We start from the raw sequence: 144,179 nt of genomic DNA, 5'->3' as shown, positions 1-144,179 counted from the left end.
CACCAAGCTTTCACTTTATAGGCCATAAGGCCAAACAAGCCATCAGGATATTTCTCCTGTACAGTATTGTTTCTCTAACTTATCTTTTTAACTCCTGCACAGAAGCTCTTGAAAATAAGTGGGTGCATTAAAAATGTTTGAATTTAATTGGAATAGAATAGACTTTATTTCAGCTGTTTTTTTAAAATACCAGCTGATTGTTCAGTTGTTTAGTAATGGCCAACTCTTCATGATCCCCATGGACCACAGCTATCCATGGGCTTTGTCTGAGGTCAGATTCAGATTCAGATTTTCCTGATTCCGGGTCCAGTGCTCTTAACCCCTGAGCTCCAGCTGTCTCTATGCTAGCCCAGGCAACGCTTAACTCAAAAGAGAACCAGAATAAGGTGGGAAAAGAACAGCCACATGCTAGAGAAACTGAATGAATGCAAACTATTCAACTTAACTGAAAAAAAGAGCATGAGATCCCTAAGCTGGGAATAAGGGAAAGAGGGACAGCCCTGGGTCTCAGAAGGATGGCAAGAAAGACAGAAAACATGGCTTGTGTGGAGGGTGAAAGATGAAATGACTGAGGTTCAAATCCCACTGGACTCTAAGGATGAGGGAGATCAGAACAGGATTCACAGAACTGGTGGCATCTAAACTGAGCTTCTAAACTAGCTGGGTGACCAAGAGCAAGCCACTCAACTCTCTGAACTTTTATTCCCTAATCTGCAAAATAATGATAAGGATACCTGTATTACCTGTCCCATAGAGTGGCCATGAGGAAATGATAATAACAGCCACTATTTATAAAGCCAGGCACTTTACAAATATTATCTCATTTGATCTTTACAACAACCCAGGAGGCGGATGTTGTTACTATTCTCATTTTACATCTGAAGAAACTGAGGCAGATCCAGTGACTTGCTCAGGGTCATACAATTAGTACATATCTGAGGCCATATTTAAACTCTGATCTTCCTGATTCCAAGCCCAGCACCCTCTCCACTGTACCACCTAGCTGCTTCTATATAAATAAATGAGCAAAAGGATATACAGTACTTTGGGAGTTGTAAAGCATTTCAAGAATATCAGTTTTTACTATTATGTTGGCCAACATCCTCATTTTATGGATGAGAAAACTGAGGACTATAAAGGTTAAAGAACATGCCTAATGCCAGAGAGAGCTAGTCAGAAGCATAGTTTAAGGGATGAATGCTAACCTCTGGGTCCAAAGACAATGTTCTTTCTTGCTTCAGAGAGAATAAAACAACCATACAAAAACATTATGCCAGTCCTAAGGACTATACCCTTAATCAGGAATGATATAGTTACACTATCAATTATACCACTTTAGTTTTACTCCTGACTTTTGTTGTTGTTTAGTCATTTTTCTGTCTTAACTGACTCTTTGTGACCCCTTTTGGTGTTTGCCATTTCTTTTTCCAGCTCATTTTACAGATGGGGAAATGGAAGTAAACAGGGAGCCTTCCCAATATAATAAATAATAATTTTAGAGACCAAAAAAGAAAGAGAAGAAAAAGATTAGCGAAACTTTTTTTAAATTTTATTTAATTGATTAATTAAGAAAATGTTTCCATGGTTACATGATTTATGTTCTTTCCCTCTCCTCCTCCCACTCCCCTCAGGTAGTCAATGTGCTGGGTTTTACATGTGTCATTGATCAAGATCTATTTCCATATTATTGATATTTGCACCAGGGTGATCGTTTAGAGTCTACATCCCCAATAATATCCCCATTGATCCATGTGACCAAGTAGTTGCAAAACTTATCAGTACATTGAAAAAGTCTAAAAATTTGTGCAATGGACAATGCTTGTGTATCTCTTACCTGGTTGGGGGTGGGGAGGAGGGAGTCCTCTCTTATCTCTTCTTTTGAATCATGCTTTTTTTTTTTGGATTTAGAAAAATTCACTTTTTTTGGTAGTTGCCCTTTCAGTTCACATCAAGATAATCAGTGGGTATATTGTTTTCTTAGCTCTACTTTCTTCAATCTGCATCAATTAAAGTAGATATATACTGCTCCGTATTCATTATAGTCCATTTTTTACAAAGCAATTATATTTCATTACATATACTTAATACAATTTGTTGGGTATTCTCCAATTAATGAGCATTTATTTTGTTTATATTTCTTTGTTATCACAAAAAAAGGTTGCTATAAATATTTTGGTGTAGAGGAATGTCTCCTTAGCAATGGCCTCCTGAGAATATAAACCTAGAAAAGGAATCTCTGGGTCAAAGGAAATAGACATTTAAGCCATTTATTTTATATAATTACAAATTGTTTTCCAAAATGATTGTACTGATTCATGGTTCTAGAAACAATGCATTAATATATCTATCTTCCTACAACCCCTCTAATATTGACTATTCCCACCTTTTGTTAACTTTGCCAATTTATAGGGTAGGAGTTGATTTATGAGGTTGTGATTTACTTTTCTCTTATTAGTGACCTGGAACATTCTTATGGCAGTTAATCCTTTGCCCTTCTCTTATGGCAGTTAATCCTTTGCCCTTCTTTGAAGAACTATTTGTTCATATCCTTTGATGCCACATCTATTGGAAAATGGATTTTGGTTTTATATGCATATGTACATATATATGTAAGCATATATAATATATATTTGTTAGTTGTTTATAATTTGTTATTTGGATATCAGACCCTTACCAGAGAAATTCAAAATGAATTTTTTTTTTTCTAGAGACTCTTTTCTTATCTTGGGTGCATTAATTTTATTTGTATAGAAGTTTTTCAGTTTCATGTAATCAGTTATTTACTTTATCCTGTGTATTTATGTTTAAACTTCTATCTCTTGATTGAGTAAGAATATATCTCTGAAGGGCATCTGGGTGACTCAGTAGATAGCCAGGCCTAGAGACAGTAAGTCTTGGGTCCAAATGTGGCCTCAGACACTACCTAACTGTGTGTTCCGGGACAAGTCACAACCCCAAATGCCTAGCTTTTACCGCTCTTCTGCCTTTGAATGGATACCTAGTATTGATTCTAAGACTGAAGGTAAAAATTAAATAAATAAATAAACAAACAAATAAATAAATAAATAAATAAATGAATGAATGTATATATATATATATATATATATATATATATATAAAATTTTATGAGATGCTCCCTTGCTATTCAAGGTGTTTGATCTGCTTCTCTTCTAATAATTTTTTATAGTGTTATCTTTAATATTAAGGTCATGAGGGCAGTTGGGTGGCTCAGTGGATTGAGAGCCAGACCCAGAGACAGGAGGTCCGGGGCTCAAATCTGGCCTCAGACACTTCCTAGCTGTGTGACCCTGGGCAAGTCACTTGACCCCCATTGCCTAACCCTTACTGCTCTTCTGCCTTAGAACCACTACACAAGTATTGATTCTAAGACCAAAGGTAAGGGTTTAAAAAAGAAAGAGTGTAATATTAAGGTCATGTATCCATTTGGTATGTGTTGTGGATTATATTATAAAGTGTTGGTATCTAAGCCCACTTTCTGCCAGACTGCTTTCCAGTTTTCTCAGAAGTTATATCAAATGTGGAATTCTTTCCTAAGTAATTGATATTTTCTGATTTATTGCACACTGGGTTCTTGAGTTCTGGTGTTTTTGATTCTCCCTTGTCTAGTCTATTCCATTGATCTATTGCTCTATTTTTAACCACTAGCTGATGGCTTCCACAGCTAACTTTGTAGTCCAGGTTGAAGTCTGGAAGTGTTATTTCCACCTTTGTCTTTTCCTCTTTTGATTATTTCCCTTGAAATAATCAAAATATTTTAAATCTCTTATTTTTCTAAATGAATTTTGTTATGATTTTGTCAGATATTACAAAGATCATTTGATCGATAGACATTAAAAGTATAAAATAACTTTGGTAGTAATAATTTTTATTATATTATGTATACTATATGTATATATTGTATATGTATATATGTATAGCTTGGCCTAGCCATGAGCACTGAATATTTCTCCATTTAAGTTGTTCTTTATTAAGGGCAACTAGGTGGTACAGTGGATAAAGTGCTGGACCTGGAGTCATCCTCCTGACTTCAAATCTGGCCTAAGACAGTTATTGTGTGACCCTGAGCAAGTCACTTAGCTCTGTTTGCCTCAGTTTTCTCATCTGTAAAATAAGTTAGAGAAGAAAATGACAAATCATTTCGGTATCTTTGCAAAGAAAACCCCAAATAGGATTACAAAGAGTTGGACAGGACTAAAAATATGACTGAATAACAATAATGTTATACCTGAATTGATGCAAGTATTTTGTATGCTTTGATAGACTGATCCCTTGATATTTTATGCATTTTGTAGTTGTTTAGAATGACATTTCCCTTTCTATTATTATCCTTTGGACTTTGTTATCATTACATGGAAATGCTGCTGATTTTTGAGGGTTTACTTTTTAAGCTGCAACTTTGTGGAAGCTAATGTCTCAATCAATATCTTTGCTGATTCCCTATGATTTTTTAAATAAACTATTCATGTCATCAGCAAATATTTTCTCTTTACCTGTTTTTAATTTCTTTTCTTGTCTTACTTCTAATGCTAACAATTCCAGAATTACTATAAAAAAAATAGTAAGGAAAGTAGACATCCCTGATTAACTCCCATATTTATTGGGAAAGCTTCTTGTGTATTGACATTGCATATGACACTTGCTTTTGATTTTAGGTAGTTTTTTTTTTTTTTTTTTTTGTTTTTAACCCTTGTACTTCGGTGTATTATCTCATAGGTGGAAGATTGGTAAGGGTGGGCAATGGGGGTCAAGTGACTTGCCCAGGGTCACACAGCTGGGAAGTGGCTGAGGCCGGGTTTGAACCTAGGACCTCCTGTCTCTAGGCCTGACTCTCACTCCACTGAGCTACCCAGCTGCCCTCTTTTAGGTAGTTTTTATAGCATTAAAAAAGTCCCTTTATAGCTATACTTTTGTAGAATTTTTGGCATAAATTAAGAGGATTTTTCTGCAAAAAAAAAATTATATGATTTTAGATGTTTTGGTTTTTAATATAATTATATTGATTGTTTTCCTAACACTAAACCATCTTTGGTTCCCTCATATAAATCAAACTTGATCATGATGAATGATCTCTTGGATGAATTTCTTTAGTGTGACAGGACTTCATTTAAAATTTTAAAACTGATATTAATTAATGATGCTGGTCTATAGTTCCTTTTCTGTGCTTTACCCTTCCCTGGTTTAGGTATTCGAAGGAGTCTGGTAGGGTGCTTTCTTTCTCACTTTTTGAGAATAATTTGTGCAGCGTGCATGCTAATTGTTATTTATTGAAAAAAAAAATCCTCCAGTGAATTCATTAGGATAAAGAATTTTTTTCCTTTGGTAGTTCCTTAATAGCTTTGATCTCTCTATTCTTTTGTTAATTTAATTATTTTACATTTTTGAAATTATTCCACTATTTCTTTTGTGTTCTCAGTTTTGATAGCATATGATTATATATAGTAGTTTCTAATAATTCTATTTCTTCTGTTTTTTTGTAATTTCATCTTGTTCTTTGCTATATTGTTAATTTGAGTTTTTGCCTACTTCATTTTAATAACATTGGCTAAAGGTTTCAATCTTATTAATTTTGCAAAGAACCTCAGCTATTAGTTTTATTTATAATTTCTATAGTTTTTTCCTGATTTTAACTATTTCTCTTCTGATCTTTAATATTTCCTCTTTTGTACTTATTTTGATTTGTTCATTTATTGACTTTTTAATTTTTTTAATGCATATTGCTTACCAATCTTTTCCTATTTTGTTAATTCATGTTTTTAGGAACATAATTTTGCTCTTGAGGATTGCTTTAGCTGTATTCCAGGAAGTCTAGCTTTTTCTTTCACATAATTATTGTTTCTATGATTTGTTATTTGCCATTTCCTTTATAATTTCATTAGTAAGTCTTCATTTGGGTCTCTTTTTTTTGTTTGTGCTCCCTGAACTTATTGTAATTTTTATTGTGTGATAGTCTGTAAAGAACATGTCTTCCTTATGTACTCTTTTTAAAACCCTTCCTTTTATTTTAGAATCGATACTGTGTATTGGTTCCAAGACAGAAGAGCAATCAAAACTAAGCAAAATTGGAGTTAAGTAACTTGCCCCAGGAACACATAGCTGGGAAGTGTGGAGGTCAGATTTGAACCCAGGACCCCTCATCTCTAGGCCTAGCTCTCAATCCACTGAGCTATCTAGCTGCCCCCATTTTACTTTTATGTGTGTGTGTGTGTTGAAAGCTATCCAACATTTCCAGGAGAGCTGATAAGGATGGCTTAGGTGATAAAGAAAGATAAGGAGACTAGATTTCTGTCAGCTCATGATTCCATCTCCAAAGTGCCATTGAGTCATACGTTTAATATATACAGAATTCAAACCCCATTTCACACAAAGGCACAAAGAAACTAAGCAGTTGCACAGAAAATACAAATTATTTTGTATGTCATGTCAGAAGAGCGTCAGTGACTTCAAGGTAGGGATTGTCTGGAATAGAAGGCGGCCAAGGCTGAATCCCAGCCGCCTTATTATCAGAAAGCTAAATGAGGTTTTGTCCAATTTTGACCTTGTCTATCTGGAAATAGTTTCAAGGGCCATACAGCTTAAACCTCTAAATTTCTGTATTAAAGAGAAACTGTTAACCTCTTAACTTCTGGTTTGCTAAGGACTTAAAGTTTTCCAATAATACTATAATGTTTTTCCAATTAAAAAAAGGTGTAGATCACAAAAGGAGTCAAAAGAGGAGTCAAGATTTTTATCTTAGATAGCCCATCCAGTCTGGCTCTGACTAGAATTTCTTTTAGATTCTCTCACATTTTGCAGATTTAGTCCCACAAAAAAAAAGCATTGAATCACCTGTAGTCAGGATATTTATTGTAAGCATTAGCTCAGGAAGTTTCAGGCCTATTTGATGTCTACTCTCACCTTGTTTACTTTTAGAAAGAAATCTCTTAATGTTCTTTTTGTTGTGCTTATAGGCATTTTTATCTTCAAATACTTCAAATATATTTTTTTTGAAAATTGAAATTTTTTTTATCATTAATGATTATTCTCAGCTTGCTGGGAAAGTGACCTTGAGATGTAGCTTGGAGCTCCTTTGCTCTCCAGAATACATTATTCCATTCCTTCCTGAGGTTTCTGATAAATATAGAATATTAAAATTTTAATTAAAATTTTTAAATTAAAATTAAATTTTATTCTTTAATTTAGATTTGAAGCTCTTTCTCCTAGTCACTTGAAGAAGTTATTGTTTATATATAATTTGAAATGTTAAATTTAACCATGATATGTTGTTAGTTGTAGCATATGGTTTTGGTTTTGGTTTTTCTTTGAGGCAATCTATGGATTCTTTTGATTGGCACCCTATTTTCTGAGTTTGGAAGTTATAAGTAATTTTATTATATTTTTTTCATTATAATGTTCACTCCCCACCCCCCTTTTTTTTTAAACCCTTACCTTCCGTCTTGGAGTCAATACTGTGTATTGGCTCCAAGGCAGAAGAGTGGTAAGAGTAGGCAATGGGGGTCAAGTGACTTACCCAGAGTCACACAGCTAAGAAGTATCTGAGGCCAGATTTGAACCTAGGATCTCCCATCTCTAGGCCTGGCTCTCAATCCACTGAGCTACCCAGCTGCTCCCTGTTCACCTTTTTTTGACTTGATTTTCTAGGAGACCTCAGCTATCTCTCTTCCACCATTCACTATACTTTGTCAATGCTGCCCAAGTTGACCCACAGTCTTACAGCAATTCTCCCCTTCTCCCTTTTATCCTGGAAAAAAGCCCAATCTTGTTCTGTGTAACCTATCTCCAAGATCCATATGTTTTGCTTGTTTATCATGTTTTCTTTTAATGTTCTTACCTTTTGCTTTTCTTCTTCTAGACTGTCCTTTACGTCAACATGTTTGTATTCCCAATCTGTTGTTTTCTTTTTTGTTTCTTTGGTGAGATTTGCTACTGTGGATTCAAGTTTTTCTATTCTGCCAATTATTTCTGTTGTTTGGGCCATCATTTCAGCATTCATAATTTTTATTTCTCTTTTAAACAATTTAGGAACATCCTACTGTGTTTCCAGGCTCTCCTGGGAATTCACTATCTCATCAAGCTTTGATTCTGTTGACTTTGAAAACAACACAGAAAATCCTCTCTTTAATTAAGGACACTGGTCACAGGGCTCAGTAGGCTCCTATATAGAGCTGCACAATACATGCCTATGAGAGCCAGAGCATTGAACTCAAGATGCTCTGGTCCCTGGCCCCTGGGAGTGCCACAGAGTGCTAGATGACAACTCCAAGGAACAAAAGAATTTGGGGGACCTCTATATCATTTGGGGAGATCCAGGAGCAGGGAAAGATGATTGACATTACCTTACCGACAGGATATAATCAAGCTTAGGAAAGGAATCATAGCCAGAGGCTAGGGTGTAAGGGATGGGGCTACTTGCAATGGATACTAAAGGATGGTCCCTGCCCAGGTGTGTCTTCCTGGGGAAAGGGTCTCTGATACAGTGGGGAATACAACTTAAGACAAAAGGATATTTAGCATTTACCTTAGGGTCAATTATTCAGTCTGAAACTGTAAACCTGAGATTCCCTTCAGGGTAGATTCTCAAGGGAATAAGGAACTAGCACAAGCTTTGGGGGTCTCCAATTTACAAGCTATTCCTAAAACTTGGGGTTCATTAGATCCCACCAGGCCACAAGTTTGGGGTGTCTCAATTCCACATTGACAATTCTTTTGCCCTTAAGTTTTTTTCATAGATGTTTGAACTTACTTAACTGATCTGGAAATCATATTCCTTATTATTAATATCCTTCCTGTTGGTTTGTCTGCTTATTTTCTAGGTAGTTAAATGATCTTCTAAGATCATTGGTAAATTCAATCTTCTTTTCCTTATGTTTCCCTTTACTTACTTTCTGACTTTCTTTTTGATGGTGATTTTCCTAAGGGCTGAATCCCTCTTCTTATTTTGGGGATTACATTTTCACCAGCCTAGGTCTCTGCTGCAAGTGACTTCTTGTGGTAGATAGGCTGACCATAGCAGAATGTTAGGCCCTTTTCTCCAGGCCTCATGGAAGGTCACTCCTGCACTGGCATCCTGCCCCAATTCCTTTTTCAGAAAATTATGAAGAGCCCAGGATGCCAGGTAAAGAAATTTAGACTAGAGGACAATTGAAGGTTTTAGCAGTGGTATAAAGTGATCAAGAGCTATACCTTTGAGTATCCAATATGGCAACAGCACATGGAATGGACTAAAGGTTATGAAGCTAACCAGGTACATTGTTACAATAGTCTAGAGGAGAAAGGCCTTATTTTAGAACAGATTTCCAAAGTGGGCCCCTGGTGGGTGCTGCAGCGATCCAGGAGAGTGGTGATGGCCACAGGTGCATAACTGTAAGGGGGCAGGTGAATAACTGTAAGGGGGCGGTGATAGTATGTGACAGGGGGTGCTAAGTAATATTTTTTCTGGAAAGGGGGCGGTAGGCCAAAAAAGTTTGGGAACCACTGTTTTAGAGATTCAGAGCCATATTTTATTGTTAAGTAAAACCCCACAAGGATTTATGTTAAACATCAAAATACTAGAAGATTTATTATTTACATTTCAATCCACTTGATTCTATGTTCTATTTCCTTTCTACCCCAAATATACCTTCGGTGAATGTAGTTTTCTCATCTAATATGTAGCACTCTAGGGGCAATTCCATCTCAGGTCCCCTCAAAAGAACTGGATCCAAAAGAACTCAGGGGGTCTGAATTCCCCAAATTATGCAAGACCCAATTATGTTTACCTTTTAGGTAGTTAGTCAATTAACATTTGTTAGGTGCCTGTAATGTGTCAGGCACAATGCTAAGTGATCAAAGTCCTTGTTTGGGGGCTTCTGGATTCCATGTGGACACCCTCTAGGAGCTCAGAATCTAAGTGCAGGAAACCAACACATAAAAAGAAGCCGAAGGAAGGAAGTTGGGCATAATGAAGTCTGCCCAAAGGTGGGTACCATTTGCTTAAATCAAATGTCTCTGAAGAGTTCTCCAATGTCCATCCTCCATCTTCCCAGCCAAAGGGAGTGGCAGGAGGTACTGAGGTGGTGTGAATTTCAGAGTTGATTTTATCTTGCAGGAATGTGTGGTCTTGGGCAGGGAAGGGGGAGTTTCCCCACCTCTGCTTCACCTGAGGCCTTTGGGTGGGATACTGGCAAACTCTTTCAAGAAGAACCAAGAACCCTAGGATGAGGGGGGATGCCTTTTGGAGTTCTGCCTCCTCAGCATTAGTCCCTTCCCTTTTTAGTAGGCAGTTAGTTCTCTTTTCCAAACATTCCTCCAGTTGGTCCCATTTTAAATCCCTGGATACAACTCACTTCTAGGACACTACACTGACCCTACAGAACCTGAAACCATTTTCCTAAGGTTTTCATATGCAAAAGCAGGTCTCAAACTTCACACCCAGCCACTTAAGGTCAAACACTCCAACTAGCTACTAAAGGGGTCACTTAGTGTCTTAGCTCCCTTCATTGTGTGATCATGTGATATGAATTTCTTAGAAGGAATGTAATACCATGAAACCTACTCTTTTAGAACTTGTGACAATGCATATACTGTGTACATGATTTTCTTCCTTTGAAAACTGTATAGATTATAATTGGTAAAGTTTTATGCTTTCCAAAGCCTTCCTCCATACACTAAATTTGCTTCTCATCATAACCCTATGAAGTGGATGGGGCACTGTGATAGTATCTTTATGCTTTTCCTACAGATGAAAACACTTAGAAATCTGAGAAATTAAAGGACTACTGTAAGATCATAGAACAAGTGCTGGTTAAGCTAGATTTGGGATCCAGCTCTCCAGACCTGCTCTTTCAACTGAATCCTACTGTCTCAGTCTCCAATCAGAGACTTCTTCAAACCAAGAAATCAAGAAACAAAAGTTGCTTTTTGACTAGCCTTTAACTTCTGTAAAGCCTTTAAATGCAATTGTGAATTTGCTACTTTAGAGGCCTTTCCAGTGGTTAGTATCCATTTATATCTTACTCTGCAATATGTACTGGACTAAAAAGTAACTAGATGACATTTTCTTTCAAATGTTTCATAATGTACACTTTTAACAAGGTCAGGTTGGCCTTCCCCTCCCTTGCATGACACTCCTGTCTCACCCAACAAACAAGTGTTTTATTTGTAATATTTGGTTTCTCTTGGTGACTTCTACAGAGCTTTGGTTGGACAAGCAGACATCTTGGTGCAGTTTGGTTGGGACATCCTGTTCCGAGACCTTCTCCAATTAGGGTACAGTAGTAGCCACAAAAGTCCATTTCATGGTTTTATTGTATTTCTTTGCATTGTACTGTTGTCAAACTGGGAAAAACACGGAACCTCTAAAATAGTCAGTAAAGGGGGCAGTTGGGTAGCTCAGTGGATTGATGGGAGATCCTGGGTTCAAATCGGACCTCAGACACTTCCTAGCTGTGTGACCCCGGGCAAGTCACTTAATCCCCATTGCTTAGGCCTGCCTGTTCTTCTGGCTTGGAACCAATATACAGTATTGATTCTAAGACAGAAGGTAAGGATTAAAAAAAAAATAAGTCATTAAGCCTAGTCTTTAATCGGGAAAGAGATAGTGCTCAATATCTCTTTCCTGATCAAAGGGATATTGCCCCCACACAGAGTCAGGCACCTAAAAATCACACAGGGGCACGGGACTTTAGGAATAGCTTATCTGTGAGAATCAGCAAATCTCGAAAGAACAATAGAATTTGATAGCTTGTGTACCTCCTGAGGAAACTGTGGACCGGGAAGTATGATTGAATGGCTTTATAAGGAAATGAGAAGTCCAACAGGGGATCCACTGGGAGAGGCAGATGCTTTACAATGGATACTAAAGGGAAAGGGTCCAACCTTGGGCTAGGCCACCAGGGAGAGGACTTTGATACCACAGGAGAAACTTCCAAGACAAAAAGGGTACTTAACATTTGATTATATCCACTAGTCCCACCTAAACTGGGATCATTAAGGTCTATTTTTCAGTCCCACACAAAGTCAGTCTGGGATTCCCCTTAAGGCATTTTCCCTAGGGATAGGGGAAAACTATCCCCAGTGAGGTTCCCAAAAACCCAATTGACAAAGTATTGCAATTCGATCCCCAAACATTTATAATGCTCCTACCACATTTAAAGCACAGGTTTTTTGGTTCACATTGTCCCTTCAGGCTATTACTGTTATCAGTATTGGTTGTCTATTAGTGTTATCAATATTGGTGTTGTAACTAGCAGGGATTCCTGGAGCAAGTGTTATCTGAAATTTGTGAATTCCACAGTCCCTCAAACAGTGCTCTGCAGTATTAAATAAATGGTGTAATTAATTAGCAGCAAATACTTAGGGAAGAGGATCCCTAATTAAGTCACTAACTATTCACATGAATTAGTTTATTTTGGAATCCAGGTGTATTGGGAGTTGGAAGGAACTTCAAAGATCATCTAGTCCAACCTCTTACCCAAAACATAAATCGCTACTACAATATCCTTGAAAAGTAGTCATTCATACCTTAGCTAAACCCTTTGGTGCCAGAGAAATCTGAAAAAAAAAAAAAAAAAAAAAGCCAAACAAAAAAAATCTCATTCCCCATTCTTGAACAGCTCTGCTTGCTAGAAAGTTGGTTTTTTTTTTGTTTGTTTGTTTTGTTTTTTTTAAATTTAGCTGAACTCTACTTCTCTCTTCTTTCCACTGTCTGTTCTCTGGAGTTACAAGGAACAAGTACAATCTTGCTTCTAGCTACTTATTATTCAGGCATTTTAAGACAGCTGCACCAAAAAAAAAGTCTCCAGGTTAAATGTTTTTTGATCCTTCTTCATATGACATAGTCTCACATTTCCTTACCATCTTGGCTGCCCTCTTCTGAATGCCCCCTCCTCCTTTGCCACTATTTCTCTGATCATGTGGAATCCAGAACTGGACAACATGACCCACATTACTCTGTCCACTGATACCACCACCTCTTTCATCTTATCACTACACATCTATTCATATTGCCTAAATTTACATTATTATATTTATTATAGTTTTTGGTGCCTTTTGAGCAACACTATTGACTTGTACTGTGCTATTCACTAGAAGCCCAGGGTCTTTTCCTACAACTTAATTTTCTTTTTCTTTTTCTTTTATTAAAACCCTTACTTTCTGTTTTAGAATCAGTACTAAGTTCTAGGACAGAAGATGGGTGAGGGCTAGGTGACTGGGGTTAAATGACTTGCCCAGGGTCTCACAGCTAAGAAATATCTGAGGTCAGATTTGAACCCAAGTCCTCCTGACTTCAGGCCTGGCTCTCAAACCACTGAACCACCTAGCTGCCCCCCACAACCTATTTTCTAAACAAATCTTGTCTACACTTCTCTGTATGAAAGAAGAAACTTGTCAACAGAAAAGAGTCATGGGTCTCAGCAAGAGAAACTGGGTCATGGACCACTGATTATAAAGTTTAGACTTGGAGTGAAAATTAGAAATCAAGTCCAATAACCATAATTTATAAATGAGGAAACAGAAGGTAGAGTTATCTAAGGTCAAACAGGTAGTAACTATAGAGAATCTCCAAATGGAAGACAGTACTGATAGGAGAATGATGTTCCCCCAAGACAAATTTTGGTTCAATTGACCATTTGGTATTCAGCCAAGTTGGCTCTGGATATTTCTTTCAAAGTTTCCTATCAGAGACAAGAAGTATCTGTCTTAAACATTTTCAGAGAGTTTGCTGTGGCTCTGGATTTGACACTTTGTCTCAGCTTCCAAAAAAGGCACAAATCTCTGAGCTCATCCACATTGGCAGATTAAATCTTAAGAAGTCAAATCCTCTATTTATCTTTCCAAATAAGCAGCCAGTGACCTCTGCTTGGTGGTCAGAGAGCCAGCCTCTTCAAGGTAGCATACACAGAGGGGAAGCTATTTTGATCCATTAGACAAACCTCCCAGTCAGCCTTTGGCCATGGACTCCAACAACAAAACCAGCACTGTCATTGTCAGTCCCAGAGATATCCCTGAGGCTGAGGAGCAATTTGATAGCTGGAAAGATGGTCTTGACTTTACAAAGGTGAGGGGATTCTAAACTTGATTTGCTTGGTTGTGGGAAACTGGATTGTGAATAGAGAAGAAAGACTGTATTCCTCCAGGTGTACATGCTGAGCCCTTAATTAACTGAAGAGAAAGAGAAATATAGATAATTAAAGCTAGGTGAAACCTTAAGACATAGAACACAGAATGGGCTTTAAAAAAATAGATCTTTATTGATGTCTTTTGTTTCTACATCACCTAGCTTTCCCCTGTATCCCATGCTTCTCTTCTCAGAAAGCCAACCCTTCTGACAATATATATATATATATGTGTGTGTGTGTGTATACATACACATATATTTTTTAAGAGGTAGAAGATCTGATTATTGTATGTAATATTACAAACCCATGGACCCCAACTTCAAAAAAGGAAGGGGGATACTGTGGGAAGGTATCTTCTAATTGTTCTTCTTCAGGGCCAAATATGTTCTTTGTAATTTTATAACACTCATCTGTTACTGAATGTTTTGTAGTGGTTGTTCTTTCCATTGAAATTATTGTAGTCATTAGGTATATTGTTTTCCTGGTTATGTTTACTTTGTTTTGCATCAGTTCAGGTAAGTTTTTTCACGCTTCTCTGTCATCATGTTTTTTCATTTCTTTTTTTTAAGTTTAATTAATTAGTTTAGAATAATTTTCCATAGTTTCATGAATTATGTTCTTTCCCTCCCCTCCTCCCACCTTCTTTCCACCCCACTCCTGTAGCCAATGAGCAATTCCACTGATTTTTACATGTATCATTGATCAAGACTTATTTCCATATTATTGATATTTGCACTAGGGTGATCCTTTAGAGTCTATATCCCCAATCATATTCCCATCAAACCATGTGATCAAACTGTTTTCATTTCTTACTACATAGTAGTATTCCCTTACATTCATGTACTATAATTTCTTTTAGCCATTCCTTCAATCAATGGCATCTACTGTTTTCAGAAAAAGTACAAAAAAATCTTCAAGTTAAATGTTCTGAATTCTTTCTTCATTATTATATGGTTTTAAACTGCATGTTAAAATGGGAAGAGAGAACATAGGATGTTAGAGCTAAAAGAGTCCTGTGATTGTCATGGACTTCTGAAAGTTAGAGGCTTAAGGAGCTGCAGCAATTCTCTTACTCATTACTCTCATTTTGAAGAGGGAAAGAGATTAAATAGCTATGTTAGGATTCTTAGTCAGACCTTATTCTAAAAGTACAACTCGTTCATGAAAATAAGGTTGGCAATATATCCTTAGGGATCCAGAGACCTTATATTAATGCTAACTATACAGTATCTAATATAGTTCCAGGCACATAGTAGGTACTCAATAAATATTTGTTCATCATTTGCTTATATTAGTTAAATGTCTCAGCTATAGTTCCCCAGCACACAATGGACACTTAGTGCATGCTGGCCAAATCAATGAAAGGATGGATACATGGATGAAAGGATGAATGGATGAAAAAGCATTTATTAAGTGTTTACTATGTTCCAAATACTGTGCTAAGCACTAGGGATACAAATATAAAAATAAGAATGTAAGAGTTTAAAAAAAAACAAACAAAAAACCCAGTTGCCCTCTGACACAAACTCCAGACCTCTTTCCACTACTCCATGCACTAACCTAATTATTTTATGGGAGCTTATAGTAAATGAATACATGAAGATAAGTTTTGAGATCTCTATCTCCCATATTTAGACAAGGACAGCTAAGTCATATTCAGCAAAGGTTACAAGCAATCATGATGATCATTGCCTTCATGTCTTTCTTGATTACTATTTGCAGAGTTACAAAGAACAAAACTTGAGAGTTCAGGAAACAGTCCTAAGATAATGAAATATTGTTTGAATCCCTACTCTACTTTCTGCTATCTGTATGACTTGTTGCAAGTTATTTTCCATCTCTGGACCTCAGTTTCTTCCACTAAAAAAATCAGGAGGTTGGATTAGATGATAACTAAAAGCCCATCAGTTCTAAATCCTCTGATCTTAAGTTTGTGAATTGAACTTAGATCTGCAAACAAGTATGAAAAGAACAAAGAAAATGGCAAGGGGTAAGATCCTTTCCATACTAGGAGGTAGGAAATCATTATTGCCCACAAGGAATGTACAATCTTATCCTTATCTGATCAAGAGCTGAAGAGATCTCAGTAATCTTTTACTCTTATCTCTTATTTTGAAAATAAAAAAAAGAGGCCCTAAAGGTGAAATAATTTGCCCAAAGTCATACAAGTAAAAAATGGCAGTCAGGATTCAAACCCATCATCTTTATACTTTGCAAGCCAACACTAACACGTAAATAGTGAACAATACAAGTAATAAGTATACAATTAACTATGCAATGAATAACATAAGCAAATTATTATAGGAGTTTAGAGGAAGGAAAAATCACTGTGAGCTTAGGTGGTCAAGAAAAGCTTCATGCAGAAGGCACTTGAATTGAGTGGGCCTTGGAAAACAGGAAGACTCTAGAGATAGTCGAAGAGGAAAAAAGTCCTCAGCAGGAGAGGAATGCTGTGAAGAGAGGCTAAAAAGGATTAAGGGAAATATACTTAGGAAGATTGGTTTGCTTGAAATAACAACTAAATATATGAGTTGGTAATTGTGAAAACTTAAAAAAAAAGGAAGAAATTTATTGGAAAGTTCTCCAACTTAAGGCATTCATGGGTGGAAGGAGGCACTGAACTTCCCGAGCACTAATTTTATTGTATAAAGCACTGTGCTTAGTAATGATAGTGAATGGGGGAAAAAAAGCATAAAGATGAATAAGATCCAGCCCTTGGTCCCTAGGAGTTTGTAACCAATGAAGACAAGACAATATAGCCTATACTACTCCTAAGCAAATAAAAATTTGCATTATTAGGGTTTATGATTTTCATTTTGTTCACCTAGTTATTATAATAATTATATTATTACTTCGGACTAGACTTGTGATTTTTTTTTTTTTGGCATTCACTCTGGTGATCCTCCATGCCTGGAATGTTCTCCCTCTTCTTTTCCAGTGATAATCTCCCTGCCTTTTTTTAGTCACAACTAAAAACCCACCTTCTTCAGGAAGCCTTCCCAAACCCCTCTTATTTGCAAATGCCTTCCCTTTCCCAACACCCTTTCCCCCCTTATTTATTTATTTTTAAAATAACTCTTACCTTCTGTGTATTGATCCAAGGAAGGAGAGTGGTAAGGGCTAGGCAATGGGGGTTAAGTGACTTGCCCAGCTTCACACAGCTAGGAAGTGTGTGAGGCCACATTTGAATCCAGGATTTCTAATCTCTAGGCCTGGCTCTCAATCCACTGAGCCAACAAACAAACAAACAAAAAACCCTTAGCTTCTGTCTTGGAAGTGATACTTAGTTTCCAGGCAGTAAAACTGCCTGGGCTAGTCTACTGGGATTATGTGACTTGCCCAGGGTCATACAGCTAGGGAGTGTCAGAGGCCAGTTTTGATTCCAGGACTTCCTGCTTCCAGGTCTGGTGCTGTCTACTCTGCTACCTAGCTGCCTCAATATAACTACTTTTTGAGAGTGAACGAAAGGAAATTCTGCTAAAGAAACGCCTCTCCTAATTTCTCAGTATGATATGGAGCTGACCTTTTCAAAGCTGGGACAGGAAAGGAGAAGCAGCTCCTTTCTAGCAGCAAAAGCTTTAAGGTCTTCAGTGGTAATGGCCAGACACTCTGTCGGTGTTAGCCCAATCTAACTAAGAATTGCTCTAGTAACTCATAATAAGGATGGGCTGTGACTTGTGTTGGTAGAAAAAGTGACTGTATCATTGAAATGATGGATTCTTGAGATATTCAAGTAATAAAAAGAAATGAAATCCATACAGCTATGATTAAAATAAAAAGGTTGCTAAGCCCATATTTAATTGTCTGACTCTTCGTATTAAAAATTGCTAGTTCTTACTACACATTTAGTCTAGAGAAGAAAGACTTGGGGCAGATTTAACAGGTACGTTCCACTATTAGAAGGGTTGTTATGAAAAAGAAGGATTAGACTTCATCTATTTGGCTTCAAAGAGTAGAGCCAGAGACAAAAGGCAGAAGTTGCCAAAACAGAAGCTTGATTTCAGGAAAAACTTCCTAATAACTCAAAATATTCATAAGTAGACTGGGATGCCTTGAGAGGTGGCATGCTTCCTTTCCTTGAAGGTCTTTAAAAGGAGGATGAAAGACCACTTTCAAGTAGGTCCTAGTAAAAATTCCTCTTGGGTATGGAGCTGAACTAGATGGCTGTTGTGGTCTGTGCCAACACTCAAATTCTTTGATTCTGTGAGATCTGAGATGATCTCACAGGAGGCAGTGTGGAAAGAGCAGAGGTCTCAGAATTAGAACATCAGGCTTTGAATCTGGACTTTAAGTTTGTCCCTCTTCTCATTTGGTGCTTCTTTGCCTAGACTTGGGACATTGCCCTGGAGGACTTAACCCTTTAAACTCTGGAATTCCCTTTCTGGGATCCTTGCCATTCTGATTTCTAAGTGCCTTGTTTGGCCAACTATATCTAAGCTATCTCCATCTTCTTCTGTCCTCTTGCCAGCACCTTGCTACCTGCACCTCCATCCCACCATTCAAATCTGTCTTTTTGTTATATATTCTACCTAGGTACCAAAGTAATTTTCCTAAACCATTGGTCTGACCATGTCGTTCTCATTGTAAGCTCCAATGGATTTCCTATCACCTCTAAGATCAAATATAAATTCTTGTTATTCATTAAAAAAGTCCTTTGCAATTTGTGTCCGTTCTACCTTTCTAGTCTTATTACATATAGATTATTTCTCTTTAGGAACTCTTTAAACAAAAACTGGGCAAACTGGCCTTTATTTTCCTTATTTGATATTCCATATCTCCTTTTCATTACTTTGTCTCATTTACAGAGAGGCTATGAATATGCAGGTGTACACTGGATCTTTCTTTATGTCTTCTTCCTCCTAGGGGGAGAATATGTCAGCCAGTTACCCCTTTTCTTCTCACCAAGAGGTGGTGGTATGTAGAAAGGCAGAAAATGGGAAACATTTTGAAATCTTTGTTTCTCTGGTAGGAATTCTAACTGACCCGTTTTTCTATTAAATGTATAAAACCTTGACACCCTATAATTATCACCTTGTAATTTTCTTTCCAGATGATTCTCTAAGAGGTGAAATATTAAACAAAAAGATATTGAAAATCTTGTTCCTTACATGAAATCCAACCAGAAAGATGTGTCTACTATTTTGCTTTCTCTTGTGCTGTTTGATGTTTTTTTCAAATCAAGAAAAGGCAACAAAAGAGTATTTGTGCTCTCTTCTCCCCTGAAATCCATCCATTATGTATGCTCACTTACAGGTCTCTTTATGGCCAAGTTAATTTTCTTTTATGCTGGAAATTCTAGACTTGACTCCCTAGTCACGATTGTATGATGGAAAGAACTCTGAAGTGGAAGGCAGGAAATCCCATAATCTTTTTCCAGATCTGCCATTAATTTGACGGGTGACCTGGGCCTCAGTTTCTACATTTGTAAACTAACAAAGTTGGGTGACCTGATGTTTAAGGTTCTTCATCATATTTAAGATTTGGGGATAATCTTTTTCCTTTTTATTTTATTTTTATTTTTTTTAAACCCTTAACTTCTGTGTATTGGCCCATAGGTGGAAGAATGATAAGGGTGAACAATGGGGGTCAAGTGACTTGCCCAGGGTCACACAGCTGGGGAAATGTCTGAGGCCGGCTTTGAACCTAGGACCTCCTGTCTCTAGGCCTGACTCTCAATCCACTGAGCTACCCAGCTGCTCCGGGATAATCTTTTTACAGAAATAAGTTTGGACTTATGCCCCAGAAATCCTATTATATGTGTGATGGAGTGGAAGGAGCACTGGAATTAGAATGAATACATTAAAAAACAAAAACAAAGCAAAATCATTTAATAAGTGTTTACTATATGCAAAGGCACAGGGAAAGATCACCCAGCCTAGAATCAGGAACTGAGTTCAAATTTAACCTCAGACACTTCTTAGCTGTGTGACTCTGGGCAAGACACTTACTCCTGTTTGCCTCAGTTTTCTCATCTGTAAAATGAGGTGAAGAAGGAAATGTCAACTTACTCCTGTATCTTTGCCAAGAAACCCATAAATGGGGTCAAGAAGAATCAGACACAACTGAACAACAAAAATAAAACTATATGTAAGGCACCATTCTAAGGGCTGGGAATCTAGAAACAAAAAGAAAGACAGTTTCTACCCCCAAAGAGCTGACCCTAAAATAGAGGAGTATGTGAAAACTATACCTTGTTCTGGTCCCCCTGACCATTTGCCCCTTCCAGTCAGTATAATAAATAAGTTTATAAGCAGCCAGTATAAAATAACATTAGAAGGAAGTAAGCTTGCAAAGTGGAACCTGGAAGTCATACATAGACTATACCAAAGATCAAAGGAATATTTTTGCAAACTGTATCATATATTAGCCAAAAATGTCATCCTGGTAATATGTGCTAATCAAAGGAAGCCATCTAGGCTCTACTGTCAAGGCCTTTTGGTCCACTGATAAGTAAATTTCTGAAAAGTTCCAGATATCCTCAGTAAGACCAGTAGAACATACTGATAACTTTGAGATGAACTAGATATATTAACTTTAAAGTTTAAACAACAACTTTGAGATGATTTAGATATAGTAATGAATTAACCACAAGGTGGCATGGATAAAAATTAGTCTGTTTCCCCACAAAAATGAAAACTCCTGCCCCCTGAGCTTGCTTCCATTTCCATCTGGGTCCATGCTGTCCAGTGCTCCAAACTCTAATCCATGTTTCTGTGAGTGATTTAATATACCCCATTTTCTATTCATTCTCTTCCCCACACTACCTTCTTTCCTTCACCATCCTGTCCCTATCCCCATACCATCTGCCTCTGTACTCTACCCTTAACCCTTTCCACAGATTATCTCTGGTACTTTTTGTGACTATTTAGCCCCATCTCTGTGCCTAATTAAATCGTAATTCCAATTTTCCTTTCCCTGCCATTGTGGTCTTTCCCAGTGAGCACTCAAAGAACTAGGCATCCCTGTTCTGCTGTGTAATTCTATAAATTGTCAATTCAGGAAGAAAGGAGGGTTGGAAAAATCAACAACATCAGTAAAAGATGAGAGTAACTCGACTAGACAATTGTTTGTGAAAAAGACTTGAGGTTTTTGATGAATTGTAAGCTCAGTGTGAGTCAACAATGTGATAAGATGGGCAAAAAAGCTAATATGATTTTATATTGTCCAGAAAAGGAGATGTGGTCATCTTATAATGTTATGTGATAAAATCGCTTCATAATTTGATCAAATTTGGAATATCATGTTCTAGGTGTCACATTTTAAGAAGACAATTTTGACAGGGCTGTTCTTGAGCCAGACTTTTGACAGCCAATTGTTAAATTTTCAGTGTGAGCTTTTGGAAATGGTGAACCACTTTGCCAAGAAACCCCAAATGGGTTCCAAAGAGTTGGATACGACTGAAAAAACAACTGATTGTCTAAACTTAAGAAAGTGATGGGGAAAATGTTAAAACTGTAGATTAGACTTGAAAATGTGCACAGTTCTCTCCTCTCACCACCCCCAGCTAGTTGTTAAAACATTTGCCAGACTCCACCTACTGCATATTGACAAACTACATTTTTATTTTTTTAACTTTTTTTTAAACCTTTACTTCTGTCTTATAGTCAATACTGTCTATTAGCTCCAAGGCAGAAGAGTGGTAAGGGGAGGCCATGGGGGGGGTCAAGTGACTTGCTCAGGGTCATACAGCTAGGAAGTGTCTGAGGTCATATTTGAACCTAGGACCTCCTGTCTCTAGGCCTGGCTCTCAATCCACTGAGCTACCCAGCTGCCCCCACAAACTACATTTTTAGAGGATGATAGCCAGGATGGAGACAGACAGGAGACCATCACCTGTTAGGATGGGTTAAGTGAATTAAGGACATTTAATCTGTAGCTGAGACGATTTAAGGGGCACATGATAACTATCTTCAAATATTCAAAGGGCTGTTACACTAAAGAAGGATTAAACTTATTCTGCCTGACTCCAAAGGGTAGAAGAAGCAGCTAGAGGGAGGACATTTCAGAAAGACAGATCTTAACTTCTTATGGAACTGTGTGAACACCCACCCTCAGGGGAGGGGGAGATACTTTGTACCTATTTTGCATTTAACTTTCTATGTACATGTGGTTTCCCTTGCAAAAAAGCTCCCATCAGAGAGGAGATTGTTTTGGTTTGGGTCTTTGTATCCTCAGAGTTGGGTACAATTCCTGGGACACAGGAGGTGCTGTTTTATGAATGCTGTTGAGTGACTGAATGAATTGAATTAAGGAGAAGCCATCTAGCACGTGGAACTGTCAGGTTTCCCCAGATAGGTAGAAAGTTTTCTAGCAGCAGAAGTTTTCTAAAAAGGGTGGTTATAACACTATTTGTCAGGGAGACTCAAGAGGGACATCTCGTTCAGATGTGGGTTAGCCTCCTGAGGTGTTCTCATTTTTTATCATCACAGAGTTTGGTATAAGTGGGAGCATATTATTTACGCCCCAGGTGAGAAACACGTGTGCTCCAAGTGTGCTCTATATTTTTCCATTAGTGGTGTCCTATCCATTCCCATTAACTTTGTGAACAGCTACTGGGTATCACCAGTAGAGATAGTTGGCTCATTGCATTGAGGTTTTATGGATGCCCAGAATAATCAAATGAGATTTTATTTTTAAAGTGCTTAGCACAATGCCTAAGCACGCAATAGGTCTGTTCTCTCCTCCCTGTATAACGAGTATGGTATAGTGGAAGGAAGGCTGGATTTAGTCAGAGGACTGTTACCAATTAATCAATCAATAAACATTCATTAAGGACCTACTATGTGCCAAGTGTATGGATACAAAGATGAAATATGACAATCATTTTACTCTAGAAGCTTACATTCTATTAGGGAGAAAAGGATAGACAGAATTCTGCATATTCTGTATATATAAAAAAGAATATACAAGATAATTTTTTTTTTCTGGAAGGAGGAATGAGGTATTAGTGGCTGGGAGAAATATCCCTTGAGCTCTCTGGACCTGCTTTAGTATCTTTGCCCCCAAAAAAAGTCAAAATGGGGTCACAAAGATCAGACAGACACAACTGAAAAACAATGAAATAACATGTGTATGTATGTGTGTATAAACATGTGTGTGTATAGATGTATGTCTCTGGGTAAATGTATAAATGCCCTCATTTGCTGATACAGAATTTCTCTAGACTCCTCGGATTCCCATCTGCTAGGGGTGCTCTCTTTCCCTTTCTATGACTTAGGTCACTCTGTTTAACCTTACTTAAGTACTTAATCATTTTCTAACCCTGAGGCATATGTGGCTTAGAAATAGAATTAGATTTCTCTGTGCTACTTAATAGTTGGTTGACCTTGAGCAAATGGTTTCTTCTCTTGACGCTTCAATTTCTTAAGAGAGTGGACACTTAGTTAGGAAGACCCTGGGTTCAAATCTTGCCTTTTTTTTTTTTACCATGTTAAAGATTATTTTTTTTTCTAAGAAAGTATCTATAGTTAATTAAAATCTGGGGTTTCTTATATGTGAATGAAATTATAGGTTTATGTAAATATCAGGTTTTATTATATCTTATATATCTTATATAGTTATATGTATCCCTGCCTCACTTCTGGCAGCAGACTACAAGCTCCCTGAGGGCGGTGAATGAGGAAGGGAAGAGAATGGAATAAACATTTATATAGTGCCTACTATGGGCCAGGTACTGTATTAATCACTTTGAAATATTACCTCATTTGGGCCTCATAACAACTCTAGGAAGAAGGTGCTATTATTTCCATTTTATAGTTGAGGAAATTTAGGCAAAAAGAAGTTAAGTGGCTTTCCTAGGGTCAGGCACCTAGGTCTAAGGCTAGATTTGAACTTGGATCTTGATTTTAGACCCAGGACTTTCCACCTAGCAATGGCAGTTCAGATTTTATGTTGACAGTGCCTCCAATACAGGAAGCACTTTAATCAATGTTGGATAGTGAGCGGATTGTAACGACCTCACAGACAAAACACAGTTGGCACATAGCATCTGTATTTGCTAGTTGGAAAGAGAAGGCTCTGAAGTTTTTAAGTGAATTGACATGGATTCACATATGCAGATGCGCTGGTGAAAGAGTTTGTCACATCTTCAAAGACTCTTACTTTGTGCCTGAGATTATAGGAAAAAAAGTTAATTTGCAGCTCTCTAATCATTACCTAAAAAAGGCAGAGCTTTCCCAAAAGGAACTTAATGAAGAAAATGAAAGAGAATTTCATGGGGCTTTCTGAATCTTGAATTTCCATCTTTAATGGGGCCAATAAACAAGAGTCTTCTTGCATAGTTTGTGGTGGTGGATACCAAGAAAGGCTGAGCAAATCATCTGGCCATATCCCAGCTGACTTTGGAACAGCTTACTCAGTTTGCATCTATGTTCACAAGCTCTTGTCAGGGGTCTGTGCAGAGCTCAGTTACCACTCTGAATGTTCCTGTGTCAGAGAGCCTGGAGAATTCTATGTGTCCTATGCACTGGAAAGGGTATTGTTTTTCAACTGTAAATCACTTTGACAGTTCAAAATACAAGCAGTTCTTCCCTTTATGCAATGGGAGCTTGCAGGGTTTATAGCTGGAAGAAGGGGCCTTTCCATGATTTAGTCATTTTGTAGATGAGGAAATTGAGGTCCATTTATAGAGCACTTTAAGATCTGTAAAGGGTTTTATAAATATTGTCTCTGATCCACACAACAATCCTGAGATGTGAGTACTATTATCCCTATTTTGCAAGTGGGGAAACTGAGGCAGATAGCTGTTATAAGGCAGATTAACAGCTAAATGACTTGTTCAGGGTCACAGTTATTAGATGTCTGAAGTTGCATTTGAACTCAGGTCTTACTGACTCCACTATATCAACTAGCTGGCTTTGTATTTTGATTCTTGCCGTCATCTAGACTCTTACCCCGAGTACTCACTGTCCTCACAGGAATATAGGTTTTCAAGTTGCAGGGGATCTTGTTCCATAACTCAAGTCCTTCAAGATGATCTAGTTATAGCTTCACTGGGGCCAGCATGTAGAGCGGGAAGGTACTTTTCAGGATCATCCTGTCAATCTCCTTTATTTTACAGTTGAGCAGCTTTGTACATGCAGAACCCAATAAAGGGAGATGGAATTTAAAAAACCATTAATACCCTTGATGGGGCAATAATAGTGGCGTAACCAGAATCTAGGACCACAGATTTAGATCTGGGCCTTAGAAGTCAAGAGTAGCAAAGATGGGATTCGAAAAGACTTCTTCTTAAAGATAATGTCCTTTCTACAATATCATGCTGCTTCCCCAAACTACCCACACTCAGCTTTTTCAGTTGAGGCTGCTTTCCCAAGCTACACTTTCTCCTGCTTAACTCCAGTCTCTCAACCAAACCCATCAAAAGCTACCTGTTCTATAGTCCACCCAGAGTCCTTCTGAGTGCTAGAGGTCTCTTGGAAGGGAATCTAAGAAACAAATTTGCTATTGGTAGCCAATAATCATTTATTATGTTTTCTCTACTGACATTTAAAAAAAAAAACACTTTCTGTCTGAGTCCTGGGCAAGTCATTCAACTCCATTTGCTTAGCCCTTGTTTTTAAAAATGTGGACAAGGAGAGACACTGGAGGGGGATAGGGGCAGCTAGACTGGGCCAGAAAGAGAGCTAGGCCAGAAGAGGGGTAAAAGAGCCCCAATTTCCTCTGGCAACATCTTATATACCTCTTGTGACATCATCACTTAGTCCCTCCCCAGAATATCTCTGGAAAACAGACACTGAGAAGGTGGGCTCAGAAACTGCAATTCTTCTCTCAATACTTCATCACAAGGAGTATATCTCAGGAGGACACCAACATACCTTCCTTTTCCTCCTCATCACTTGGCTGGACCACCAAGTTTTTCAACATGGCAGCCATAGAGCCTGGCTGACTTCATTACCTAAGAGAGTTCTTGTTTGCAGATAAATAAGGAGCAGGTCTCTACCTAGCCTATAACAGAAGCCAAAAGGCAAAAAATCTAGACAAAAGCAGGGAGGATGATCCAACCCAATTTCATAGCCTGGGGAAAGACTGTTTGTAGTTTTAAAATCAAACTGTTCTTAGGGGCCAAAAGGGGGAACCAATTCACAGTTCAATATTACAATTCAGTATTAATTCTCTAAAAGTCCAGGGTCATAAAAGGAGAGAAGGGAGTATGGGTAAATGGGAGACATGTCACAAAGGTAAAAGTGGATTATACATTGGACATTGAGGCCAAGAGAATGAGTCAAGGATGACACCCAGGCTGGGAGCCTAAGCCAGGAAGCCAGTTTGTCAGGCTGCAAGGTGGACAATATAAAAGGTAGCCATTTCAGAACAAGAGAGGCAAGAAATAACCAAGTAGCCACAAGAATATTTAAACTTATTTTGCTGGCTCCTTCTGCTGCCCCCTCCCATTTTGGTCTATGTGTCATCTGTTGTCAAACAAACACACCCTTGGGTAGGACGCCTGTAGTGACAACATACACATATCTATAGTATACACCTCTGAAAAGAACTTGTGCCCCTCAGGATGAATGGGACCAGACCTCGGCTCTGTTTATTTATGAAATGGCTGATCTCTTGTTATTGTCATTTACTGTAACCTTGAGCATTTATATAGAACTTTGGGTCTACAAGTGTGTAAATGGATGGGGTAGAGAAGAGGGAGACATAAACTCTCCTAAGATCATGGGCTATAGTAGATGTTCATGTCAATCTTTGACACATTTAATTAAATTCAGCAAATATTTATTAAGTGCCTGCAGAATACCAAATTAAGTCATATGGGGAAATAGTTTATAAATCATAGTCTAGTAGGAGATAAGGCACTGATATTGATAATATGTGTGTATATTAGATAGATCCCCCCAAAAAGTGTTATAAAGTGGGTTTTGAGGGAAAATGGTAAATACCAACTAGAGAATCAGGGAAGGCCACCTGGAGGAGAGGAGATAATTGTGACAAAGATGGACAGAAATTTGATGAGTAAAGTAGGGGTGTGAAAATAACCCAAGTTTAGAGTGAAAACAGTGTGATCAAAGGCCTATAGCTAGGAAAGCACAGGGAGTGTATGGTATAGGGGCAACAGTGATCTAGTCTGATGGAGAAATAAATAGTGTGATATAGTTAGAATGTCAGGATTGGGACAGACTGTAGATGGCCTTGAGTGCCTGATTAAGGAGTGTCAATTCCATGTGGAAAACAATATTGAGCTAAGAAAGATATTTGAATTGCACAAGTATATATATATATATATATATATATATATATAGGAATATATATATATATGAGGATGAAATGGAGTAGGAAAAGAGAGGGAGAGAGGGCGTATGCAGGCATGTTAGGTTATCACTATTAATTTTAGTTCATAGTTAAATCTAGGTCTGATTCTAGACAAATTTGTGAAGCAAGCATTGAAGTCTATAATGCTTGCATAGTCAGAACTATTATTGCTTCTAGTTTCTTGGCAGTACTGTCTTATTCACCCTTATGACATGAATATCCAAAATCATACATATTATTAAAAGGATTGCCCAGGTTATGTGCCTCATTTTTACCTATGTATCTTTATACACAGGACTCAACCATCCATATTCATTATACTTTGTGGAACACTGATCTACAGAACTGGGGATGCTCAGCCTGGAAAGAAGTAGACAGTCTTAGTAAACATGATCATAGTCTTCGAGTCTTTGGATTCTTAGTGTCCTAGAATGGAGGTTCCTCTTATGTGAAAAGCATGAGGGTTGATTTCCCTTTCTCTCTCCTATCACAATACTCTTTAATTATCTCTCAAGAATATGTTTCCTTATTTGTAAAATGAAAGTGATAGTATTCTAACTCCTACCTCACAGTATTATTCTTGGTGAAAGAGTGCTATAAGCACTCACCAAATAGTTATTATTGTATTAGCAAATAGAGCTGTCCAAAATTAGAATGAGTTGCATGGGAATTTATGGAAAGGGAGGAGGTGAGGAAGTTTCTCCTCTAGGGAGGTTTTGGAGAAGAGACTGGCCACCCACATGTGGGAATGTTAGTGAGAATTTCTATTCAAATAGATTTGGCTTAGATTATTTGTAAGGTCCCTTCCAGTTCTAATGTAAATTCAAATCTTATTTATTGAGCATTGATAACTCAGGGTGATGGGCATAGGGAGTAAGACCTGTGATTTCATTAGTACAGAGAACTCTTAGGTGAGGAAACTTGTCTCCTCTATTAGTCTGTGAGCTCCTTGAGGGTAGGGGTGTGTTTTTTGTTTTAAGCTTTTCTTTGTGTTAACTTTGAAAAATCAGGAAAGGGATAGGTCCAATAATCTGCTACACTGAGCCCAGCACCCAAAACTACATACAAAACTTGCTACATAGGGCCTAGACCCTGGGGACTCTGGGAATGTGTCCCTGGGAGAATGACCTTGGTAGATGATTTCTCTTATATACCTCCTGGGGATCCAGGGACTGGGGAAGTGTGAATGGTTGGCTTTACAATGGCCACAAGGAAATGAGAAGTCCAAGACAGGATTATCCGGGAGAGGCTAATGTTTTACAGTGTATACAAAATGTCTAGGGTCCAGTCAAAGGCTACCTGGGTGGAGGACTCTTGATAAAACAAGAGAAACTACCAGGACAAAAGGGTTAACATTTGATTAAGATCTACTAGTTCTACTGAACTAAGAACATTAAGTACCTTTAGGTCTATTATTCAAACAGAAATGGCTAAACTGAAACTTCCCTGGGGTGAATTCTCAAGGGAACAGGGACAGAATTGGGGTCTCTAGATTTCAAGTTGACATTTGTATTCCCAGATCTTAACCCAGTAGTTTCACATAGTAGGTACTTATAAAGGTCAGCATCTTCACTTTAATTTACAATTTCAGAAAGTTTCTTAAAGTACTGAGACAAATAACACAGCTAGTGTGTGTCACTGGGAGAACTTGAACTCCAGTCTTCTTGGCTTTAAGTCCATCTCTCAATCCACTATCTACACCACATTACCTTTCTTGGTTCTAAATTATATATACGTGCATGTGTACATGTACACATAATATGTACAATGGGCAACAATGTGGCTCCCTACTTTCCCAATTTTTCTTATATCTCTTTTAGCAACCGGTGTACTCTGCTATCTTGTGACTTGCTTCTTTGTAGGTCCCAAGGACTTCGGTCATAGGTATATGTGTGTGTATACACCCACGATATATATGCATGTATATATATATATATACATATATATATATTTAAAAAATATATAATCAAAGGTGATCACTGGTGCCCATAGATAACACCTGAAATCCAACAGGTGAGACTCATTTACAAAGCTCCTAAGACTCTCCCTCTGATTAATTGTGCAAGGACGGCTCATCTTTGGGTACTTTTCCATTCACCCACACTCCTTCCCCTTCACCTTCAACTGGGATCTCCACTCACCTACCCAATCTGTACTCCCCGCCCCCCTTCCGTCCCCTACGCCCACAATTCACTAGCCTTACACCCCGGAACCCTCAACCTTACTCACTCACCCCTAGGGATGGACAATCACGTTCCTTCACATACACTCATACCCCACCACGTGTTCTGTCCCTCTCCCCGCCTCTCTGCCCAGAGGGATGCAGGCAACGGAGCTAGGCTAGGGGGCCCCCGCCGGGGTATCACATGAGGCTGCCCGCCTTAGGCTAGAAGGAGGGGGCCTATGAGAGCCCGTCGACGGGGATTGGCTGCGGTGGAGATGCCGGCCGGCCTCAGGGAGCACACACCCTCCAGCGGCAGCCAATAGGAGGCTGGGAGGACGCGGGCGCGTCAGAGGAAGGCCGAGGGGCGGGCTCACCTCTCAATGAGCCACATTGTTGCGCGAAACTCCAGCGAGAGCTAGAGGACCTCCCGAACCCTCCGCCGTAGCCGCCGCCACGAGACTTGAGAAAGAGCCGAGCCGGGGAGCGAAGAGACTCGGGAAGCGCTAGGGGAATCCAGGCACGCGGGGATCCTGGAGCGGCAGTTTTGCATTCGATGAATTAATTAGTCGCGCCGCCCATCCTGAGTTTCACCATCTATCTGATCTGTTGCTTCCTACGGGCCGGTGCTATAGTTTGCTGATCGGAGGCGCTCAGTTTGAGCCTGGCTTTTGTCGAGATATTTGGTGTCAGCCGATTACTTATTACTGGAGTAATTTATCTGTTTAACGAACGCTGCCCATTCAGCTAAAACTTTTTTTTTTAGATTGAGACCGCCAGACTTTAAACTTTTAACTCGTTCGCCTCCCGTTCCATCCGTTTGCTCCATCATCTTTGTTCTACCGATTCTTCCTCGATTTGGGGCGTTCTGAGAGCGGATTTTTGCCTCTGGTCCAGTTGCAGTTGGGCGCTTGGCACTTACCTGCCTCCACAATCGGTTTCGTCCACGCGCAGCCCTTACCCAGCTAGACCCACGCCGCCTTCGTCTCCTCCCCACTTCTTGCTCAAACCAGGATCCGACAAGCCCCGTTGGGAACAGCTGGAACATGATAGCTTCGCATCTGCTCGCTTATTTCTTCACAGAACTCAACCATGACCAAGTGCAGAAGGTAAGGCGGGACCGTGTAGTCGCGGCACGACCCTCCCCTCCCCCCAAACTAGTAAAAAGATATTTGGATCTCCTCTTTCTCTCTTACGGACCCGTCAGTCCCTACGTGAGCGAACGATATCTCTTTTGCCCTTGGTTGCCAGGGTTTTTCTCCTAATCGCTCCCAGTACCATGGGAGCTTGGAGCCCAGTCCAAGACTCGTTTTCCTCGGGGCAGTCATCCAATTCCAGGGATATTGGCAGCTGACCGACCCCTTCGGCCCTTCTCTTCCCCCGCCCTGCCCGGGGGAGCCGGAAAAGACTTCTTCACTGCTGGGAAACTCCTCCGCCGAAGCCACGTCCGCTTAACGAAGTCCGGGGGTGTGTGCGCGCACACTTGGTTGAATGGGAGGGAGCGCGTGTGTCTACGCTTTTTAGATTTAAAGCTGTGTGTGTGCGCTTTAGATTTAGGGCCCTGTGGTTGGGTGTGTGTGTCTGTGTGGATACACGTACGTACACGACTAGGGTGGATTTTCCTCTACATCCAGCCAGGAAAATCACACGCTCTTTCACATTTTTTGGAGGTGCTATGTCTTTGCTGCGCACGTGGTTTTGGAACCAACTGCTGGAACTACGAAAGAGTTTAGGAAAGGCTCGGTTACTCCCGGGGTGTGCTACAGGTAGTTAAAAAGTTTAGGGAAACCATTAAGTTTCCTAAGAGAACAGTAGGGGCAAACGTCTATGCTTGATCCAGTTCTGACTTAGGAGAGGGGCAGGCTGCTTGCGGCGGGGGGGAGAGGGGGGGAGGGATGCCGGGGACTCAGTCACCTTATGTGTGTGGATTTGAGGGAAGGAGATTTATCTTAACTTTTTAAGTTTCTCTAAGTGTCTTGTGTATGTTTCCCCTCCCAACCCCTAGGTGTTCCCTTCTACTTCAATGGAAGGTCTCTCCAGTTTGGCATACCCAGTCAAAGCATTTGGCACCATTTTAAGTACCGTTCACTTTGTCTCTAGGAAAAGAAGGCTCTGTTGGTTTATCTTGTCCTCTGTAGTGACTGTCGGGTAAGGGGTTAGAAGTTGGGAGTATACCGAAGGGAAATATTTCCCATTGCCCCTTTCAGTCTAATTGTCTAATTTTGGGAAAAGTACCACCTCTCACAGCCTTATCTCATCACTCCTTTTGTTTTTTCTCATCTCCTGTAACGGTGGAGAGTGGGGTGGTAGGACATAAAAGAAACTATCTGGTTTTAAAGTTAAATTTTCAAACTTTCCTACGGGAAGGCCGTAGCCCCAGGATTTTGTGATTGCAGTATTGAAATCCCTAATACCTTCTTGGCACCTCTGCTGTCAGTCTTAGCTGCCCCAGCTGTGGACCTGGCTAAAGCTCTTTAGAATTGACTTTGAACCCTTCTTTATTGAGGCTCGATGGATTTACATGAAAAAAGAACTAATCTCTTCTCCCTTGCTGGGCCTCCTGTTCCCCGGGCTTTGCTGGAATGACCATTACCTCTTCTCCACTAGTTCAAGAATCTTAAATGTCCTGGAAATCAATAGTATCTTGGCATGGGGGCTCTTGAAAAAAGGGGGTGGAGATAGGCTGGATTTTCTCTTTTCCGGATCTTGGATGGGGGTAGACATTTGGGGAATGAGTTGATTGATGTATGCTGGGACTGAAAGAAGAGGCAGGCATTGGCTCAGAATTAGTCTAGTGACTGAGAACACACTTTTGGGAGTAAAGACAAACTTTTCCACATCAAATGATTTCTCTACCCAATACAAATTCCTTTAGCATCAGTTAAAACACACTTTTTTGGGAGTAAAGACAAACTTTTCCACATCAAATGATTTCTCTACCCAATACAAATTCCTTTAGCATCAGTTAAAAAATCCACCCACGTGGATTGGGGGTGCCGGTTTTGGAGACTGCAATTATTTGCACAGAAATCCTTAATCAGATATCTAGGAGTTCAGGTGAGTGAAGACTGAGTATGAAAGAAAATTAAGTGATCAGTTAAAATCTTGTTCTTGGAACTCTGACAAAATAACCTCTAGAATAAACCACACCATTACAGAGCCTCAGAAGAAAAGAGTGTTCTTGCTGAGTTTTACTCTTGTTTTTATAAGTAGGACTTGACCACAACTCACTGTTGGAATGTAGCTTTAGGAAAACAATAATTCCCCCTGCTTAGCTCTTTTAATATCTTTTTATTATTGAAACAAACTTGCCTTTGCCAAGATCTCTAAGACTGTGTCTGCATAGGAAGGATAGTGGTCATTTGAGCCATGATTTGGAGGATTTTTTTTTAACTTTTGTTTTGGGAAATCACTAATGAATTGACAAAGTAGAAAAAGGGAAGAAATTGATTCCACTTGGGGATCTTTGCAGTTTGAGGAACATTCCCAGAATCCCAAAGCATTTGGCAATTTAGAGTGCCCTTTACTTTATTTAAAGTTCCTACCCATTCTTTGGGAATAGAAATGAATTTGTATTCCTAATGGGAGATAGTGGAAAGAGCATTGGAATGGGAAGTAAAAGAGACATAACTTTAGACAGGACTGTGTTACTAAACTACCTCTGCATTTGGGTTATTTCTCTTGAAAACCTCAATTTCTTATCCTGACTTCCTGTTAGGGTATTTTGTGAAAATCAAATGAGAAAATTATGTGAAAGGATTTGGAAAATTAAAGCTTTATACCAGTGTAAGGTTCTATTAGTCTTATTTGGATTGCTCAAGTCACTCAGACCCTCCCAGCCTTTGTTTCCAAATCTGTAAAACAAGGGGGTTGGAGGTTGGGCTAGATGGCCTTTTGGAGGTCTCTTTAATTCCTAAATCTATGATCCTCATCTAGAAAATGAGGACATTGAATTAAGTGACTTCTCAAGTCTCTTCAAGTTTAGCTCTAAATTTTGTGATCTTAGGGCTCCTTAGTCTTTGAAGTCCATTTCAGACCCTTCTCTAGACCCAATGCCACTACTTAACCTTTAACTTCATCTTTACACTTGGCTGGGCTAGGGCTATAGGATCCTAATTTTTGATTTAGGGTCTGAACCTGTCACTCTAAACCATCTTCCCTTGCTCCTTAGGGCTTAACAAATAAAAATTTAAAGTTGAAAGGCCTGGTATTCAAAGCCCCTTTAAAATATGCCACCAAACCCATCCCCCCACCTTGCATTTCTAAAGCCCTGGGAGGTCAAGTGATTTGCCCTTACTTGGAAGCCTTAGTTGGGAGTTGGCCCTGGAACCCAGATCACCTTGTCTTGCAAACTCCTTTGCATTTTGTTTCTGTTTATTTAACTTTATGTTATTATTTCTCCCCAGGAGATTATAAACTGCTTGAGGGCAGGGATTGTGTTCTTGTCTTTGTGTCCTTAGATCCCGAATTGCCTTAAATACTTGTTCCTTCCAGATTTTTTTAATACTAATTTATTTTCATGAATATACTTTCGAGTTAATACTGTGTATTGGCTCCAAGGCAGAAGAGTGGTAAAGGAGGCAATGGGGGTTAAGTGACTTGCCCAGGGTCATACAGCTAGGAAGTGTCTGAGGGCAGATTTGAACCCAGGACCTCCTGTCTCTAGGTCTGGTTCTCAATCCACTGAGCTACCCAGCTGCCCCTCATTAATATACTTTTTTATCTCTCTCTTTTTAAACCCATAACTTCTATGTATTGGCTCATAGGTGGAAGAGTGGAAAGGGTGGACAATGGGAGTCAAATGACTTGCCCAGGGTCACATAGCTGGGAAGTGCCTGAGCCAGATTTGAACCAGATTGAATCTCAATCCACTGAGCTGCCCAGCTGCCCCCTGATTAATATACTCTTGCATACAGTATATACTCTTGTATTCAGTAGTACTTTGCCCTCCCCCCCCCCCCACCTTGTACTTATGTTTTTGCCTATGCTTTTTCTGAGCCTGGAATGTTCTTTCTTTCCTTATATTTCCTACCATCCTTGAAACATAAGTTCATAAGTGCAGCCTTCGATTTTCCCTGATTTTCTCAGTTGGTAACAATGTTCTTACCTTTCATTCGTATATTTATGTGTGTGTGTATATGTATATATAATACATGTATATAAAAGTTTTATCTGTGTGCATATTTTCCCCAATAGCCAGCCACATCCATGAAATATAGAGTATGCCATTCATCTTTGTATGCCCAGTGCCTAGCCATAGAATAAATACTTAATAAATGTTAGTGAATTGAATGAGGATAGGAGAACCATCAGACTACTTTCAGGGCCTATCACCTTGCCCTATACACAACAGACTTATAATGCATCTATTGCCGAGTTTGAATGTAAAAATCCTATGCATCTACTTGTCCTACTTATCAGTGAGAAGAAAAAAACATGTAATTTTAAAGGAAAAGAAGAGACTGGTTCATTTTTTTGAGGATTGAAATCCGGCAGGCCACTACGAGTCATTTTTCCTCCAAAAGAACTCTTTCAGCCTTGGGGAAAGGGGCTCCTTGTGTCTGGAGGGCCCCACTTGGGCTCTCCCAGTGCTTTCCAACAAAGTGGTTATTTCAGCAGGCACATTATAGTGGGGCTGCATTCCACATGTATTCAAGTGTTTTTCCCCTCCCATCATTTCCCCAGAATAGCTCTTGCTCCTGATTAAAACAGTTTTTTTTTCCTTTTAAACCCTTAACTTCTGTGCGTTGGCTCTTAGGTGGAAGAGTGGTAAGGGTGGGCAATGGGGGTCAAGTGACTTGCCCAGGGTCACACAGCTGGGAAGTGTCTGAGGCCAGATTTGAACCTAGGACCTCCTGTCTCTAGGCCTGACTCTCAATCCACTGAGCTACCCTGCTGGCCCCTTAAAACAGTTTTAAAGTGCTTTTTTAAGCTTGAACTCCATACATAAAAATTAAGACATCTTTGCACATAGACACACCTGCATGCTGCGTGTCATTGGCTTGTACTCTCTGAAACTTGGGCTGAGGTGTGTGTCTTCATCTCCCTTGAGTGATGACCTCACATTGCTCTGTGGGTGTCATACAATAAATAGCAGTGGCCTGCAGGGCTGGGCCCATGGACACAGTGGTTTTCTCTATACACAAATACCTTTAAGTTCATTTCTAGTTGGTGCTTTAAAGTTAACTGCAACCCAAAGAGAAGCTAAAAGAACAATTTTTACTAACCCTAGTTTGTAAATGGGAAACTGAGGTTCAGAGGTTAAATACCTTAGTCACTGATATCCAGGGTCAGAATCTCCCAAGTCCTTTGTTCTCTCCCCTACACCATTGTCTTCAGGGGTTCAGGAAAGGGCTGTTTGAATGAGTGAGTGGATAAAACATTCATTAAGAGCTTACCAGGTATTCCCTAAGCTTTGGGGCTGCAAATAGGAAAGGAAGACTGGCTACTCTGAAGAAGCTCCCATTCTAGTGGAGGTGACAGCATAGATGGAAGGGTTCTGCTGCAAGTCAAATGGAACAGCTCCAGGGTCCTAGGATGAAGGGACGTGGCTGGAGCCTGTGTAGGGGCAGGCTGCCAGGTTGCATCTCCACATGGCTTGCTTTCCAGAAGGTGGCCTTTGGCCACTGAACTGCTCTTCCTAAGACTCGAATTCAGAGTCCTGGTGTGTCTCCGTCAGGGTCTGAGCACAGAGATGGTGGTTTGAGGTGCCCGGCACATGTAGCTTTCTGCCTTGCCTACAGGGTTCCCTGCCACTCTTTACCTAGTCTGGCCCACCTGCTTTATGGGTGGAAGTTGGTTAGATATAGGTGGTGGGGATGGCTGGCTCCTTTCTCCACCAGGGTTGCCTTTCCATATAATTGGCTCCAAGGGCAGGGTTCCCAAGCAATTCCTTCATTAGCGCTCAGCCTGGTATTAACTTAAAATTGCCACTGTAAGAATTTTGTTTTAAACTTTTACTTTCCATCTTAGAATCAATGCTATGTATTGGTTCTAAGGCAGAAGAGTGGTAAGGGCTAAGCCAGTGATGGACAAACTTTTTAAAGAGGGGGCCAAAGGAAAGGAAATTCTCATCTGTCAGTCTGTTTCTAAGGCAACTCTTCATTGTAGGCAAGTTTCATTGTATTGTATCCTTTACCCATCACTGGGCTAGGCAATGGGGGGGGGGGGTTAAATGACTTGTCCAGGGTAGTCTTGAACCTAGGACCCTTCCATCTATAGGCTTAGTCCATCCAGCTGCCCCCTATGTTAGAATTTTTAATATTAATATTTATATTAACATTAATTTATTAGTATTAATTTGATAGCTAACAATTTTTAATAGAGCGTTTTCAGAATATCATCCAGAAACTCTTCTAAGCCTCTATTAGTAATCCTGTGTGCTTGAGCAGGGCTTTGAATGTTGGTTAAACAGATCCATATTAGGGACTAAAGCACATTGCAGCAAATTCCTGATATTCAAGCCTAAGAGCAGGAACCATTTGTTTTTTCTACATAGGCATTTAACATTCAATGAATTCAGTCATGAAACTCCTAATAGGATTTCTTTTTTGGTTGGAGGGGGCGAAGTAGTTACAGTAATTGCTGCTGTACATCTGGAGTATTTCTTTTAACTGATTATAACTCAGTATCTTATGCAGAACTTTTTTTTTAGCCTCTAATTGTGATTCTATTGATATTGTGAATTCCTCTAAAGGAAACTTTTAACTTTACAATCTCACTTTTGCAATTGCTTTGTAACTTGGTCCTTTTTTAAAACCCTTATCATCTATCTTAGTATGAATTCTAAGACAGAAGAGGGGCCCGGGCTAGGAAATCCAGATTAAGTGACTCATTCAGGGGCACAAAGCTAGGAAGTATCTGAGGCTAGATTTGAACCTGACTCCTGATCTGGTCCTCTATCTATCCACTGTGCTTACCTAGTTGCCTCTGTAACTTAGTCTTAAGAATGTTACTTCAATGCATTGAGAAGTGAAGTGGCTTTCCCAGGACCACATAACCAGTATGTTCTAAGGATTTGCAAGGTCTTCGGTCCAGTCTTTTTCCCCTCTCTGAGCCTCAGTTCTTTCATTGTAAAAACTGTGATGGGATGGATGTCTTGCCACCTCCTGAGGCCACTTCTTATCTGCTATAGCATGCAGCTGCCCTTTCTTTGCCCTTCCTTGTAGAGGTAGGAAAGTAGCTTGTAGTTGTTGCAGATTTTTCCTTGACTTTTATCTCTGGAACCCAGATTTACAGCTTTCACTTTGGCCACGTCCTCTTGTGGGCCAGGTAGGTGTACTCTGCCTCCTGGTTGGTTAATTCAGTCCAAATTCAACAACATTTAAATGCCAGCTTTGTACACTTGTACACAATTCTTGCCCTCAAAGGAGTTTATATAATGTAGCAGAAGGGGGAGATATGCCCTTGTACAAACAACTTCATGTGCAGGAGTGGTTTGGAGCCTTTTGCCATTGGCCGTGCTCACCCGGGGGGTTCTTAGAAGGATGGAGGCAGGATTCCCTTTTTTGACTTGCTTGACTTAGAGTCTGCACCCAAGTTGGATCCTCAACCCCAGGGTTCTAGGTCACTCCTTACTTACTCCTGGCCAGACAGCATTTATTTAGTTTGTGCAGTGAAAGAGGCAGGAATCTTGGCCTGGTTCCTAGGGGATTGGCAGCCGGAGTCCCAGTTCACCTAAAGTACTGCCCTAATTTAGGGGTGTTGAAGCTTTTTTCACTTATATCTGTGGAATTCCACCTCCTAAACACCAATCCTCACAGCCTCTTCCTGCAGGGAAGGTAGCCGAGTGGAATTGTCCGAGGTCACTCAGCAGGCCATTGCCTAGGCTGGGGAAACAAGGCAGCTGTTGTTTAATGTCCTGGGCCTCATCCAGCTAGTCGCCCCCATTGGAGCCACTGTTTTTCTAGGAGTGGTCCCTCACTCCAGGAGATTTATAGGAATTCTGTAGCTCAAACAAAACCTTTTTTTTTTAAATAGTCCTTTCTTTTGAAATTGCCAGCTTAGCTAAAAGGAAAGAAGATAAGTTATTGGACAAGTCTTTTTTAATTTAAAATTTTTTTATTGATTAATTAATTTAGAAGTTTTCCGTGGCTGTATGGTTCATGATTTTCCCCTCCCCTCCTCCCTCCCCTGTCCTGGAGCCGACAAGCAATTCCACTGGGTTATACATGTATCATTTTCAAAACCTATTTCCATATGATTGATATTTGTTATAGCGTGATCATTTAGAATTTATATCCCCAGTCGTATCCCTATTGAACCATATGATCAAGCAAATGTTTTTCTTCTGTGTTTCTTCTTCCACCTGCTCCCACAGTTCTTTCTCTGGATGTGGATAGCGTTCTTTCTCATACGTCCCTCAGAACTGTCCTGGATCATTGCACTGCTGCTAGTAGAGAAGTCCATTACATTCCATTGTGCCTGTGTACAACGTTCTCCTGGTTCTACTCCTTTTGCTGTGCATCGGTTCCTGAAGGGACAAGCCTTAATGAAGGAGGGGGAAACTAGGGACTTTAAAGCCATTTTCCTTTCTCCTGTTAAGGACCTATATTGGGTATTTTCACTTTTGAGTATTCTTACTTCCAACTATATTTGGGACTCAGTTCAACCAATAAGTTTTTCCTGACATGTATCAACCAATTTATTCCAATAACTTCCTCTGTGCCCCACCTCCACCCCCGAATAACTAGGTGATATTATATATTATATATATATCACCTAAACATAGAACATAAAGCTAGATATACTTTAAAGATCATCTCATCCATCCGCTCTGTCAAGTTTTTTTACAAAAAGAAGAAATTGAGGCCCAGAGAGGAGAGACTTGTACTGAATATTATGTAGCTAGTAAATGGCAGAGGTGAGTTTATAGTTCCAGATCCAGCTCCCTCTCATCTGTACTCTAAAGCATCTTTGAATGCAATATAAGTATCTGCCTGGCCCTCCTAGAGCCACTCATTTGTTTTTAGAAAAGGACATAGGTTATTCAGTTATAGAGGGTGCTTTCTGCTTAGACAAAAGAAGCATTGTGGTCTTAAACCCCCTCTATCTTGGTCAGAAAACTGGGTCCAAATCCATTTGTTCTCATTATCAATTCCTATCTCTGGACTAAGTAAAGTGTAAATTCTAAAGTCTAAATTTGTAAAGTCTAATTATTTTGATGTCATGACAATTCCTTTAGACCTCCTTATACAATGGTCCTCAGTTGGTTGAGGCATCTGATGAATATACTTGACTTTGCTCTGCCCTTTCTTTTCTCTGTTAAACTAAAATGAGTTGGATATATTGGATTGCAAGCTCCTTGTGGGGAGGGATTGTGTCATGCTTTTGTGTTTATAAGACTACAATCCCTTCCCCCATTCCTCAGTGCCTAGCACATTGTCTTCCTTGGACACAATTCAACAGATATTTGTGGATGATTCAGAATAGCATTTCCTTTGAGTTTAGTCATTATGGGAGCCCAAGTGGCTTTTTTTAAACTTCATACCCAGCCTGTTCATTTTGCTCTTCAGCCCTTACTCTGATTGACCACTGTTGCAATCCCATAAAATCCAATTAACTTGCTGGCAAGGTGTGTGTGCTATCATTCAGATTTTTCAGTGTTTTTTATATATTATGAGTAGCTTAAGTTCTTTCTGATCAGAGCCATTCAGCACACAGTAAAATGGCCTTTATGTTTAAGCATCTGAGGTAGCCCCCATGGTTCAGGACTCACCAGACTATTCCATTCTAAACCCCCTAACTTCTTATGGCACCGTATAAAATCTGTACGAAACATGACGCTGCAGACAGTGAGAACTGGAATTACAGGAAACTGTGTGACTCATGGATGATTGTAATAGGATCTTGGAGAACTGCCCTACATTACAGTCTTGTCATCCCCACACCTAAACAGCCACCCTAGCTTAGCTTGTGACCTATACGGTATGTCCTGGAGATGAGGGAGGGATTTAAAAATCTAGTCTTGCCATCTGAAGGAGATTGAGACTAAAGTTAGGATTATTATACTGCTGGTGTCTTGTTTCAAGGGGCTTAAGAGGGAGGGGAAAGGGGGAGAAAGAAAGAGAATTCCCCCCTTTATTATCAGAAGCTTCTGGGAATGTCTTAGCAACTTTACCAGTATGAAGTTATTGCTTTTTGCACAGCCTTATCTTTAAAGTCCAAGTTTGATGCTGTGTCATTAAAGAGAGAGGTACCTTGTCTCAGAACTAGCAGGCTTGGCATTGGGCTTCCCTTAGCTTTACCACACCTTAGTTTCCCCATCCACAAAAAAAGGGACATGTTGAAGGAATTGTACAAAAGTTTAGATCAGAGTCTCAGCAAAAAACAAACAAACCTCCCTTCTGCATTTCAACTTGGGTTTCATTAGTAATTTATCAATCTCTTAGAAACTCTGAAGTAGGTTCCATGTTATCAAGATTTTTGGATACCTTTCTCCTAAGTATTAAAGGGAATTAGGACTTTTAGGATTATATATTTCCAGCACCCGGAAATCACCTAATATCGTCTCTTCATTTTATTTTTTTATTTTTTTTTCCTGACTTCTATTGTGTATTTTTGTACTTATAAAGTTGTTTTTTTATTAGACATTTATTAATATTCCTTTTTAATCTGTTTACATACTTTATGCCCCTACTTTCCCCTTCATCCCCCCCCTCTCCCCCCACCCATGGCCAACGCACATTTCCACTGGTTGTGTAACATGTGTCCTTGTTCAGGGTCTATTTCCCATTCCTGTCCGCCTCAGCCCATGCATTCAAGCAATTGTTTATCTTATATGTTTCCTCTCCTGCAGTCCTTCCTCTGAATGTGGGTAGCATCTTTACCATAAATCCCTCAGAGCTGTCTTGTGTCATTGCAGTGCTGCTGGTACAGGAGCCCATTACATTTGATTTTACCATAGTATATCAGTCTCTGTGTACAGTGTTCTTCTGGCTCTGCTCCTTTCGCTCTGCATCACTTCCTGGAGGTCTCTCCAATTTGCATGGAATTCCTCCAGTTTAATATTCCTTTTAGCACAATAGTATTCCATCACCCGCATATACCACAATTTGTTCAACCATTCCCTAATTGAAGGACATCCCCTCATTTTCCAGTTTTTTGCCACTACAAAAAGCGCAGCTAATATTTTCGTACAAGTCTGTTTATCTATGATCTGTTTGGGGTACAAACCCAGCAATGGTATGGCTGGGTCTCTTCATTTTAAAGATGAGGCAGTTCTGGTTTAGGGTTAAACATGACTTATCCTAAGTCATGCAGGTACCAAATGGCAGAATCAGGACACCATTTCTGACTGGAATTTCAAATTTAATAGTCTTTCCATTGTATTATGGCTGCTTCATAGATTCTCAGATACCTGGAAATTATACTATATTTAGCAATGTATTTGTTACACTGTACAAAAGTATATCAAAGTGTTATGTATTATTTAATACAATAGGATAGCACATATGATGTTATATTATACAGTCTAGTAAATTTTATATATATTATATACAATGTATGATATCTGTTAAAATGTTATACAATATATGTAAGATAATATAAATTTAGTGTAGTTTTAGATAGTTTTAATAGTTATAAACTATAACATGATTATATCTTAAAAATAAATATTTAAATAGTTACATTCTATAGAGAATATATTTTCTTTTCATTTCAAGAATTTGTCTTTCAGGAACTGTTCTCAGTGGTAGAATTCACTTCCATTTTTAGCATCCACCTATATTGGGTTTTAAAACCAAAATGTAAATAAATGTGTGTATATGTTAACACATAGGAAACTATCATAGTCATCAAGTTTGTAGTTGGATTTAGATATGGTTGTAAATCATTCTTCTTTATATGATCTCACTTGTCAAGGTTTTTGTTTTTGTTTTTTACCTAAACAGAAATTATAATTGTAGTACTTAGGTTAAGAGACAGTTAGCAATGTAGAAGAGCACTGAATAGCATCTGTCTTGAGTCCCAGGAGAAATGAACCAGATGGTCCTCAGATTGAACCTTAGGAAACCCCTGAGCTCTACTAGATCATGAATAAAGGAGCTGACAGGGACCATAGAAACCTTCGAATTGATCCTTCATTTTACATTTAGGAAAAGCTTGGGAAATCCACGTTAGGGAAATTTGGATTTAAATAGCTAAGCATCTTTCTGATTCATTTATAATATTACCTCTATGTGGATTTTCTTTTAAAAGCATATACAGAGTTCAGAAATATTAATTATTGGCCTAACATCAATAAGTTGAAGAGGGAGGATTTTAATGCAGGACTTCTAATTCCAGATCCTGTGGTCTCTCCACTGCATCTTCAGGTTTTAGCAGAACTAAGGCTCCTGACCATTCATTCCTTCTTTGCTAAAATTTAAGTATTAGATACAACCTTAATGGCCACCTACTCCAGTTGGGTTTCTTTAAGTGTTGCAGAGAACAAATACTACCGTGAAGAGCTGTTTTGTAACTGTAACAGTACTTTGGGTTGGGAGTGACGAGGCTTGAGTTTGAATCTACTCTCTGCTATTTATTAGTTATGAAAGCTTGGACAAGTAATTTTCTTTCTCTAGCTCATAGTTTCCTCATCTATGAATTGAGGGTTGTGGCCTAGGATGGTTATCTCCACAGCTGGAGCAGATGCTTTGAGATTTTTTGAGTGTATGACAGTTGAGAGGCTGACACAATAAACCCACTTGAACAGTGCTATGAGTTATAAAGATTGTTGGTGTACACGGCAAGGGGCTAGAAAAATCAGCCAAGAACACTGACATTCACTGTTCAGTCTTAGTTACTTAACACTCACAGAGGATTCTTAAGTTTTCTCTTTTTTAAGGTGGGGGGAAGGAGCAAGTGGGTGTGTTAAAGTAAAAGCAGTCAGGCTGCATGCGATCACCATATTTGAATATTTTGAGAGAATTGTTTGGTTCCAGATTGGATAAGATTACCTCTAGGAATCCTTCCAACATGGAGATTTTATGATTTTGGGATCCCAGTTTCTGGCCCTTTCCTTGAATAAATTGCTCATAATTGTCCCATATTTTTGGTTCGTAGTATTTAGTGGGTCAAATGTTAAGATTATACATAAGCTATTATTGTTTATGATTTCTTTGTTCCAATCAAGTCCTTTTAGGTCCCAAATATGGACTCTCAAATGAAAAAAACCATAGAGATGGATTCTCAGAGTTGGAAGAGATCTCAAAGGTCAACTCTTCTAAGTCATGCCCAAAGCAGTTGTTCCTTTCAGTGATAGATGCTCCTTCCATCACATGACCTGCTAGCTAAGCTGGCCATCTAGCCTCTGCTTTTAGACCTCCAAAGATGGGGAATTTTATGACTTTTCCAATGTAACCTGTTCTGCTTGAAGGTTTATAAAGCACTTATATATCTCAGTTAATATTCACAACTGTGAGAGAGAGGTGCTATTATTACCCACATTTCACAGATGAGGAAACAGGCAAAGTTGCCCTCTATGACATAGCTGATGTCTAAGGCAGAATTTCATTTCAGGTCTTCCTGTTTCTAAGTCTATCTATTCTTAGCCTCCCTTGGTCTGAATTTCTTTATACATAATGTGAGGGGACTGGACTCAGTGACCTCCAGGTTCCTACATAATGTTATGATCTTTCAATGGATCCTTCTGTGACATTGTTTTCAGACCCTTCTTCATCTCCTGGGCATGCTCAAGTACCTCGGCCTGGAGTCCTTGAAGGGGAAAAACTTATCCTTATTTTCCTTTATTGTTTTGTGTATTTTATAGTATTTAAAATGTCATATTTAAAACATTTTGAGAAGAGGTTCTATAGGTTTGACCAGACATCCAGAAAGTCCATGATACAAAAAAGGCTAAGAATCCTGACTGTAGCTAATTTTCTTTCCAAAATGGGGTACCAAAAAGTAGTCATACTAATACTGGGCTTGGTCAGTTCAGCATGTGGCAGGATTATCACTGTCCCCTTTCTGATATAGTAGAAAGAACATTGGAATCAGGAAGATAATGGGTTTAAATCTACCTTTCATTCTCATTAGCAATGTGAATTTGGGAAAGACAGTAACCTCTGATCTTCAGTTTCTTCCTCTTTAATAGTAAAAATTGTTAAATAATAATTATGGAGGTAATAATACCTATATCTAATAGTGTTGATAGGAGGATCAAATGAGATAATGCATGTAAGGTTCTTAGCAAAATTAAAGGGCAATGTAAATGTCAGTTATTGTTATAACTATCCTTGGATGCAGCAGCCTAAGTTCACATTAAAATAACATAACACCTCTTACTGCCAATTCATTGAAATTGGTCAATATCCTTCCCAAATCATGATATCTAGAACTGGTTATGATTGCAAATGTGATTAAGTATAACACAGGACTACCAACTCTTTTTTGTTTTGGACACTATTCTTTTATTAATTCATTCCAAGATCTTATTAGCTTTTGCTTACCCAACAAAACCCTTGAAAGTTTTCACACAAATAAATGAGAGCATAATTGCTTTCTGGGCATATTTCTCTTGACTTACTGTAGTTGGGTAGCTGATTTTTATTTGTTTGTTTTTACTTCAAGTGTAGGATCTCACTCTTAAGTTTGATCAGTTCATAGTTGTAACTTGTCAAGGTCTTTATTAAGTCTCTAGTTTGCTATCCTAAATGGTTGATTCTTCATATGAAGATTTGGTAAGCATGCTGCTAATTTGGGAATTCTTTGGCTTCTCCATTAAGCTCATTGGGAAATCTCATCATCTTGGAACATTAATCATCCTTGTTATTCCGCACTAACAATAAATCCTCTCTGCTTTTCTGATGGGGGAGGGTGGATCTATAAACTCTTATTTAAGGAGAAAGAACAAGACCAATTCTCATCTCCTTATCCCTTCTATTTCCTTTATAGTTTTCTTTTCAATGTTGTCTTCTTCCCCTAGATTGTAAGCTCCATTAAGGCATAGGCTCTTTCTTTTTCATATTTGTATCTCCAACACTTAACACAATGCCTGAAAAAACAGTAAGGGCATAATAAATGTTCATTGACTATTGACCATCTATGCCTCCATCTAAGAAAAAGATAAAGATATTTAATAGAACCTAGGTAAGGACAGAAACTTTTATGGCACTACAATAGAAAATTTCTACCAGGTTTACAGAGATTTGTTAATCATCAGTCTTTGGGTTTGGTCAACTTATTCTGAACTCCACCTAACTTTGCTATCATCTATGAATCTGTGCTATCATCTGTCCACCAAGATGTTAAATGCCCTCCTGAAATCTAGACATACTATACGTTTTATATTTCTCTGGTCTAGACTATAGAAATCCTGACTAAAAAAGGAAAGACTCTCTCTCTAAGACTTGTTCTCTAAGACTTGTTCAAAGAATATGTTTGCTTCTACTGATCCTCCAGTCTCTTCTGTCTCTAACTGCTAACTGAGCATCTCTTTAATCTGTCCTCTAGATAATGAGGAATTGATGTCCATCACCAAGTAGGTTTTCAATTCCTTGGTGACTATTTTTGGGCCATTCTGCCAACTTCAAAGATCACATCTCCTTTATAGAAAAAAGCAGAAGCAAAAAGGAGTTTGGATAGTTTAGCTTCTCTCCCTCAACCCACAGCTCATCTTGAAATTCCTGACACTGTTTTTACAGTACTCCTCTTGTATTTGTCTTTTGATACTGGCCGTCTTGCTATTCCTCACCCAGAAAACTCCCATCTCCTGACTGGGCATTTTCATTAGCCATCCCCCATGCCCGGGATGCTTTTCTCTGCCTCCTAGCTTCTCTCATTTTTTGTTTTGGTTATCCTCCTAATTTGTTGTCATTTTTATCCTACAAAATTTGATCTATTTGTATGGTGCTTCTGTTAGACTGGGAGCTCCAACCACTATCATCACCAACTTTTTAAGTCTTAGATCACAAAATTCTACATATCTTGGATTCTGACATATATTCTTTTAAGGTCTAGGACACATGCCAATCTCTACTTGCTATTCTCCCTCATCACAAACTCTTCAGATTTTGTGGCCACTGCATTGCTAGGTTCCAGTTCCCAATTCACTCACCACTTTTTTTTTCCCACCACTTCTTTCTTTATCAGAATCTACAATTAAAATTTTGCTTGACTGCTCTGCTTTTAGAAAAAGTACTCTGGCAGATAACAGCTGAAAAAAAAATTTTTAACACTTTTATCCACTAATCTACAGTGTTTCTTATTTGCCCATAAGGATTTTTTTTTTTCCAGTTTTCAAGCACTCATTTTTTTTCCTCTGGCCTATCTCCTATCTACTGAATAGAGGAAGAAGGAAGAAAAACAGAACTCCCTATATCACATAAGTACAAGTCAAAACAAATTCCCAAATTGGACATATCAAAAAAAGCATTTATTTTTTGGTATATCATTTCTTCATTATGAAATAGTCACTGTGTTTCTTTATTAGTCCTGGGGAATCATGATTGATCCGTTTCATTTAAAAGACTTCTTAAATCTTTAAAAATCATTCATTTTTTGTACTATTAACATTTTAAGTTGTTTTCCTGGTTCTATTTATCTTACTCTACATCATTTCACATAAGTCTTCCCATTTCTCTTTGAAACTATCTTTTCTTCACATTTCTTATAGCACAGTGAAGGAACGTATTCCCTGTATCCCATTCCCTTCATATACTGCAAAATTGTTCTTCATTCTCCTGAATATAATTTAAAACTTTTTTAAAAACTTAAAAAAAACAACAGCCATTCCCTTTTGTCTTAGAATTAGTACTGTGTATCAGTTCCAAGGCAGGAGAGAGGTAAGGGCTAGGCAATGGGGGTTAAAGTGACTGGCTCAGGATCACACAGTGAGCAAATGTCAGCATCCATATTTGAACCTAGGACCTCCCATCTTAGGACCTGACTCTCAATCCAATTAAGTTATGTAGCTGCTCCATTATATAATGTTTTAAAAAAGTTTTCAAAGTATCTTATGATTGTTATTTCACACAAGCTTCATTACAACTGACATGTTCTAGTGGAAAGTGTTTTAAAGGACATGAATTTCAATTCTAGCCTTGTGACCTTTGGCAAGGCAACTTCTCTGGGCCTCCCCTCCGTTTACTCATCTATAAAATGAGAGTCTTAGTCATACAATGACCCATAAGGTTTCCTATATCTCTGAATATATATAGGATATTCCTAACAGTTGACAGAGTGATTACTTAGTCATTGCATGGAAAGAATTCTCAGCAAGAACACAGCATTGCTTCCTTTGAGCCCAGCTTCCTTGCCTTTGGGTTGATCCTGTTAGTGCCAGAATCAGAAGTCTGAGGGAGGATCCCGTCTCTTTATGGACTAGCTTTTGCACTTAGGCCACCAGGAAACTAAGTCAGTTGTACAGATAGACCTTAGTCCCTGAGCCCAATTTAAGGCTAAAGGTTGTTTCAAATGCCTTTAAAGGGAAAAAATGAGGCTGGCCTATAAAGAAAAAAGCTAGTCTTGTCTATGAGCCCAGAGTTACCACACCAGCTAAGAACAGTTCATTTCCGAATTGAATTTTCATTGGTCGCAATGTCAAGTCTTATTCTCATTCATACACCATTTCTTTTCTCTCCTTCCTTTAAACATAGCTTTTACTCTACAATTCACATAGTACTTAAAGACTTCCTTATGTTGTAGTCACATCCCCTTCATTTCATTAATTGGGTTGCTAATGTCTGGAGGTAAAGTCCCCAGTTTACAATTAAATATTTGCCTTGGCCAATGGTGCCTTGTATATAAAAGGCACATAATAAGTCCTAGTTAAATTAAGATGGCTTGAATTTGTTCTATAGAGCAGGTCTCGGGTCATTGGAGAAGAAAGTTGCAAAAAGATGTGTTTAAATTTGATGTAAATGAAAACATCCAGCATCCAGCAGTGGAATGTGCATCTTCATTAGTCATGAGCTCCCTATTGGAAGTCTTCACACTAATAGGTGATTCTTTGGAGAGGTTACTTTCTGTTTATGAATGGATTGGATTAGAATGACCTCTTAGGTGCCTTCCCATACTGATTCTCTGAATGAATGACATTAAGCTGGATCAGAGTAGAGGCCAAGTATATTCTCTCCCTCATCACCCATCTTGAACCTCTGAAGATCTCAAGGTATAGCATTTGAAAGATATTTAAGACCAAATTGAACACAATAAATATGATCTGGGGTAGGGTAGGGGCTAGACTTGTGATTTCATTGCCATAAGGGACTCTAGTCAGAAAATCTGTCACTCCCAACACAGGAATGGTATCTCCTGTCATTTAAAGTCAAGAGAATTGTCTAGAGCAGAAGTATCAATCCCTGGGGGGGTAACACTGCTTCCAGTAGGCTCAAACCAGAACATTTAACAAGATTAGTAAAAATACAAAAGAATGTAGATGAAATTCTACATCCACAATGCTAGCATGTGTTTTTCTTGTCTTGTGGTCTTGCTGGGATCCTAACTCAGAGTTTAGGGGGTCCCCTCGCTTCTATCAGAGTAGGACACCCCCAGTTTTAGAGCACTGAGGGTTTCAGTGTGTGTCAGAGGCAGGACGTGGGCACAGTAGACCTTTCTGACCTGGAGACTTTCCATCCACTCTGCCGCACTGCCTCACCAACAGGATCCAAAGAGATCATTTTACATATCTTTTAATTTTCTTGCTCTTGGTGAAAATAGTTCTCATGCAAAAGAACATCGAAATTATTTTTAATTTACCTGGCGTGAAAACCTAGATCTTTATGAAGTGCCTTTACTCCAAGTCTTTTCTGTAGGTGATTCTGTCAGTGTCAGTACTTTCCCTCCACCACCCCACCACCCCCTCTCGCCAGAGGAAGGAAATTAGTTGAAAGGGAAGGGCATGGTTGAGGAAGGGAGTCTAGATTACTCAAATAGGAAGGTGCTTATCTCTTCCCCATTGCTCAAGAGGTTTCATCTAAATAGCTAATGTACATAGCTTCTGTTACCAGCAAGGTCTGAAGAGAAACTCTTCCTTCTTCCCTTTAGATGGATGATGACTCCTTGCTTTCCCTTTCTAGGGTATGGATAGAAAGCCCTGGAACTGGAAGTCTTGGCTATTTCCATTTTCTTTTGGTGCACCAACCCAGTATGGATTGTTGCTGAACATTGAAATTGAGCTCTGTTGTATATTATTGTGTGGTAGGCTGGTAAAGAGAGGGAGGGGCCCTGCATTTTGTAGGGTTTTTGTTTTTAATATTAGGCCACATAAACCAAAAAGCATGGTATTGTGGATGGAGAACTTGTTTGGAGTTAGAAAAAGTCTAGAAAGGTCTAGAAAAGTTCTAGACCTGTTCCTGATATCTTCTGACTCTGACTCAGTAATCCTTTGCAACTCTTAAGGCTTTAAGTTGCATTAGGAGAGGGAATTTCCTTGTTCAGAAATTCCCTACCCTGATGAAATCACTTCACAAAGTTGATGGTGAAGTTAATGTATGCAAATAAAATTGCAAATTAAAAAAAAACTGCTGTGTTAAATGAATAATATACAAATGAATGAATGAAAAGATTTTTGAGTGCTTCCTTTGCAAAAAGCTGGGGCTACAAATAGAAAACTGAAGGAACTCTCTAATGAGAAACTCATTACCTACTGGAGCTTTCTGCTTCCACAAATATCATGAATTCTCATTCAAAATGACACTGAGTTGATTGGATTTTAGGAAATAAGTACAATTAATATAAGTTACACAGACCTTAGGGAAGGTCTGGGGTTTCTACTAGGTTACTGCAGTGTTCAAGGATTTGAGAGTAATTTTAAGTAGGGCAGCCACTTATATTTATATATATAAAGTGCTTAGTACACTGTAGGCACTTCATAAAGGCTTCCTTCTTCCCTAACTCTCCCCTTTTTCTCTGGATGTTCTTTACTTTATCAAAGGATCTTCCAGTTCTCTTCTCTGTCCTAAGGACTCTTCATGGTCTAAAGATTCCCTGTCCTTTGGTCTTTGAGACCCTTTCCAGCTTTAACAAGCCAGTAATTCTAGATGCCTTCTCTGTGCTCCTACTTTATGATTCTTCATTGCCCATTATCATTTATGATGGAAACCTTTCCATTGGGTTTTAGATAAGAGAGTAGAAGATTCCTAACCTTCATTTTGCTGCTGTTATAACTCATACTGGGCAGTGAAGTTTCCTTAATGAGATTAAAGCAAGGGGTTTTGTGCAATTTGATCCCAATTAACAAGTAACATTTAATTGGATAGGCATGATCTTAGGAGAGAGTGATGGATTCCAGCTGCAAAGGATTTTGATTTCCTGAACCAGAGGAAAACTTAATAAGGAAAATTAACTTTGTGCTGTTATTTCTTGGGTCCTGGTAGAATTTATTGCTGCTTAGAAAGGAGCACTTATAAAATAAAACAAAACTTGTGATTTTAATTACAACATCACTCTGATCCTTGAGTTATGACTGTGATGGGTGGACCCCTTGAGGCTAGGACCTGAATTCAGATTACTTCTGAGGCTTAATAGTTTTTGAGACACACAAAAAACCTAAAAGTTAACTGAGAAATAGTTTGTCCATTTCTGAAACCATACAGTAATATTTGCACTACCTCATAGAATTGCTGTGAATGAAGAAAAGTGCTTTGCAAGTCTTTAAAACACTATAGGAGGCAGGCCTAGAAATGGCAGGTCCTAGGTTCAAATCCAACCTCAGACACTTCCCAGCTGTGTGACCCTGGGCAAGTCACTTGACCCCCATTGCCCACCCTTACCACTCTTCCACCTATGAGACAATACACAGAAGTTAAGGGTTTAAAAATGTTAAAAAAGAAAAAGAAAAGCCACTATAGGAGGGGGCAGCTAGGTAGCTCAGTGGGTTGAGAGCCAGGCCCAGAGACAGGAGGTCCTGGGTTCAAATCTGTCCTCTCAAACACTTCCTAGCTGTGTGACCCTGGGCAAGTCACTCTTCTACCTTAGAACCCAGTATTGATTCTAAGACAAGGAAGGTAAGGGTTATTTTTTTGAAAATTTTATTTAATTAATCAATTTAGACTTTTTCCCCCTGGTTACAAAATACATGTTCTTTCCCTCCACCTTCTCTCCCCCCTCCAATAGCAGCAACATGCCACAGTGCATTTATGAATACACCTTAAATTCACTTCTATGAATCATAACAGCATTTAGAAATAAAAATACTAACAATATATATTATTACTATGTTAGCTCATAGAAGATATGTTACCTCATTTATTATACTTAGTCATTTAATGTTTGGGCCTCATTTTTTTTATCTGTAAAATGAAGGCATGGAATTATATAGGGGTGGTAGCATGGTGGGTACAGCTGTGGGCTTGGAGTCAGGGAAACATGGGTTCCCCATTTAGACATTTGTTAGCTGGTGACTATTATCTATCCCAGCCTCATTTTTTAATCTGGAAAATGGGGAGGATAATTCCACAGAATTTTGTTATAAAGTAAATCTGTAAGTTTGAAAGTGTGAAATATTATCATGTTGTTCTAAATCTGTGTTCCTGTGATAGCTCAATGGTCCCTCATTGGTCCACAGAAGATGAATGGCTGCCCTAAAGGACTCTTCCAGGGCCTCATTTGCTAGATCAATCAAATGTTGATGCTAGAGCCAATATCAATCAAGATCCCTTGTTGACTAGATCAGGAGGGAAGAGGCATATTGCTTCATATTCCACTTAGGGATATCGAGGGTTCATAGACACTGCAACAAGGGGACCAGGAATCCTCTCTGCAGCAATCCTAACAGGGAAGACCTCCATAAAAAGCAAAACCAGCCATTTCTTAAAATTGTTTGTTCTACTTTGGGATAATTCTTATTTTTGTAAGTCTTTTGTTGGACCAGGATTATAGGAGGTGACTAATAAATGTTTTTTTTTAATTTATTCATTCTCCATTTCTTTTAGGGTCAATTCAGTGAGCATGTATTTTATTTGCAAAGTGTCAGGAACTAATGACAAAAATGTTAAGATTTTCTTTTCCAAGCTCTGATTATTGTCTGTGGACTGGGGGTGGGGAAGGTTTGAGGAGGAGGAGGAGGAGGAGGGATGGGGACCAGAAGTTTTAGGGGAGGGGAGGAACTTAGAGAAAGAGAGAGATGCTTATTTCCTGGAAAGCAGAGAGACAATGGAGGATGGGGAATAATGAAAGGCAGATAGGGCTACTTCCAAAGCCAATCCTGATCTTGCTTTTCTTCTAGGTTGACCAGTATCTCTATCACATGCGTCTCTCAGATGAAACTCTTCAGGAGGTCTCTAAGCGGTTCCGAAAGGAGATGGAGAAAGGGCTTGGGGCTGACACCCACCCCACGGCTTCTGTGAAAATGCTGCCCACTTTTGTGAGGTCCACACCTGATGGAACAGGTAAGGAAGGAGCCTGGAGAATGGAAAGATGGGGCTGCTTTTAGTGTTCTCTGTAATGGGTAATTAGTCTAGTGTTGTTTTTTCTTTTTTCCTTGAGCAGATGAGTTAGAGATATCTTCTATAATAAGGAATTTTCCATTCATTCAGTGTGAAGACTTTGGCTCAATAAGTGTGTTTATTCCTGGGTTTGCATAAATTGACATAGAGTTAATGAAATCTCTCTGTAGCATTACTTACACAAGAGGTTCATCTTGGATTTCTTCCAAGGCTCAGAAGTAATTAAAAAGAACCTGCTTTTTCACAGGATAGACAGCTTGGCATGGTGGAAAGAGCATTGGATTTGGAGATCTGGGTTTGAATTTTATTAGCTGTGACCACCCTGGTCAAGTCATTTTGAATCTTCAGGTCTCAATTTTCCCCTTCAAAATGAGTGGCTTAGCCTGACTGACCTTTAAGTACCTTAACAATTCTGAAAGCTGATTCTGCCTTCAAGGCCATCTATAAAACTGTGCTTTGGGATATGACCTCTGCTGTCCCTTTCAGTTCTGAACCTGCTATCTATTATTGTTGATTTAACAAAAGCCATTTGTGGGCTCTGATCCTGGGGGAAAATAGTCTAGGAAGACTTGGAATATTTTTCTTATTTGAAGGCATATTTTCTACCAAGCATTCCTTAACTCTGCAGTGTTTGTTTAAGTAAGTCTCTGATGTCCGATTATGTGCTTTTAGAAGGATGGGGTTCTGTACTTTGTACAATGACATGTGCAAGTAAGGACTCTGAAAGTCTTGGCAACAGGCTTTGACCCACCTACATTATTTAACAGTCATAGAATCATAAAGTTTAAAGCTAGAAAGAACTTTAGTTCTTTGTCTACCCTGTAAACTCTCTTCATTCCTTTTCTTCCCTCATCCCTCAAATTACAGATGAGGAATTTCAGTGAGCTTACTCAAAGTTTAGTTAAATAGCAGGGTTGTCATTCAAACCTATGGGAGGCAGGCTGTGTAGCAGAGTGAGTAGGATATGTGAAATTTGGGGGAATTGGAAGACCTAGATTTGATTTCCACTTTGAGAAACTTAATTAGCTGTATAATCTGAGCTTATCACTTTTTCCCCACTGTAAAATAATGGGGAATAATAATGCATATAATGGGAATAGTAAATAGTACCTAACCTCACTGTGTTGTTGGGAGAATGAAAGGGGAATGTTGCTTTTCAACTTTAAAGCACTATTTAAATAGATAAATATTAAATACTCCACTTCCTTGTTCTTTCCGCCAATCATCCGACTATTTATCTTGTGTTCTGTCTCCCATGGCCATCTGCTTCTCTTGTCTCTGGGTCTCAGCTAACATTTCTTAGAGTACTTTAAGGTTTACAAAGCACTTCACAGACTTTATCTCACTTTGCTATCTGTCATCTGATCCCCACTGTACCCACAAACTTGGAATTTTACCATCAGGACCATGGGCTTAAACAGGGTGGGGAGCGACTCATCTCATTATTGGGCCTGTCCTTTCCCCTCCCACCAACATGGCACTCTTTTGCTTTCACAGTGGGAGAGTAGGGTGTCTGAGGCTGACTCCCACAGCCTTCTCATACAGAAATTTCAAGGCTTTTCTGTCCCACTTCCTGCTTTTCCAGAAACTTGGGCATTGAATGTATGAACAGGTGGCGTCCAAGTTTCCTCTTTATAAATTCTGATTTGCACCTTTTAAATGAAGTGGGGTTTTCAAAGGGAGTGTTATTTACTTTTGGCTGCTGGGTTTACATCATCCATCTGGAGGACAATGTCACAAGAGAACACACTGGAGGCACCCAATACTTTGAGTCTGTGCTGGAGGTACAGCTATGTGACAAGCCTCTTTATTCCCTATTTCTCAGTTTCCTCACCTATAAAGGGAAACTGATTATTGTGGATTGGCCAATAATAGTATCTATTTAGAGTGAGCATAGCAGTTACATGGGTTTGCAGTATATTTTCATGTTTCTTTGGGCCTCAGAAGGTAGTGATTTAAGACATTGTTTGTACTTAGAACCATAATAAAAAGATATTTGAAAAATGACAGTTACTTCTGAAAATCTGAAAAATTGTATTTTAATGTAATTATTTATTATTTTATTGTTTCTTGAAAGCCCTTTACCTGCCAACTTTGATTCAGTGCTATGTTCCTAGGCAGAAGAGATTTAAGGGGGGGGCGGCTGGGTAGCTCAGTGGAGTGAGAGTCAGGCCTAGAGACAGGAGGTCCTAGGTTCAAACCCGGCCTCAGCCACTTCCCAGCTGTGTGACCCTGGGCAAGTCACTTGACCCCCATTGCCCACCCTTACCAATCTTCCACCTATGAGACAATACACCAAAGTACAAGGGCTTAAAAAAAAAAAAAGAAGAGATGTAAGGGCTAGGCAACGAGGGTTAAGAGACTTGTCCAGGGTCACATAGGTAGGGAGTATTTGAGGCCAGATTTGAACCCAGGATCTTTTATATCTGGGTCTGGCTCTCAATCCACCGAGCCACCTAGTTGCCCCTTATTACTAAGGTTTGCAAAGTTACTTACATTGATCCTCCCAATTACCTTGTAAAAGAGGTAATCTTAATATCTCCATTTTACAAAGAAGGAAACTGAGGCAGAGAGAAGTTAAATGACTTGCACAAGGTCATACAGTCACTATCTGAATTCAGTTCTTCCTGCCTCCAAGCAGTGCAATGATGTGGCCAGACCTCTTTTTTTTCTCCCTGTGGAGGATAAGTCCTGGGAGACCAGCTAATTATGATAAAGACTATAGAAGATGATGGCCTGAACTAGAGTGGTAGTGACCATATGAATAGAGAGAAAGGGACAAGAGAGATACAGGGTTTGGCAACAGTATGAAAAAGGAGTAAGGAAAAAGGCAGATGATAACATAAATTATTTCTGGTGGAAGTCGTCCAGATGGAGAAATTTGTCTGGAGTTCACAGAAAGGTAAGACTGGGGGGTGGGGGGAATTTTATAAAAATTTATATAAAAAATTGCAGATATTTAGGATCGTAAGAGATTGAGGGTTAGGAAATATCTTAGAAGTCATCTCATCCAACTCATTCATTTTAAGGAAACTTAAGACTTAAAGTGATTAAATGACTTGCCCATATTGGCAGAATCACTACAGAGACAGGATATGGAGAGGAGGACATGTATTTTGCCCACTATGTTCCTTATTAGCTCTCAGAAGTGAAATTTGCTTGTGCCAGACTTTCTTAAAAAAAAAAAAATCTTCATTTCTGAATATTTCCCTTCTCCCTTCCCAGGCCAGGTAGTGATCCCTTGCAACAAAGATTAACCAAAAAAAAAAAAAAAAAGGAAAAAAAAGAAAAAGCTTTCATCAAAAAAGGATTCATTAAAACTAGCAAAACTACTATACCTGACAATAAATATATTAAATGGTCCATGTGATGGGTCCCATACTTCTACCCAAAAAAAGATAATTTTTCTTAATTTTTCACAGAGGCTGTTCTTATTATTATACAGCATGTGGTTTTGTTGATGGTTTTTGTTGTTTTTGTTCTTTCTGTTTACCTTATTGGAATCACTTTTCCTGTTTCTACTTTATTCTGCATCATTTCATATAAAAGGAAGGCCTCTGAGTCCTTCACATTGTTCCCAAAGACACAATAATACTCAACTATGTTCTATTACTATCAATCTAGACTTTTAATATTTTAATTAATTTTTTTGCTTTCTACAATCCTATTCTAGTAATTTCCCAAATCATTGTGACTTACTTTGTTTCCAGCTTTTTGTGGTTAATGTTTTAGTGTATATTGGCCTTTTTGGTCTATGACCTCCTATGCCTAGCAGGAGGGTCTCTAGGTCAAACGATCCATATCTGTTGACATTTCATTGTCTTTTTTCCCCCCCTTCTTTTTTTTTTTTTAAACCCATTAACTTCTGTCTTAAAATGACTAGTATATTGACTACAAAGCAAAAGTGGTTAGGGCTAGGCAGTGGGGGTTAAGCGATTTGTCCAGGGTCACATAGCTTAGGAAGTGTTTGAGGTCATATTTGAACCCAGGACCTCCTGACTCTGGGCCTGGCTCTCAATCCACTGAGTCATCCAGCTGCCCTCTCTTTTTTTCTTTCATAAAGCACAAATTGTTTTTTCCAGAATGGTAAGGCAGGCACAAAGTTCTACCAACAGTATATTACTATGCTTCTGTTTCTGCAGCCTTCCAAAGTTGATTATTTCCATATTTTGCCTTTTTTGCCACTCCTGAGCATGGTCTGGTAATTTCAAAATGACTTCATCTTTTTTTTTTTTATGATTTATTTTATTATTTTTTTAAACCCTTAACTTCTGTGTATTGGCTCATAGGTGGAAGATTTGGTAAGGGCGGGCAATGGGGGTCAAGTGACTTGCCCAGGGTCACACAGCTTGGAAGTGTCTGAGGCCGGATTTGAACCTAGGACCTCCTGTCTCTAGGCCTGACTCTCAATCCACTGAGCTACCCAGCTGCCCCCAAAATGACTTCATCTTTAACAAACATTAGGCCTTTGAGAGAAGTAGTCTCAACTTCACTGAAATTTGCATCTAAAGACTAGCTGGTAGGGCAAGTCAGGACAGTAGCTTTTTTTCTATTGCTTGGGGTGTTGGCCCTAAAGGAACATCAAATATCAGATAATCATAAATGAACAGTTCATGCCCTACTTTGCATATGTGTAGGGTCTGTGCCAACACTGGAAATCTGCTTCCTGAGACCAGTAAGTCCTTCCTTAAACTAGAGGAGGGTGAGGGTTGTGTCTGTGCCTGTGCCAAAGCAACCTGTAATGAACGCAGTTCAGTTCAGTTCATAAATCTCCTGTGCAGGGGATGTCCTGGGAACTCATTATTTTAGTCTGTCACATTTCAGACTAGTTGTAATTTATGGGGAGTTTTTCTTGGAGTCTACCTATCCCATCTCCCAAGATTAGATTTAGATATGTAATGTCCAAATATGTCCATAGTCACTTATTAGCTGTGTGATCTAGTGCAAGCCACTTGACTCCATTTGCCTCAGTTTCCTCATCTGTCAAATGAAGTGGAAAAGGAAATGTCAAATCTCTCCAGTATTTTTCTATAAAACCCTCCAAAATGGCACAATGGAGAGTAGGATGTGGCCAGATTCAAAACCTCTGCTTTGGATTGACTCCATAATATTAAGTTAGAAATTCTTGCTGAAGATACTCAGGTGGAACTAATTTGGATAAAAATGGCAAAATGTGAGAATTACTGAAGCAAAATTGATTTTTTCCCTATGGAAGTAGGTCACTAAAATATATCAGTTTTGTATCATTTATCCCGGAGATGCCACCATAATAACATGTTAAAAATCTATCAGTGATCATCTAGTTGTTTGGTCAGGCTTGGAAATAGGTAGCTTCATGGTAGCTTACACCTTCTTCAACCAACATTGGACAGGTAAGACTGTCTCATTTCGTGTAGCTCTGAAGGTGTGCTGTGCCACCAGCTTGTTTCATCCTACCAAATCTCCTGAAGTCCCACATGGTAGTGTGGAAATGAATTGTTAGCCACAGGATGATGGATTTTAGACATTGTAACAAATTTCATAGATCATCCACGATGGCATTGTGATGTTGGAATGTGGTGTGCTATAGTGGAATGAATGTTCATGGCATCTTAAAAAAGATGGGCAGCTGGGTAGCTCAGTGGATTGAGAGCCAGGCCTAGAGACAGGAGGTCCTAGGTTCAAACCCGGCCTCAGACACTTCCCAGCTGTGTGACCCTGGGCAAGTCACTTGACCCCCATTGCCTACCCTTACCAATCTTCCACCTGTAAGTCAATACACAGAAGTTAAGGGTTTAAAATTTAAAAAAACAAAAACAAAAAAAACCCCGTAGGTTCAAATCTCCACTTTTGGAAATTCCTTAGATGTTTGATGGTGGACAGATTACTTCTGCCAAGAAAATCCCAGACTCTTGGAGGAGAAGGAGGGGTATTGAAGTATCTATCTCTAACCAGATTGTATACCTTTGAAAGGGAAAGGAAGATACTTCCTTGTTTGGGGTTGGGAACAGATAAGTTAAATGGTTATGTTTAGAGAAATAAGAATAAAAGTGATTGTAGCTGACATTTATATGGTGCTTTACTGTTTACAAAATAGTTATCCTGGTTTGGTTATCCAATCCAGTTAATTTTACTTTTGAGAAAGTAGCTACCTAGAAGATGAATAACTTGCCCCAAGATCACACAGCTAAGTAAGTGACTGATAGGATTTAGGGAATCCTTTCTGCCTTCAAGCCCCCATTGAATTCCCAATTCCAGGCTGCTTCTAACTGAGGATTGCCTTGGTATTTTGTGGCTTCTGGGGGAGCTGGAGAGAGGGACAATAAAAGAGGGTAAAGAGGGCAGCTGGGTAGCTCAGTGGATTGAGAGCCAGGCCTAGAGACAGGAGGTCCTAGGTTCAAATCCGGCCTCAGCCACTTCCCAGCTGTGTGACCTTGGGCAAGTCACTTGACCCCCATTGCCTACCCTTACCACTCTTCCACCTATGAGACAATACACAGAAGTTAAGGGTTTAAAATTTAAAAAAAAAAAAAAGGGGTAAAGTAAGGCCTTGGCCCCTACCTTCAAGAGGTTTTCTGGTTACCGGGAAAATAAGACTTAAACAAATAAAACTGTCAGGACAAAACAGTAATAGATAATAAAGTGAAACTAGGTACATATGGTCTATTGTGGTTAGGGAAGCAATAAAATAGGTAATTGAAGAATGGACTTATCTTGGCTACCTTTTAATTATGCCAACAAATCCCATTATGGTTACTAAGGTTATCTGTCAGGAGTTAGTCCCCACATTTAATGTAATTGTGAACCCAGGAATGAATGACAAATAGCCACTTGTATTAAAAAAGAACCTATTATATATAAGCAAATAACACATTCTGGTCAACAGACCAAATAGAGTAAAAGCTGCTATATCCTGTATTATATCAATCAAAATGACAATGGTTATAATGCTAACAAGGAAGAGATAATATTTATTTCAATACTGTATTTAGTGTTGTATATTTTATTATACAAGGCTATCCGAAAGACAAGCCCATATAATAAACTCTTGGGGACAGCTTTTTATTTCATTTTTTAAAACTGGCAATTCCCTATGTGTAGTATAGATGATCTACCATGAATGAAATGAAACACTATTTGCTGGGAAAATGTCTTCATCTGGGCTACTAGGTGGCAGGTCATTAAAAAAAAGTGTTTTGATGAAGATCATACCAGTAGTTTGATTAGAAGCTAGTATAAGGGGGCAGCTGAGTAGTTCAGTGGATTGAGAGCCAGCCAGGCCTAGAGAGGCGAGGTCCTAGGTTCAAATCTGACCTCAGACAGCTGCGTGACCCTGGGCAAGTCACTTAACCCCCATTGCCTAGCTCTTACCACTCTTCTGCCTTCGAACCAATACACAGCATTGACTCCAAGATGGAAGGTAAGGGTTAAAAAAAAAGTGTGAGGAGTGATGAAGGGATGAAGGTAGGATGGATAGGATGGATGGGAGAAAGGAGAGAGGAAGGGAAAAGAAGGTAGCATCCTGGTGGGGGAAATTTACCAGACCCCTTCAGGGGCTCAAATGAATGATCAGAGAGCAACTTTAGGTTTTAAAATTGCTAGGTTTTATTTAGGTTAGGAAAAAGGTCTAGGGAAAACTAGGAGGTAGGAAGAAAGGGAAAAAGGTACGGAGAGAGAGATCAGGGTCTCAGGGTAGAGAGCTCTCCAGGGTAGAGAGCAGAGCTTCCAGAGTCTAGAGCCCTGCTTTCTCTTTTATACTTTCTCTGACACCTCCCACAAAGGAAGGGGGAGGTGTCAGGGGAAGTTGTAACAGAGAGAGTCCTGGGAGTTGTAGTCTCCCAGGGATTACATCAATTTCAAATGATACAGAAGCTAGTATAAATGAATGGATCCAATGGCGCCATATTTGAAAATTTGGTTGACTTTGTTATGGAAGCTCATCTCTTCATTTTTAGATTATACCTTAAATATAAGCTTCTTTGGACCTAGAAAGATCTGTTGGTGATAAACCCCTGAACTTAGCCAGTTTTGTCCATGTAAACACGTGGAGTTTTTTTTAGCTTGATGGTGAGCCTGTTAGAACATGGGGTCACTTCCACACCACAGTGAGGGGACTTTAGTTGATGGCACCTGAAGCCTGAACTCTGGAGGCAGAATGCTCCATTTTTTGACCAACCCAAATGATATGCCTCTTTTTTAGAAGATAATCCTGGATGATACCTTTTTATATCTGGGATATTTCCCTTTTGTGGCATAAAGGATTATATAAGGTTTAATATTTGGCTGATAGCTAAGTGGTTACCATATGTAAGTGGGGGAGCTAGGTGGCTCTGGATAGAACACTGGCCTTTAAATTAGGAAGACTCATCTTCCTGAGTTCAAATCCTAAGTTTAAAATCTGGCCTCAGACACTTAAGTCACTATGTGACCTTGGGTAAGTCACTTAACCAACCCTATTTGTCTTAGTTTCCTCATCTATAACATGAGCTGGAGAAGGAAATGGCAAACCATTTCAGTATCTCTGCCAAAAAAACCCTAAATGTGTTCAGACAGGTGCGCAACTGAAAATGACTAACCAACAACAAAAATGACATATAAAGGCTAGATTGTCTTGCAATAAATATCATGATTTGTATTGATTCTAAGTCAGATATGGGTTTAAAAATACTAGAAATACTTAGTTGGCATCTTAAAGAGCAAAATTCCATTCAGTTCAACAAGCCTTTGTTAATTTGTGCTAGGGAATGAAGCTACAAAGACAAAAATGAGACAGACTTTGCCCTCAAGGAGCTGACATTCTGTTGAATTACTATGATAAACGAGTCTCTGGTTCTTCTCTGGAAAAGGTTGATGTGGACCTGGAGAAGATGCCTAAAGATGGCCTTACTAAATTAGCTCATAGCATTGGTCTAAGATCCTTTCTATGTTTAATGTCAGTGAGTTTTCAAAAAATTTCAAACCCTTACTGAATTGATATTGTATATTGGTTCCAAGGCAGAAGAGTGGTAAGGGCTAGGCAGTGGGGATTAAATGACTTGCCCAGGATCACACAGCTAGGAAGTGTCTGAGGTCAAATTTGAACCTAGGACCTCCCATGCTAGGCCTCACTTTCAATTCACTGAGCTACCTCGCTGGCCCCCAGGGGGGTCTGTTTTTAATTAACTAGCAAGGGCTATTGATGATGCAAAATAAACCTTTTGCATTTTTAAGCACCATAAGAACACTTATATACAGAACAAATTAATCATGCTGAGTTTCTTCTGGGTGTGAGTTGTGAATTGCTTGAATCCTGATGTTTTATCAATTGACTTCACATCAATTGACTGTCAGCTGTTTGAGCTAGCAAATGCCATTTGACTGTTTGGTAGGTAGGTATGTGAACTCCCAGGAGTCCAGGGAAACTGAAACTACTTTATCTTTCTGACCTGTGTCTCTGATAAGGTGGATATTGGAAATGGGAAGAAAATAGCAAATAGAGTAGATAATCTCTCTGGTGATAAAAATTTCTTATGGAGAGTTCAGGTTCTCAAATCCAAGTGTGAAGAGAAGGGAGCTTTAGTGCTACTGCCCCAAATTCATTGTTTCTACCTGGTCCCTTGATCTATCCCAAACACTCTGTGGAGTCAATGACTGGTAAATGGCCTCTTTTCAAGACAAGAGGCAACATAGCGAGCAATGATGAGATCCTCTCCAGGCAGCCAATATCCCTTGGATTTGGAAACAGTTGGCTTCACATCTCAGCCCTCCTGCACTTTTCAGCTTAGACCTCTGCAAGTCATGCAACTGTTTGCCATGAGTTAATCAGTATATCCATAGCATGATGGTAGTGGGCAAAATCAATAACCTTCCAGGCCTCTAGAAAGGGTAGTTGACACAAAGATTTAATTCCCTCACTGTTTATTCATTCTCCAACCCCTTGTATTCTGAATTTCTACCTCCTCCAAAAAAAAAAATTTATACTTAAAATTACTCTCTTAAATGGCTTCTGTGACCACCTAATTGTTAGGTCCCATGACCACTACCTCCTTTGAGGTTCTCCCTTGATTTTCAGATTCTTCACTGGTTCTTCTCTTTCTGTACTTCTAGTGGTTGTTTTTTTGTTCTCCCATTACACAGGTGTGTAGGCACTGTCCCAAGGCCTCTTTTGTTCAGCTTTCCTCCCTCTCCTTACCTGTGTGATCTACCAAAACTTTGTACTCAACACGTTTAAAAAAAAAACTCACTTTTCCTCCAGGCCTATCCATCATTCTTCTAATTTCCAAATTGAAATGATCCTGCCATTCATTCTTCCATGCACCCATGTTTAAAACCTTAGGTTTTTGACCAACTTATGTTAAACAATTTGCATTGACCTGTCTTGTCCCTCCTGCCTGGAATTGGTTCTGTCTTCCTCTAGCTCAGCATCCTTAGCTTCCTTTAGATATGTGGATTAGACTCTCTCTCTCTAAATCCCGTGTACTTGTGGCATTTCTTCCTTGATTTTTAGAGCTCAGGTGCCTTGAGGAAAGGGATTGTTTTGTTTTTATCTTCATGTAGGTCGAATGGAATGCCTTTGACATGGTAGATGTCAAAAAAAGAATTTGGGATTAGTTGCCAAATTGTGTCAGTATAACTAGCAGTGTGTCAAACTTTTGTGCCATCCAGACTCAGGCTTTCATCATGCCTGACCTTTACTATCAGTTCCCTCACTTAAAAGATAGTTATAACACAGCATAATTGCCACATTTGAACCCAAGAAGGAGATGAGAATGTGCCTCCCTTCTTTGCAGAAAAGGTGAGGGCTAGAAGGAATTATGGAACATATTACATACTGTCTGACTTGATGGATCTGTTAATTGGGCTGATTTTTTTTTTCTTATCTCATAAGGAATAGCTTCCTGAGTGGTAGAGAGAATTGGTTGAGAGGGAATTTTTTTCTCATTTAGGGAAAGATATATTGTAAATATTGATATGAGACAAATAAAGTGGAGATAGCACTTGGCATTATCTTTGCAAATTTTAAGGGCCTTCTAACCGATCTGTTTGAGAATTATCTTACCATTATAGAGCTGGTCTTGTCACTCCCCTGCCCAAATACACCCTAATTTAGTGAGAGATTTATGGTTTTTTTGTACCTTGCATCTTTTAAAGTGTCTGGCACACAACAGAATTTTAAGCTAAAAGATGAATTATAAAGGTCTTGTCCAGGTTTTCCTCTTTTAACCCCACCTTGCTTGTCCCTTCCAGGTGGTAGCATTCATGATAGATACAGGCCTCCTGTTGTAATATTGGTCCATCTTTTTATTATGTTTACCTTTTTAAAAAGCTATAGACAGTTCGTTTTGCTTCCGGCCTGGATTACATCACCCCCTATGCTATTTCTGCTTTTAGTGACTTCCTCTTCCTTTCCTCAAGGGGCCAAGCAGAAGCAATGTCCTTTTCTATGTGTCAGCTTTGCAAAATTTGAAGATCGATGTGTCAAGGTCTCCTTAAATTTGTCCTTCTGCAGGCTAAAACCTCCTCACTTCTTTCACCCCTCCATATGGCATTAACTTGAGGTCTTTTACCATTCCCTTTGGTGTTCTCCAGCTTTTTAAATAAGATGTGGTGCTCAGAATTGAATTTGCTGTTTAGATATTCTAGCCATAGAAGATGGACAGGACTAATCTCTAGACCTTAGATGTGTCCTCACGTTAGCTTTCTTGGCTGCCATATGCTATTGGCCTATATTGATCAGATAATCCACAGAGATATGTAGCTTCTCCTCCTTGTATCCTCTCTAGACATGTTGCTGTCTAGATCTTGTCTTGGAAGCAGTTAGGTAGATAGAATGCTGAGTTTGGAGTCAGGAAGACCCAAGTTCAAATATGACTTTAGATACTTAATGCTATGTGATCCTGAGCAAATCACTTAATCTCTGCCTGCCTCATTTTACCCAATTATAAAATGGGAAGAATAATAGCATCTACTGTGCAGGATTGCTGTGAGGATCAAATGAGATATTTGCAAAAGCACTTGGTACAGCGCCTGGCACATAGTAGGTACTATATAAATAAATGCCTTTTCTCTTCCCCTGTTATACCTTCCCTATCTTGCATAATAATAGCTAACAGGATAAGTGCCTTAATCCTCATAACCATTCAGAGAGAGAGGTAAGTGCTATTCTTGTCCCCATTTTACAGAATACTTTGAGGAAAGCAAGTTGCAACTTGCCCACATAGTTAAATGTCTGAGACTACATTTGAATTCAGGTCTTCTGCCTGCATGGTCTGTGCTGCCTGTTATGAAGTGGCTTTTTTCAAGCTGGTCTAAGGAAATCTTAAATCTATTTGGTCCTAAGCCAAAAGTGTTAAACACAACTCAGTGTGACCTGAATCAGATTAAAATGTAGTTGAGGGGGCAGCTGGGTAGCTCAGTGGAGTGAGAGTCAGGCCTAGAGACGGGAGGTCCTGGGTTCAAATCCAGCCTCAGACACTTTCCAACTGTGTGACCCTGGGCAAGTCACTTAACCCCCATTGCCCACCCTTACCACTCTTCCACCAAGGAGCCAATACACAGAAGTTAAGGGTTTAAAAAAAAAATAAAATGTAGTTGGGAAATATTTAACAAAATAAATACAGTAAAACATAGATAATGCCAAAGCTGGGTTTTCTGGGCAAGGTTATTCACGTGGTTTGCATTTCCTTTTCCAGTGGATTCTTTTGTCTCAGGCAATCTTAGATTATGAGACTTGCCCAGGGTTACACAGTTAGGAAGTGTCTGAGACTGAATTTGAACTCAGGTCTTCCTGATTCTAGGCCCAGTGCTTTTAACCACTGAGCTATAACTGCCTCTTATGAAAGGTTTAGTAGCCCTACTTCTTTGACTTGTCATAGCTATTCAAAGCCATCCGTACTTTTTTGGGGGGGTTCCTGATGATTGCTCATTGGGTTAGCTTTTTGCCAGCCATACATTTGATATGCAGCCCCACCTCTGCCTTATTCATAATTAAGTTGCTGGGTCAAGTATAGACTCCCAGGGCATTTTACTAGAGACCTTCCACCTGGACTTTGAATTCCTAATGGATTTTTTAGAATAGTCTGGCTATCAATCAATTCCAAATCTGTCTAGTTTATTGCCTTTTAGCACCCATCTCTCCATCTTGTTCCTTAAGAATAGGATGATTGCCAAATTTTTTTGATAAAATAGCCACAGAAGCCCTTCACAGTAGTGGTTTGTTTAGTAAGCCTATTAAAAAGGAAATATAGTTAGTCTTGGCATGAACTATTCTTAGATGAAGCTACACTGGTTCTTTTCTAAGTGGTCCTTAACCATCCATTACTACTGTGTGTTTCTGAATTTTTTTTCGAAGTTGAAGTCAAGCTCACTGGCTTATGGTGCAAAGACTCCATTCTATTTTGTGTGTGTGTGTGTGTGTGTGTGTGTGTGAAAATCAGAACAGTTTGCCTCTTGCTATTCCTTCATTCTCTCTCCCATATCCAAGAACAGTTTAAAGGTCAAAGATAGGAATTCAGTGATAGTAAACCTGTGGCACATGTGCTAAAGATGACTCAGAGAGCTTCCTGGGTAGGTGCCCTGCTGTGCCCCACCTGTCTCTTACTAGAAAGGGAGAGGGATTCTGGCAGAGCTGTTCCCCCCCCTGCCCCCCAAGACATTTTTTCACATCCCCCACCCCCTGTGCCCAGCAGCCAATGGGAGCACACAGGATAAGGTGGGTAGTTCACAGGTGGCAGAGCTGGAGGGGAGCAGTGCACAAGGGCCACTCCCCCTCCCCCTCTTTACTGCTCACTGAGGACATTCCTCACTTTACTCACCCTTCTGCCCAGCAGCCCAATGGGAGCATTTCCTCCTGTGTGGATTGTGGATGGGGTACATGCAGTCTCTAAAAAATGCCATCACTGGTCTAGGCCAGACCAGGCAGCCTGCCCCACCCCTCTAATATTTCCTTACTTGTCTTGGATAGCAATTTTCTGTTAAGTCATTTTTATTTTGCCCTTTTTAATTCTGAAGATAATTCCTCTTGACCCCCACCTTTTCTCTACTCTCTTATCATTATTCCAACCAATCAATGGGAGAGGTGGCCGAATTTCTTTTGTCATTCACTTCCCTACCCTCTTTACTTATCTTATTCCTTTTGACTTTGGAATATGCAGTTTCAGTTGTTCCTAGTTCCATTGCTGTGGCATATGCCATATATCTCAGTGATACTTATTTGGCCAGATTTGACTTTTTGAATTAAGATTCCTCATTCATCTCACTTGCTATTCATACATATACCTTCCCTCTTGGAGTCAATACTGTATATTGGTTCTAAGGCAGAAGAGTGGTAAGGGCTAGGCAATGGGGGTTAAGTGACTTGCCCAGGGCCACCCAGCTGGGAAGTGTCTGTGGTCAGATTTGAATCTAGGACCTCCCGTCTCTAGGCCTGCCTCTCAATCCGCTGAGCTACCCAGCTGCCCCCTCATATATATACTATTCACTTGGGTTTAGACATGAAACCAAGAGTTTTTATTATTGACTACTTCCTTTAATTTTATCTCTTATGAACCTCTGGATGTTTCTCATTCTTCCCGTAATGTTATCTATGCTCTGTGGTATCAAGAATGGTAGTAATATGCCCAGGCATATTTTTTCTCATTCCTTCTTTATTTTTAGTTTATAGCTCTTCTGATTAGATTATATAGGCAAATAAACTTTTACCAGCCTTTGTGTAGGGTTCCTGTATTTTATTTAAACCACAGTTCAAAAAATTCCAAATCCCATTCTTGGACCTCATCTTCTTAGCCAGCACTAACAGGTATCTTCCAGCTCTCAAATTCTATGTATCCCATACTTTAAAATCAAAACAAAAAAATCCCTTGCCTTAAAATCAATACTATATATTGGTTTTAAGGCAGAAAAATGGTAAGGGTTAGGCAATGGGGGATTAAGTAACTTGCACAGGGTCACAGAGTTAGGAAGTACCTGAGGTCAGACTTGAACCCAGGTTCTCCTCACTCCCACTCCTGGCCTGGCTCTCAATCACTGAGTTACCTAGCTGCACCCAATTAGTCCTTTACTTTGAAGTGTAGTTCAACAGAATGGGCTCAACAGAAAAGATAAGGAAGGTTGAATAAGCTCGGATATGATATTGAGGGACAGACATAGAGAAAAGTGGTTGGGAAACCTCACACCTCCATTTCTTAATTGGCCTGGTTCCTGCCTTTCCTTGTCCTACCCCAATGCTGCCTGCCAGTTCCAAGTTCTAGGAGTGTCTGGTTGGTTCCCTGCTGACCAATGTGTTTCCTCTATATCTTTTCCTTATTACTTGGACTAGTAATGTGAGTACTGTAGGTTACTCATGATATAAGGATTCCCAGAAGTGGAGTGCTCACTTCTTACAGATTTTAGCCCTACCAGATTTCTATAAGAAGAAAAAAAATTTTAATTTAAGAAAAAAAAAATCCTAACCTTTAGCCATGAAAGCTCTGCCTACCTCTTACATACATTTGCCTTAAACATCTTACTTAGTTGCTCATTTCTGAGTAATATTCTGGAGACCATAGTAATCTGGGGTCTAACTGTCAGTTAGAAGTAAGTCATTTATGGGGCAGCTGGGTAGCTCAGTGGATTGAGATTCAGGCCTAGAGATGGGAAGGTCCTAGGTTCAAATCCAGCCTCAGATACTTCCCAGCTGTGTGACCCTGGGCAAGTCACTTGAACCCCCATTGCCCACCTTTACCACTCTTCCACCTAGGAGCCAATACACAGAAGTTAAGGGTTTGCTGTTTATGTATATAATTATGTTCCTACTGCTGCTGCTGCTACTGTGACAATGGCAATGTCTCAAGGATGCTCAATAAATACTCAGCTCCCAAAAGGCACTTTGAGTGAATTCAATCCAGCCCTCTCATTTTACCAAATTCTAGAAAAGGGGAAAGTTTGCCCAAGGTCAAATAAGTAATAAGGAACAGATCCAGGTTTGGAACTTGGATCTTCTGACTTCAAGGCTGGGAAAAGTAAGTGATCTGCCCATAATACAGGTAAAAATATTTGACTGACTCCATTCATTTCTCAGAAAGCTGTCCCATTGTATCACCCTACCTCTAATAAAAGAGGCTTTGACCTTTTTTTTTTTTTTTTTTTTTTAAACTAGAGTGGAAGTTCAGGATAGAAAATTTTTCTAGTACATAGCACAGTAGGGTCTAATGCAGTGATTCCCAAAGTGGGCACTACCTCCCCCTGGTGGGTGCTGCAGTGATCCAGGGGAGCAGTGATGGCCACAGGTGCATTTATCTTTCCCATTAATCCCTATTAATTAATTAATTAAAATTTAAAGAAAAATGATTTCCATGGGGCTAAGTAATATTTTTTTCTGGAAAGGGGATGGTAGGCCAAAAAAGTTTGGGAACCACTGCTCTAATGGGAAGGGAGACAGATTTGGAAGCAGAGGACCCAAGTTTAAATCCCTGTCTTTTATTAACTAGTTGCTTGTGTGATAGAGAAGCAATTGACTTCTACTTTTGGGCCCCTAGTTTCTTCATCTGATAATAATAGGGTTGTATTATATGACATTTTAAAAAAGTGTCCCTTGCAGCTCTTGGGCAATAAATTCTTTTCTGTAAGGAATCATGATATTAATCTGGAAACTCTTTATGTGTAGATAAACTGGTCCAGAAAGGGAAAGTGACTTAACTGATGAGAGATATATAGATGTCATTTGTTATTAAGTAAAATTGGGAGCAGGTTGCAAATTAATGGCAAACCATGATTAAAAAAGAAAAGCTTTTTTCCCTCCAGAGACTCCTACACCATTCAACATGTTGTATTTTTTAATTAATATTTTCATTAAGTAAAAATTGATTTTTTTCTAATGTCAAACCTTTGAGAGGAAAATAAAGAAAAACAAAACCTTATAACAAAAAATGTAGCAAAAATATTTTTTGGCATTGAATATGTTTAGAAAGTTCTATGCTGAAAAATAAACCCTTACCTTCTCTCAGTATTAATTTTAAGGCAGAAGAGTAGTAAGAGCTGGGCAATTTGGGTTAAGTGACTTAATTGTCCAGGGTCACAGAGGTAGGAAGTATCTGAGGCCAGATTTGAAGCCAGGTCCTCCTAACTCCAGGTCTGGTTCTCTTTATCTCCTGAGTTATCTAACTCTTCCCCCTTTTGGCACCCCTGAGTTCATCTTTCTTTTCCAAGATTAGTAACATTGTTGAATGTCATGGTTGATAGAGTTGATCAGAAATTGGTGTCTTGATTTTATAGTGTTGTTATTTGTATGAATTGTTCTTGTTTTACTCATTTTATTTTTATCTCTACTTACTCTTTCCAGTTTTATCTAATTTGTCACTTTTCATTATTTCTTATGGCACAGTTGTATTCCATTACCATGATTTATTCAGGTCTTCAGTTAAATAGATTTCTGGTCCTATGCTACTATAAAAACTGCTGCTCTATTTTTGTGTGTGTGTGTGTGCGCGCGCGAGTGCGCGCAGGTCCATTCCTTAATCAATCAATCAATCAATCAATCAATTAAATTCTTTAAAAATTTTAGTTATAGGCTTAATTGCAAATATTTGTAATGACTTTTTGCTACTCAATTACATTATCTATTGGATTTATCTTAAAACAACTACTGCATAGACAAGGAGCCCTTCTATTCTACTAAAACACTTTCACACCCTTCCTTGTCTTTTCATTATTTTATTGCTCCAGTAATCCATAGTTGAGTCAGGAAGGATGATTGAACTCTGTCCCAAGGAGGAAGATACTCACAATTTTGTAAGACACCAAGTCAGAAAATAAATTTAACAGATTGTAGGTAGACTTTTAAGTCCTATGGAGAAATATTGCTTCATCTCTTGCCAATAGTTAGTTAGTGATGACAGGAAATGAAGACATTTAGAGAATGTAACCTTGTCCTTTAGGGGCAGCTGACTCCTCCTACACTACTTTCCATTGTATCTCACTATCTCTGTTTAGCCCAGATCCAGGAAGGAATGCCCTAGCTTGGGGATATGGGATTCAGAGAGGGCATAGGAAGGAGGATAGATAGAAAATATATAATAATAGTTTTAAAAGATTCTCTTTGGTGCTTGAAGATTTACAAAATTCTTTTCTCATAAAAGCACTATAAAATAAAAATTCTGAATTATACACTTCCTTTTATAAAAAGATGAGGAAGCCCACATTTCAAACCCTGTTCTTCCAACTCCACATCCAATCTTTTACATGCAAGTTTAAATTCCATGTTGGGAATCATTATTGAGAGTAATTGTTCATTGGTTTTTCTGAAGGTAGTTCAGTAAAGGTCAAGGCTTCTCCTTGCTCTTTGGCCTAGGAAGGTCAGGGTGATTGACCTCTGTCATGAAGATGATTCCTGATCAGAACCTGCTGGGGACGGTTTGACCCCAAATCAGCCCAGCCTTAGTTTAGTTTGGACCCCTGTCCTCGTGAGAGCATCACCCTGGCACAAAGGCAAGCCCAGCCGCCTTTAATCCTCACAGAGTAGCTAGCTCAGCGCATTGAATGTGTTCAGAAATTAAGAGTGCTGATCAAGGCAGTTTGTCTTTCTTTTTATTTCTCATCCCCCATGACAGATATTTAATCAACCAGTATGCAGCTTTCCTAGAATCCTACTGAGGCCTAAGCTACCCAGGGAAACTCAGAACTGGAATACTCAGAAATGTTGCCTCCGGCCAATGGGGTGAGGGTAGAGGGGGGGAGTGAGAAGAAAAAAAGTCACCCCAGGGTGAGTTCCAAGTTTTCCATAGCAAGAGTGGGATTGCAAGGGCCTTGTAAGGCATCTTAAAAATGCCAGAGCTGGGAGCGGGCAGACAGTTCACTGGAGGACAAGACCTGTCAAAAAAAGAAGTCAAATCTCAGTCACTCTGAGCAGTCAGTTGCATTTCTGAGAAGGATTTGTACATTCTTCGCTGTCCTTGTTTTTGTTTCTCAGCAACCCAAAATGCAGTCCTACTAGTCCTGCATGATGGGTGCAGGGTGGCTTTTGGCTTTTTCCTTATAGAAGGCAGTGCGATATATATATAGCAGGAAGAGCTCAGATGCAGAACTCTTTCATTAGGTGATTCCAAGGTTTCCTTTAACTCCCAAAGGCTGGATTCTTTGAAATCAAGGGTTTTAGCCCCAGTTTTTCCATCCACTAGATAGGCCGGGTCAGTCAACCTCTCAACAGAAGTGAAAGATCTGGATCTAAGAACCTTTGAAATTATAAAAGTCCTCCACGCTAGCATGAGGAGATTAGGAAGGGCAGGTAGGTTTTTAAGGCCTTTCCTCAATGTTATTAGCTACAGGAAGGCAGTGTTTGTTGGTTGATTGGCAATTCTTATTTCCTGATTTCTCTAAATCTATACAGATTCAACTTTTCACAGTTTTCTGTCATGAACTGAACTGAAGCTGACTAGTGGAATAGCAATAGGTGCTACTTTGGGAAATTTCTTTGATATCCTTAGAGGACAGGAGCTGGCTATGAACACATCCATGCTGCTGAAGGGAACTGGATGGCTTGTGACATGAGCTGCTTGCAGGTGATTCCTTCCAACAAACCTGTCTGCTTACACTGAGCTCTTCCGACTGTATTTCTCTGCTGGTGTGAAGAATGGAAAGAGCATCACAAGACTTGGGTTTGAGTCATGCTCCATTGTTTTGGGACACTGAGAAAATCATACAACCTCAGTTTTCTTCTCTGTAAAATAATGATAATACATATTCAGCCACCATCTCAAGTCTTCTATATCCTTAACTCACCATAGTTACCATTAGTGTAGTGTTAATTGCTGTGGTTCACCAGTAGAAAGACAGTGCATGGCATGCAGAGTGGGCAAAAGCCATGGACTTGGAGACCCATTGACTTGGGTTTGATTGAGTCTTGGTCCCTCCAGAGTTAAGAGACCTTGAGCCAGCATAAACAAAGTAAGAGGAAGTCATTTCAAGAGGGAGACACATACCATTTATAACTGGGAGGATGGCGAATCCAGAAAAGCCTCATGAAGGAGGAGGCTGGTCGCTGAGCTATTCTTGGAGGGAAATTTGGGGATTCTTCAAGGCCCAGAGGTGGAAGATGGAGATAACCCCAGATCGGGGTCACAGAGGCAGGACGGAATATCATGGATAGAGAAGAGTTAGCAAGATCTTCTTCGTTCACCTCTTGTGAGGGGAGCAATAGGGAATAAGCCCGAAAGGGTAGCTGAGTGGTGGGGAGCCAGACTGTGGAGGGCTAAGGAGGATCTTCTGTTCTTCCCATCCAGGCCATTGGTAGGGGCTCCACAGCAGAGAATAAAGGTACCTCTAGGGTAGGCATAGTGAGAGCAGGAGGACCTTCAGCAGAGGATGAATGAATGAGCTCTTGCTAGGGATGTTGTAGACGGCATTTGCCATTTGGTACACTTGGACTGGTTAGCTCTGAAGGTTTCTCTGACTCTTCAGATTCTGTAATTCTTTAAAAAAGGGATTTATTGAGAAGCTTCTGTGTTATGTTGTACTCAGCATGGTAGGGGCTCCTCCTTTGTATCTTCTCTAAATAGCATAGACACCCTAATACTAGTCAAATACATCGTGTAGTGAAGAACAAGATATGATGTCTGTCCCTGGTGCCAGGACTGCACGGGGACCTCCTTACCTCTGCCTTATAATCTTTCTCTTCCTTTAAGATGTGATTCGTACTCCATCTTCTGCCTGATGTTATTCTTTCCTGATCTCACCAACTATCAGTCAATCATTATTCTACAATTTGTAAGATACTGTGCTAAGTGCTGGGGTTACATAGAGGGGCAAAAGATAATGCGTGCTCTCATGGACACCCAGTCTTAAGGAGACCTCACACAAAAAAATTGTGTGTGGGAGAAATTGGAGAGAATGAATCAACAGAGAGAGGTACTAAATTGAGGGGGGCTTCCTGTGGAAGGTGGGATTTTTATCTGGGACTTGAAGGGACTCAGGGGGAAGTAAGGCAGTGGAGATCAGGAGGGAGAACATTTGCAGGCATATGGGAGGACCAGTGAAAAATGTAGGTCTAACTGCACTGGTGGCAAGTCATTTAAATGTAAATACTGGAAAAGTGAGCGGGCAGGGCATTTTATGGAGGGTTTTGAATTTCAGTTTTTTATATTTGCTTAGAAATGATAGGGAACCTCTGGAGTTTGAATAGAGATCATTTTGGTAGAAGAGGGCCCTCCCCCCAAAGCCGCATTTGTATTTAACTCCTCTGTACATATTTGTATTTATTAACTTCATATTCTCTATATTTTTGCATGGATTTTTAACTCCCCTATTAGAATGTAAAAACTGCAAAGGATTGTTTCATTCTTTGCATTTATGTCTCCAGTATTTGTCACTTAGAAGAAAGTTACTAATTACTTGTCCATTGGTTGCTTTCATGTGGAGGCAAATTGTGATGGCTCCCCAGTAATGGCATCAGGCATCCCCAGCAGGTACTCTGAGAATCTCGATTGTATTTTTAATCTAAATATAGCAACTCACTTTTACTTCCTCCTCTATTTACTGTAAGAATCGCCAGGTTTTTTTATGACAGGATCTCCCTTCTGGAAGAAAAAAGGGTAGTGCATGATGAAACTGACTCATTGTACAACTCACACCCCCAAATAGTGACAGTCAGCACGTCTACATCTATCCTTTATAAAGTAGTGGTTCTTCCTGCTCTTTGAGAGGTAGAATTGCTCATGCGCTGGAGTTCAGAATTAGGACTATGTAATTACCTTGAATTGTTCCTGGAGTGGGACTGGATTGTGTTTAGCCATCCACAGGCTCTCTTCCTTGTGTTCCCCCTTTCAACAAACAGCGTGTGCTCTTCAGATCTGTCTGGACCAGACTAGGGTTTGCCTCTATGTCTGCAAAGTTCACTACTCTTAAGTAGTTGGGAATGGAGCCCTGGATCCTCAGCCTCTTTAGTCCTAAATTGCACCTAGTTTTACTACCTCTCAAGCATGATTATCACAGGATAAAAATAGCAGCAGCAGCAGTTCCCTTCCAAGGTTATTGTGAGGATCAAAAGACATAACATTTCTATGTGCTTAGTTATAGTGTCTAGAATTAGAGGTACAAATGCTTATCATTCCCCCCCCCCCCCCCTTTCCTCACTTTTTAAACTCTAGTTGCACTGCCTTGGAGTACTTTTCGTTCTGAATCCCATTTTTAGACAGAAAGGATATTAACAAGTCGAAGAATGTCCAGAAAAAGGTGGGCAGGGTATTGAAGAAACTGGAGACTATGGACTAGTTGAAGAAAGTTGAAGAGAAAAATGTAAGGATATTATAGGATTGGCGTTGGCAAAGGAAAAAGGACCACCTGTTTATCCTTGAACCAGGGTGAAGGAGGAGAGACGAGGGATGAAAGATATCTCAGTGATTTGAGATGAGGAGAGGAAAAGAAGGAACTTGTGGCAAGTGGCCTTGATTTGGAAGCATGAAAGGTTGTTTTCACCATTGACTCTGTTTAGGTCTTGTGTGTACCTAGTTATTTACATGTTATCTTTTATATTAGCTCTTTGGTGTTATCTTCCACATTAGAATGTGAGCTTTTTGAGGGCAAGGACTTATTTTTTTTGTTTTTGGCCTTTGCTAATTAATGTTTTGAGGGACCCACACCATACAGTATATCCTGTGTGCTGCTAGAGGACAGAACTGGAACCTTTGTCTACACTGTGCCTGGCACGTGGTGGGTGCATATAGTGTCATTGGGGAGGGATGGGTAACTACATGTGAATACACACATACTCACTCTCATGACAGAGCCTGCACTTGGGAAACTTACAGTTTGAGGAAGAAGGGAGACATTTATTTAAGCACCGATAGCATGGATGAGGTCAGCTAAATGTAAAGAGGAAGGTCTGTGCAAAATGCTAGAAGAAATATGCTTAAATGTAAAGAGAAATTTGCTTAAATGTAAAGAGGAAGGTCTGTGCAAAATGCTAGAAGAAATTTGCTTTTACCTGGTAGCACTAGAGGTTAAAGAGTGAGATTGCCATGGAAGGCTTCATGGCAGAGATGCACATGGAGTATAAAGAGGAGCAAGTATCTCTCTTTTAGTACTGCCAACGAGAGTCATAATCAAACACATTTATTTGGGAATTTATGTTCCAGGGTAAATGTTTCCTTTTTGATGTGGGTAAGATCAGAGGAATTCTGCAGACATAGTATAGTGCATTATGGTTTTACAGAGTATTTGACATTACTTCTGTTGACATAGTGTGGACTGGATGATAGTGCAATGATCCAAAGCCAGTTGATTGATGGTCTCCAGAGAATTGATCTGCTGACATCTATCTGAAGAGGTTATCTGGGTAGGGATCTGGATTTGGGGCAGAAAAGGGAAGCCCTAAGGAATTTCCAGACCCTTCAGAGGCTCTCACTGAAGTCTCTATTGACTCCCAAGTAACCACTGTTATAATGGGTAGAATTTCTAAGGAGCTAATCTGTGACTTGCTTCCTACAACTAAAATATTTAGGTTGATTACAAACATTGGTTAAAGGAGAGCACCTGGGAACTTTGTTTTGCAGATTTGCAGATTAGTTTATGACACAGAATTGAGAATTATCATAGGCTTTCCCCAGGCTAGTATTATGTCCCAATTTAAAAGAAGAAATCTTCAGACCTGCACTTAATCAATGTAACAATGAGAGACAGTGGAAGAACTGGCTTAAATGTGTAATCCTTTTGAAAAAATCCCAGAAAATTTTAGACCATTGTGATGAAGCTGCTAAGCAAGTTCATTATGATAGGGCTGCTTAAAAAAAATGCCATTAATCCAAGTTGTGTTAATGAATACAAACATGGTGCCCCCATCAAGGGAGCTCCCATTTTATCCTGCACTTTCCAGTAGTCCTCTTTTAGAGTACTGTAGTCAGTTCTGTTATAGTATGAGAAAGGTTTAAAGAAACTAGATTATGTCCTGAGGGCAGCAAACCAGGATGGCAGAGGATCCTGAAACCAGATCCTGAGTGGTGGTATAATGGACAAAGGAAGACCTGGGTTCTGATTTATTTCAGATCCTAGCTTTGTAATTTTAAATTCTGAGCCTTGGCTCGCTTAGCAGGACTCTCATCTATCCTTATAGATAGATGTGAAGATGACTAGTGTTTTGTATTAGGTTTGAACACATGTAAGCTATCATTAATTAGTATTACAGTATCATAGGACCATAGATTAGAGGTGATTTGATTCAACCACCTAATTTTATAGATGAGGAACTGAGGTTCAGGAATCTTACTAGACTTGATCATGAATCACACAGCTAGGTACTGGCTTCAGTCAGGAGGACTTGACTCAGATACTTACTAGCTATGTGACCCTAGGTAAATCAGTTAATTTTATTCCTAGCCTCAGTTTGTCAATCTATAGTATATGGGACAAAGGTAACACCTACCCTCCAACGTTATTTATGAGTATAAAATAAGATTTGTAAATTGTTTTGTAAACCTAAAAAGCACTATGTAAAGCTAGCTATTAATGATTATGTTTCTAAATCAAGATTTGAACCCAGCCTTTCCTCACTCCATATCTAGCATTCTCCCATACTCTCACCTCTAAGGAATTGGGGCTGTTTAATCTATTTTACCAGAAGATGAGAACAAGATCATTGTCTCCAAATATTTTAAGGATTTTGTTATTTAAAGCAGGATTAGCCTTTCTGAATTGACCTGAATATAGGGCAATGTCTGCAAGACAGAAAACAAGCAAAACTGAATTATGACTCATAATTTTGTTATGTTTCAGTGAATGTCTGTAGATTTATTTTCAGATCTCATCATAAAGTTGCTATCTTATATACAATAGCCCATGTGGCTCTAGAGGTCAGAGCTGGAATCTTTGTCTGGAAATTACAGAAGACATCTGTCTGTATTTCATTATGCAGAAGTAATTTCTGGTAACTAGAGCTGTTGTCCAACAAGGAGATGAACTGTTTGGGAGTCAATGAGCTCCATTCTTAGATATATGCAAGCAGAAAGAATCTACATAGCTAGTTTTCAGGGATAGTGTAAAAGCCTGACAAAGACTTTTCCATTCTTCCCAACAAAAAGGTACGTGGTGTTACTGAAGTCTTTGGTCCCTGAGACTTTCCTCATTAAATCGGGCAAGCTATGAGGTTCAAACTTTTACTCTTACCCCCTCCTCCTAAAGCATACTGTATACAATCACATATTCATGTTTTTCTTTATTCCTTCCCTTCCTTTCCCTTTCCCTTTTCTCTTTTTATCATGTTTTTCTTTTTAGTCTGTGGTAGGGTTTCCTTTTTCTAGATTATGTGGTTTTTCATGGTGCAGATTGTATGGACTCCATGTAGATTTTACCTTCTGTTTTCTCCATATTTGCTAAAGCAGCATTTCCCAGTTATTGTACCCTGGATGAATTTAACTACTTCCTAAAATGTTTATTTTAGATGGTAGGTTCTTGGGGGCACCTAGGTGGTCCACTGGATAGAGAGCCAGGTCTGGAGATTGGAGGCCCTGTGTTCATATCTGATCTTAGATATTTCCTAGATATGTGGCCCCGGGCAAGTCACTCTTCCACTGCCCCCACCCATTTTCTAGTCTTTACTCTTCTTCTGCCTTAGAACCAATACATAATATTGATTTCTAAGATGGAAAGCAAGGGTTTGCAAAAAAATTAAGGGTTCTTACTTTTAAAAACCTATAAGCCAAAAACTGATTCCTTCTCCCTTATCTATTCTTCCCATTTCAGTTCCCTCCCTTTTTATTCCCAGTCCCTTACTCCTTTGAGCTTCTGAGAGCCTGAATTGGAGCCCTCTTAAAAGGAGAGGATTTATACAGCTCCAGGTTCCTTATATTTATTTATAGTGGTTTGTCATATAGCCTGCTTGGGAAACACTGCCATAGAGATCCTTGGACAACCACCACTCTGACCCCACTTAAAGCTATAAAACTACCCTGGCTCTGCTTCCTCTTCTTGCCATCTGTCTTGCCATTAAATGAAGAAACTAGAAAACCCAGAAAGTTTGAAGTGATTTTCCCTAAAGCTTACAGTAGTAGTAAGGTATTTGATCTACATTTAAACCTAAACTTAACTCCTGTGTTTGTGCACAGGTATATAGGATTCTACCACCAGGAAAGCCCCATGAAAATTTTTGTTCAGTGGATGATTGTGTGTGTAGTAAGTCAAAAAGCTTTATATCTAGTGTTGATTAGGTGTAGAGCATTGCACTGAACATATGACCTGGGCAGTGTTCCCAGCCTTGCTGCTGTCTCTGACTGAATGAAGCTCTGTTGCTCAGTTATGACCTTCTTTCTGATGAATTCTCGAAAGTGTGAAAGATAATGAAATTAAACAATCTAAAATCCCTTTGATGACCTTTAGAGAAAGATGCCAGGAAATAACTTTTCCCCCCCCTCTCTGCAGAAGATGGAGACTTCCTTGCTCTGGACCTTGGAGGAACCAACTTCCGTGTACTGCGAGTAAAAGTTACAGACAATGGCCTCCAGAAAGTAGAAATGGAGAACCAGATCTATGCTATTCCAGAGGACATCATGCGTGGCAGTGGGACCCAGGTAGGCCTTTTAGGGGATGTCCCCCACATGTTCTAAGGGTCACTGGGATTACAGAAGAGGAGCCTAATGTTCTTTGGGGAAAGCTAGAGTGTTTCAGGACCCTTGGGGTGAGAGGAGTAGACCACCCTCCCTTTCCTCGGGTACATTGCTTGACCCTATGTGCCAGAACCTCCTGCTTTATAAAATATACTATTTTGTAAAATATACTTTCTGAAATATATTATACTATACATAATACTTGTTGCCACTCGTTCTAAATCTGGTACCCTTTTCTACTCCAGCAGTCTGGCTACCTCTCCTAGGAGATGCCAATGGGTAGAGTTGCCCAGCTCTTAGTTGGAAAATGTTGTGTTGCAAATCTCTTTAATAGGAGGAGTGAGTGAATCTCAGAGCCACACATTTATTTAGAGATTTTTTAAGTCTGTGGGGAAATGGAGAATCATCAGATTCTTAGAATAAGAAATGAAAAATGCTTTTAGTGGTGTAAGATGGTAACTTCTGTTCCTTTTTATTGGAAGAGGAAGGATTGAAGTTTTATAAAAGGATCCCTTCCAGAACTTCCACATAATTATTCCACATAATATTAATGACTCCTTGAAGACAGTTATTAGAAATCTAGATTAGTAAACGTCATGGAAGCTAGTGGCCCCTCTGCCCTCAGCTTTTGAGGAGATATATAGCTATAGCACTTCTTCTCCTACTGCCCCTTCCCTTTTTTTTCATCCTTTCTCTGCCTCCCAAAGCCGCGCCCCCCCCCCCCCCCCCCCCCCGTCCACAAGTATTAAATAATAAGGCTCCTCCTCTGTCCCAGGCACTGTGTCAAGTGCTCGGGAAACAAAGAAGGAAAAAAGACCGAGCTCCAAGTCTCATGGACATGGGATAAATTGGAGATAATTTCAAAGGGAAGGAACTGCACAAGGAGGGGACTATGTTTCTTGTAGAAGGTGGGTTTTAGGCTAACCTACTAAANGCTTTTAGTGGTGTAAGATGGTAACTTCTGTTCCTTTTTATTGGAAGAGGAAGGATTGAAGTTTTATAAAAGGATCCCTTCCAGAACTTCCACATAATTATTCCACATAATATTAATGACTCCTTGAAGACAGTTATTAGAAATCTAGATTAGTAAACGTCATGGAAGCTAGTGGCCCCTCTGCCCTCAGCTTTTGAGGAGATATATAGCTATAGCACTTCTTCTCCTACTGCCCCTTCCCTTTTTTTTCATCCTTTCTCTGCCTCCCAAAGCCGCGCCCCCCCCCCCCCCCCCCACCAGTCCACAAGTATTAAATAATAAGGCTCCTCCTCTGTCCCAGGCACTGTGTCAAGTGCTCGGGAAACAAAGAAGGAAAAAAGACCGAGCTCCAAGTCTCATGGACATGGGATAAATTGGAGATAATTTCAAAGGGAAGGAACTGCACAAGGAGGGGACTATGTTTCTTGTAGAAGGTGGGTTTTAGGCTAACCTACTAAAAACTGTTCTACTTTCTTTTTCCTCTTTAGCACTAGTTATTTCACTTCTCTTTTTTAACCTTTAGAAAAAGTCAACTATTTTTGTTAGATGATAGGAACATAGATTTAGAATTAGAAGAGATTTCAGAAATCTTCTAGTTTAGTTCAGTCTCCCCTCATTTTATAGTTGTGGAAACCAAAGGCTGCCTAGGGTCACACAGCCAGTGAATGGCGGAAGTGATTTTTCATTTTTCTGTTCTAAGAGGCTGCTTGGTAAAGTGTATGGAGAATTTGCCTTGTCTTGGAGTCAAGAATACCTAGGTTCAAGTTTAGCCTCTAAAAACATGCTAGCTTTGTGGCACTTTGATAACTTTTTGGTACTCCATACAGCTTTCTAAGCACAATTAGAAGCTTGATATCTATCATCTTCATGGTAGAGAGAATTTCCACATTCACCCTTTTCCCCTTCTTTGCCCAAGGGCAGTGGAGTTAGAAACTAGGGCTATATTAAGCTCTATCCATTTCTTTACTTGTGGAACTAAACTTTGTATATGCTTAAAATTATATAAAAAGTTGATTTACAAAGCACTTAAGGTTCGCAAGACACTTGAGTTGCCTCATTTGAACATTGCAACAATCTTGTTACTAGGTACTAAAGATGCCATAAATCTTGCTTTAGAGATGAGGAAACAAACTAATCTCTCTAGGTTAAATGACTTGCCCTTGAACACAGTTATTAAGTGGGATCTAGGGCTACCTGACTCCAAATCTAGCAGCTTATCTGCTGTACCCCAAAGCTTCCTAGTAAAGTTAATGCCATTTGGGTCATGGTAACCTGTGATCTTTGTGGGTCAAATATAAAACTGATGACCAAATATAACCCCCTCCCCTCACACACACTTATGTACATACATAAATAACATACAATAAAAAGTATAAATATAATATAAATGTACCTATTTCAGGAAGGTATTTGAAACTACTGTGTGTGTGTGTGTGTGTGTGTGTGTGTGTGTGTGTGTGTGTGTGTGTGTGTGTGTTAAGCCCTTAATGTCTGTGTATTGGCTTATAGGTGGAAGAGTGGTAAGGGTGGGCAATGGACGTCAAGTGACTTGCCCAGGGTCACACAGCTGGGAAGTGTCTGAGGCTGGATTTGAACCTAGGACCACCCATCTCTAGGCCTGACTCTCAATCCACTGAGCTACCCAGCTGCCCCTCTGAAACTACATTTTGCTTCTTTTCCTAGTCCTAGCTTTTGAGATTTAGGTCTTCCCACTGTACTTAATCTTTTTTTGTCTGTCTCTGTCTGTGTCTGTGTCTGTCTCCCTCTTCTCTCTTTCCTTTTAAAGTGCATATGTCCTTGGGTGGGGTGAATCCTTAAGCTTCTTTCTTAAGGGATTTATGACACTGTGTTTGGGGGAAAGGAGGGGTGGCAGGAGCTGTGGGAGGAAGGTTAGTAGAGCTTTATAGGAGCTGCTGCTAGGAGAGAGAACTTCACAATTCAGCCATCTTTCAATTTGGGTGCTCACCTCACTTAAGTGCTTTCTACTTTAGGGTATCTGGGGAGTGGTGGGAAGGGAGGGACACTTCCGTTTTGTCCTGCTTTCAGGCTCATAGATTTTCAGAGTTCTGTCATTCATCAGCCAGATGATAGGCAGTGGAGGACACATAAAGCTTAGATATGACCACATTACTTCGTTTTTGGAGCTTTGGTGTGGCTGAGGAATAAGCAGAGATAACAATGATACACATCCAGTTTTGGAGTTCATGTGGTTTAGTGGAAAGAAGTCTAAGATTTCTGCTCTGTGCTTACTGATAAGCCATTGGTGAGAAACATGCCCTTTTTGAGTTTGGATGGTAGGTAACTAGTGCTGAAATAAATTACTACAATGTAGAAATTACAGTGATAAAAACTACAATAATTTGTGGACTTAGAGAGATGTCAGAGGTCCTGCAATGTTGAGTAGCTTCTCCATGATCACACAGCTAAGCCTGGAACTTTCAGAGGCAAAATTTGATCCCCTTGTCTTCTGGACTCTTAAGCCTGGCTGCCACTTTGTGCTGCTTCTCACAGCTATTTTAGGAAATAATGCTTATAGTTGCCAATCAGCAGAATTTCCTAAAATCTCTTCCCTATTATTCCTACTCTGTTCCCCTATCAAACAATGAACAGATGTGTATTATAGTTATCTGGATGATTAAATGACTTGGTCATCATTCACAGCATTGGTCATCATTCACAGCATATGTCCAAAGTAAGACTTGAACTTCAAGTTTTTGACATCTCAACCCAGACCTCTCAGAACTACTCTGTGAAGTAATGATGGATTAAAGAAGAACCTATACCCTTTCTCACCATTTTAGTAGTCCTGCCGTGTATTTATCATGGAATTTTGGTATTGCAGTTATTTGTTTAGATCTTATTCCTTTTCCTGAACTAAGCTCTGAGATTGTCTAAACTCATCTCTTGACTTCAGCCATAGTACTGTGCATATCAAAGCTACTATTCCCTCCCTGATTCCCAGATGCCATCCCTGGGCCTCAGTTTTCTCATCTATAAAATGAGGCAGCTGGAATAGCCATCTATTTCTTGGTTTCATTGTTGTATGCCATCATACTCAGATTGTGCTCAGAAGGACTGTGGCATTTTACACTTAAAGAATAAAGATTGCTTTTTGGTGAGCATATTTTAAAAATCATTTTCCTGGAACTAATGAGGTGAAAGCCCTGATTTTTTACTGTCTTCTTATGGGTTGCCAGAGCAGTGCCAGTGAAGAATGAGTCTTCCAGCAGTTGGGCAAAGGAAAGGCTTTGCCCTAAATATTTCTTAGTGGCACTAAAATACTTCATTGGATAGAGTAATAAGTTTAACAGAAGAAGAAAAGGGCTGCCACAATGCATCACATCATTCCTCCCTTCTAGCCGAGGGTAATTTTTGACAAGAGCACCAAAGGAAAGCCCAGATTAATTGGTGTCTTTATGAATAGCTTCATATGTCTAAAGTTCAAGTATTCCATAACATACTGTGCCAGAGTTTTCATCTGTAGAAAATCGAGGCAAAGCTATCCATTCCCTCTATCTCATTAGGATTGTTTGGATAGTTATACAAATAGAAGATTTAGTGGGAAAAGCACTGGGCTTCCAAGTCAAAAGACCAGAATCTACCATTCACTTCTTCTGAGTGATGTGGGGTAAATCACTTTACTACTGCCTTTCAGCTGGAAATCCTATGAACCTAAATAACCCTGTTTTGCCCTTATAACCATCTGTCCATAGCTATTTGACCACATTGCTGAATGCCTAGCCAACTTCATGGAAAAACTACAGATCAAGAATAAGAAACTCCCTTTGGGATTTACCTTCTCATTCCCATGCCATCAGACCAAACTGGATGAGGTGAGACGAACTCTGGAATATCTAACTTCTCAGTTTTTTTGCATGAAGGGGATATGTCCAGGTGGAAGGTTAGAATGGAAGTGGGGAAGGGAGAAGAAGGACCATTGGGAGACCCTAAAGGAAAAGGAATAGGAGATGGTGGAGAGTGGGAGAAGGCAAGCACCATCTCTCTGCCTGTAATATACCCAAAACATCCATTTTACCCGAATGCCTAGAAATTTATATTCTGGTTAATGGGAAAGAATTCTTTAGATTAGGCGTGCTCCCCTTTCCCCCCTCCCCAGATAAGGATAGCAGGAGTCATGGGAGGATTTCACTCCCCTTTCTAGTTCATGATCTACCTCTACTTCCTCTACTTCCTCTAGTTTATGGTCTTATTGTGAAAGTAATAAGACTCACCTTTTGGCATGTCTGACCTGGGAAAGGGTTGTCAGTCTTATCACTCAGGGAGAGCATCCGATGGCCCGGGTACTGCTCTTGTATCACCATAATATTGAAAGAGCCAGAGGAAAGCCTCTGGGGGTGGAGGTGGAGGATTCCTGGAAGGACAGGGACAGTGATCACAGGATCCGTAGAAGTGGATGCAGTGTACTCTGGCAGACAGCAATGGAAGAGCAGTGCCTACACCAGTGAGATCACAGACCCATCAAATTATGAAAGTAAATAAATATTAGTCACCTGCCCACTCTTGAGTTCTATCAGTTGGAAAGATTGCATTAAAGGCAGTGCCTCTCTGATCCCAGCATACTTGTCCTATGAAGGACATCATTCCTTGCAAAAGACATCCTTCCCATTCTGGTTACTGAAAAGCATCTCTTACCTCCTGCCTTTTTTTGAGGGCATTTGCCTTGGAGTAGTTATTCTATAGCATCGTCTACTCATTCATTTTTCTTTCTTTTTTTTTCCCCCAGAGTTTCCTGGTTTCATGGACTAAAGGGTTCAAATCCAGTGGTGTGGAAGGGAGAGATGTGGTATCCCTGATCCGGAAAGCCATCCAAAGGCGAGGGGTGAGTTTAAGGTCGTTGGGGAGGAGAGAGTGCCAAGTGCTCTCTGCAAGAGTTTTATAGTTAGAAAACAAAAACAATGGAGGAGGATTAGAGGAAGAACTTATTTCAGTTAGCTTTTCCTTTGTTTCTCATACACATGTGCACGTGCACACTCACACATGCAGCTCTCATGGAGAATTTTTGTTTCTAATCTTACTAAATAGACCATGCTTAACACATAATAAGTTGCTTTTGTATTTCTGGGTGAGCTGAAGCGATTACTTATTTATAGCCCCATCTCAGGTATAGAAAAATTCAGGACAGACTTACCTTTAGCCTGAAGAATTGATTATCATTTTAAATAGAGTAGGTAATAGTGATATGGATGCTCGGATAGAGGAAAAATTGAAGTTCCAACTCTGTTGTTTTTAACAAAGGTGACCGTAGGCAAATCACTTAACCTATTAAGAGTCTCAGGTTTATAAAATGAACGACTTGAACAAGATAATTTCTAGAGTTCCTTTCAGTTTTTGATGATCTGAACCTGTGAAAGGAGAGGCAGAAAGACAGACATAACAGGGTTTTTCTCTCAGTGCAGTGACAAGTCAGGAAAGCGGCAGACAGTGGGTAGCTAAAAATTAGGAAGAAGGGCAGAAGGACTGATGAGAAGAACATCTCAGTTTGATCACCTGTAAAACCAGGTGCATGCATTCCTGGGAGGATTCAGAGAAGGACCTGTTAGAAGAACAATTATGAAAGATTCCTCCTTATTGGTGATCTTATGGCCATAGCCTCATAATCTAGACCTGGAAGCAACCAAAGGGTCCGTTACCTTCTAAGCAAGAGAGATGAACGTCACAGATAGTGATGCCACAACCTGTCCTTGCACACTGGGGAAAAGCAAGAAAAATTTTTCCTCCCACTTTAGCTCTTCTGCACTCATATAGTCTCTCCATCCTCATCAGTTTTTAGTAAAGCAGCCTATCTGTCTCTTTGCAGGACTTTGACATTGATATTGTAGCTGTGGTGAATGACACTGTGGGGACCATGATGACCTGTGGCTATGATGATCAAAACTGTGAGATTGGCCTCATTGTGGGTGAGTTCCCATTAGAGCACAGGAACAGTAATTAATAATTCTTCCCATTTAGTCCTTTGAAGGATGGGGACTCAGTTGGGTAAGGGACTAGAGACAGTTCTCTTATTTCTCTCAGTCTCTTGAAAAATTCTCCACCTTCTTCGGTGCTTAAGGGCTGGGCTCTATAAAGGAGGTTAAAAAAACAGCCTTTGTTCCTAAAGACCTCTCATTCTAATTGGGGACCCAACATAATTTAGGGATACATAAGCTGAATAGAGTAAATGGAAGTTAATCTCAGATTAATGTACTAGCAGCTCTGGGGAGGAGAAAAGATCTGGGACATACAATCTCTGCTTTTTCAATTTCTGAATTTGGTCCACTAGCAAGCATTTGAACTCAGGAATTGGAGCCTTCCTGCTTCCAGACCTGGCACTCTATCCACCTTAAGCCACCTGGCTGCCCCCAACAGAGGACTTCAAATAGCAAACAAAAGAGTTTGCATTTGATATTAGACATAATAGAGAGAACTACTCTTACTCTTACCCACTTACCCAAGTGGCAGATGTCATAGTTGGACGTGATAGCAGTGTGCTAAGCATGCCTTCAATTTGGGTACCTTTGGGCAAGTCCTTCCTCTCTCCAGGCCCCAGTTTCTTTTTCTTAAACGAGAGAGTTTAACTAGATGGTCTCTCTAACACTAACATTCTGTGGTTCTCTGCCCAGGAACTGGCACCAATGCTTGCTATATGGAGGAGATGAGATACATTGATGCGGTAGAAGGAGATGAAGGGAGGATGTGCATCAACATGGAATGGGGCGCCTTTGGAGATGATGGAGTACTCGATGACATCCGCACAGAGTTTGACAGAGAGATTGATATGGGCTCACTCAATCCTGGCAAGCAACTGTGAGTAGATTTCTTAGTGTGTTCAGGGATGGAGACAGTCACAACTGGGTCATTAAGATTGTTAATGATAACATTGTTTTGGATGATTGTTTTGGAGTAGACTTGCAGCACATTGACTGTATTACCTGTATTGCCCCTTATAATAACTTCAGTGTTTTTCATCAGTCCCGGATTGACCAAGTTTTCTTCAGCCTTGGGGGGGGGGGTTCAGACCCCTTTGTTTGGGTGTATGACTAAAGTCACTTTTTATGATGAATATGTTAAGACTGCCTACTTCTAGAGGATTCTTGTCACACATGATAATGTGTGGAATACTCTGTGTATTCCAACAAAGCTGCCAGTTTTCCAGTTTCATCTTTTTTTGTTCAGGCTTTTTGTTTTTGCACCACATTCATTTTTAAATATGCCTTCTCCCTTGATCCTGCCCCCTACACATTCAATATTACAAAAAGGATTAAGAGAGAAAGAGGAGAAAAGTTCTGATAGTATAAGTGATATTCCTCACTCCTAATCTCTTAGCCCTTAAACAAAGGGAGATGGTACATATTTTTTTTCCCTATGGAGGTAGGTATAATTCAGGTATTTGTGACCCTATCTCTTTTTGGAATTACCTTCAAAACCTATTTACAAAAACTCAGGAGAAAACCAGACTCATCTCTTTGTATTTACTCATTTGTTTTTGACCTAATATTATCTCTTCCCAGCTCTGGTAGCAAACAGCAATCACATTTGTATCAAATTATGAAATATGCCAAGCTTTTCCAACTCACTTTAATCACCAAATTCCTTGAAAAGCTAAATGTGCTATAGTAGGAAGAGTGTGAGATTGAAAATCAGAAGACTCCCAGCTTCAGATTTTAGTATTCCACCTTATTATTTTTGTGACCTCACCCTAATAAATCACTTGTACTCTCCTTTCAGTGTCTTATCTGTAAAATGATGAAGTTGGTCTAGCCGACCATAGACCCATCTTACTTTGGATCCAGTGGTGACTTGAGTGTATCTAAAAAGCAAATCCCCGCTCAAATAAGTGAATTTTTCCCCATCTTTGAGTATATTCCAAGATATGTCCTTTAGTCTATGGAGGCAATTAATTAAATATGGAGAGTAATTATTTATTTTTAAAGAAAGCACCATTTTGTTTTGGTATCTTGGCCTCACATTTAACCTGTCCCTAATATTGTTCATATGTTTGCTACCATTATTGCTTCAGACCATTATCTTGTCTGCCTGAGAGAAGGCTTCTGAGGAGGCTAAGATCTTCTTGTTTTGAAGAAACCGATTATACAAATAGATACAACAGCATATTTATTTGTCAAGTTAATGGTTTCTCTTTTACATGATTTACTACATATTCCCTTCAAAAACTAAGCTTACTTACTATCAGATTTGTCTCATGAGATTTCATCAACATATCTATCATAGAATCCTTGAATTTAGAAATGGAGAGAAAGGTCATATTTAAGATCGTACAGGTAGCATATTGGCAGAGGCAGGCTTTGAACTAAGATTCTCTTTCTCCTCCCATTTCAATGCTCTTTCCCCTATGTTCTCTCCCTCTTCTCAAAAGAGCCCATCTTGATTTTGAGAAAACCAGTGGAACCTGGAACATGAGGTTCTCAGGAGAAGGTGCAAAATCATATCTTTGGCAGTCCCCTCTCTTTCAGTGTCTTCATCATAAAACCTTAGACATCTTTGTCTTGTCAGAGAGGACATTGCTCTGGTAGAAATATTTTCTAAAGTATAGAAAACGGTGGCACCTAGTGTTGAGAAATTAAATTCTCTTAATAGTTTTCTTGTTCAATGACTGTTGTCTTTGTGAAGCTTGAAAGGGTTGCCAGTTTACTCAAATATCAGGGATTTTAAAAGCCCCTCAGTGACAAGACATAGTGACTTCCACTGAGCATTCAAGATGTTCCTTTCTTTTTATTGCATGGTTCAAAGGTCAATCAGTGATGGTAGTGTAGTTTGAGTGGAGTGACATACATTAGAGCCAAAGAGAACAATGGAAAAGGTCCTTGGTTTAAAGGACCTGAGTTCTAGTCCCAGCTCTGCTTCCTACTGTTGGTATGACTATGAGCAGGTCACTTTGCCTCAGAGCCTCAGCTATAATATATATATGGGGTTAGACTAGATTAGTTAATCTCTTAATTAATGTCCTTCCAAATCTAAATCCCCTGGCCTCATTCATAAATCTCATCCGTCCTCTTACATGCATGAGAGGAAGGACTGGCTTAAAATATGATTATCTCTGACCTGGATTCTTTCCTTGGGTTCTCCTTCATTGACTTTCATGGCCTTTTTTCATATTGGTTCTTAGCTTTATCACTTTGTTTTTCTTTTACTGACATCTCATCCTCTATTCTAGATCTCCTACTCTCCTCAATTTATGATGTCTTCTTTAGGCACTATCCATTATTAGGACTTAAATTCTCATTTCCTGAAATAATTTCTAAATCCATATTTCCAGTCCAGCACCCTCACCTCTATCTCTTTAGACCCATATCTCTGTGTGCCTTAATTTGTCCTGTTGGGCATATCCAACTGGAGGTTTTAGTGTCATCTCAAAATCAAGATGCCTGAGTTTATTATCTTTTCCTGTCAAGTTATTCCTTTCTCTCTTTCACAATTTCCCCATTTTTTTCTTCTCCCAGTCACTTAGGCTTGAGTTGTCTTTTATCTGTTAATTATCATTGCCAAACTCAGTCTTGTTAATTTTTGAGAATGCTAATTTCTCTCACCTTTGTCTTCCAAGCAGTCTCCCTTAATTCTTCCTCCTTCCAACATTGTTCTTAACCTTTTCAGTACTAATGGCACTAGTGCCAATAGTATAATTTAAATTTCAGATCTCCTACTGAACCATATTCCCAGCCCTTCTAGAAAGCCATCTTTATATGAGAATTAAAAAGGAAGAAAGTTAACTAAAATTAACATTAAAACAGTCTGAAATCTTTGCAAAAGAAGGGAAAAGAGGTAACTTTTCTTTGGGGATAAACTTGACCATTAGAATTTCTGCCATTCTGTTTTTCTTGTTTGGGTGTTGTTTCTTTTGTTATTACTATGTAATTTAATAATTAAATATGCTTTTGTTTTCGGTATGTATTTAATAAATACTTAGTAGCAAGATATAGTGGAAAGACCACTAGGAAGGTACTGTGTGCTTTTGGGACAAATTACCTAACCTTTCTGGGTTTCAGTTCTCTCATCTGTGAAAAAAAAAAAGACCCAAATGATGCTTGTCTTTCCAGTTACTCTTTAAGTTCTGCCATTTCTATATTTACAGATAATATTAGAGTGCTATTATTATGATTTTAATAAATTCACATCTTGGGCCAATATCTTGCAGATTTGAGAAGATGATCAGTGGCATGTACATGGGGGAACTTGTCAGGCTCATCCTGGTGAAGATGGCCAAGGAAGAAATGCTTTTTGGTGGGAAGCTTAGTCCGGACCTCCTCACTACTGGCCGCTTTGAGACCAAAGATGTATCTGATATTGAAGGGTAAGTCTCCCCCACTCTGTATCCCATTTCTCTTCTGCTTTGTAGAGTAACAGAACAAAAACACACAACAAACTGAAAGCTGGCCAAACTAAGTTGAAACATCAACCTTACTTGCTACTATGCGTCATCTCTGTTATTCCCTTAAGATATAGATTTAGGTCTTGTAGCTGTCGTTGGAAATATATAAATATATAGGCACAAGTTTTCCAGAAACAATTGTATTCTGCTTGGAGCATTATTCTAAATCTAGGCATTTGTTTCCTAGAAATAGAAATGTCCAAACTAGTATAATCTAAACATCGTTCTCTCTACACCAAGGTAGTTTGAAGGTAACATTTATAGGAATCTTGAACAAAGCAAATACTACTGTATTGTGTTAAAATACAGTTGGGGGTTAATATGCATAGTCACTATTTAATTCCTTCCTTGAGAGCTCTCCTCTTTTCTCATTTCTTGGATTAAAAGGATGGAAAGAAAAAGGCTTTCTTCCCCTTCTTGACTGGTCAATAGGGCATTAGGAAATGGGGAAGGCAGGTGTTGAAATAAGACAAGAAATAAGTGTGGTGATCACCTTTAATCCAATGAATTAATCCTTAATTTGTATGTCAGGCTTTAGGCTTATTTTAACCCACTTTCCCAAAGGGAAAAAGTTTGGAAAGGATTTTAGACTTGAGAAATATATATTTCTTAATATTTTCATTTAAACTAAAATGAAGGTTTTTAATTTGCTTCTATACTATAACATACTATTCCAACTATAACAAGGCAGGACTGCCTTCTTCACTTGTGCACACCCAAATTTTGTGGCTCTCAGTTATAGTCATAGGTAGTTAGAGGCTTTTTCTTGGAAATTCCTGACCCTCTGCTCAGACAGCTTCTGGAGTACTGTGTTTGCTTCTGGGTCCCACATCCAAAGAAAGATCATTGACAAGCTAGAAAAAAGGGTTTTTTGAAGGGTGATATGGATGGTGACAGAATATGGAATCTGTTGAAGGAACTTGGTGTGTGTCTCTTAGAAAAGAATTATTGGAACATGGAAAGTACTGTCTCTTCAGGAATTTGAAGACCTGTCTTGTGGAAGAGGGATTAAACTCATTCTCCTTGGGCCTAGGCAGTGGAAATAGGAGCAATGGTGACAAGGTAGAAGTTCATAAATTTATATTTGGAAGCACTTTTGGAAGCCATTTAAGCCAACCCTCATTTTATTGATGAGGAAACTGAGACTCCAAAGTTTTTTGACCTGTGGTCACATAGCTAGTAATTTACTAGTTAGTAAGGCACTGTAATAGGTAGCCTCAAGATCACTAGAGAACTTTAAGCAGAGGTTGACCCATCAGAGATATTGCAGAAAGGTACAGGTACAAGTTGGACTAAGTGACCTCTGGGACTCATTCTAGCTTGGAGATTCTATGACATTTTTTCCACTCTTATCCCTCTCACAGCCACTCTGGGTTGCTGCAAATGCTTTGTGTGGCAAGAATTAACTTGTCCTCAGTGGAAAGGGGGTGGCATGTGCATCATAATTTCTTTGGTTTAGGCTCTGGGTTCCCATTTTTTTACTCACACCCTTTGGGTGAAATGCATATACTTTAAGTAGTTTTTGAATGAAAAATATTTTTTGAATTAAAAAGAATAGCAAGCTTTAATTTTAATATTTGATGTTTGATGACTTTGGAGTGCCCCTCATTGGACTCCTTTCTGGTCACTGTTTCCAGCAGTACTTAGTGACTATAATCCAGATTTGTGCCATTAGCCCATAGAATTGCCAAAGAACATACCCTACTTATATCATTACTTCAGTTAAGATTCATAATGGAGTTTGATCAGAATTAGGAGAACCTGACTTTTTTCTTCTTAAAATTCTCAGGAATTAGTTGGATTTAGTTCCTCTGCTAATGAGTCTTGCACTTACAGACTTTGAGCTGCCTCTCTCTTTCCTCTGAGAATTATAAAGGGTGCTAGACAATTTTATCATGTCTTAATGGCAGAAAGAAGAGAAGTTCGATTAATGAGTTGGTTTAATGTCAGCCACTTAAGTGGATTTCTCCTTAGTCTCTAAACCCATCCAGAGACCATAAGGTGATGAAAGAATTTGTTAAATATTTAACTCCTCTGAAGAAGCCTTGTGGGCTGTACAATAGTTCTCTAATCAAGTGGTTCATGGGAATCATTTCCCTAATATGTGGTCGGCTACCAGTGAGCACCTCATATTTCTGGACACAAGTCTAACCAGGTTTTAGAGAAAAATAGTTTGCCTGTGGGAGCTTGGGCAAGTGACTTAACCTCTCTGGCCTCTGGTTTTCTAATCTATAAAATGAAAGGATTGGATCAGATGCCCTCCGAGGTCCCTTCTAGCTCTAGGTCTATGATTCTGTGACCATAGCATGACAATAGCCACTCATTCTCCAAGACTGTATCATTGAAGTATAAGGAAAGTTCTTACAGTTTTTCCCAAGCTAGGAAAGATTCGAGTTTAGGTCTGGCTATATAGGAACCCCCCCCAAAAAAAACTCATACTCCTGGCTTACTGGAGTGCATCTCATTATCAGAGGACACCCTTGTCTACTTGTTTTTGTTGTTTGTTTTTTTTAAATAATGAAGGGACCCCATGGTGTAGGGAGAACTTGGAATCATTAACTTGTGAGGCCTTTGACACATCCCTTCTCTGGGCCTCAGTTTCTTTGTCTAATGAAGTTGTTGAACTAGCTGACTTTTAAAGTCCCTTTATATTTGTGTTCCTGGGGCAACTGTGTGGCTCAGTGGTTTGGGAGGTCCTGGGTTCAAATTTGGCCTCAGACACTTCCTAGCTGTGTGACCCTAGGCAAGTCACTTAACCCCCATTGTCTAGCCTTAGCCTTTATGGCTTTTCTGCCTTGGACCTTCCTCTCCCTGGCTACCATTTGCTTTAGTCTTTTTTACACATAGTCACCTTTACTTCCATGCTTATTTATCCTTCCAGGGAAAAGGATGGCATTAAGAAAGCCCTCGACATTCTGACTCGGTTGGGCCTGCAACCATCCCAGGAGGACTGTGTGGCCACACATCGCATCTGCCAGATCGTATCTACCCGCTCAGCCAACCTGTGTGCAGCTACTCTTGCTGCCGTTCTTCGACGTATCAAGGAAAATAAAGGTGATGACCGACTCCGTTCCACTATTGGAGTAGATGGCTCCGTCTACAAGAAGCACCCACAGTAAGTGTGCCTGGAAATGAAGCACCTGAGAGATGCTCAGCTTGAGGCCCAAGCCCTGGACCAGTTCCAATCCTGACTCTGCCTCTGATTATTTTTATGACAAGTCACCTTCTCCTGTGGGCCTCAGATTTTTCTATAAAATGGGAGGTTAGACTAAAGCACAGGGCAGCAAATTATGATCCAAAGGCTGAATCCAGCATTTTAAAAATAAAACAAACCATTTAAAGGAAGAGCTTTACAAAAAAAACAAGCTGTGGCTGGATTTAGCCATTGGACTATAGTTTTCCTGCCTAGGACTAAGGGACCACAAAGTTCCTTTCAGCTCTAATATCTTGCCAGTTTCTAAATTTCTAAGCATTTTTGCCATAATAGGAAAAAAACCAATGATTTCAGAATCAGAAGCTCTGGGCAAGTTCTTTTCTTAGAACTTAGAGTCTCTATGTGATTTCCTAGACCCATCCCAGGTATGAATTCTTTGACATGTATGAACAGCAGATCATTATAAGAAGAAATCCTGGTTCTATGTGCATTTGTGATTTCTCTGGTTCGCATTGATTTCATGTCTTTAGAATCTGATGAATTCCTAATAAAAAAAAATGGTTATTTAAGAAGGCATCATAGTGTAGCTGAATGGACGTTGGGTCAAATAAAGTCAAAAGGCTTTAGTCAAATCTGGCTGCTGCTCCAAGCACTGCCTACGTGTTAAGAGTTTTTGAAGATGATACCCACCTTCCTTTTGCATGTCATGCTGAGTTCTCTGTGAGATGGAGTGACTGAACCTTGCATATGCATCTCCCAAACAGGGTAGTTTGCCAGCTGCTGACTATTGGGTTGTGGGTGTCTTTTGCTCTTCTTGTGGAAGGAGGCAGCCATCTTTGCCATCTTTCATACCCGTGTTAAGATTTACCATTTCACTTTCCTAAACTTTTTCATAGGCACATTACATTAAATCATTTCTAATCCCATGCCAAGAAACAGATCCCAAATCAATTCTGACCCATCTTTTTCTTTGCAGTTTCGCCATCCGTCTCCACAAGGCCGTCAGACGTCTGGTGCCAGATTGTGATGTCCGCTTTCTCCGCTCAGAAGATGGCAGTGGCAAGGGGGCTGCCATGGTGACAGCCGTGGCATACCGTCTGGCTGACCAACACCGGGCTCGACAGAAGATCCTGGAAGCTCTGAAGCTGAGCCATGATCAGCTGTTGGAAGTCAAAAAGAAGATGAAAAGAGATATGGAGCGTGGCCTGGGCAAAGAGACACATGCTGCCGCTTCTGTCAAGATGCTGCCAACTTATGTGTGTGCGACACCTGATGGTACAGGTAGGGGACAAATATTCATTCATTTTTGCCAGGTAGGAGTGCATTGCATTGGAGGCTAAAGGACAAGCAGGGTTTGGCTGCAGAAATAGTTCCTGTGTAAAAATATTTGAGAACCACTGCCTTAAATGAAAGCAGAGATGTGCTAGTTGTTTCTACCCCCAGGCAGGACCTGCCACGCTTCTCCACTAATAGGATATACCTTAGTGCTTCAGACTCCAGCTTTAAATTTACTTTCTCCAGAAAGCCATATCAGGTTCCTGGACTTACTTTCTATTTCCTTAGTGTCTGTTAAGATACTTATTATTGTTAAAAGTTTCTACTACTGGTTATTTAATCATTCTAAACCTTTGGTTTTTTTTGCCCAAACCCCACCGCCACCAACTCCCCCTTGCTGTTCCCATTCTGGAATGGAGGCTGGTGATACCCATGGGAAGCCTGTTTGCTTCTTTTGAACCACCTCAATTTACTTGACTGTCCATTGATGGTCATTGGACTTGCTCTAGCCTCCCTTGCAGGGCTGGTGTTAAAGTGAAATACAAAGCTAGAGGTTAAAGTGCTCTTAAAAGGTCTCCTACCTCCAGTTGTCTGTCCTTTATTTCTCAGCATGGTTGTCATCAGCTTTTTTTATTTTATTTTTTTAATTTCAGAGAAAGGTGACTTCCTGGCCCTAGACCTTGGTGGGACAAACTTCCGAGTGCTACTGGTGCGTGTGAGAAATGGGATGAGACGAGGTGTAGAAATGCATAACAAGATCTACGCCATTCCTCAAGAAGTCATGCATGGCACTGGGGATGAGGTGAGAGAGCCCCTTTCAACTTAAAATGAGGCTTAAATTAAATCTTATGCAAGCAGCCAGTTATTATTATTCTCTAAATTCTGGTGCTTCCTAAGTGGTGTTTTCAGGAAGTGATTGCCCTAGAAATTGGGCTTTTAGATTGACTTTTTCTTCCTTTCTTCTAGCTAGATTGGCTTTCCCATGTAGAAGGTGTCCTCAGGAGGAGCCTGGTTTCTTAGGAGCTTCATTCTCAGCCTATTCTCAATCCTAGAAAAGCCTCCTCTTCTTCCCCCTCTCTCCCCCCCCCCCCCCCCGTCATCTGTAATTCCAGTGCAGAGTGGTTCCCAAGCCTCTGAACTATATTGTTTCTCTTTAGATCTGCAGAATGGTGGGGGAAAAGGCACTAGGTTTGCATCTCAAATTAGCTGTGTGACCAAGGACATGTCACTATGCCTTAATGAACTTCAGTTTTTCTTGTCTGTAAAATAAAAAGCTTGGACTAGCTTTCTAGATTTCCTATTTGGGGGAGGAACTTTAGAGACTTAAAATAATAGCTATGATTCCTTTTCAATGTGCTCCTTCCTTTCTCACCTGCAGCTCTTTGATCACATTGTCCAATGCATTGCGGACTTCCTGGAATACATGGGAATGAAAGGAGTGTCTCTACCCTTGGGCTTCACCTTCTCCTTCCCTTGCCAGCAGAATAGCCTGGATGAGGTAATATGTTTCAAGTGATTTTTGTATGGCCCATGGAAACTTTCCTTTCTTTTTATAAAGTTAATGGTTATTCTCCCAATGAGAAAGAATATGGTGGAATGAGCTCTGGTCCTGGAAACAGGAGACTAGAATCTCAGTCCCAGCTGACACTTTTCACCTTTCTGACCCACTTATTTCCCCTTCTGTAAACTGGGAATAATACTTGTGCTTCTTGCCCCCCAGGGTCATGAGAAAAGTGCTTTGTGTGAACCCTAAAGCTCAGAAGAATTGCGAGTTATTGTTATTACCTGCCAGCTATCGACACTGCTCTCTTGCATTGAAGATTTCTCTCTTTTTCCTTTTCTCTGTGCTGGCTTGGCTTCTTCTGCAATCTCTCCTCTCTTTGGATCTTATATCTTTTTTATGTGGTTCCACAAGGATATGTATGTATGTATGTCTGCATAAATGTGCTCATGGTGTACACATATTATAGAATGGGGAAACTGAGGAGTAGAGAGTCACTTAAGCTATACCTGGAATTTGAGCTCATGTCCAGAACTAATTGGTTAGATACCAAGTTAGATTTGAGTTAAATGTTATACCAGATTCTAATAGACTTGACTAGTCTGATCAAGTTAATGGGCAATCATTAACTGAGCACCTTCGATATCCAAACCATTATACTAAATACCATGGAAGGAGATCCCAGGGACAAAGTGTGATTCCTTTTCCGAAGACCTCCTAAAGACTAACTAGAGAGATAAGATGATTAAGAATCCTTTGAAAATAAGCTTGCAGAGGAACAGGGGTTATTTTGCTTTTATTTTCTTTGGATTCTCAGGAAATTGTACTAATTTCTTAAATAGTCAGCTAACATTGGTGAAGCAGATTAACTATATTTACTATGTTCCAGGCTAAGTGTGCACAGCCAATGTTTGTTGAATTAAATTGAAAGAAGGCAGTATTAGATAAATTAGTGCTGTGGATGCTGATGGGATGGAGAAAAGGAAGTAAATGAATCTGAGAAAGCTTTCCTAGAAAAGGGTGCATTGGAAGCTAGATTTTGAAGTACACAGGCCATATGGGAATGTAATACTCAGCCAGGTGAAGGAAATGCCATCTATAGAGGCATGGAGATGAAAGCAAATGAGTCAGGAGCCTTTGCCAAAATCATTTCCTCTCTAGGATTCAATTTTTCATTTGTGAGATGAGAGTTAAGAGTAGTCCAGATGATTTATCTGAAGTCTCTTCTAGGTCTAATATTGTGGGATTCCATAAATTGGGATTGTCAACAGATTAACTTGGGGCTGGTGCAGAGTCAAAATATTGCCCTTCTCTGGGTCTCACATCCAAAAAATAAAAGTAACAATACTCAATCAAAAACACTGAGAGCCTACTGTGTGCCAGTCACTGTACTAAGCACTGTGCAATACTTTACTTACTTTGGGAGATATCTAGATTGTGGGAAACTTTTATTTTCATGTTTCCTTCCCCAGCCCTCACTCCCCCCACTACTTCTATGTAGGGGCATATATAATGTAATTGTAATTATAATATAATATAATATAATTGTAATATAATAAACAGACAAAAATAAGAGCATCCACTTTAAAGGGGGAGAGGCTACAGAAAAGGCCTGACTTGCTCAGAGAGAGGAAGGAAGTGGAGAAACAGACAGAAATCTGCTGGGAAGGTGTTGTAATGATAACAGTTTGATAAGAACAGAGGGGAATGTTCTTGGAATAATGAAGAGGAAATAAAGATAGAAGGTAGAAAAGTGTAGATTCGTAGGATCAGAGCCTAGATTTTATTTGATAATCCAAGGAACCACAATAAATATTTTTTATGAATCCTTACAAACTCATCAACTTAAGTAGGAAGTACTAGTTCAGTCTCCCTTCTGGTCCGCCTGTCTTCTCTGTGATACTTTTCCCAGCTGGGCCTGACAATGAGCTCCAGAAGTTGCAGGACTCTCCTGGGAAGGAGGATGGATTTGGTTGGCTTTCTGCCCTCAGCTCTTGGGTGGCCTAGAGAAAGGCACTCAGTTCCTTCTCTGCCCACCCTGTTCCAACCTTTGTTAAAGGAAGCAAGGAAACTCTCCTAAGAGAGGGCTGGGCTGGATACATTGAGGTTTGTAAAGGGCTTTGACATCCGGAGATGAAAGACTTTTAATTATCAGCTGTTGGCTCCTACTCTTGCTTTCTTCATTCATGTCCCTCCCTGGAGAAGTCTGTTCATGGCTTAGACTTGCCTGTCTGTGAAACTCCCCCTGCCTTCACACCAGTGAATCATTTGCACTCTGTGCTCCTCACCTTAAATATACAGAAGCACACCAAGTAATCTCCTGGATCCTTTTACTTGGCCACATTCAAGGTCACAATTGGGTCCTGCTTGCTCTCTGACCTCTTTGCTTTCAAATCCTCTTTATTCTCAATTTTTTTGCTTTTTGATATTGAAAATAAACATTTTCATGAGTCTTTGGGAATTTACAACCAAGTCTGTGGACATGGCAGGCTTCGAAACATGGCAGGGCAACTGGGATCCATTTGAACCGGCAGAATCTATACTCAGGGTAACTTTGTGGTGATATAGCTTATGCACATCGACAGAATAGTTTCCGACAAGCTGTTCCCTGAAGGCTGTGGAGCAAACTTAATGAAGTCTTTTTAATTGAATTCCCCAAATATTGTCTTATTGCCAGATAGACAATAATGAAGTCATCAGCTAGGTGTTAGCCTTTGGCTTAAGACAGTCCTAGTCCTCACTGGAGTCTTCACCCTAGACTTAGTTATCCAGAGTTATAAGCCACCGTCTCTTTAGCCTTTGCTAGTTATATAAGAAACCTCAAAGGTGGGGTTAGAGAAGCAAACAGACAGGTTTTCCAATGACTGTTCTTCATGGAAAATTGAATTCCAGATGGACTTAAGAGTGAGAAGTCATTCCTAAGGCTGCTTTTGTTCCTATGTGTTGGCTTCTTTGGTAACTTGACATTAGATTTGTGCATTGCTTGCTGGGTCTGGTACTCTATTGGTTGCCTTAAAAGTTCCTTCATGGGCTGTTGTGGTTCAGAGCTTGTGTCCAGTTATCTGGTGATGAGCCTCCCCATTCTTTTAGCGGGACTGGTTATTCAATGATAGATCCATGACTTTCTGCTTGCTTGCTTGCTTTTCCCCAGCCAGTATTCTAAGCCTTTCCTGTTCCCCTGGCAGAGCTTGTATCCCAGTGGCATAAGCCTTTGAGAACGCAGGGCCATATCCACACCAAAGGGGGGAGCCTTGGAGGAGAGGAGATCATCAGTGATAAAGCCTGGATGAGAATCATGAGTTCTCTGACGGGGCCCTCTTCTGTATCCTTCGATGCAGAGGATGATCCCTAATGACCTGCTTAGTATGAGGTTGCTTAAGAATCAGAGAGGTAGCCATGGGTAATGGAAAGAATGTCCTAGTGCATTCATTCCCAAGGAGGAGAGCTAATATTTATATAACTCTTTAAGGTTTGAAATGTTATTTTTGTGTATTATCTCATTTGATCCTCTCAACAATCCTGTGAGGCAGGTGTTATTATTATTGTCATTTTATAGATAGGGAAGCTGAGGCTGATAGAAGTTAAATGAGACATATTTGAACTTAGTTCAGACCTGACTCCTATTATACCGTCTGGCTGCCTTGAATTGAATTAATAGTGCTGCTGAGGAAAGATAATGGCCAACCCCTTATTTATTTACATACTTACTCACCCACTTAATTAATCAATTAACTAACCAATAATTGATTAATTAATTAAGGCCCTTGTCTTCCATCTTGGAGTCAGTACTTTGTATTGGCTCCAAGGGAGAAGAGTGGTAAGGGCTAGGCAATTGGGGGGGGGGGTCAAGTGACTTGCCCAGGGTCACATGGCTGGGAAGTGTCTGAGGCCAGATTTGAACCTAGGACCTCCCATCTCTAGGCTTGGCTCTCAATCCACTGAGCTACCCAGCTGCCCCCTGGCCAATTTCTTATTAACAGTAGCTTTCTACAGTTAAGAGTTCTGGCTCTTAAATTTTTGGGTTAGGACCTTGATTTTACTGGCATAGCAAATACCCAATGAGAAAACTCCCTTTGCTAATGCCATGTGGCTGATATATCCATGGCCCTGAGTGGGCTAAGTGTCCCACAGCAGTATGTGCCAAGTCAGAAAACAAGCATTCATTACACACTCAGAATGCAGATGAGGCAGTCCCTCTCCTCAAGGAACTTCCTGTAATGAGGGGAGAAGAGAACACACAAAAGAGAAATGAAGATGGCAGGAGGTACGGGTATGGGGAAATATTGTAGAGAAAATCCAGAAGATCAGAATTGAACCCTGGAGAGGAATGAAAGCATGGGCACCCTCCTAGGGTTGGACTTCTGGGAGTGATCAGAGGGAGAGACTGCAAGGGTGGGGGGAATTTTGGGGCAGTGGAGAGGAAGTCTGGGAGAGACAGGAGTAGAGCCTGGAGAGGAACGATAATATAGCTGAATCAGAGCAGAGCTGACCCGGGTATTCCTGACTTGAGCTGGCCAGATCTCTGTCTAGAACAGGTTGCCCCTGCAGAAACCTTTATTTGGGTATTTAATGATTGATCCAACTGAGTGGGAGTCTGGGATGTCTTTTCCTTTAGCCATTGTGCAACTTCCCTGCTTCTGACAAGCCAAAAGGAATACCATTGATAAAGAATCTAGATAGTGGAAAGATTTCTATTTAACTACAAACAGAAAATACTGCTTCTTTTCAGTCTCCCAAGCCAGAGGGTAAGAGGAGAGATGAAAAAGAACTTTTGGCTGAAGCTTTAATGGTTAGAAAGCATTTCATCAGGAGAATTTAACTTGTTTCCTGGTTTCTGGTCCTTTAACTTAAATAAAAATGGTACTTTTGGTAGCAGCTTTGGGTAGCTGTATCTGATTTGCTGAATCAGCCTACGTTGAAAATGTAGTATCAAGTAAAGCTAGCTAGATAATAAAAACTCATAATGGCTTATAAATGGAAACAAAGCTATTTAAGACATGTTATCTTCAGCTTTGAGGTTTAGGGCAAGAAGACTCATTCCTAAGAGGTGTTTGTGTGCTAGTCAGAAACAGAACCTGTCCTGATGAGTCCCTGGGTCTGACTGATTAAGGCTATTCTCCCATTCTCATTCACATTCATCTGTAATTTTTTTTCCTCTAGAGTATTCTCCTGAAATGGACAAAGGGCTTCAAAGCAACTGGTTGTGTGGGAGAGGATGTGGTTGGCCTGCTGAAGGATGCCATTAATCGACGAGAGGTAGGGATATGTGCTTGTGCTCCCACACTCATGCAGACATGGATTTGGGCATTACACTATGGGAGCACCGTGATACTGGAATTCCTAGGAAAATTCCTGTAAAGATCAATGAAGGAAAAGCTATCTCACATAAAAACATGGGTTTGTGAACCTCAAGGGTTTTTGTTGTCAGCTGATGGCAAGCACCTGGTTCCTTTGAGGGGCTCCGAGGTCTTTGGGTGTGGGTGACTCTTCCTGTCCAGGTGCAGCGGAACCCAGAGGAGGACTTGGTTTAAGCTCCTGACTGGGAAAGAATGCTGCTGCCATAAGAAATTAAAGATTTGAGCTGGCAAAGTACATCATACAGATAGCCATTTAGTTACATTTTCCCTGGTTCCCTAGTTTCAATAGAAATTTCCACTCCAGCCACTGATTCCTTATTTTTCTGTATTGGTCCACTGGGTTTTGGGAGTTCTGAGAAACCCTGACCCCTGCCTGACGTGGCTCAACTTCTGCTTAATGCTCTTAGGAAACTGATTTGTACCTTTCCTCTATTTTCTTTAGGATGGGGATCTCCCTTAAACACAGGGACTGACCCAGTTAATAACACATGTTGATCATTCCTGGAAATTATGCCACAAGTCACATGTACAATTCACAACATAAAAAATTGTTGTGTTTTTTTTTAAGTTTAAAAAATAAAAACATTAGTATTAGAATTCATTTGATAACTAGCATCTATGAAATTTAGCACTTAATTTTAAGTTTCTACTCACTTTTTGGTTTTTTAAAAGTTGTATAGGTACCTTTTCACATCATGATCATCTTTCTAGATGTGCAGTGTTATGTATCCTTTATCCTCCCACCTTTTGTACACAGAAAGGGAAGTATCCTGTGTTTTCATAATTTGTTTTCTAGGAACCGAGGCATCTGAGTCATGAATTAATCAGAAAATGGCTGGTTTTAATTTTAATGATTGTAGCATCGTCAATATTTTTCTCTTCATTTGGCTTGCTTCACCTTGCATCAATTCATGCAAAATTTCCCAGGTTTTTCTGAATTCCTAATTATTGTTATTTCTTACTTCATGATAGAATTAAATTAAATTAAACCAGTTTTCAGTCAGTAGGCACCCAATTGGTGTCCAATTGTTTTTCTATCACTTAAAGACCTGTTAAGATTATTTCTGTTTAAAAAGGGACCTTGTGAATTTCTTTTGGCATGTTCATTTTCTGCAGGGTTGTTTCCATCCTTTCTATAGTTTTTTACCTTTTATACTTAATGGTCACTTTCCTTTTGCTGAATAGATTTTTGGTGTTTCATTTTGTTTTATGTTTTTTGATCCTCGAAAGGTCCTGCTGTGCAAGAAGTAAATTTAAAAAAAAAACATTCCAGTTGGACACATTTTTATAAGCAATAGAACAAAGAATAGAATAAACTTCACATCATTTCTTATGGGATTGGTAACATCATACAGTTAGGAAATTATGGTTGGTTATATAATAAGGAACATAAAGCACAAATGGCTGTCAGACCTAACTCTGTCTCCAAAAAATGCCTTTGTGAATTTATGGGGTCCAGTTGTATTTTGAGGCCATTGATACTGAACAGGGGCACCAGACAGGGTAAAAGATAAAAGCTGCCTGAAGTTACTGTGATGGCTGCTTAGGGTGGGGGAAGGTCAACTTAAGAACCTGCTTCTCAAGAATGACACAGATATCATTCCACTTCTCAGACTGAAGTTCTGTGAAATAGCAAGCAAACTTCCCTTGATAGACATGGTTTGCAGGTGTTATTGAGATAATCATTCCTGTGCTCACAGTTCCTCTTTTTGATTAGCAGTGATTATGGGAGAGCTATAGCTTGTCCATCCAGCCTCAGAACAGGAGGCCAAACTTTTAAATTTAAATCTTTTCCCAGAGACAAAGAGGAAGATTAGACCTGTTACATAGAATATGTAATATACAGAATGTGGTTACAGAGTAGAATCACTTTACAGAGTGTAATAAAAGATAAAATATGGGAAAGAATTTAATATAAAATATCTAATCAGTATCTACTTTCGATTCCTTATTGGCCAACTAAATTTCTCGACCAAGTTCAGAGACAAAAGGTCATGACTTAAGCAGTTACAGGACAAAATCAATTATAAATAGAATCAATAATCCATCTTAATTTTCTCATTACTAATCAATGGTCACTTAATGTCTTCTGTGTCATTCACTATAATAGACTGGAGCTGGATACAAATACAAAGACAAAAAAAAAAAGCAGTCCCTGCCCTCAAGGAACTTATATTGGAGAAAAAAATGTTATATGCTATCCATGTAAATTGTGAAGATCAAGTAAAATAGCATGTAAAGCACTTTGTAGATCATAAAGTACTACATATAAGATATCTCCAACATTTTAGTGCTGTTTTAAAGCTATTAAGACATAAAGAATACACTAAAGGAAAATACTTCTGGGATACCGTGTAAATATAAATAGCACTTAAAAAAATTATGGTTGCTATTGTACTATATTTTTCTCAGTCTTTAAGACACTTAACATTGCAATGGTGAGAATCAACCTCATGAGACAGAATACAAGAAAGATTTTAAAGGTATGTATATATTCTATAAGAATTAAGGAGAAATTAGAGGAATAGTCAGGGAAGACAGGGAGGACTTGAACTGACTTTCATTAGGACTAGAATTTAGACAGGAGGACTAGAGGTGAGTAAGAGGACATTCCATAATTAGAGTTAGTGGAGGTCAAAAAAGATCTGGGTTGAATTCTAATCCTGCCATTTGTGACTATAACTATTTCATCTATAAAAATGAAGATTTAGATCAGTGATTCCCAAAGTGGGTGCTACTGCCCCCTGGTGGGTGCTGCAGAGATCGAGGTAGGGCAGTGATGGCCACAGGTGCATTTATCTTTCCTATTAATTGCTATTAAAATAAAAAAAAAATAATTTCCAGGGGGCTAAGTAACATTTTTTCTGGAAAGGGAGGGGGCAGGCCAAAAAAGTTTGGTAACTACTGGTTTAGATGATGATGATGATGATCACTACTTCTAATTACAGTGCTCAGCATTTATATAGTGTTTTAGGGTTTGCAGAGTATTTGCATGTGTAACACTAGTGATGTCTTAGCTCTCATTCTGTCTTCTAAAATACCTTCTAGCTCTGACGTTTCTGTGTTTTGAGGTTCCTTTTGACTTTCACATTTCGTGTTCTGTTTACTGAAGGTCATACTAGCTAGCTTTAATGTTGTATATGTTCTAAGGTGGAATCTAGCACTTAGATTCTGTTTTCTAAGGTCCCATTCAGAACTGACATTCTCCATTCTGTGATTCATGTTTCTTGCAGCATATTAATTTTATATTTTGTATATAAGTATAACCTTCTTTGGCAGCATACAGGAGGTCAAAAGGGTAATAAGCATAACTGAGTTATCAGTGGTATTGGGAAAATGATAGTATGTAAAATTATAGTTGTTCAGGGCCTCAGTACCAATATCCTTAATGGTTGAAATTCCAGTATATTAAAAAAGGAAACAATATAAGTACAGCTATGATTTGATAATTGCATAAAAATATTTCCTGACCAATTTTTGTTGGGAAGTAAATTTCATAGTAGACCCTTTGGGTTTGAACGTCTAACTGTGCTTTTGCAGGAATTTGATCTGGATGTTGTTGCTGTTGTGAATGACACTGTGGGTACCATGATGACTTGTGGCTACGAAGACCCTCACTGTGAAGTGGGACTCATAGTTGGTAAGATCCCAGATGCATTGACAGACCCTTTTTATTTAGGGGGGAGTATGCAAGCTTAGGTGGGGAAGTTAAAAACTTCCTTCTTTCTCTTTTCTCCTTTGTAGGCACTGGTAGTAATGCCTGTTACATGGAAGAGATGCGTAACGTGGAGCTAGTGGAAGGGGATGACGGGAGGATGTGTATCAACATGGAGTGGGGTGCTTTTGGGGATGATGGCTGCCTGGATGATATCCGAACTGAGTTTGACTTGGCTGTAGATGAGCTTTCACTCAACCCAGGAAAACAGAGGTGGGTTTCTGAAAGATAAGATTATCCTGGTTAAATAGCTGTGGTGATAGTCTTTAATGATGGTATCCATGGAACAGGATCTTGTACTTAGTTCTGAATAATTTGACTCGACAAAAGAGGTTTTGAAGAATATGGGTATATGGTCATATGATAAAAGCCAAAGGAAATTCCATTCAATGGACATTTCTTTAAATTACCCTGCTAGGGATACAAAGATGAACAATAACAAGGTATCTGCCATCAAAATGTTTAGGGATATGTAAGAGGAATCCAGGTCATCTTCCTAGATGAACTTGGGCTTAGAGCATCCAGAGCAGTTATCAATTGAGTTCTGGGTATGTGATGGTAATTATTTTGAAGAGAAATCCTGATAGATATATGATCCTGAGGAAGAAACTTCCCATGAAGTGAGGCAAAGGGTGAAAACAAAGTAGAGTATTATCTTTCACCCTAATCAGACTTCTTAGCTACTGTCCCATATGATGAGACTATCTGTATGTAACGGTACCTCCAACCCCAACCTAAGCCTCTTCAAACCCCCAACCCTCCTCCATACCTTTTTTTTTTTTTTAAGATTTGAGAAGATGATTAGTGGCATGTACCTAGGAGAGATTGTACGCAACATTCTCATCAACTTCACCAAACGTGGACTGCTGTTTCGTGGACGGATCTCAGAACGACTGAAGACAAGGGGGATATTTGAAACCAAATTTTTATCTCAGATTGAGAGGTAAGAGTGGGACCTGGGATGGGGCAGGGCTAAGTATCCATTTTCTAGCTTGAAGGACAACTATTGAGCAAATTATTTTCGAAAGAAATAGCACTCAGAAAGTACTTTGTTGTATTCAGAGAACTATTCTAGGCATTAGAGTAGAGCCAAGCATAGTCCTCATTTCCATTTGTTTTAGTGCAATTTTATTAAATGCTTTCTGGGGATTCTAACATAAAAATAAAATATCTCCTTTTATCAAGGAATTGGCATTCTGCCATGAGAAAGTGGTATAGTCCAGAAGCCAACAGTAAGGTAATTTGAGGAGAGAGACAGGTCTAAGAACTCCAGGGGAACAAAGGAAGATTTTATGGGGGGGAGATGACACCAGAGATAAAGGATTCTGAGAGTAGATAATAGATAAGGAAAGAGGATATTCTGGATATAAAAGATCAGCCTTTGTAAATTCAGATCGAATTTCCATCCTGGTTAAGAGCTGGTGAGACTGCAAAAAAAGGGGGCTGACAGGAAAAATATCTGGAAAAGGTCAGTGTGAAGCCAGTTTATGTATGTGACATGTGGAGGTTGGGAGGTGGGATATATGTTTTAGCCTAGAGGTGATGGGGCACCATTGAAGATTTCTGAGCAGTGGTCTAGTTGTGGCTTACTTTGGGGTTCAACTCTTAAGGGATTTAATTTTTATGGGTCTTCTAACCAAATAGGCATACGAACTATATATCTAGGTCTTCCAGCTAAGAGACATTAGCTTGAATTTTGTTTACCCTGGAGCACTGTCATAATATGATTTTGACTTGTGCTGACTCATGGGCCAACCAGAGTGGTGTCCTTGAATTTCACCAACATTGTCAAATCCTGAAAATTGGTGCATTGTGATTGCCCAAGAGTGAAGAGTGAGGCAGATTCACTTTAGATTAGGGGTCGGCAACGTATGGCTCTTTCTGCAGGAGCCATAAAGTCAATTTTTTTTTCAGGCACTGTTACAGGAGCGCTCACTGTGAGCACTGTAAGACTCACGAAATTATATTTTTAAAAATGTGGCATTTATGGCTCTCACGGCCAAAAAGGTTGCCGACCCCTGACTTAGAATTTGTAAGTTGCTTTTTTATACATTACTTGAGTCTCAGAAAAACCCTGTGAAATAGGAAATGCAGGTAATATGACCCCTATTATAGACACAGAAACTGAAGTTCAGAGAAGTTGTAAGTTTCTCCTGGTCATATAGCTAGTAAATATCCCAGAAGTGGGATTTAAAGTGAGGTCTTCCTAACTACAAGTCCAGCATTTTACCCACCAGGTTTGAATTTATAATTCTTTTAGCTTCAGTAATAAGAGTTGAACATAAAAGTATAGTAAAGACAATCCATAGTGCAGCAAAATTTCCTTGAGTTACTGAGGGTGACTTATCAAAAGTATCAGTTAGAAAATACTTTAAAATACAGTTATTGATGGCTGACATAGTTAATAGTATAACAGTTAATAGAGTGTCTTGATTTATCGGGGAACTTGGATTTTATTCACAGTTTTGCCATTAATAAATCATCTGATCCCAGGGAAGCCAGCATACAAATCATGTGCTTTCTTTGGACCTCAGTTTCTTATTTGAAAAACTGAGGAGATAAGGTCATTATGAGTAGGCTATTTCAAGTTTCTTCTAGTTTTAACATTTTGTGAAGCTGAAAAAAAAATCTTTGGGGTGGGTAACCTGCTCTAATGAATAAGAACATTTTCTAATTTTAATTTGCTAATTATCAGTATTCAAATTTGCATCTAAAGTTCATACAAAACATCTTTCCCTTGAAATTGCATTAACTTTTTTGTGTTAAGAGTTCAGAAATAGGCTGTGGGTATGGATTTCTCTATGAAACTTGGGCCCTTGAAGAAAGACTTTGGTTTGTTATCCTTCTCTTTTGAGAGGTCAGTAAGAAAATTAAAAGGATGGTTAAGTGACTTGCTCAAGTCAAAGTATGAAAAGATTGGAAGAGACATTAAAAACGAATTAGTTTTATAGGTTTACCCCAATAATTCTTCTGAATTTTTAGGATAATAGAGTTGAAACTAAAGGGATCTGAGAAAACAATTAGTACAACCCTTTCATTTTATAGATGAGGATATTGAGGCTTACACTGGTTAACTTACTTGCCCAAGGCCATACAGGTAGTAAGCATAAAAGGTAGAATTTGAACCCAGGTCCACTGATTTAAGAGTTAGCAGTGTTCAGACTATACTGTGCAGAGAACATTAAAAAGTCAGGGCAGTTGAGTTCAAATTCAACTTCAGATGTTTACTGGCTCTGTGACCCTGGGCAAGTCATGTAATCTCTATTTGCCTCAATTTTCTCATATTTAAAATTAAATTTAAAAAAAAATTACTCATTAATCCCTGACCCCAGGCTGTTTGGAGGATCAAGTGAATTAAATATGTAAAGGGCTTTGGAAACCTACTATAGTAGCTAGCTTTTATTAATATAGCTATATTAATAATTGAGTGCTATGCTAATAAACAACACCTAACAATAAAATAAATTAATAAATATAACATTAATAGAGCTTGCTATTAACTGCTATTAAATTTATTAATTAAATTGCTAAAAAACAACTTTTTAACTTTCCTATTCCTAGTGATTGCTTGGCCTTGCTTCAAGTCCGAACCATCCTGCGGCACCTGGGCCTGGAGAGCACCTGTGATGACAGTATCATTGTCAAAGAGGTCTGCACCGTAGTGGCGAGGCGAGCAGCCCAGCTGTGTGGGGCCGGCATGGCAGCCGTAGTGGACAAAATACGGGAGAACCGCCAGCTGGATTCACTCAAAGTCACCGTAGGGGTCGATGGGACTCTATACAAGCTACATCCCCAGTAAGTCTCCTCTGCCTGCCCAGTATCTCCTGTCTTCTCTCTATTCCTCTCTCTTTTTCATCTTCTCCCTCCTTTGTATCCTCTCAAAGACCAAAGTTTCTGTCTGATGTTTGGGGCCACTTGTACATGGTCAAAGTGTCAGCCTCTCCCCATGAAAGAACCTCAACAGGCATGTTTTTAGTCCCTACTCTGTGCTAAGCCCTTGGATACAAAGGCCGCCCCGGAGAGCCTGCATTTTAATGGGGATGTCTATGTACAGAAATGGCTCTTTACCTCTATGTTCCAAATAGTCAGAGGATCTTCAGACACTAAACCAAGTAGAAAATGCTCCCTCTTGCTCATGACGGGATCCTTCTGGCTTGCCTCACTTTGCCTTTGTTCCTTGGTGGGCTGGGGGCAGTGGGTCAGACAAGCACTTGGCTTCTTCCCTGTTGCCTAAAATCAGTCTATGGAGTTGATTTCCCTTGCCCATTCTGTGGCACCATGGAATGGCCTGCTTTCATCCATTCTCCGAGGACCTTCCCACAGGTTAATGGCAGCGACACTGTTCATCGGTATGGGTCAGAAGCCTTTCAGCTGCAGCCCAAGTAAAGCCAGTGCAACTTCCTTAGTTGGGAGGTGGGGCAGCTTCTAGACCTTCATTGCAATCCTAATGGGTGCACATCATTGCTTAGAAATCATCTGGCGTATGAGGCATTAGAGATTAAATTCAGGTCAGAGCCTGGCGGTATATCCTTGGGGAGATTATGAAATCAGTCTCTAGCTTCTCCCAGAGGCTATCGGCAATTGGCATCACTATAGCAGATTTACAGGATAAACCTGTTGCTTTCAGAGCTATATATCAGGAATTTAGAAGAATTTGGGCTCAGTGCATGGTTCATGGATCAGGGCCTTACTTTCATGTGATTAAAGATGTTATCTGGGTGCCCTTTTTCCTTTTACAGCTTTGCAAAAGTCATGCACGAGACAGTGAAGGAGCTGGCTCCCAAGTGCGATGTTTCCTTCTTGGAGTCTGAGGACGGCAGTGGGAAGGGAGCCGCTCTCATCACTGCTGTGGCCTGCAGGATCCGAGATGCTGGACAGCGATAGAGAAATAACTGAGCCCAGGGAAGAAGTATCAGGGGCTTTTTCTTGACTGCCTCCTCTTTCCCTTTTTTTTTTTTTTTTTTTTTTTTTAAAAGAAGAAAAACATCCTCTGGTAAATTGTAAGTGAACTTGTACCATGCTGAATCTCCATACCCTGGTGTCACAGACTGACTCCCTTGCCTTTTTTTCTTTTTAAAAAAAATTTAATAGGACACCATGGTCCTACATTTTGTCCTGAGTTCTGTTGAGTGCCCAGAACTTGCACCTTCGCAGGTTTAGCCAAGTATCATGTGGCTGTATTCACAAATCCAGTCAGTTCTCATCTCCTTCAAAAGCCAGCAATCTTTAGTTTTTGCTAACCTCTCCATCATCCAGTGAAAGGCAACAACACCCAGAGTGCTCCTGGGTTTCTCTCCACTCTGCATGCAGGGCACATCTGTAGGATCTTTTACAATGGCGTGCTTGATGATGTTAGCCTCTACAGCTTAGAGGCAGCAAAATCTAGGAGATGCTAGATCCTTACTTCAACCCCTGGCCCAAGATATCTGTGATCTGGGGTGCAGCAGAGCTTCCACAAGATCTTGGGCATCTGCCTTTTTCCCTGAGCCTCCATAAAAGTATAAAGAAGGACTGACTTCAATGAGAGTGACCTGGAAGCCCAGATGTGGGAGTGCAGAGGTGGGCTGCCTCTCCTGGTATGGTTCTGCGCACTCGACAGCTGCCAGCAAGCCATGAGCCTGTTTGCTGGCTGTCCCTTTCTCTAGAAGTGAAAACACTGTATTTTCCAGCTGTCTGTAGAGCAAGGTTTATTAAGTCTGCCAAGTCGGTCTGTACCTGATAGTGTAGGTAATGTGTGAAGTTTATATGTGTTATATTTATATATAGTTTCTTTTATGTACATAGTCACATAAACTGCTCAGACTATCCATGGGAATAAAATTATGTAGTTCAAAGTCAGAAACACAAAGTTGCTGTGCTCCTTTTGCAGATGGTTTCTTACTATGTTATGAGGAGAGGGAGGGTTAAGGAAGGTGGTGACACAGTGACTGTGTCTTTGCTTGTCTGTCTCCTCCCTCCTTCCTTGGGGCAGTGTGGATACTTAGGGGTGGCAGGGGTGGGTAGCACACTCAAACCAACCATGGTAAAGTGGCTGCCTTGTCTTCTTTCCTGGGGGAACCAGACCACAGCCATGAAGCTTGATCTCACTGCCATGGGCCCCCCTCTTTATTTGTACAGTTCACAGCCGTGTAGGAAGATCAGTCCACACATGACATCCAGCAGAGAGCAATGAGCCAAAGGGAAGGGAAGCCATTTCAACTCGACTCATACCCCAGAGTCCTAATTCCCAACAGTTTTCTTGTGCAGTCTGCAGGAGGAGGTATCATAGCCCTTTGTCGTAGAGAGATAGGTCCAGAGACATAGTTCAGTCTTATAATATGACCATTCACTGGCCCATCAAAAACATTGAAAACAAAACCACCCACACCCAAAACTCTGGGGCAACCAGGTTGGCTGGCTGTTTGCTGCCAGCAAATTGTATTTGGGGTTTATTTTGTAAATATTTCACATGAGATGGTGTCTGGCAATGTCTGTACCAGTGTGTGTGGCTCCCATTGGTCTGGCGTCCATCAGTACTTTTGTGTATTTTTATATAGTCTTTGTTTCAAGCTGCTGGGCACGATGAGGGTGCCAAGTGATGCTGCTCTGTGTGCTTTGCATTGCAAGAGCACAAATCTGGAAGCCTGTTTCTGGGGAGAATCTCTGAAATGTTTATGTTTTTTATAAGCTTAAACTATATATACATATATATATATATATATAAAATAGAGAATGACCCTGAGATGCAGCTTAAGTAGATAGAAGAATCCTAATAGTGTAAATTAAAAAAAAAATGATTTAGTGGGATTTTAAGTTAACAAAATTAAAATATGGTAGGGTGGGATCATAGAATATATAGATCATGGGAGCTGGAAGGGAATGTTAGCATTTAGAAGGTAAAGTGCTAGACCTGGAAGAGACCTTAAAATTTGAAAGTATAACTGACCCCCTTATTTTGGAGAAAACAGGACCAGTGAAAAAAGGAGAAATTACTTGCCCAAAGTCAGGAACAAGTTTAATAGTAGAACCAGGAAAGGAACCAGGGATTCTTATCCTTGAGCTTCCTCATTTTATTGTAGGCTGCCTCCCAAGATAAAACCAACTAGAAAATGACATATGTTGTAATTGTTTTAAAATATAAAAGCTGTTCTAGCAAGGTTGGTCTGATAGGTGACCAGATAACTTTTGGCCAGGACTGGCTGGTTTTGATGACTTTGATTGGGTGGACGGACATTCTGGGAAAGGTCCCATGGCAAGTGTAGGAGGACAACTGCATATATTTTTTGACCAAGTGTGAAGCATATCCTTTGGCTTTGTGAATCGCCATAGCTAGTCTCAGCTAGTGTAACAGCTAGTTCATTTACGGATCTTCACAAGTAAGAATTTGACAGAGCCAAGGGAAAGGCACAATTTAAGGGATTCCCAACTCACTGTTACACCAGAAGGCCTTAGGCTAGGATTTCTCAGGGACTTCCCCCACCATCCCAGGAGCTCAGGATTGAAGCAGGGCTACAAGAGCCCTAGAGAGCCAGGGCTATGCTTGGATGAAGATACAAAGGTATTCTTAATACAATGTCTCTTTGCAGTAAGAAACTTAAAAACGTGGACTTCTTCATTGTTCATGTAAGGCGGATGAATTCATTCACCTTAGCCTGGGAGCTATGGAAAAGGGAGAGGGCCCAACTTGCATTATTTCCCTCAAATCCATCCTTTTTCACTCTTCCTCATGCCATGAATGTGATCATTTAATATGTTTTTGCAAAAAAGATTATTCTATACAATTCCATAAAAAGAATCACCCACGGGAGAATTTCTGTATTGGTACAAGTATAGGCCCACTTTCCCACCAAATTAGTTAAAAGTTAAAAGTTATATTAAAGTGTGATCTATCAAATTGGTATTACTTTTTAGTGTATACCTATGGATTTATTGCTTTTAAAAAAGATTTCATTTTTACAGGTGTAACCTGTGTTTGGGGGTTGAGGGAGAGGGCCAATATATGATATATAAATATATTTTTTCAAACTTGAAAGCTAGGGATCATCTATAAATTATGTTATTTTGGGGGGACACAAGAACAGTCCTGTGGATTGCCTCAATCAACATTGAAAAGTTAAATACAGGACTCTTGGAAAGGCACTCTTGTTTTAAGGTTATTTCCTGGTTCCAATTGACAGCCTGCACTGATACTGCTTTGCTGATAGAGCTACACTGAATTCTGTTTGAAGTATTCCATGTAACAGATGTGAACCGAAGGCCCCGTCTGTGTCAAAGTTTATCCCAGAGAAGATGTCCTCTGTATAGTAACTATTTAAACTACCTACCTGTACATGTTAAGTATTCTTAATAAAATTTTGAAATTTTTCAGAATGCTTTGCTGGTTTCTTTGAGACATAAAAAGAAACAAACTATATTGGGGGGAGGGGACTGGGGAAAGCATTGCTTCCTGACCGTCTAAAGAAAATTCAGGAGAGATGGATAGAACTAATATTCCCCGCTCCCCATCCCCAGCCAAGCAGCACAAAAATGGACTCTGGGTGAAGGTGGTAGGCTTGATACCTCTTAAGTGAACTTTTAAAAATTCATTTGGAAGTGGGCCAACACCCCAGGGTGCTACTCGATGGTGGAAGTCACCTAATAAGGAAATACTCTGAAGGGAAGAAATAGGCATGTCTTCAGGCATGGTGGAGAGGGGGAGGGAGGCTGCATGCCCACAGAGTGCCATCTTTGACTCCTGTGCCATGGGTTCACCATCACTGGCCCAGGACCTTTGAAGTCAGAAGGTAACTTGAGTTCATGTCCCAGGTCTCCCAGTTACTTAGAGCTTCTGCATTGCTAAGCAAAGAACTGAACCTCCAAAATACATTTAGTCCAGTCTCCCTTACTATGCAAATGAGGAAGCAGAAGTTCAGAGAAAGGGAGTGAAAGAGGGGAGGGAGAAGGGTTGATGATTGGCATTGCTTTAGGGAGATGGGAAGCAAGTAGGCTGAGAGAAAGGGACGGTGGCTCTCTGCCATAGCCTGGGCCAGGTAAAGGGAAGGCCTTCTGCATTTAAGTTCCGGGGGGCCCTTTCCAGTTTCAATATTCTAGATAGATTCTAAGTGTCAGTCTGAAGTTTGTAATGCCATGCAGATGTACATGCATCTAATGTAGTATTCTCATCTGATGTATGTGTGCACACACACAAGAGTAATTTTATGTAGTGTACACCCCGGCTTTACAAACGGCATCCAATACACAGGATAGTAAATATATGTGCACGTACTTCATATACACATATCTAATATAGAGTGTATACTCACCTGTGTGCACATTTTATTTATATATATATATATGTATCTCTACATATAATATCTTCTAATTTTATGTAGCGCATTGTTATATTGAATCTCTGGGAGCTTGAAGTTCACTTTTGATTGACAGAGCAGTTGGATAGAATGTTCCCAGAGAGGCATGTGGACTCAGGAGAGAGCAGTTGAGAACCCTGACAGAGGTTCTGGGGTCTTTTACCTGTCCCTGAGGCTGGAGATCAGTATGGATCCTGGTCTTTGGAGATAGAGACTTGCAAACTCACCCCTGCAAGCTCCTCCTGTGTTTCCTGTACCATTATCAATCTGTACTTGACCACCATCTCTGTTTCTACTGCCCCAAGATAGTAGGAAGTTTCATCATCTTAGTTATCTAGGCTTCCCAGGGAGGTATCCGGGAAGTGGGCAGGAGACCAAGAAGAGGGTGGATAAAGGGTGAATATCTCAACTGATAAGACTTAAGATCTACTGAAGAAGAAGCTGAAGATTTCCCAGCAGTTTGCCTGCTCTGGTTTAGCCCTGGCCAGGCTGTACCAGAGAGAAGCTATCATCTTGATTCCTTCATTTGCCTGCGGTTAGAGATTCATTAGTATCAATTTAAAGTAGGGTCTCCCATTACCTCTATCCCACACCATTATCCTCCTTACCAAATATATTCAAGTTTAAAGTACCTTCCTGAATTGGTTTCCAAAACTTATTTGTGAAGGGAGTCATGCAGTCAGATTACCAACGTTACCTCAGCTGAAGAGCCCAATAATCAATACCAATGAACCCCAGGTGGGTCCTGAAGGGATAAACACTTTCACCTAAAGGATCCTGCCTGGGCAACTGTTATAAAGGAGAAGTGCCATCCTATCATCTCTCTGTACTCCATCTTCATATATATCAGAGAGTTATTAGTGACCTCTTTTTAATATAACAGTATACACTGGCTTTATAAACATTAAGTGTATATCATGTAGGACAGTATATATGTGTATATCTAAGAGAGTGTATCTAATAGTTTTCTCACTGGTGTACATTTGATATTTTATGTACATATATGTAACATAGGTATCTTCTAATTTTATGGCATACACACTGGCTTTATACTTGTATATATCTGGTATATAATGCATGTGTGTATGCACACATACATACCTAATATATACATATATATATAGTGTGTATAATATATGGTATTCTCATCTGTTATGTGTATATATACACATAAAGTTTATATGGTATACACGCTGGATTTAGAAATAATATACAGTATAGTATATATAAGTGCATATACATCATATATGCATCTAACATACATATACACATACATACACATGTAAAAAGAATGCACAAGCCAGCAGATGACACACAGAGGCTAGAAATGTAGAGATACCTTAACATTGACCTATGCATAGCCTATGACCAAATAATTCAAATTTTATAAGAAAGTACTGTATATGCTTTATAAAAGAAAGACATTTCAGACTTATTTGGTACGGAGGGTCAAAATTTTTTATGCTGATATTCCACATTTCAGGGGCACCACAATGTGGAAAAGATATCTTTAGTATCATTACATTAGCATTACAGTATGTATGTGTATATAATATCCTCATCTAATTATATTGTGATAATTAGATTGTGTACACTGCCCATCTTTAGATTTAATCACCAAAGGTCACAGCACCTCCAATTCTGGGGGGTCTGTAGGACCTGCATGTGCTAGAGTGGGTGATGAATCAGAATCAATTGACTGCCCCCTAGGTAGTACTATGAGAAAGCATCTATTGTGACTGGACACACAAATTAGGGTGGAAGGCACAGGAAGTGATGCATAAGTGACCCCTTTAAAAGGAGAAGGTCTTCTGCTGGAGGGGGGCTTCTGGTGAAGAGGGCGGCTGGTGAAGGAGCTCTTCTTGTTTGTGGAGGAGTGCTGGCTGGAACACTGAGACCTTGGTGAGACTGCTTTCAATATCTTCTTTAGAAGTCTACGTGGTGAGTTTAAAGACTGAATCTTTATAGCATACACACTGAGCTTCTCTTAAGCTTCATTCACCTCTGGGCCTCTGGCCCTCTCTCTGACTCTCAGCTGAGGGTTAATTAGATCTACCTGGATTAATTAGAGGATCATAGTAATTTACCAACTGTTAGATTCTTATTTTCTTATTTCCTCTCTCAATTGTAAATAAACTTTCATAAAAGTCAATATTGACTTGAGATCTTGACTTGATTCTTAATTGAGGATTGATAATTGTTCAATCCTCTGGTGACCATCTTTTAATATATTTGACCCAAAACCCCTTTTTCCCCCTTACAATATATAGTATATACAGTCTGGCTTTACAAATGTATAATGTGCATATATATGTATGTAGCTAATATACAGCATATATTATGTATAGTATCCTTGTTTAACATGTATAGTTTACAATGTGTGTGAATATTGTATCTAATACAGAGTCTGGCTTTACAAACAATGTGTATATACAACTAATATACAGTATAGTATATTATCTAGTATCCTTATTTAATATATGTGTATATAGTATCTAATGTGTGTCTATAGTATCTAATTATAGAAAATATAAGTTGAGCCTTACAAAATACAAATATAACATTTAATATATAATGTAGTATATATGCATACACAAACATACCTTTTATGTATTATATCTGCATCTAATAAATGTATATATATCTAATATATATATATAAAATTTGGGTGGGTATGTGTAGTATCTCCATCTAGTTATATATAGCACACACATTGGCTTTATAAATGATACACGGGTATATATATATGCCCAAATACACATATAATGTACACAGACACATATAGAATAGTGACACTAGATTATAGATGGAGTAGAAAGCTAACTGGATTTGGAGGAGGAAAACCTGGTCCCGGACCTTGTTCCGCCATTTCTCTTCTGTGGCTGGGCCAGACTCTGCTCAGCTTCTTTATCTGAGCCCCTTTTCCCATCCTCTGCTCTTAAGATAAGTGAGAGTGTGTCAAATCCAAAGCAATTTTCCCTCGGAAACTCCAGGATAGCACTTCCCAATTGGGTACTTGGGCCCTCTTGCTGAGGAATTGGAGACGCTTCTCCATTTTGCCACTTGCACAAATCCCAGAACTCAGGCCCTTCCATACTGACATCTCATTCAGGATGTGTCAAAACACACAATTCAACTGACTAAATTCTAAATGCACTGTAGGGAAGATGCTGGGTTCTAAGGCTAGGGGTGTGTGGGTGGAAAAAACATCAACCAATAAAATCTAACATCAAAAAAATTTTCTAACACAAACTTGATAAATGTTAATAAGCATGGATGTTTCCATAGACAATAGGAAAAGATTATGCTCATTTAAAAAAATATATGCACATATATATGCATATTGAATTGAACAGTAGTTCCAACACTTATTTGTGTCTTCCTTTGGTCCTATTTTTCAAAACATAGCATTTTGACAAATCCCAATTCTGCTGGGCACTAGGGGATATGCAGAGTTTTAAAAGAGACACAGTGTTGCCCTTAATGACCTCACAGTCTAACAAGGGTAAAACAACATAGATCACATCATCATAATTCACAATTCCAAATGATACATGCATCAGAAAATAATATGTCTCGTGAGGTTCGAGAGGAACAGAAATTATTGGTAATCTTACATATGGGAATCAGAGAAGGATTCTTGGAAAAGGAGACACTGAGATGGATTTTCAAAGATGAATAGGGATACAGTAGTGCAGCTAGGTGGTACAGTAGATAGAACATCAGGCCTGGAGTCAGGAAGGTCAGAACTTAAAGCTGGCCTCAGATACTGGCTGTGTGACCTTGTGAACACAACTCATTTTTGCCTCAGTTCATCTGTACAATGAGGACACATTGGAGAAGGCAATGGTAAACTACTCTAGTATCTTTGCCAAGAAAACCCCATGAACAAGTCCATGGGTTCACAAAGAGTTGGAGAGTTGGATGTGACTGAACAATATAGGACACAGCAGGTTAAAGGGAGAGAGAGAGAGAGGTCATTTGTGTAAAGGGGAACAAGAGCAAAATACAGGTGAAAAGCATAGGATGTTTTTGGGAGATAAAAAAGGAGCCCAGTTTGTTTGGAACATCCCATGTATAGAGGGGAGATGGAATAGAGATGAAAGCTAGAAAGGAAAGATGGCATCAGGTCATGGAGAGTCTGGAATGTCTAGCAGAGGTATTTTAAATTTTATTTAACAATGCCCAGAACTGGAATAGATCTTAGGAATCAAGTGATAAGGAAATGCTGGTCCAGGAAGGTGGAAACTAAGGATCTCATTGATGTGGGCAATCCCTCCAGCATTGAAGATCTATGTACACCAATGACTGCCCATTCTCTGTATGATTCATCTTTTGTATTTCTACACAGAGGGCTTCCCCAACTCACAACCCCAGTAGTAACTATACTGCATAAAAAAATCAAATGACACTTGGAGTCACTTGGATAGAACAAAAGATATACTTGCCTTCTAAAAGCTCCCCCCAGTCACCAACTGCAGAGCTTTGAACTAGCTAGTCTTGGATTAGAAAAATTAAGAGGGAAAGAGTGTGGTGGGGAGGGACACCAAAGACAGCAAAAAAAAAAAAAAAAAAAAAAAAGCTTCCCAAAGTGAAGTTTTATAAATGGGTTTGTTTAATGTTTCACAGGGACGGTTAAGGAGGTGAGAGGGATAACTAAACTTTAAGTCTATGGCCAACTGTCAAGGAATGTTGACTAGGGAAAATGGCTTCTCTACTCTATCTATAAACAGCCAGCTTTGGCCAGGATGACAAGGCAAAGGGATTTGGGAATCTCATGAAGCAAGATGGAGATATTAAAGTGGGAAATATAGGAAGGAGGTAGAAAATATCACCTAGCTAAAAATTCCCTTATTCTTACATCCTCCAGACCACAAATCCAAATCCAAATGGGAATCTCAGCAGAATCCAAAGTCCTGATCTGGAAGCCGAAATCTGAAAAGCCAAAACACTGCCAGAAATCCCACCAGAGTTCATGCTCCCTAGTCTAAGGGCGGACAAGAATAGCCTCCAGAGCTCATGCTCTGCGAAGAATGAAGAGCCAAGAATGAAGAGCTACCCACCCTCCCCCCCCCAATCTCTCCCAGTCTCCCATTTATATACAATTTTCTCTGAACATCAGCCCTCTTCCTCATATCTTAGGAAACAATCACTTTCAATTTGCCTAGCCCTAGGGGTGGGGGTGGGGGAGACAGGGCAATGCTTTCAGCCTTTTAGGGCATGAACTTTCTTTGTTAGTGACTTACTAAGTGTTAAGTAGAGATACTTTAAGTTCTTGATTGATTAACTTAAAATAGACAAAGGGAATAAAATTCCCTTTCACACTACCTATGGACCATGGTCAAGTCAACATATCTCAGTTGGTGAACCAAGTTAGATTTAGAGATAGAAGGGCCCTTATAAGCCAAAGATAACCATTTAATGCTTTTGAAACTATCTATAATCCTGTGCCATACTGTACTTCCTCTCCTACTTTATCTCTTGAATTTATACCAATCCTTTAATACCCATCTAAGATATTAATGTCTCCTTGAATCCAATGTTAACTTTCCATTTGACAATGACCTTCCTTTGGGGACCATATATTGGGATTGCTATTTATTTTATAATTCTCTAGTGTACTTATCTGAGATATTTTGTACTACTATTATCTGTGCTTATAACCATATTCCATTTCATATAAATACACGTCTATATAACACACACACACATATGTAGGTCAGAAGAAGCAGTATAAGGACATTCTCAAGGTCATTAAAGAACTTTGATATCCATTGTGAGCCGTGGGAGGCATTGTCACAGGACCATTGGCCAACATGCTGAAGAGTTAGAATTAACTTGAATCCCTAAAACTACATTACCCAAACTTCCTTTCTGTATTAACCATAATTCCTTTTGCCTTTCATATAGATGTGTCGTTACACAGTCCGTATATAATTTGGGTTCACTCTGCCACTCCCTCTCTCTTCCATGTGAATTGAGTGGTGACTGGTCCTTGTTGCCCTAACTCTCTCTTCTGAGTGAGGTGAGTGGGGAACATTTCCTGTGTTCTCTAGTTCTCTAGTTAAATATTAATAAATATTTATAAATATTATACTCTGGAGATATTGAATATTAATTTTAAAATCCACAATGTCATGCCTACATCAAAGAAGGTGCTGCGTTCCATGAGCAAAGCAGAACTACAGTTGCTTCAAAGAAACATGAGATGGGCAAATCCCAAATATTCATATATGCTATTGCTGTGGTACAGCCTTCTGAGCTGTGGTACAGCCTTCTGAGCTTGTATTGCTCTGATTAGTCAGTCGAACACACTGTATATTGATCCCGGCATAGTGATGTCATTTTGGTTCTCTTAGAGTATAAAGGTTAGTGACCAACCAACAATCTCTAAAATTCTGTGCTGTAGGTCACTCCCACTTCCAGCATTCTATTTTCTGAGCCTCTCTGCCAATGGTGGAATGTGTAATGTACATCCTAAGGTCCTTGATCCCTCTGATATTTTCTGTTTTGTGTCTGAAAGACTTGCCTAGCTCATTCCCTTCATTACCAATATTTGTTACCGTGTTTTCCCTATTAACCACCAGGTGGTGGTGTGGGACAAGTTAGGACTGCTGTGGCGCTTACACTTTATGCAGAAATGCCAGCAAGTTCTCAGAGGAGCTACATAGGTCAGGAGTATGATGCTAAGGGCTTTATGATTGTTTGTCTCAAGATTTGACTCAGAATGACTGGAGTCTGGGGCTTGCAATGGCCCTGGCCACCCCTTTGACAAGCAGAGTAATCAAGAGTAACTCATTCATTCAGTGGCTGATTGATCCAAGGCCTTGGTTCTGATAGAGTATATATGAATAACGGAGCTGACAATCATAGCCATATCACCATACACTGCCTTTACAGAGCCTTTGACAATTCACAAAGCGCTTTCATATCTATAATTCCATTTGTGTGATCTGTTAGAAAGAGCCCTAAATTTGAATACTCAGGGGACTTGGAATTTTAGCAAGTCATTTAACATCTTGAGCTTATGATTTGTGTTCTACAATGTTCACCACAATCCTTTAAATAATGTGATGTGCAGAAAAACTGAATGACTGTGCCAAAGTCATACAGCAAGATATTACTTGGATACTGGATGTGGAACATTGAGTCCCTGACTCCCAGCCCTTTATCATACTGGGATTCAGTGAAAGAAAGATTTGAGTGAATAAATAATGATATTCTCCTAACCCAAAATCAGGATATCTGGTCCTACAGAAGAGATTCCTTTTGTAAAGTCTTATGAAAAACTCACCCCATCCCCTTGCAACCATATTGCAGAAATTTTGGATTATATGACAAGATCACAAGATTTGGGGATTAGGAGGAGCTAGGTGACTCAGTGGGTTGAGAACCAGACCTAATGACAGTAGGTCCTGGGTTCAGATCCAGCCTCAGATAGTTCCTATGTGTGATCCTGGGAAGTTCACTTAACCTCCATTGCCTAGCCCTTACTGCTCTTCTGCTTTGGAACCAATACATAGCATTGATTCTGAGATAGAAGATAAACATTTGGAAAAGAAAATTTGGGTTTAAAGAAACCTTTAAGATCAACCTCCTGAGATTTAATAGACTATGAATTTGAAGCTCAAAGAGAAGTGACTTACTTACAGTTACACAGAGAGTTAATATTGTAGTTTGGATTTGATCCCAGGTTTTCTGACTCTCATTTAAATGACTTTTCTAACACACCAGATTGTATGGCTGTGGTAGGTTTTCTTTTTCTTTTTTGGGGGGGTGGGGAATGGATGGGGGAGGGAGGAGGACAACTGAAAGCTATATATGTTTAAGATGTGGTTCAGAAGAAAGGAAAATGATAGGGGAAATGTCACATACATTGCTCATTTCTCAACCGTCTGACTTCTGCATCACCCAGTCTGTAGCTATAGCTAACCCCATGCCCTGTGCAAATCCTGCTTAGGAAACGGAATGACTTCACAGTAAAATCTAAAAAAAGCTGACTCTTGGTTTTGACAGTCATTGGAGCTTTACTTCCTCATCTAGATGTGGCCAGTGCTGCAATATTTGCCTCTTTCTCATCCCTTTCAAATTTGAGTAAAGAGGTGAAACAAAATGTGACTCAGAAATATGGGACATGATGAGTAGAGTCAGCAACTGAAAAGACTGAAGGCAGAAGAGAAAAAGATATAGGTAAAAGTGGGAGATGTGGTGGGCAAATGGGAGAGAAGGCAAAGACTCAGAAGATGATTTTGCAGTTATTTTGCACACTGGTAGATAGCACTGAGGGACAGGAAGACTATAAAGAATCATCTTACTTAACCTGAGAAAATGAGTATTTAGTGTGACCATGTTCTAAATCAATGAGGAGTACAAGGAAAGGAAGGGACAGAGACAGAGACAGACAGAGACAGACAGAGAAAAATAGAGAGACAGAGACAGAGAGACAGACAGAGACAAAGAGACAGAAACAGACAGAGACAGAGACAGTCAGACAGAGAGAAACAGAGACAGCAAGAGACAGAGCAGAGAGAGACAGATTGAGGGAGCCTGAGGGTCTGAGAGAGGAGAAAAAGAGACAGACATACACAGAAAGACAAAGAGACAGAAACAGAAAGAGATACACAGAGACAGAGGTAGAGGTAGATACACAGGAGAAAGTTATTTATATCCTTTCCCCCATCTGCCCCTTTCATTGGTAGGGAAAAGTCCAGGTTCAAAGGACTAAGATAGAACTTATGGGATGGGGTGTCTACCAAGAATGATCTCATATTCAGAACTTTAAGTGAATCTGGAGATTTACATGACTCTTTGGGACTAGTAGTTGCTCATTCTAAGATTTCTGCCTTAATTTTAATAAAAATTTTTTCTGTAATCTTGTAGATAGTGGACTTGCAATTGAAGAGTCAGTCTCAGCATAATAAGGGATGTGCATATGTGTTTCCAGGTTTCCTGGATAGGAACCATGAGCCAAGACACTGAGAAAATTTCCCAATATATACCTGAATTCTTTGCATCATAAGAGTCTCTGATGAGCCACTAACCTTCTACTGTCCCAGTTCAGATTACATCTTGTCTCCTGATTACCTATTACCTCCAATATCAAATATAAATGCCAAGATAGATTTCAAAGCTCTTCATAACCTGTCCTCATCCTACCTTTTCAGCCTAATTATACATTACACACTTTCGCATCCTCCATGACCTAGTCAGTATGGTCTTTTTGATGTTCTCCATATATAACCTTCTATCTACTTGTCTCTGTACCTTTGAATTGACTGTCCCTCATCCTTTGTGTGCTCTCCCTCTCCATTAAAAAAAGAATAGTTCGGAGAGAGAGAGATCCAGGTGGGATAGTGGTAGATCCACTTAGAGATCCCCTGAGTACTGAACTGGGATCTCCTGGTATTCTAATCTCTGGTTAGTGAGAGTGAAACAGACTCACTTTCTCTCACTGGGCCAGTTGCACAAATGCCTTGGAGACAATTGATATATAAAAAAGAGTATCTCTTTTATTTTAAGAGGGGATGCAAACTGAGGATTAGAACAAAAGGTCCCTAACTCTAAGGAATCTAGCTAGTTTCCCAAAATCATCTATGTCCCTCGCAAGAGGGAGCCTTCTGGTCTTCTGACTAACCTACTAGCTCCCTGTTTCTATCTATCTATGTGTTTCCCCAAACTTACTAAACTACCTATCTATGACCCTCAGTAGTTGGTTAGATTTATTTCTCAAAAGCTGTCACCAAAAACCTTTATGAATGAACTCAAATGTTAAGTTCACCCCACGGGGTCTGACCCCTGAGGTAAAACCTCAAAGCCAATCTGACAGGATTTTTTTTAGATAATACCTTCTGAAAATCATAGTAGGTATGGTCGGATCCTTTCCTAGATCTTTCCAAATCAAACAGAGTACCTCCAAAGATGAATTAGGGGTATATGCCTTCTCCACAGTCAGGTTGAGGTAGATGAGCTCCAATAAGCCCGCCTTTCCCCCACCATTCCCAGACAGGAAGCTCCTAACCTCCTACAGGAAGTCAAGTCACTCTCTAGCAGTTGTCCCTTCCAAACTGTTCCTCTTCTGCCTTCTGCCTGCTAAAATCCTTTCCCTTGAGTTCCTAGTATGTACCTTAAAGACAGCCTTCCACTTCTCTTAAATCTTATCCTGTCTCTATCCTTTTCCCATTACACCATGTCTTAGAATCATTGGTTTCCTTTAAGGCTCAAGCCAATTACCATCTTCTACATGATGTCTTTCTTGGTCCTCCCATCTGCTAATGTCTTCCTTTGCTTCACTTATGTCCTTTTGTATTTGCTTTTATATGTCTCTCATATATATATATATATACATACACACACACACATATGCCTGTGTGTATATTTTTTGTCATCCATTATACTCTAAGCCCTTGGAGGGCAAGGACTATTCCATTTTTGACATATCTATCCCCAGCACTTATCATGGTAACTTGTACATAGAAGTCATTTAATAAGTATTTGAAGTATTTGTTGATTGATTATATTTTGGAGGCCATATTCTCCTCCCTAACATTAATTGCCCTAGTGGTTGTTTACAGTGTTACTTAGCAATGCTAAATTCATATATAGGATTATAGGAATTTTTTTAAGAGTCAAAAGAGACCTTAGTTGTTTGTTTGTCTAATCTTGTTTTACAGATGAGAAAATTGAATTGATTTAACCAAAGTCACAGAACAATACTCATTATCATTAACTGTCTTCAGATTAATTTCAGGGAAAGAATTAACCTTAGTTTAGAATTCTGGGGCATCTAAGTAGCCCAGTGGATAGAGTACCAGGCCTGGAGTCAGCAAGACTCATCTTCCTAAGTTCAGGTCTGACTTCAGATACTTCTAGCTGTGTGACCCTGGGCAAGTTCCTTAACCCTGCTTGACTCAGTTTTCTCATCTGTAAAACAAGCTGAAGAAGGAAATAGCAAACCATTCTAGTATCTTTGCAAAGAAAATCCCAATTATTTTGCCAAGAAAATGGGTTCATAGAGAATCTGACACAACTGAAATGATTGAACAATAACAGCAACAACAGAATCCTAGACTCTCAGATTGGAAAAGACATGAGCAATTATGTTTATAGGACTTTAGTTGGATAGGTCAGTGTACTTGGGCTAGGTTCTCTTATCTTGGGAATTATCTGAATCTCCTAATGGAGGTATTTTTGTAACACTCTCCTCTCACCAACCTCCCTATCATGGCAAAAATTGTTACCTAAACAGGGCATTTGCTTGATCCAATTTCCTTGAGTCTAAGCCAAGAGTTGTTAGTTCAGTCATTTAATCTGACTCTTTGTGACCACATGATTTCCAAGAAAAAGCAGAAAAAAATGAGTTTATAAAGCATATTAGTGCCTGGAAAGAGATGATCAAATGCACCAATATTTGCATGAGGAGGAGCAGAAACATCTAAAGGAAATGGAAAGAGACAAAATGCAGACTTGTCAAAATGTCAGAGAGAATATGATCTAAATGGCTGAACTGGTAAGGCTAAAAGCAATGATCACAGAGCTGGAGGAGATATGCCAGAAACCAGATGTGGAGCTAATGCAGGATGTGAAAGGCACTTTGAGAAGGAGTGAATCATTGTTGTTCCAAAGGCCTGAGCCTTTCATGGTCATCCCAGAGCTGTGGCAGTGCAACATTACTGGGATGAGGGAAATGTTGGCACACATTCCAAGTGGACATCACTCTGGGTGCTAACATAGCCAATCCCTATCTCATTATCTCTGAGGATCTGAAGAATGTGAAAAATGGAGAAACCTGGAAGAATATGCCCAATAGTCCTGAGAAATTTTCTTTCCATTCAGAAAGTGGGGTGCAGGCCTTCAGTTCAGGCAAATACTATTGGGAGGTAGAAAGGACCAAAGGACAATCTGAGTGGGTGGTGGGTTTCTGTAAGGAGTTCCTGATCAGGAGGAATAATAGTCATTGTTCCCCTCAAGATATAGCTCAACTGCTATCAAGGAACAAATTCTTCTCGTTTTTCCCTGTTACCCATTTTCAAAGCAGCAAGTGAAGATGTCTATCCACAAGCTAGAAGTGTTTTTGGACAGTGGTTCTCAGACACTCCTGTTTTATATATGTCCTCAAGGGCACCATCCTATTTTCTTCAGCTTCTCTATACTTTTTGGAGCCTCTCAGACCTGTCTTTTTGCTTAACTATCCAGTTTAAGGGATAAATGCCCAATCCATGACCATCTATCCTCTGAATACTAATGTGCGAGGGAGGAGCTGCTGTCCCTGAGTCTCCTTTTATGAAGAAGTTCATAGAAGAATAGATACCATGAATATTGTTCAAGAAGGTTTATATGGGAAAGGACAAAGCTTTCTTAGAGCTGAGGAAGCACTGCTTAGCTAATGAGTAGTTAAGCTTCAATATTTGACCTTCCAGTGAATAGTCTTAATCAATTTCTTTAAGCATTGATTTGATTTCTTTGCTGCCAAAAGGTCTTTCAAAAGTCTTCTCTAGCACCATAATTTGATAGTGTCAATTCCATGGCACTCAGCTTTCCTTATGGTCCAACTCTCACAGCCATACATTACTACTAGAAAAACAAGAGCTTTGACAATATAAACTTTAGTTGGAAAGGTGATGTCCCTGTTTTTTAATATGCTGTCCAGACAGGTCATAACTTTAATTTCATAACTGCAGTTGTTCACAGTAGTCTTTGAGCCCAAGATTATAAAATCTGACACCACTTTCATTTCTTCTTCCTCTATTTTGCCAGGACATAATGGGACCAGTTGCTATGATCTTAGGTTTTTGATGTTGAACTTCAAGTTAGCTTTTATACTCTCCTTTTTTGCCCTCAATAAGCTTCTTAATTCTTCTAATAGAGTGGTATTATCTGTATATATGAGATTGTTGATGTTTCTCCCATCAACCTTAATTCCAGCTTTTGATTCATCCAACCTGACATTCTGCATATAATTTAAATGAGGTGACAATATACACCCTTGTATTATGCCTTTCCAGATCTTAAACCAATCAGTTGTTCTATGTTAAGCTCTAACTGTTGCTTCTTCTTTTTTTATATCCTTACTTTCTCTTAGAATCGATACTATGTATTAGTTCCAGGGCAGAAAATTGGTAAGGGCTAGGCAATGGGGGTAAAGTGACTTGTCATACATCTAGGAAGTGTCTGAGGCCAGATCTGAACCTAGGTCCTCCCATCTCTAGACCTGACTCTTAATCCACTGAGCTACCTAGCTGCCCCCTGTCTGTTGCTTCTTGAGCCACGTATAAATTCTTCAGAAGGCAAGTAACATGATCTGATACTCCCATCTCTTTGAGGACTTGTCATATTTTGTTGTCACCCAAACAGTCAAAGGTTTTAGTGTAGTAAGTAAATGAAGCAGAAGTAGATTTTTTGGGGAACTCCTTGCTTTTTCCATAAATCCAGTGATTGTTGGCAATTTGGTCTCTAGTTCTTCTGCTTTTTAAAAAACCACTCTGCTCTTCTAGTTATTCTTGGTTTACATATTATAGCAGCCTAGCTTGTAGAATTTTAAATGTAACTTTGCTGGTGTGTGAAATGAGTACAATTATTTAGTAATTTGAACATTTTTTTGGTATTGTTCTTCTTTAGAATGGGGACATAAACTGACCTTTTCCAATCCAAGGGCTACTATTGAGCTTTCCAAATTTGCTGGCTATTAAAGAGCCCTTTAATAATTTTTAAAAAACCCTTACCTTCTCTTTTAGAATCTTTACAGGTGCCAGTTTCAAGGCAAGAGAGCATTAAGGGCTAGACAAGTGGAATTATATGACTTGCCTAAGGTCGCACAGCTAGGAAGTGTCTGAGGCCAAAATAGCATCATCTTTTAGAATTTTAAATAGCTTAAATGGAATTCTGTCATCACCACTAGCCTTATTGTTAACAATGCCCCCTAAAGCCCATTTGAGTTCATTTTCCAGGATGTAACTCGGTAAACACACTATTGTAGTTATCAATGATTTTAAGATCTTTCTTAAATGCTTCTATATATTCTTGCTACCTTTTCTTAATTGTACCTACTTCTGTTAAGTCCCTACCATTTTTGTCTTTTATCATGTCCATTTCTCCATGAACCATTTCCTTGATATCTCTAATTTTTTTGAAGACATCTCTCATCTTTGCCGTTCCATTGTTTTCTTCTATTTCTTTGCATTGCTCATTTAAGAAAACCTTCTTATTTCTCCTTGCTATTCTCTAGAATTGTGCATACAGCTGGGCACATTTTTCCCTTCCTTCCCCCTTTTGCTTTCCTTCTTTACTCAGCTACTTGTAAAACTTCATTAGACAGTTATTTTGTTTTCTTGCTCCTCTTTTTTTTTTGGAATATGTTTTTGTTGGTGCCTCCTACACAATGTTTCCAACCTCTGTCCATAGCTCTGTGGGCACTCTACCCACCAGATCTAATCCCTTAAATCTATTTATCACTTCCACTTCATTTTCATAGGGGATATTATTTAGGTTATATCTATTTAATCTGATGGTTTTCTCAACTTTCTTCAATTTAAGTTTAAATTTTGCAATAATGAGCTCATGGTCTGAGACACAGTCTTGTATTGTTTTAACTGACTGTATAGAACTTCTCAACCTCTAGCTGCAAAATTATATATAATCAATCTAATTTTGGTATTAACCATCTGTGTTGTTGAAAATGCGTGTTTGCTATGACCATTGTCTTTCATTTTGGACTCCTTGTGTCCTCTGAACACTGAGATTGGAGTGAGGCTATACTAAACAAATAACCGCTGAAGAAATTAAAGATATTTTGTCTGGGGAAGAGAAGATTTTTATTATTTATGTTTATATATTTGAAAGAAAGAACCAAGAGCAATGGCTATGTTATAGGGAAGCAAATTATGTCTCTGTGAAGAAAAATTTCCCCACTGTCAGTTTGCTTGGGAAATATTGAGTCAGATAGAAAGTGGATGGGTACTTGTCTCAGATTTTAAAAGATTCCTGTTCAGATACAGGTTGGACTACATAGTAGCTGAGTTCCCTCCATCATTAGTTTCTGGGATTCTGTGAGAAGACCTGACAAATGGAAGTGCACAATGAACTCTTATCTCAGCACCCACACCATTTCAGGCTCTGCATCCAAAGCAACACTTCTAAATAAAGTAACTCCAGGAGGGAGGGTTCAATTTGAGGAAGCCAATTGAGGCCATAAACTTTCTCATTGCAATCAAAGCTGTCAGAACCAGTTATCATGGAAGCCAGCTGGGTGCCCCCAAAGTTGCTGTTGCCTAGGAAACCACTGCTGCCCTGCCGAAATCCTTCTTAGAGCAGGAAGTGGTAATCAGCTTCTCTCCATCTGCCCCACACACAGGCAGAACCTTGGCTGTTGCTTGGCTTCATCACCTCTGTGAAAAGAGCTCAAGGACCTCAATAAATTTAAATTTTCTGTCTGCCTCTGAGAAAGAATTTGAGATGGTGTGAAAAGGTCCTGTCTGTTTGGAAGATGGGACAGACAGAAAGCAAAGCTCTCAGTGCCATCAACAGGAAAAACAGGTACAGGGCTACCTCCCAGGCAATAGTCCTTGGTGCTTCTCCCAGCTCCATCGACAGAGGCAACCATAACAGTAACAATTTTACAATTCTATAGCTCTTCACGGGAAACTTTTTTCCCTTTTAAAGTGATTCATTGGGGGAGAAACTAGGTAGCTCAGTGGATTGAGAGCCAGGCCTGGAGACAGAAGTCCTGGATTCAGATCTATAAGATGAGGGTTGAGAAAAGGGTTTGGGATTTGTCAGTTAAGAGATTGTGAGCAACTTTGGAGAGAGGTAACTTTGAGAGAGAACAACTTTGTTTAGACATAAGGTCAGAAGCCAGACTGTAGAGAGCTAGGAAGAAAGTGAAAGGAAGGGAAGTGGAGAGAGCTATTATACAGGGCCATCTCAACGACTTCAGCCATGAAATGTAGAAGACCCAGAAGATAATAGTGGGGATATGATGGATGAGACATAGAGGTTTTTTGATGATTGGGGAGACCTGAGAATGTTTGTAGGCAGCAGGGCATCAGATATTTAACAGGGAGAGACTGAAGATAAGGGAGGAAGTGGGATGATGGAGGTACCAATTTGTTGGAGAAGGCGGAGGGAGGTGGAGAATGATATCATTTGTGTATGGGGTTAGCCTTACTTAGCAAGGTGACTTTTCTACCTGACTCTTCTTCCTGAGTTCAGATCCTGCCTCAGACACTAGCTATGTGACCTTGGGCAAATCACTTAACCCTGTTGGCTTCAGTTCTTCATCTGTAAAATAAGCTGGAGAAGGAAACGACAAACCATTCCAGTACCTTGAGACAAGAAAATCCCAAATAAGGTCTTGAATAGTTGGGCATAACTGGAATATCTAAACAACAGCAAACTAAAACAGATACCCTTAAATGAGATACCATTAGTCTCAAAGACATATCTAAGTTTCTAGAGTCATGAACAGACCTGAAAATGAAGGTTCCTCTGACAAATCCAGGCCGATCCCAAAAACCAGGGGTCGGCAACCTTTTTGGCCATGAAAGCCATAAACACCACATTTTTTAAAATGTAATTTCGTGAGAGCCGTACAGTGCTCACAGTGCCGCTCCTGTAACAGCGCCTGAAAAAAAAAATTGACTTTATGGCTCCTGCAGGAAGAGCCATATCTGGCCCTCAAAAGAGCCAGATATGGCTCGAAAGCCATACATTGCCGACCCCTGCCATAAACTTTATTTTGGATTGATACTCTGGCAGTCAAAGATTTGAGGGCCGGATGTCAATTATTTTTCTTTCTCTCATCTTATGCTATTTCTTAGTGCTCTATAGTATTTTCCAGTCAAGTCATTACTTGGGCAGGGAGAGTGAGTCTCTAGAATTCTCCAGTCTTGGGTTGTCTTCTCTTCCAGACAAGGACAAAAACTCCAACTTTTTTTCTCTCCTATTATCATTGTTCTTCACATGAGTTACTATATTACCATTATCTTTTCTTTTCAGGTATTCTATGGGTCTGCAAGTCTTAAAATTATAGTTTTAAGGCCAACTCCCTATTTGTAGTCACGGTGACATTTATAGTTCATTGTCTTGGAGAAGAAAAATTTATTAACAAAGTAAACTAAAACAGGGGGCAGTTAGCTGGACATAGCCTGGATTAGGAATTCTATATATTCTTCTTAAATTCAAATCCAGCCTCAAACTCTAGATTATGACTCTGGGCAAATCACTTAACCTCTCATTGATGTGTTTATCTTTAATATTCAGTCAGAGGGCACAACTAGGTCAAAGCAAAAATATTTACTGAGGTGACATACTCCAGTATCTCTGCTAAGAAAACTTCAAATGGGGGAGGTCATGGAGTTGGATACAACCAAAAAGCTACTGAATAATAAAAATATATTGTACATAAAAGATGTTTTTTTCCTTGTTAAATGTGCAATAGAATATATTTTACAATAATTTTGTTTACAACCTATGTTTTCATATAACTTACATTTCCCATTGTATCTTTTTTCCTTCCTCCTTTCAGAGAGCCATTTTTTAAAAGAGGAAGAGGCAGGGGAAAATTCCATAAAACTAATTACCATGTCTTAAAAAGCCTGTTGTAGTATTGTACAGTTATTTTCTCCCACTTCTATAGAGAAATGGGAAGAGGTACAGTCTTGCATCTCTTCTTTGGGACCAAGCTTCGTCCCATTTCTCATCATTCAGTCTTGATTGTTCCACTATTGTTGTTCTTTCTATTTACCTTATTATAGGCATTGTGTATATATTTTTCCAAGTTCTTTTTGCTTCACTTTGCACCAATTCATATATATTTTCCATGCTTTGCTCTATTTATCATGTTCATTATTTCTTACAGCACAGAAATATTTCAATACATTCATATATCTAATCTAGTTATTCTCCAATTGATAGGCATCTATTTTATTTCTAGTCTGTTTCTGAAAAAATGCAGCTTTAAATATTTTGGACATATATAAGGCCTTTCTTTTTCCCCATTGATCTCTTTGGGGTCTATACTTAGTAATAGAATCACTGGGCTAAAGGATATGGACAATTTAGTCTTTTTTTCTTTTTTTGCTTAAAATTATTTTCCATGACGGTTATATTAATGTATAGTTCTGCCAACAAGGTATTAGTGTGCCTATCTTTCCACAAGTCTTCCAACATAGAGTATTTTAATCTTAAATGCTTTGTTCTTGCATCTGTTATATTCCTTATTGGATTAGGGAATTCTCTATGGAAAATTCCCAAATTGTAATACAGTGTAGGTAGTGTATGTAGTAGATAGAGCTTTGGACTCCATGCTAGAAGACCTAGGTTCAAATCTTGCCTTAGGCACTTAATAGCTATGTGACTCTAGGCAATCCACTTAACTACTTTGTGCCTCAGTTTCCTTATCTTTAAAAGGATATCATTAGACCTTGATGGCCTTTAATGTCTCTTCCAGTTCTAAATGCATGATCTTATAAAGTTGCCTGTAACGCTGTGAAAGCAGGTCTCCCATTTCCATGAGATGTATGAAAAACTTGTAAGCACTGTCATGGAATGCACTCAATCCTTTTTATCTTCTCAATTATAATTCCCCAAAGTTCCCAGCTATAGATTTGGAAACAAGAGCAAAATATAGCCCTTTGTCTCCCCACTAATTGAAATTCTGGGGAACTTAAAGCAAAGTTCAGAACTAGCACTTGAAAAGTAAATATAACATAACAGAAATGGGCAATTAAGCTTGCACTTTTGCTTTGCCCTGAGTCTCCCACAGATTCCAGTGCTTGCATCAGCATGTGACCACAGATTCTTGTGTCTAGGATTGAACATGCCCATCCTGGAAGTACTTGTGCTGGTCCAGGTCCTTCAGCAGCTGTGTCTGTGTACTTGTCATTTGTCCAAGATCCATCAGTTGTATAGCAAATCCTTGAATATCCGTGAATAAAATCTCTTCAGGGTAAGTGTTGCATGTAACAGCCATCAGCCTTTACTTCCCTGATGAGGCTTACCACATAACAATCTGAGTTACAGAGGTTGGGCATATAAGACTGATGATCCCTTTGGCACTAGTTACTAGCTCCTTATCCAGAATAATCCTTAAAAAGAATGCAGGCTCTTTGCGGGTAGTAGGGACTATTTTGGTTTTATTTTTATATTGCTAGCCTTAGCATGGTGTCTTAATAGAGGTTTACTGCTTGCCTGCCTGATGGCACCTTACACACAGAAAATACTTAAAAAATGTTTCCTGAATTGAAATGGGAAAAAAAAAAAGAGCTGTCACATGGAAGAGAAATTAGACTTATTCTATATAATTCTTCCAGAGGGAAGAATTAGAGCTAATGAGTAGAATTTACCTCCCTGGAAGTGTATGCAAAATGCCACATGGGAGTTCTACATGCCACACAGACCTTCCAAGTTTAGTGTTGAGAGTACTGAAAATTTCCTTGGCATAGGGTCAGTTTTTAAGTGTAATTTACTGAGAGGAAGATTTAAATTCAGCTTATGAAAGGCCTTTGGAACAATTAAAACTATTCTAAATTAGATGTGCTGCTTTCTAAGAAGGGGAACTTTCTGCCAATGAAAAAATTTAAGTAAAGATTGGATGAACCTGGTCAAGACTGTTGACTAGAGGGGATTCCTTCACTGAACTGGAGGGTGGACTAGATTCCTAAGTTATTTTCTGACACTAAGATTTTATGAATAGTACAGCACTTCTAAAATTCACTGATTTGTCTTTTTTCAAATGTTAAAATTATCCAATCTTGCCTTTGATTAGCTTTGTGATTCATAATGCCATCTGCTGCTTAAATATCAATTTACACATTAAGGAGAAACCAAGACAGAAACACAGAAATATTCTCAATTTTGAACGTTAAATGATTTTTATTAGGGGCTGTTACCTCATTAAGGAAGCCAGGACAGCTGAGCAGAGGGGCCAACAAATGGGAACTGTGGGTAATGATCATGAACATTGCCATCACCCTTTCTCCCATTCTTTCTTTGCTTACAGGCAGAAGCATACTGGGCTGCTGTTTTTGGTTTGGTCTACCATATTGTGGTCACACAAATGATTGTCTTAGAAAAAGGAATAGAGGAAGGGAGAATGGTTAATTGGTTGAGAGCCAACTAGGACCAAAGTGGCCAAATGATTAATATTTGTCTGGCTTAGGCAGAAGCCAGTTATTTCTTATTGACATGATTTGTTATGGACAGTATTTTTATTTTGGTTCCCCTAAGTGAAATTTGTACATGGTAATTACCGAGGCTCTGTCCTCAGAGGATATTTCTCCCATGTTTCTGTGCTGATATTCTTTCTTGTATTTTGTGTGTAGACAACAGTTGAATCACTGACAACACTTTTTTAAGCCTGACTGTGCCTGTTGAAGAAAATGAGGGAAATGAGAGGATAGGGACAGCAAGTGGTTAATTGTGGGAACAGAATGAACCACACTGACTCAATTCTCTAGCTAGTTCAATTCCCTTTCTATTCCATCGTCGGTCTAATCCAAATTCTGTCTTGTGAGAAAACTTTATTCAATGGTTAGAATTGGGAGAAAACTTTATTGTACTGTCTGAAATTAGCCCTATGTGGCTGGGAAGCTGGGCCACTGCTACCTGCTGCTTAGAAATTCCTAACTAAGAACCTAGGCGATGCTGACTAGAAACTCAGTCAGATCCGGACCAAAGCAAGGAGTTCTCACAATTATACATCCCAAGCAGCCCATGCCTATCTGAAAACTGGCCCCATCCTGATCAGTCAGTTATTGTTTCCATGTTCCTTTGATTGTATATAGATATTTGGGAGGAGTTGGACACCCCTTTTTGCGATTTGAGGGAATTACGCTTGTTCTTTCTCTCCCTCCTAGCTTGGAAGGTCCTTAATCTTTCATTCAATTAGAAATAAGATCCTCTAATGTGTTATTTCTTTTTTAATTAACTAATCTTCTTTGATTAATTGTTTTTAACGTATAAAAGTCTTTCCCTATATTTGGGGTCTAGGACCAAGCTGAGGAGATCTGATACCAGTTTGTTGGGTAACTGCCATGCATTGTTAAATAATTAACATCCTCAGAAGATTGAACCTTTGTTTCCTCAGTCATTTCATCTTTTGCCCAACACACTGTGCAAGGGATCATACAATTCTGCAACCAAAAGACCTTGAACACTGACAGAGATACCTTATCTTTTCAAATAATATAAACTGTCTATACCAAGGATCCTCAAAATGGGGTCCGTAAATTTATTTTAAAAGTATTTTTATGACTATTTAAACGTAATTGGTTTCTTTTGTAATCTTGTACATTTAAAAATATTCTGAGTGGGGGCAGCTGGGTAGCTCAGTGGATTGAGAACCAGGCCTAGAGATTGGGAGGTCCTGGGTTCAAATCTGGCCTCAGACACTTCCCAGCTGTGTGACCCTGGGCAAGTCACTTGACCCCCATTGCCTAGCCCTTTCCACTCTTCCACCTAGGAGCCAATACATAGTAAGGTAAGGGTTTAAAAAAAAATTCTGAACAAGGGGTCTATTTGCTTCACCATGCTGCTGAAGGGGTCCATGACACAAAAAGGTTAAGCTCTTTTCTTCTCCAGGATATGCTATTTATTCCATCCTTTTGGGTAGGTGGGAGCATACTTCCTCCATTCATCTGTTTCATTCTTTTATTTCTCAACACACATCAAGAGGCAGAATAGTGTAAAGGATAGGGCACTGGATTTGGAATCAGGAAGGCTTAAGTTCAAATCTTGCCTCAGATACTAATGATCCTTGGCAGGTCACTTAACTTCTCTGTGCCTCAGTTTCCTCATTTGTAAAATGAGGAGATTGACTTGATGGATTCTAAGGTCCCTAAACCTAACATCTAGTCAATCCTCTGAGCAAAAGGAATCCCTGTTATAACACACTTTACAAGTGATCACTCATCCTCTGCCTGAAGACCTGCAGTGAAGGGGAACCTACTCCCTCTGAAGGCACTGCTTTCTACTTTAGACAGCTCTAATTGTTAGGAAGTTTTTCTTGACATCAAGCTTAAAATTTGCCTTTTTGTAATATCTACATATTTATTCTGGTTTTATTTTTTGAGACCAAACAGAACAAATCTAATTCATCTTCCACATGACAACCAATTAAATATTTGAGGAATAGCTGTCATGGTCCCACTGAGGCTTCTTTTTATGGGATAAATAAGCCCAATTTCTCCAACTAATTCTTATATGTCATGGTTTCAAGGCTTTTTTCCATATCTTCCTTTGGACAGTTTCCAGTTTTAATTTGGTGACCAGAATGGAATACAAAATCTAAATGAGGTCTAATAAGAGTGGAGTAAAGTAGAACCATCACCTCTCTGTTCCTGGAAGTCAATTCTCTCATAATGCAGCCCAAGATCATATTAATTTTTGGGGGGTCTGCAATATCACATTGCTAACATCAAACTTGTAGTTCACTAAAAACTTTAGATCTCTTTTGGAACTGATGTCCATATCTTCTTCCATCTTATATTTGTGAAACTGGTTTTTTATATCCAAGTGCTAGTCTTTTTCTTTGTCTCTAAGGAATTTCATCTTTTTAGATTCAATCCATTGCTCTAATCTGTCAATCTGGTCTTTTTGGGTCCTATCATTCATTTCCACTATTAGCTCTCCCTCAGAACTTTGTGTCATCTGCAAATCTGATGAATATTAACAGCTTTGCTTTTATTCAAATCATTGATAAAAATGTTAAAGAAGACAGAAACAAGTATAGATCACTGGGGCATCCAGGGACTTCCATCCACTCTGACATTGCATTATTGGCACTTACCCTTTGAGTCTGAATTAATCTCATTGTCTAGTCCATATCCCCATTTTCTCTCAAAGTATGAGATACTTTATTAAAAGCTATGCTAAAATCTAGGTTCTTTTATATACTAGTTTAGTAATCCTCTCAAAAAAGAAAAAAAAAAGAAATGAGGTTCATATGGCATGATCTGTTCTGACTGGCTCTTTGTAATCAATTCTTCCTCTTCTTCTTCTCCTCCCCCCTTTTCCTTTCCCCTCTCCCCCCTTTCCCTCTTCTCCTTTCCCCCTCCTTCCCCCTTCCCCTCCTCCTTCTCCTTCTCTGTCAATCATCATGGAAGTTTTTTTTTTCCAACCTGGGCCTCTTGCTTCTGCTTAAGCAGATTGGTGACTCCCTGCTCCTGGGGCCCAACTATAATGATGGTGGACTTAATATGGATAGCTCATAACCTTTAGTTCTCCTGCTGCTCAGAACTCCTGAGCTTGGGATTCACTAGCTTTAGTAGCTTTGGTAGAAGGAATGATAGGTCTATACCACCAGAGCCAGGTCTGGAGTTGAGAGGACCTGAGTTCAAGTGCCCAGGACCTTCCTAGCTATGTGACTTTGGCAAATCACTTAACTCTTATTGCCTAGCCCTTACCACTCTTCTGAAGGCATTGATATCAATTCTAAGACAGAAGGGAAGGATTTAAAAAGAAAGAAAGTAATAGGAATATCTGGTCACCATCTCTTAAATGATCGATTACAGATTTTTCCTGGGAATTGAAGTCAAGCTCACTAGATTTTGTTTTTGTCTCCTCTTTGAAATTTGGAACAACATTTGTAGCTAGATTCCATCTTATACTTACTTACTATCTTGAACATTGACTACCTGTTACTCATTGATGTTCTGTTATTTCTTGTGTAAAGATCCTTCTCATTTGTAGAGAAAACAAAAAGAAAATTAGCACAGAACAGTGTCAACTTCTTTATATTGTCAGTTACCAGTCTATTTACCACAAGAAGATGACCTATGTCTTCTTTCATTCTCCTTTTTCTCTCAATTTAGCTAAAATTCCAATCCCCTTTTTGTTTTCCTTAACTTTCCTGATCTACCTCAGCTCATTTTGAATTTTCATATTGTGGCATGTGGCCTTGAAAGTCGGAAGTGCTAGATTAGCACTGACTATTACCATGAAATGGTTGTAAGACTCTGGGAAAATCACTTCTCAGTGTTTTGGATAACTTCTCTCAGGCTATAAATTATAGAGGAGATGATGGTCTGCATTAGTAAAGCAAGTTCTCTTCCTGGGAGTTTCCTGTACCAATGAAATCATCAGTTGGGCACACACTAGGAAGAATAGAGAATCTGTCCCTGCTGTCGCTCATGCCTTAAATGGTTTATTTGCATATTCTGTGACTGCTAAAATCCTTCCTTCAAGGGACAGCTCAAATTCGACTTCCTACTTTCCTGATACCTTTATATAGAAGTGATCTCTCCATCCCCAAAGCAGGGGTGACTGAAGAATCTTATCCCACTGCTGATCAGTGTGGGAGCCTTGACTTGCTCCATTTCTAACCTTAGCTGGTTCAATTCTTAGGAGCTCCCTGCTCCAAAGGGTTACCATATTGATGTTGGACTTAATATGGAGACCTGATCAGCTTAGCCCACTGTGTCTCAGAACTCTTGAGCTCAAGAGGTGCACCAGCCTCAGATCCCCAGGACCTAAGATTGTAGACATGGACCACGATGGCTGGCCAGTGGCCAACTTTCTCAAGATGAACCTCTTCCTACTCTATTAGGCTGGTTTTAGGAGTCTGTCTCCAAGCTTACAATGAAAGCCTTTCTAATTCAATAGTCCCTGCTTGAGCTTGAATTTGATGATGCAGCCTTCTGGCAATCAAGGTTCCCTCTAAATCAGTGGTTCCCAAACTTTTTTGGCCTACCGCCCCCTTTCCAGAAAAAATATTACTTAGCGTCCCCTGTCACATACTATCACCGCCCCCTTACAGTTATTCACCACCCCCAAATGCACCCGTGGCCATCACCACCCTCCTGGATCACTGCAGCACCCACTGGGGGCGATGGCACCCACTTTGGGAATCACTGCTCTAAATCCTCTTGTTTTATAGGAGCATGGAGAGGATTTTGTTGAACTGAATTATTTAAGAGTTGAAGGAATAGACTGATAGAGTTACAATCAGTTATAGTCACCCCAGGAACTCCTTATAACTACTTGTATAACTAACCTCAAGCTGAGGACATATTTGAATTCAAAAGGCTAAGCAGTATATAATCACTGGAAAATGACTTTTATGAAGGGCTATAATTTCAATAACCAGCATTAATTCAGTTAGTGTTATAAAATGTAACTAGGCAAAATGCTAGGGAAAACAACTTAAACTATGTAGGTTTGTTCTTACAGAAAAAATCAATCAACTTGGCTTTTTTAGTTCTTTTAATCAAAATTTCATCATACTTTCGAAGGAGAGGTAATAAATTTGACAAAGCCAGAGATGGCACTGAAAATTTCTCTCTGAATCTTTAAATAAATCTTTTGATGAGAGTCAGTGCCTTATAGAAGCTGTTGACTTCTCAACAAAAGCTGGTAATAACAAACAAATTAGGAAGAGCAAAGGTCCAGATCCAGTTTATATGAGTAGTGGGAATATATGGTTGGTACACCACTGAAGGTTCAGAGGCTCCTTACCCATTCCATTAGAGAACAATAGACTTAGTATTATTGGGCTATAACTCACAATCATCAGTTCATTATATATTTTCTGATTCTTTAATTGGTGCAGGAAGCAGAACTCTTGCTTGACAATCAGCAGACCGGACTTTTAGTTTAAATATGTCAATCATTTGCATGATTTCAGGCAAGTCATACAATTAATGGCACAGCAGGGCTAAGGCTTGACTTTACTGGCTCCCATTTTCTCATCTATAACCGAAGGTCTTAGACTACTTCATCTTCAGGGTCCCTTCCAGGTCTAAAGTTCTGTGATTGTAAAACTTACCTTCTCAACTAGATTGTATTTTTCTTAGAAGCAATATATGTGGGGTCAGACATATATCTGATAGATGCTTATTATTCTTTGGTTGATGGCATGGCAGCTATTAGCATGGCATAGTGGTGATAGACTTGGAGTGAGGAAAACTTGAGTTCAAATCCGGTCCCCAACAGTTACTAGCTGTGTGACCAAGGGCAAGTCATTGACTTCTCTGAATTTCTGTTTTTTCATCTGTAAAATGGACATAAAATGTTGAATTTTCTTTGAATTCAAGAGTGTAAGGGAGAGAAGTGAAGGTATAGCAAACATCTTTTCCCAGATGTGATTTTCCAAGATAGTGGAAGGATTAATAAATCTTGCCTGCTTTCCCTGACTCCCAGCCTATTTTATTTTATTTAAAAATTTTTAAACCCTTACCTTCCATCTTAGAATCAATTCTGGGTATTGGTTCTAAGGCAGAAGAGTGGTAAGGGCTAGGCAATAGGGGTTAAATGACTTGCCCAGGGTCACACAGCTAGGAAGTGTCTAAGGCCAGATTTGAACCTAGGACCTCCCATCTCTGACCCTGGCTCTCAATCCACTGAGCCCCCAGCTACCTTCACCCCCAGCCTATTTTATATTGTATCTTAGACAGGAAAGGAAACAACAAAAATATAATAGAATCACGCTTGAAAGCAATGATTGCTAATAGAACTACAGAATTACTACGGAATTTTTTTTTTAATAGATGGAAGTTGAAAAAAGTCAGTAGAAGGATTATGACTTCAATTCAGTTTTCTATATGACCTTTGACCATGATCATCTAATTCACTGACTCAGTGATGAAAATGAATTTCATATATCATAAAATCATAGAATCTTAGATCTGGAATGGAGCCCAGAGGTCACTTAATCCAATTGCAAGCAGTGGACCAAGCAAAATGAAACATTAACTATCTTGCATTTTTTTTTTATTGTTCTCATTTTGTCCTCACATAGTGCCGGGAACTACCAGCAGCTGATTCATGTGGCAGGGAGGACAGAAGGTGATAAATACAAAATTAGAACAGGAGAATTGAACACAAGTTTACTGCTTTCATGTAAGTGGAAGAAGGGAACAGATTCAGAAGGATAATCAAAGTACAATCAAAATTGACAGAAGAACTGCTGTATTAATCAACTCAACTAGTATCTGGTTTAGTCTACAAAGTTTTAGTGGAACAGAATTCCCATTTAAAGTAATAGAACTGCATGTAGTTCAAAAATAAAACATCTCTTAGCCCTTCTACTCCTCACAGTCTGCTTTCTGTCAAGATAGTCTCTCAAAAAATATTCCCTCTAGGGGCAGCTGGGTAGCTCAGTGGAATGAGAGTCAGGCCTAGAGACAGGAGGTACTAGGTTCAAACCCGGCCTCAGCCACTTCCCAGCTGTGTGACCCTGGGCAAGTCGCTTGACCCCCATTGCCCACCCTTACCAATCTTCCACCTATGAGACAATACACCGAAGTACAAGGGTTTAAAAAAAAAAAAAAAGTAAAAAAAAAATATTCCCTCTAATTTTGAACAGCAGATGATCATTAGGAGGCCATGCTGTCTTTTTCCTAGGTAGTCTCTGCTGATGAATAAGAGAAAGGACTCTCATTATTATTATTATTATTAAAAAAGAGTCTAATGTTATATTTGTTCCATTGTTGGCTGTCACCCCTTATAACGTGACTAGTTCGGTACAGTTTGGTTTTGCCTACCTGTAGATAGATTAAAAACTAGCATGTTTTTCTTCCTTTTTCTCTTCAGTCCCCAAGGGATTCCTACTTCCTCAGACACAAGACCACAACAAGATTCTTCACCAATGTCTGTGGCTCTGACCTAGACAAACTCATTGTAGCAGGAGCCATCCCATGGAGCATTCATGGGAATAGATCTGTGCTTTTCCCTTTCTGATTGTAATTATAGTACTTCTCAAAGGAGAAGAAAATTTGGAGCTGAATGGCTAAAGCCTGATCCATGCTCTGACTTGCCAGAAGATAGGAACTTTGAGTTACTAGTCAGAGTGCTGGCTAGCAGAAAGCGATGTCTGTTTAGTAATTCCATAATTTCTGGGAATCTTTCTTAGAAGAGGAAAAACAAGATAATAGCTTATAATTTAAATGTGTTATTCATTCTTATTCTTAGTATTTTGAATTTTAGGTATTTCTTTTGTGATAGCTAGCAGTCCTATACTTGAAATCTACTATTTTATACATTAAGAAACCTTTAAAAAAATTCTGTGAATCTCTTTCACAGAGAGCCTAGAAATGACTTTATTCCTAAGATTTATTTAAGATTTTTTCCTTGGGACTGTGGAGTGGAAATGTAAAGAATAAGACAATGGAAGAAAAAGCCTGAATTACTCTTTTTGGAATAAGGCTCCCCATTAGGAATGAACCTAGTCTATATGAGTGCAAAGCCTGAACCTTTTATGGGAGAGAAGTACCTCCTGAGCCATGGGAGACCTCACACAAAGGACCAGTGGAGGAAGAGATTCCAGGCTCTGTGAAGACAGAGCTCCTTGCACTACAAAGTCGTGTGCAAACACCTGAGCTCCAGAATCAGTTTTCCTTCTTCAACAAATTACATAGAGGTTCAATCAGGCCATAAATAACAGAGTTGCTCCTAATACTGGGAGGTTAATTGCTCCTGTTGGGGGCAGAAGCTAATGAAAATGAAGGGAGGGAAGAAGTTAGAGAAAAGCAAAGAAAATAAGAAAACCAAGAGGATTAGAGAAAAAGGTTGTTTATAATTTAGACACAACTAAAATTCTTCATGATGCCTTCAAATATATAGATACTACAATGACCATTACAAAACAAAAACAAAAAACAAACTTACTTTCTGTCCTAGTAGCAATTCTAAGATAGAAGGACAAGGCCTAGGCAAATGAAGCTAAGTGACTTGCGCAAAGTCATATAGCTAGAAAGTGTCTGAGACCAGGTTTGAACCCAGGTCTTCCCAACTCCAGGCCTTGCTCTCTGTTCACTGTGTCACCTGGCTGCCCCTACAATGACTATTAAAAAAAAGTTTAATGGAATGATTTTGAATTCTTCTGCTTGCTCTAGGAAAATATAAAGTGTTCTAAGTTTTAAATAAATAAAGCTTAAAACTACACTCTTTTGGAACACTTTATATTGAGAAAGAGAAGGAAGGATGGATGAAAGGGAAAAAACATGGAAGAAAGGAAGGAAGGGAAGAAGGGTGAAAGGAAAGAAGGAAGAAAGGAAAGAAAGAAAAGAGAAAGATAGAAAAGAAGAAGGAAGAAAGGAGGAGGGAGGGAGGAAGGAAAGAAGGGAGAAATCTGGAT

The 144,179-nt window shown here is 39.5% G+C and overlaps 1 protein-coding gene across 1 annotated transcript; it reads left to right on the top strand.

Moving 5' to 3' along the window:
• The first annotated feature begins 29,994 nt into the window (after positions 1 to 29,994).
• HK2 (hexokinase 2) lies at positions 29,995 to 114,132 on the top strand. Its single transcript, XM_044663572.1, has 18 exons — positions 29,995 to 30,647; positions 52,691 to 52,853; positions 79,245 to 79,393; positions 84,116 to 84,235; positions 85,147 to 85,242; positions 86,221 to 86,320; positions 87,023 to 87,206; positions 90,553 to 90,708; positions 93,668 to 93,901; positions 94,917 to 95,221; positions 95,869 to 96,017; positions 96,594 to 96,713; positions 101,877 to 101,972; positions 105,614 to 105,713; positions 105,818 to 106,001; positions 106,576 to 106,731; positions 109,350 to 109,583; positions 110,528 to 114,132. Exons 1-18 carry the CDS (start codon positions 30,585 to 30,587, stop codon positions 110,670 to 110,672), a joined length of 2,754 nt encoding a protein of 917 aa, XP_044519507.1. The 5' UTR covers positions 29,995 to 30,584; the 3' UTR covers positions 110,673 to 114,132.
• Positions 114,133 to 144,179: the final 30,047 nt, after the last annotated feature.

The sequence above is a fragment of the Gracilinanus agilis genome, chromosome 2 (assembly GCF_016433145.1).
Source record: "Gracilinanus agilis isolate LMUSP501 chromosome 2, AgileGrace, whole genome shotgun sequence".
NCBI lineage: Eukaryota > Metazoa > Chordata > Mammalia > Didelphimorphia > Didelphidae > Gracilinanus > Gracilinanus agilis.
This window is presented reverse-complemented; position numbering and strand designations above follow the sequence as displayed.

Coding starts and splice junctions, on each gene's coding strand:
- HK2 (XM_044663572.1), top strand. CDS start 30,585: ATGATAGCTTCGCATCTGCTCGCTTATTTCTTCACAGAACTCAACCAT. Junction 30,648..52,690: donor ACCATGACCAAGTGCAGAAG/GTAAGGCGGGAC, acceptor CTTTTCTTCTAG/GTTGACCAGTATCTCTATCA. Junction 106,732..109,349: donor TTTTTATCTCAGATTGAGAG/GTAAGAGTGGGA, acceptor TCCTATTCCTAG/TGATTGCTTGGCCTTGCTTC.